Here is a 124,518-nt window from a genome sequence, read left to right as displayed (position 1 = left end):
TACTATACAACAGTGCAGTATATTACAATACATTACACAGGAGTATATACCCTACTATACTATACAAAACAAAAGTATATACAATATACCTTATTATAGCCGCCCTAGTATATGCACTAATTAATATGATCTTGTATAAATCTGTTAACTCAAATGATAAAAACACATTTTTTTAAATTATTTTATTTATATCAACTTTACTGTGATTGCAAAAATGTGGGCAAGGCTGGTAACCCCAGGCAACTAAAACTAATATAGTCTGCATGGCTAGATACCAGTGGAAAAGAAGTGGGAACTACTAATGTATGTGTGAGAGATTTGAGTGAAATAACATGTTTTCTTCCTTTTTGTTTTGTTTTTATTCTTGTTCATCCATTACAGGGACTGTGTCACAGCTCTTTGGCTCTAATGTTAACTTCCCTTCGGCTAATTGAACCGCTGCCATAATTATGACATTAATCTTTTAGGACTATCCGGTAGATGCATACATGTAAATGTCGCATCATAAACTAATAATGCACAAATAACCATACAGTGGTGAGTAAATTCTTTGACAAAGAGCCATGCGAGATTCAAAAACTTGTTTGTCTCAATAAATGGATTGATTCCCTTTAAAAACAGTGTAGCTCTGCACAGCTCACACCAGCCTGTCCTATCTGAATTCTCCAACTATTTATAGAAAAACACTGGATCACTGGATTACAATCTATATACCTGACATTCATGTGTCTAAGTGTGCATGATATTCTTCCTTCAGCATGCCTGTGTGTGCATGTGCTGGAATCTAGGCCATCCCTTGTGGCTTTGTGTCTGAGAGGCGGATCAGTCTATATGAGGGGCAGCCAGGCATATGGGCGTGTTTGTGTGAGCACATGCGCACACAGGATCTCATCCACCAACTGTGTGTATGTGTATGTGTGTGTGTGTGAGAGAGAGAGAGAGAGAGAGAGAGAGAGAGAGAGAGAGAGAGAGAGAGAGAGAGAGAGAGAGAGAGAGAGAGAGAGAGAGAGAGAGAGAGAGAGAACATACACTGTATGGTGCTTGAGTTATCTGGGGTGTTTCCACTGTGTAGACGCACTACGGCATAACAGGAAGAGGAGACACTCTCACGTAAACTGTACAAACACAGACACACACTCTCTCTCTCTGTAGCTCTCTCTTCCTCATATCTTCCTTCCTAGAACTAGGAATCTCTCCATCGCCCCCATCCCCATCTCCTAACCAACACACACACACACACACATACACACACACACACACACACACACACACACACACACACACACACACACACACACACACACACAGGCACTCACACACACACACACACACATATACACACCAGACTTTCTCTCCCACTCGCAGGGCGAGCCTAGGAAACAGCTGGAAAAGCAAATAGTCACAAGCAGGCCTAGCCCTGGCCCGCTGGCTCTCACAAATGACTGGACCTTTACTTGGATGAATGCAGTCCTCACACTGGCTTCTCAGCTGCAGTCAAAAACGCACAAGGAACAGTGCAATTGCACAAACCTACAGGAATGCTGCAGCAGTTGGCAAACGCAGTGTTTGATCCACTTTGGAGTGTGCGATTGGTAGCAGTGTCATCCTCATGCCAAAAGTCTCGCACAAGCATTTTGGGCAGCTACGTCCACACAGAGGATCACACAGTCCAGGGAGGCCGCTGCCTCTGTAACGACCAGGCCTTTCCTCTGTCCCCATTTCAAATGTGTAGTACGCTCCTCCGCTCTGCCTTGTCCTCTGACTCCCTGACAATGTCACTGTCAGCGTCCAACATTAATAAACTCGACCCATATTAACAACAAAGTCGCTGCATTCCCGATCAGACAGGGAATTTGATAGCTGAGCAAAACTGGAACATGGAGTAAGTAAGTCATGATATACTTTATGTTGTTTGCAGCTCACATAGTGCCTTTTGATCAAAACTCACATGAAGCACTTGGTGCATGTACTTTCTCTACTGTCAAGCATTTTGAGCTGCTTTTCCTCGATTGAAGGTGCTGTAGAAAATACCTTTATTATCATTATCAATATTGTCATAAGCTAATAATGATAAGTGAAGCGTTCCAGTAGAAACGTGGACATTTTGAAATTACTTTATACTAGAGCAGTGCCTGTTTGGAAAATCCTGTTCTCTTGTCCAGTGTTAATGCTCCTGAGCTTCTTCAGAATGATTCCTCGTCATAAGTGAGTCATCCTCAAACAGTTCTACAATACACTGTCACTATTTATTGTTTGTGTGCTGGACGTTGTGTGCAGAGATTTTTATAAACAGTCGATGGTGCAGAGTGAAGTTAGAAAACGTTGTGTCCATCCCACCTGGTTTATTTGCAAGATTTATAGTCAATGTTTTATATAAAAAGGAACTGAATTTGGTTTATTACTGTTCATGTGTTTGAATTATTTGATCTGCTGTCATCTTTTTATACATCACATGTCAGTTAAATCTGAGGTTTGTTAAGCAATCAACATAATCCTCATCATCCTCATCATCCTCAACATGATAGAGTTTATATTTTTTCAAAATAAAAGGGTAGTAATTCAGCCTGATCAATGACATTGCAATAACAAAACAAATATTGTACTTTTACTTTAAGGAAAAATAGCCAAACTATTGATTATTATTTATGAAAATTATTCTTTGAATGTTGTTGCCATGACGGAGATCACTGCCTAGTGCCTTTACTGTGTTGCTGTGTTTCAGTCCGATACAGTGAAATAAAAATTATAATATTATCAAAATGGTGGTCTTCTATAGTTCATACAAGGTCGTAGAAGAAGATACTTTCAACACAGTCAACAGCTGCCTAATCCCCACTGACTGCTACAGAGTGTTGGTCGTTTATTAATGTTAAATGTATCATGTGTTCAGATTGCACCAAAATCAACACTGCACTTCCCTGGGCCATTAATACAGTTGCCAAGTGTGAAACTGATAAGAGGGTGAAATAGGTTGATGAAACTGAATGCCATTAAAAATGTGCAAGTGTGGCAAAAAACGGCCTTTCTGCCAAGTCAAGAATGCAATTTAGACGACATTCAAGAGCACCTCACAAAAACTCACACTACAACCTGTCATTCCATCCTTCAGACACTGATATAGCTGCACAGTCCCACTTAATGTATTAGAGACCTGGAGCCTGTGTGCTGCAGACATCACCTGTTCAACACAAACCACCTCCATCCGCAGCCTGCTCTGCTTGATTCCTTACAGGCCATACAAAGGAAATTCTCCTCTCAAGACCAATGGTTCAATAAAACGAAAGCCTTTGCCCACCACAATCCTACTGACTCTGCAGGCCACTGTCTGGAACATAATCATAAATCTTAAGAACTCAGCCACAGAAAATACAAAAATGTCCAGGGGACTTGGCATTTTGTACAGGATGTCATCATGGTTTTATTTCATTTTTTCCTCTGCTTGTTTTGTATCTACTTCTATTTTAGTTATTCAGTGGGTCGATGTGATTGTTGTAAATTGAATGGTGGGCTTTTCTTTGCATAAAGTTTATGGTTATTATAATTCTTGTTAATGTTAGTTTTTTCTTTCTCAGAATTTTCTCCATTATGTTTTTTGGGGCAAAATTTAGAGTGCTGGTGTAATTGTTATGCATCTGCTTTTATTGTGAATGCAAAGTACATGTCTTACATTTTCAGAGGAAGTGAATCATCTTCAAATGCATCAGCTGTTCTAGAAAACAAACTAAACCTCAAAAGACAATTTTACTCCTGCTCCCTCTGAGCAAATGTAAATGCTTGCTGTCACATTATGATTGCATTCCACTTCTTTTCCCTAATTAAAATAAAAACATTTAATGAAACATTAAATCAGTTTAAATACCAAACAATGTATTGTTTTTATATCCACTTGGTCGTGGGGGCAAGTACATTTGACGGATGGTTTCCACTCATTTCAGCTCTTCAGGAAGCGTTTAATGAGATGTGTCTGGGTTGGAGAGAGGATCCACGCCCAGCTGGGACACTTTGAGCCAGACTGAACTCAGCCCACTGCACACAGCTACGCAGCCATAAATCAGCTCTATAATAACACACCACCTGTGCATAACAAGTGACAGCCAAAATAGTTTCAGACGGTATCCGTAAAAACTAAAAAGAAAAAAAAAGTCAGAAGATATACATTTTCTGATATATATATTTATATTCTTTATTCTCAGAAAAAGGACATCCTTCACTGCTGACACTACACCACTGTACTTCACAGTTTGTCTGTGGATCCCATTTCTTATTGAATATACAACCTTTCAGTGTTGGAAGGTGTATTCAGATCCTTTCCTTGAGTAAAAGCAATAACACAACAATGTGCCGAATATGCTATTGCAAGTGAAATTATTTTGTCCAAATGCCTCCTTCAGTAAAATCACAGGTATTATTAGTAAAATGCACTATCCCAACATTTTTTAAATTTCTTACACGAGTTCCCTGACAGTTTCTGTATTGGTTTTCAAAATTCCTTTACCTGCCTTTAAAGCATTTTGTGGTCTTGCATGATCTACTTGTCTGACATGTCTCCAATGAATGAGCCTTTCAATTTTGTCCCATTTCATTTAATTTTAGCACATCAATTTATTATATTCCTTATGTATCATTTATGTTGTTTATGATTTTGTAATTGATATTACTAATACCATTTCCACCATTATCATTTATCATGTCAAGTTAATTCACTGTTTACATTTTGAATGTATAATTATTAGCTTGTATGTCATACGCACTTTAAATTGCAATAAATGTGCATAACAAATTAAAATACATTTTCCGCAGAAAAATATCTCACCCATGACTGATGTATTTTTTTGTTGAGATTTATGCAGTGTACCGTTTTGGGTAGTTTTGATGTACCTTGTTTAAAGTGGTCAAATAAAAGGATCGGTCCACTGCAAGTGGTTACATGATAACACCTGCTTGGTCATGATGATTAATGGGAGGGAGAAAGAAGAGAGTAAAATTATCAGCAACACAACATTTCGAAAAAAAATTTATTTGTCTTTTTGCAAAATTCAGGATCATTTGACCTCTTTGTGTCTTGTGCAGAGACACAAAATGAAACCATATGAGAAGTTTAAGGGAAATCACTCTCTGGTGTAATTGACACATGCACTTTTAACAAGGAACCAGAAATAGATTTAACTTCTAAGTAAATGGTCACATGCAAAAAGACTTTAAAGCAGCAGCATGAAGATGCATTGTATTGTGTAAACTTACCTTCTAATAAAACTGCTTTGAATTTAATTTATGATTTTGTAATTGATTTTACTAATACCATTTCACCAATATCATTTATCATGTCAAGTTAATTCACTGTTTACATTTTGAATGTATAATTATTAGCTTGTATGTCATACGCACTTTAAATTGCAATAAATGTGCATAACAAATTAAAATACATTTTCCGCAGAAAAATATCTCACCCATGACTGATGTATTTTTTTGTTGAGATTTATGCAGTGTACCGTTTTGGGTAGTTTTGATGTACCTTGTTTAAAGTGGTCAAATAAAAGGATCGGTCCACTGCAAGTGGTTACATGATAACACCTGCTTGGTCATGATGATTAATGGGAGGGAGAAAGAAGAGAGTAAAATTATCAGCAACACAACATTTCGAAAAAAAATTTATTTGTCTTTTTGCAAAATTCAGGATCATTTGACCTCTTTGTGTCTTGTGCAGAGACACAAAATGAAACCATATGAGAAGTTTAAGGGAAATCACTCTCTGGTGTAATTGACACATGCACTTTTAACAAGGAACCAGAAATAGATTTAACTTCTAAGTAAATGGTCACATGCAAAAAGACTTTAAAGCAGCAGCATGAAGATGCATTGTATTGTGTAAACTTACCTTCTAATAAAACTGCTTTGAATTTAAAGTAAATCTGAAAACTAAGTAACTGCAGCTGTCAGATAAATGTGGTGGTTGAGTGCACTAAGCACAGTATTTCCTCTAGAGTGTAGAAGAGTTGAAGTAAAGATTATTAAGTTGCATAAAAAGGAAATGGTAAAGTTTAAATGGTAAAATTTAAAGGCACTGGACCTTTACATCGGGCTTAAATTAAATATCAACAAGTCTTGAAATTAGCATATCTGTTATTCTTCAAATTTAAATTCCAAATACATATCTCTGGCCGTCACAATCATCACAACCTATATTGATCCTGCCTCTGATCCTGAAATTAAATGTGGACACAATTGTCCACAAAATGTTTCCGTGTGGGAAGAGTTGACAGGGAGTGCAGACGAGGACAACAGAAAGGCTGGGAGAAGCTGCACGCTGGAGACAGACGAGACAATAGACTGCCATGTCATCGCTGATCAACCGTGATCAATGTCAAACTGTTGCACAACACCAGACCCCCTCTGCTTTTGTCCTCTCGTCTTGCTTCACATCGTGCTGCCCCTGTTGGTTTTCTCATTTTCTCAGTCACTCCTAGCAAACGTAATTCCTGAATTTTCAAGTGTCTCATGTCTGATCCTGCAGCAGCATATTTTGCTTGGCTTTCTGATTTTAGTAAGTCTTCAAAGAGACATGACAATGTAGGGACTCCCTCGACTTGCTGTTTTCATTCCTGCCACCCCTCCCTCTCCCTCCAGGGCCCTCCTGACCTCTGCCCTAGTGGGATTCATTGCAAGTGGCGAGGAGGAAGCCCGGGTCAAAGCTTTTAAATGAATCGCTCTGTGTTTGGATACACTGGACATCCCCTCCCACAACAAACATAGTTATTTGACATCTGCGCTGTAATTCCAGTCTAATCAACAAGCCTTCTGCACATGCGCAGATATTTAAAATCCTCCTATTTATCAGATGCATATGCTGTGAAAATGCCTGTTCCAAACAGCAGTGTAATGTAATGCTCCCCCCAGCGTTGCGTCAGAGCCCCAAAATGGACCCTCACATGACAGGCGTGCCAGCGTGAGAAGCCCCGGTCCACAGACGGCACGCTTCCTCACGAGGATCCGCAGCAAGAACAAGCTCAGCAACTGCTACTATAATATAAACTTCATATATAAAAGATGAAGATTGGCTTTTTATAACACAGAGCGAGCAGAGCTGCCCACAGCAAGGGAAGAGGCTTTTTTTCCCCTCTGAGTGCATTTCTTGGCCCTTATTTTGGATGTTTTGTGGCATTTTGATCCTTTTTTATTCACTTCCACCGAACTATGAAATCATATACTTTCAGTACATAGTTTGTCTCCACAAAGATGTCTCCTTTTATGTAGCAGACCACACGTCCCACACTTGTTCCCCCAGAGCTGCAAACTGGCAGCAGGTTTTCGAGGAGGAGCGCAGCCCGGCCATCCTCAGCTGACCATTGTTGGTAATTAAATTGTTTTGTTGACACAGAGGTTTAGGCTGGTTGGCATTTCCTTCCACACTGCAGGCTGATGTTGTAAATCCTAATTCTGAGCACAATAACAATAACAATTATATTCCAGATTATGACATATTCAAGTTCAAGTTGTGATGTTCCTAAGTTATATGGGCACAGTGCTGCTCGATAGGAAAACTTTCTGTAGTACTTTTCCATTATATTCTACAATCCCTTTTATGTGGTAGCTCTTGTTGATGTGTTTTAAGTCCGTTTAATTAACTTTAGTGAAGGGGAGCCAAGCCAAGAAAGATTTTTAATACAAGTAAAATGTCTGCATATTTGAACCATATTTTCCCAACTCAAAAAAACATATTTTGTTAAAATGTTACAGTGATGACATTATTTGGTTTCTTCAAAGGTTTTCAAAGCCTGCTTAAAAAGTCTTTGCATATAACGCACAGTGGCCCTACCTGCCTGTGTCCAGCTAGTGAGAAAGTATGTACGACAGTTTCATGGCATGCAGGTACAACTTTGTAGTTATTTTTTATATGTCTAAGACTTGATAAATTAAATTTGATTCTGTTTGAAACTTTTTTAACTTGAGTGAGTTGTGATTGTATTAGTATACCTAAATGTTTTTGTTCATTCACTTCTTCTGATACTTTCTGATATTTTTGATACTGCAGGCAGGATGCTAACAGGTCTATAGCTACTAACGACCATGTGCTCAACTCATTGGAAAACTAGTGTAATTATTGCAGTATTCACAGTGTGTCATCTAACCAGAAGGTCATTGGTTCGATCCCTGTCTTCCCCTCATGCATGCCTAAGTGTCCTAGGGCAAGATACTGATCCCCAAATTGCCCCTCATAGAAAAAATGTGCTGCCCATAGATGCACTGTATGAACGTGTTTCATCAAGACTAGAGGAGGATTATATAAACACAATACAGACCATTAAGAGCACTTTTTTCTGACAATACATTGCACAGAAAAACAGATTCTGCTCATTGTTAACAAGAGGCAAAAGCTTATTGACGAATCAGTGCACCCCCCCCCCCCCTCTCTCCCCCCGATTGTCATGCACAGCTCTGTTTGCTAGCCTGAACATTAGTCTATTCATGAGCAGGCGCATGTGACACATCACAACATCCTGAGGCACATGCTAAGCTCCAGGGGTTAAAGAGAGAACAGAGCATGTGACTGGTGGATCATACATGAGCATTAGAAAGCACGAGTGATGAGATGGGTTGTTATTGACTATGTGTGTATATTATGTGACTTATACTTATTGGTCCTTGGTTAGCCTTCATAATATTGATACAGATGGTATTCAACCGCATGAGTGACACAGCCCATGGTTCTTATCCATTAATTGAACTGAGTTTTTTTTATCAGAATTTTGTTTGTGCAAAGAATCTGATGCTTTGTAATTCTTGTGTGAAAGGGAAACTCATGACCTATTTGTGCATACATTCTCTGGAGTTCATGACTGAACATCTCATGACAGCAAAAGCTAAAGGTTTTAGTAGATTATAACAGATTATGTAGTTGATAATAATTTGTTTTTGGTAAATAACACAATAGTATATATTTGATTCTGGCATCTTTATGCTCAACCGTCCCTGCTTACACATTTTATAATAAGAGGATCTGCTGTTTTATTCTGTATCACTGGAAAATCTGACAATTCAACCAAAGTCCCTTGGTCTCTGGGAAATGCCCTTTGCACATAATTCAACCAAAGGATCTAATGTATATGTGTTACACCAAATTAATTCAACAGATTGTTTTCTATTGTCTTCATCCTCTGAGTTTTAGCTATAGACATTTGTATGAAGGAATTGATGGATGGATGGAAGGAAGGAAGTATGGTAATGTCTGTGTGTGTCTATGTCTGTGTGTGGCCGTAAATTGCCTGGACCTCCCTATAAGTTACCCCTGCAGTGCTGACGTATACTTCCCCTCTCATTTTTGTTCATACTCCAAAAAACTGTGGGCTGGCAACAGGTGCAAATCTGTCTAAGACCAACTGCTTTCTGCATTACCCTGCGTAACGTCTCCAGAGGGAGCGAGCAGCGAGGGGGAGGATTTGAAGAGGAAGGGACGACTTGAAAAAGTGTTGGTTTTCTCCAGCCAAAGCCAAATGGAAAACTATACACTAGGTATGTGTCCCCTCAAGTCAAGTGAGCATATGCAGTAGATTTGTTCACATACATACAGTAAGTATGTGTTTCTTCTTTGTGTGGTATGTGCTCAGATCTCATGTTTAGGAAAAAAACAGAGGAGGAAGAAGAAGAGGAAAAAAACACAAGCTGGCAACCTTGACCGTAATGCCTTGGAGCCAGGGTTATACATAGAAAATTACACACTGCTGTGCCAAGCCCTCCTGACTCAAGCCTGCAAAACTAGCAAACACAAACATAGACATACTCCACACAGATACGCAAGCACATGAATTGACACAGGCATAAGGTATACAGTCACACTCTCTTACCAAAGCCAAGAAAACAATCATCATGAGCAGCACTTTTATCCCATTTACACCCCGGTGAAGTTCTGCTGCTGCTATGCAACCATGCGCCCAACTGCTGTGTAACGAAAGACGACTCGAGTTTAATTTTTCAGACGCAGGGTTTTCAGAACCTGAGAGGTAAAAGTAGTAGAGGCAGGATTCTTCAGGCAAAGCAATAAGCTCCCTGACATGCTCAACCTAAATCTTTCATGTGAGAGGGGAGAAGGGAGTTGTTTGAGTGTGTGTGTGTGTGTGTGTGTTTGTGTGTGTATATGTGTGTGTGACAGGCAGGGCAGACTAAAACAAGCTTGGTCATTCTGTAAATTGCCAAGTTATTAGGTAAAAACAATCTGGAAGGAAGTAAACTACAGCGTGAGCTCTTGCATGTTAATGTTTGATGCAGACTAATTTAGCTCACATTTTAAATGTAGCACACACAATTCGACCAGGAGGAGACAGACAGAGAGAGGATAGTCCGTGCTCTTAGCTCCCCAACCTGCCTTGGGTAAATGTTTGACTAAGAGTGTCCCTGCTTGTCGTATTTGTTGCACGCTAGTGTGCAGAGGAGGCCCAAGGAGGGGGGGAAGAGACACTGTTGTGACTTAGAAATCAGTCAGTGGGATAAGCACGCACAGAAATAACCTAAACCGAACTCTTCACAGACGCCTCAGGAATTATATCACCTTGCTGTTCATACTGTGCATACACTCCTGTTTACAGGGCCATAATCACTTTTAGTATGTCTACTCGTGTGGTTTATTTTTTTATTTACATCACTCCTGTATGTATTTACTCACCACCCCACTGCACTCATATTCTGTTATGAATGTAATTGCTTACTTATGCACTTGATGTATTGCTCACCTTAACAATGTACTTAACTTTAGTCTTCACCGCAATTGTAAGTCATCTTGGTCACAAACTAATCATCTAACATACTGATGGTGGAAATACATTGTAACTTACAGCAGTGGTTCAGCAGTGGTTCTTGGTACAAATATAAAGTAAACTTTGTAGTGTTTTTGTCAGCTAATTAATCATTTGTAAAGATACAATACTTCACTGGAAAAACACAAAACTGTAGGTTTTGTCCAGAGTGGAGGCCAGGGAAGATAAAAATTAGGTCAATCTAGCAATTTTGCTAGATATGTGTCCCCTCAAGTCAAGTGAGCATATGCTCACTTGACTTGAAGGAGGGGGGGAACATACTTATAGATACCTCTCTCCCAACGGGGATTTTTTTCATCAAGGTCCATGAATTCCGTTCAAATGTAAAAAAAGAAAATAGGAATCTAATAAATGGATATTTGATTGGTTCTTTCTTGGCCCAAGTCCCATCCTTTTGCCAAGTTTTGTGGAAATCCATTTAGTAGTTTTTGCGTAATCCTGCTGAAAAACAAAGAATCCAACAAACAACTCTATGGTGGGGAAATCCATTTAATCATTCCCTTTCTTAAAACTTCTAATCTGTTATTTTACAGCAAATGTACGGTCATTTGATTTGATGTCATCTCATTGATGTGTATAATACATGAAGGGCATCGTGGTTATCCTACATATGCATAATGGGACAACATACTGTTTTAGGTTTATGTCATAGTATAAAAGTACATTATATACATAACCATGTGTCATTACACTGTAAAATTAGACAAAGGCCTACGCATTGCTTCAACTTCAAATGCAACCACTTATAAAGGATCAGAAGCCAAACAAGTTTAAATGCCCTAATATGCATAGACTTGTCAGCTAACTTCTGTTAGCACTGCTGGTGCTTTATATCGTAAATGGTGAAACAGGATCTGGGTCTAATATCTCAGATCTCTAAATATCCTGGAGTTTCCTTTGAGTGGTTGCAAGGGGTCACACACCCTGACTTAAGAAGCTGCCAACCTCAAAGAAATCTCATTGTTCTGGGTTTCAGTGGCAAGTTTTCGTCTCATGACGGACTAAGGAACAACTAACTTCTTGTAATTTGGGAGCAGAAAAATAAAAACTCTTTAATCTCAATGGAAATTTCGCACACTGCTTGGGGGCTTTTAGTGCCCAGCGTGTCCTGCATGGACCTTTTACAAATCAACAGCATAGAGTGCAAGTCTTAAAATGCTAAAATGAGAACATAAATACTGTTCTTCTGTCAGCAAACCCACTTGACCTTCCCTAACCTCGGCTGGATTACGGCCCAAGACTTTCTAAACCAATCAGACAAGACGAATCCCTGGAGAAACTGTTACACCAGCATTTCATCCAACCAGGTTGAAAGATCAGTGTAACGTTTTTGAGATGCAGTTACTTAAATTACTACAACTAAAACGTGTTTTTTATATATAAATATAGTTGAATTTTTTGTTTAATTCTGCAAATGAATTGACCTTAAATTCATGATCTCGTTATCTAACTTTGCAAGACACCAGATAAGTTTGGCAGAACTATCGACCTTTCCACATTTTGGCTTGTCATGACACATCACAAGTATAATTGGCAACCTCAGTGCGAACTTCATTCCATTTAGGTGATCTAGTTGCATACTGCTGGCATCATGGATGCTGCCTCAGTGGCACAGTTTACTTAAAGACTTAATAGAACAGATCCATCTCTAACCACAGTGGTGTCTGTATTGCCACTGCTATCTCCTCCATGTTACTGGATGGGATATGGACCAAACAAAAAAGTCAGTGTACAACTCAAATACATTTTCCTCGAAGATGGTTTTTGTCACTTTAGGTAGTTATTTTCACACTGGTCTGTGTTCAAGTGTTAATTTTTCTGATAAGTTTGGTTTCAATTAGTTATTTGATGCTATACCTCAGTACTGCAGCTCCATCTCATGCTCACTACAGCCTCAGACTCCAAAAAAACACACAAAATGGCGGCGTTCATATCTGGGATTCCTTGGATTCAGTTTGTGATAGTTGAAGGAAGTTGAGACTTGTCGTCCATCTTTATTTACAGTGTATGATATCATCTCAGTTACTCATGCATATATGTTATATTTGTTAATAAATGCACTGTAGAGTTAAGTTTTTTTGTAAAGTATACATCAATAAAATTCAAAATTATAAAATGCACATATAGAGGTTTTCTTGCTTTGTATGGCTTTCCTTATGTCTCAGTTTTATTTGTCTGAGAGTCTTGCCATTTCCTTTTCACACGCAGACACAGACACACAGAAACACACACACTCAGCCCTTGCTTACAGTATAAGCCTGTCTGTGGGAGTTCTCCCTGGTACAGTATGCAGTCTGTGGGTTTTATCAGAGGCGTCCCACCTCGGGGGAGTCTGGGAGCGAGAAAACACAGCTTCAGACAGATTTAGACCTTTCTGCTCCCCAGGAATGAATGAGCCGTGTTTGTGTTGTGTGGTGTTTGAGTAGCTGCTCTTTTTCTGGAGGGAGCCTTCCATTGGTAAGTTGGTCTCTGAGTGTGAGGATGCATAATGACGCTGTTGGATAAAAGTTTGTCAGAGAACTGACCAAATATTTTCACAGTGAAGACACTGATTTGTGTTTATTCTTCCAAATTATAATAATCCCCAAAAAATGAAATAGTCTATGACCCCTGTCAAAAAACGTATTTTACCCAATAAACAACAATGTCTCTGTATTTTCCCAGCAGAGTATCTGCTTTTAATGGAGTGAGAGAGATGGGAAAAGCCTCAGTGAAGTTTATTTAAAAAAACACAGTTGGGCCCAAGCTTCTTGGCACCAAGGGAAGTCCTGTCTTCCTTTATCCATAACCTTTGTTGTTGTTTTTTTTTTAACCTCAAATTTAATTAAATGCTAAGTTAATAGGAATGAGTGCAACGTAATGTGTCAGTTACAGACTCAATATGTTATATATACATATATGAATATACAGTGTGTATATATATATATATGCAGCATTTAAGTGGATGGATGAAGCAGCCATGTGCACAGCAGCTGTCTCTGTTACAGAACAGTATGTCTTCTTAAAATATAGTTCAGGACCCAGAGTAGGTCACAGGCCTTTCCCTGGTATGTGACTCGGATTAAATTCAGTTGGGCAAGCCAAGACTCAGACCAAATTGAAAGCAGGTAGCTCATAAAACCTCACCTTGTGTGGGTTATTTATGGTTTTTAACACATGGTTAGAATTTTATGTGTTTATATACTCTATAGTCTCTGTATAAGGCTTTTTTTTGTTATTTTATAATGATGCATATGGTTACAATTTGCATGTAAACTTTGTGAATCATGAAAGATTGTAGGCCTTTGTCTAATTTTAGAGTGTAATGACACATGGTTATGTATATACTGTACTTTTATACTATGACATAAACCTAAAACAGTATGTTGTCCCATTATGCATATGTAGGATAACCACGATGCCCTTCATGTATTATACACATAAATGAGATGACATCAAATCAAATGACTGTACATTTGCTGTAAAATAACTGATTAGAAGTTTTAAGAAAGGGAATGATTAAATGGATTTCCCCACCATAGAGTTGTTTGTTGGATTATTTGTTTTTCAGCAGGATTACGCAAAAACTACTAAATGGATTTCAACAAAACTTGGCAAAAGGATGGGACATGGGCAAAGACAGAACCAATCAAATATCCATTTATTAGTTTCCTATTTTCTTTTTTTACATTTGAACGGAATTCATGGACCTTGATGAAAAAAATCCCTGTTGGGAGAGAGGTATCTATAAGTATGTTTAAATTAGTCTGAATATAAATAAGAATCCAGATGAAGTGGATTTAAAGGTAATGTTATAGGCGCTAGGATTTTTATAGCTGCTCTACAGTATCAAATAAGGCTAGAAACTCTAACTGCCTCCAATGTGTAGCTGAGATAATGTGGATCCAGTCGGTACTCAACAGTTTGTAAGTATTTCCAGAAAACATGACGGATTTGGTGTTGAATTTAAAGGGGCTCTGGGACCTTGGCAGAGGCTCTACTGAGTACAATTTAAATCGATGTAAGAGAATCACTCTCAGTATAACCATGTTGGGACGCCTCCAACACATTTGAACAGTTTGAGCAATTCCATCAAATTTTTTCAACATATTAATTTAAAGATACAATGAATCTATAGCATGTATCTACATCACAGTTCAATATTTGTGTTGATGTCACCACAACTCATCAATCTGTTTAATCATCAAGTTCTGAATGTGATATAATGCGTCAGGATGCCAGATATTGATTGTGAGCAATATTACAGTGGACAATTGTTACTTCATGCAGCCAGTAACAATTAAAGTTCAGTGCTCTTTGGGCTTAAAATGTGGAGACATGAATCACTTTTTCAGACTGTATTTTGCACAAAATGAGCAACTTTGAAGGAATGTGGCACCCTCTTGAATTTGGTATCACGTTTCCTTCACACATTCACACTCCTGGTGAAAAATGTGTCAAACAGAAGCTAAGTACTATTATGTGATAATTACCTCTTATGGCAGCAGTGGCTGCTTTGTAGCAAAAGTACATGTTTGCTTTGGATAAAACAGAGGGCAACCTTCTAAATAAGCTAACACATGTGCTGACTTGATTTTTAATTTAAATGTTCCCCTTTACTAGTATTTGATACAAACTGTTTCTGAATCAAATGGTAGCTGAATCAAATTGTATTACATACCAGGCTTGGTTTTTGCTGCTGATGTGGCAGGGTTTAGTTTCAGGTCCTGACCACAACTCACAAAGAGAAGTGTCAGGGTGGGTTAATCATGATCCTATTAGAGCACCGCTGCAGCCTTCTATTTTGTACATCGATAACAGCACAGAAAGTACTGTTGTGTTTCCAGTGTCATGTTTGTATTAGATTATTTGATTGAAAACGACTGTGTGGTCCTTGCAGAGAATTTGCTGTGATGTACAGAGATGGAGATGATACAACAATAAACAGCAAAGAAAGCTTTCAAGTGATGGTGAAATGAGTCTCAAATTGTCAACATGAATCAAAACAGAGTAAGTCAAATGCAGAGGAAAAGTTAATTCAGCATTAATTACTCATTGATTATAATTGAATAGAATTTGTTTTGGGATATTTTCAGGGTAAATCCTTCAATAAGAAGGCAGACAGACAGATGTACTTTCTTAATCCCAAACTGGGAAATTCAGGAGGTTGATATTTAGATCAGCTTCATTATGATTACATAGTGATTGTGCTGTGATGATCAGTGTGTTGTGACCTCCACTTCTCTCTCTACCAGAGTTGAGGACGCCACCTGACTGTTCTCCTTTTCTTTACATCGCTGCTGCAGAAGTCAGACGGGGTAAGCTGCGTGAGAAGAGTACACTGAGTGACTAGATCACATGTGACAGAAATGCAGTGAGGGAAGTTTGCATGTCAACCGGCGGTGAGGGAGAGGAACGCGGGGGGAGATGGAAAGAACAAAGAACGCTGGAGATCTGGAAAGCGCTGAGGGAAAAGGGCAGTCACAGCCTGGAGGAACTGAGGACAAACTGGAAGAGCGGAGGCGGGTATATGATTCTCATATAGGCTACTGTACATTGCCAAGAAATCATCAGCATTTAAGAGATAAAAGATGAAAAGAGACTAAAGAAAACTGACCCGGAGGTTAAAAGAAAGAGTCATGAGACGGGTGTCGCCATGAGATTCAGCCGACTGGAATTAAAGCGAGAGCGAGAGAGCATCAGTATGAGATCAAGAGGGGATTATACAGTAAGATGGAAGGTGAGAAGGGGGCAGGGGTCCATGGGCTCTAATCTGAGGTTGTGCGTGCTACACAAGCGCTATCTCTGCCTTCCTGCCGTGCTCAAGTCAGGATGCAGGATTCAGTCAGAGCATTTACAGCATTACATTCACACCCACAGTCAGAGCCAGGTCCCAGTGTAGAGCCCAGAAGAAATGGCATGAGGACACACCAGTAGGCAGCACTGGGGTGATGTCAATATTAGATTAATGCCGCCAGTAGATGAATCCTACTGACTTCTCAAAAGTACCAATAAAAACGAATCAAGGCTTCATCTTCAGCTAGCAAATGCTTAAACGTGCATGCCAATATGCGAATGGTCGAGATGACAGCCCCCGCAAAGGTGAGGCCAAATCATGTTGATCGCAACTAGTGATGGGTCAGTAAATTGGTTTGGTAAGTTATTCTATGCTATAAAACGCCATGATTGACAACTGAGACTGAGTCAAGATAAGTCGAGTTGTGTGTATCAACGAATCTTTGATATCCCGGCTCCACACCAAGTACACTGCTGTACAGACTCTGGCTCTAAATGACAGAAGAACTGCAAGATGGATAGACAGCTTGAATGGTGTATAACAGGTATACAGTATTTGTGTGAAACCAGGATTGTGCCTGCTTTTCTTGTCTACCTTTCACTAACATTTGAAATCTTAAAGCAGCAACCACTGACATTGAAGCAAATCTTTCAGCTTGACATTTAATGCAACACTTATGTAAAAAAACAGATGATTCAGACGTGTTGAGAAGAGAATGTCCTGATTCACCCATTGCATTTAACAAGCTTTTAAAACCATTAATGCTTGTCACATCTTGTCATAAGTATGTAATGGCTAAAATCACTGTTCTTTTCTCCATTTCCTCTTAGCCTAATTGTCTCAAGCAATAATGTTCAGGCAGGCACTATTATCTCAATGTTCCAATGGTCTATGATTAAAAATGACTGGCATGTCTCTTTCAAGCATAAACTTCATGACTTTCTTGTGCTGATCTTCTTGCTCTAGTTCTCAAAATGTTGGCGCTGTTAGCTTTGACCTTTTAAAACTTCATTAGAAAAAAGGTAAAACCTCTTAAACATTGCATGTGTTATGTTAGTTTGTATCGATAGTAGAATTTATGCAATATTTTATTCCAATATTGTAAATAACAGTCCCCCTCCCCTTCACACACACACTCTCTCTCTCTCTCTCTCTCTCTCTCTCTCTCTCTCTCTCTCTCTCTCTCTCTCTCTCTCTCTCTCTCTCTCTCTCTCTCTATCTCTCTCTCTCTCTCTCTCTCTCTCTCTCTCTCTCTCTCTCTCTCTCACACACACACACACACACACACACACACACACACACACACACACACACACACACACACACACACACACACACACACACACACACATACATGTGTAGTTTACCGCTCAGAAACATAGTTTTTTGCAGTATCTTTTTAACCATTAATTCAAATTTATGGATGTTAAAGAGATGAAACTTTAAAAAGATCATCTGGTCTATTCTGATTTGTATCTGTGCAGTGACAGGACTTGTTTATGTTTTTGTAAATCATACACTTGTCCTGTTAACTGATTAAAAGATTTAAAGTCAACAGAATCTCAAAGTGGACCAAAGGTGAATCCAGCGTCTCACTGACCAGTGTTTTGTTTGGACTGTGCCCCGATCAGATTCTGGAAACCTTTTTCCAGCAGTGACCCTGAGCCAATAAACAAGTGTCTTAGTTGGTAATTACTCTAAAAAGAGTACAACATTACTCAATATGATCAACATCTACGTAAGAAAAAGATTAATGAGAAAACATAAATAAATAGGACTGAATTATTAAACACTAACAGGAAGGTCTATTGAAAAAGAACAGAAATGTGATCTTCATTATCAACTTTAATTTTTGCATCCTCGTGCTTCTTTGGATCTACTTATGTGTCCTGAACTGTGGCTTTACACACGATCCACCTTATCCTCCAATTAGGCAACAGTTGAGATTATCAGGAAAATAGGATTTAGGCCTAATTCAACAGACTGTGATTAGAGGGTGGAGAAGAAAACAGAGACTCATCTACCCTCTGTGTGCTTATTTACACAGCATGTTTGTTTATATGGTAAATTCACTTTGCGCTCTTAATTAGGTTTCCGGTGGAAGTTTCCCCATAACACTGGTAAATATGATTTAATATTATTATTTTCTTACAAAAGATTGATTGTTTGGTATAATTTTGTGAAATGATAAGTGACATATAACTCTTGTCAGGGAGATTGAAAACTCTCTTTCATTCATTATTAATTTCTCTCTGTGTGTGGTTGACCCACTTGCAGCAGCATGGGTCGCGCCAGTAGTGACATTCCGTAAATCAAACAGCGTAGCATCCTACCCGATTGATTTAATTCACATTGCTACAGACACCACATTGATTAATCACCAATCCTGTGTAGCTGGTGTGTGTGTACTGATCTTTAATGGGGCTAAAGGAGCAGCAGGCCAAGTGGAAGTGGTGCGCTCACATGTTGGGGATTGTGATGACAGAGTTGAGTGTGTGTGCATTAAGCTGTGTGTACAGACTAAGCTGCAGGACATGAGGTTAACGTATCCTCACAGCACCTCAGCGCTCAGCTCGGGCAGATTGAGCTGTATGGGCCACACTCACAGTACAGGCCGTGCTGGCAGAGCGGCCGAGCCACTGGGATCTGTCACTTCTCTCACTGTAGGTGACAGATGTCTGTGGTTATCTAAATGCATTTTAGATGATCATAAAAATACAAAGAAATCCTGTAAAAGAGATGTGGTGTAAATCAAAGCAGAAGTGCTAAGCTTATAGTGTAACTAACATTTATATACACAGAATTGATTGAATTAAAGATGTAATGATTAGAATAACATAGTAACTATATTCATATAACACATGTCGTGCACTTTTAGAAGACCAATAACGGAAATAGGTGATCTAATTCTAGATCTAGATCTAAATTGACAAAATCTATGATAAAATGGAAATAATAATAAAGTATACCCCAATGTACCGTCGCATCCCTATATAGATAGATAGATAGATAGATAGATAGATAGATAGATAGATAGATAGATAGATAGATAGATAGATAGATAGATAGATAGATAGATAGATAGATAGATAGATAGATAGATAGATAGATAGATAGATAGATAGATAGATAGATAGATAGATAGATAGATAGATAGATAGATAGATAGATAGATAGATAGATAAATAGATAGATAGATAGATAAACATATAGATGGATAGACAGACGGATAGACAGATAGACAGATAGATCCTCTGCTGCCCCCATGTGGCAGTTTTTATTAGTCACCCTCTGCACTAACACGTCACTATACCTGTGTCACATTTAGCCACAGTAAGAAAAGCGTGTGGAAGAAATCTAACTCCTGATCTTTCAATACTTTAAAATGCGTCGTCCATGTTGCTAATGCGAATGCTAATGTTATTGACGTTTAGCAGAGGGGAGGGGTTGACATATCTCTGAGTACTTTCATACTTACCGTTGGTTTATATTTCGTTTAGGGTTAAAATGAACACGTACGTTGACTTACGGAGCATCATCAAGAGTTATCTTCGGTAGCTTCACATTAGCTTGGAACCATTCGTGTTTAACTTCTTTTCAAAGCCACCGAGCATCAAGCGACTTCAACGTTGCACATTTAGTCTAACGTAAAGATTATACGATGGTATGCTTTAACTACAGTTCCAGTAAACAAAGACGTTGTATAGGATAGTATAAGAAATATAAAATGACCCTACCAACACCACTTGGTCCCATGGTGTAATGGTTAGCACTTTGGACTTTGAATCCAGCGATCCGAGTTCAAATCTCGGTGGGACCTCTTCCTTTTTAATCGCCACATGTGACAATTAATACCCGAGTTACTGGAAAGAGGTAAACAGATCATATTCTGCTGTCAAATTAAGTGTAAGTATGTAATGAAGAAATGGAGCTGGAGCTGTCCTGAGGTGCAGTAAACAAAGTGTCTCACTGTGCCAGGGATTAAATAAGGTCATTATGAAATACAACTCACACTGAATTCCACGGTCCAAACAATTTTATTTCCACACGTAAATAGCATTATTAGATACAGTAAGATTCTTGAATTAAAGGGTTTTTTTGGGACACTTTATTGGAATGTTTCTTGAATTCATTTGCAAACATGTCCGTGACAACTGTTTCTCTACTGGGCAGACGTGTACAGGGTTACAGGATTGGGCTTCTGTGGATATGTGTTGAGAAACAGTTTATTTTTTAAACAGACGTTTCTCTTCTCTACTAAGCTGATTTCTTTCCACATTTATGGTTTATTACCCATCATCACAATACCCTGTTGGATCCACACTGGAGCTTTCGTGTTCCTACAAGATTGTGCATTGTGGACATCATAATATATGTGCATAACATACATTTTGCCTAATAATCCAATGAAAAGTGAAATTGGTTCTGCACTGACCCGCAGAACTAGCCTTTTCAATAATAATGTTGTTTATTTATGCATTTTATTTTTAAACTTTATTTTACAAAATAAAAGAAACAGTCAAACAGTAAATTTTTTAACAGCCACAACTTAACATAAAATTATATTGAATTTGACAAAGCAGTTGGAACAGTATTACAATAAATACATGACAAATCTTTAAAAGTCTCCTTCAATGTTGACTGAAGTGGAGTTATACAGAAGGAAAAACTCACTTATTTCTAAGACAAACTTGGCACAGTCCTGTGTCTGTAAAAGCTCTATAATCCTCATCCAAACGTTTTTAAATGTATTTTTTTATGTGTAGCTCTACATTTACATCACATTAAATCTTCACATCAGATTACAATCCACTGTTTTATTACAATAAAAATAAAAGTGTGAGAAACTATTAATAAGTGAGAGGTGTATTTATGAAAAGAATATGTGCACACACAGCTCAGAATAGATTATTCAATACACCGCTGTGTTTATGAACCTCCTCTGTATACTATGTTGTTACTATGTTTAATGTCTTTCACACCACAGCTCCATTATTTCACTGTACTTCTCAACTGACACTGGAAATTAGTGTTATAACTCTAATGTCTAATATATAATCTAGTTCCAGGTAAAGTAAATAGGTTTGGAGCAGACCAGCAGTATAATTCACTACACACTATGCACATAAATATTTGATACTTCTAATTATGTCATTGATACATTAATCTAAAGTCTGACAGCTGTGTAAAGAAACCATGAAAGCCCTTTCAAAATAACATAATTCATATCTGTCAAAGCAAACATAGTGATAATGAACTTATACAGTGATAACGAGGCGATAAAACTTTTCCTCTGTTCTGTGTCCAAACTTAACATTTGACTGCCAAGAACTAGTTTTACAACTCCAAGCTGAGGTGTGACATCTCTGTTCAATGTTGGTGCCTTAAGAAAACGGGTTTTCCGGTCTGCGAGAAAACTGTCAGAAAGGGGTTGTTATGATGCCTTAGTTGTATGCCTTTTAAGCTTTGATTTACCCAACAAATTAATTTATAATACTTTTGAAATTTTTATAATTGATTTATTGGGTATGGGTCACAGCCCATTCCTACACCCTATCTGTTTTCCTATGAGTGACTGCTGCTCTTCTAAACTTTAGCTGCATCGTTCCGCTGGGTACTTTCTTCTGTCAATCCTCAATGCTGCTGTCTAATTCAATTATATGCAGCTCACTGAATCGCCTGATTTGATCTAACTTAATAATTACTGAATTGATACCTTTGCCTGTTTCTTTGCTGAAAATATGGTTGTGATCAGCAGTCAATTCTCTGAGGGCAGAGCACCTGCAAGATAAGCAGAGCAGATCATTTCCTTCATTCACTACTTACTGAAAACACAGCATCAACACAGCAGACGCTTAGTCATCCTACACATGTCTGCTTGAATCGATTCCTTCCAACCTCCTCTAAGCCATTACTCATACCATGGTACCAGCAATCCCACATATGATAAATGCTTCTTGGCTTTGAGAACAAAGCTGTATGTTTACAGGCTGTAGTAACACCCCTGCTCTGAAAGCCTTGACCCTTTTCAGGTTGAGAAGTATCTGTCCCCCTTGTTGCTTAATTATTATCTGACGCTATTGAAAGTGTGGTTTTCCAACAGATCTGAGAATTACTCTTACTCCTCTTGATCCGAATCCGTCATTCTCTAAGAGGGACTACACCAGTGAAACAGTTCTGTTTTCTGTGACAGAAGTCCCAAGGGCAGTTACATCTGTGGTTCAGTCCTCAGTTCTTAGTAGCCTTTGACAAGGCGAACCACCACATCCTGCCATTCGTATTCTCTGATAATTGCATCCAGGGAAAAATTGCATTTTTTTTTCATAGTCATGGCAAGGAAAAAATGTGGGATGCCCCAAGGCTCTGAGCTGGGCCCCCTCTCGCAGCATTATACTCCAGTTCCTTCCAGTGATTTGCTCACAAGTCTGGTAACTCTCAGACATATCTACATGGATAAAGAAACACCAGCCTCAACTTAATCTCTCTTCTCAACTTAAAGGATAATAAAGTTATCAAAATTAATCTCTGACCTCAACCAAGTTATGAGAAACCTGGTTGTCATGATTGATGACCAATTATCCTCCTCTGATCATGTCGCCTATGTTTCTTGGTCATGCCACTTTCAACTCTACAACAACATAAAATAAATCTGGGCAGGCCCTACCTGACTCTTGGTTGAGACCATGGTTATCCCTTACCTCAACTACTGACTACTACAACACACTTCTAGTGGGTCTGCCTTCACGCACAGTGAAACAACTACAGATGGTCCATGATGCAGTGGCATGTCTGTTCTTCAATCTGCCTAAAAGATAGCATGTTTCTCCACCACTCATTAACCTCCACTGCCTAGCCATGGTTGCCCAAATCAAATTCATAGCACTTCTTCTTCTGGCATTGCCATTCCTGCACGCAACCTACTCACAGTCCAGACTCTGATTATGGAAGGAGCTATTAAATGCTTTGAGAGCAGCAGGGTCCCTCTCCATCTTCAAGTGCCTCTTGAGAACTTGTCTATTCCTCCTGACAAAATTATCTCTTCTCCTTACACCTCCAGCACCTGCTCACACTTACTGTGCATCCCATGTCCTGATCTCCTTGCTCTTTGTCTTATTGAACAGATTTTGTTATCCCACACAAAAGCCTCTGCCAATAGAGTTCATGTCAGTTCAATGTATCTTATATATGTGTTAAATTGGTGTCCTGTTTCCCCCTGTTTTAGCAGACAATATTTATGTCTGTGTTGTATTATATTGTAAAACAAATGTCAAAAAGTCATATTCTGGTCTTTACTCAGTTACGTAATTACTGTGTTAGTTTATCATATTCTAAAAATGAAAAGTGTACATTTAACTCTTAATGCACTTTGCACTCTTATACGCATTCAATCTGAATCAAAATGTGAGCGACTACTGTGTTGCTTTTGCTTTTGTTAACAGTGGGCTGCAGTTGAACTTTTCCGAAACCAGCTAAGATGTGGAAGCTGGGTTTCCTTTAATAGCAGCGTGTAAAAGTATATGTGTGATAACATCAGTGGAATATGACATTCATTGGTTACAGTGGATGAGCAAAGGGTTCAAAGACTTCATAAGGCGACAGATTTCCTGTGTACAGCATACAGGTCTGCATCTGTGATATCAAGACTGCTGGTTTGGGGTTTGCACCTTTCTCCTTTCTACTATAAGACAAATAGTCACTTAATTCCATAAATCGAGCAACAAAACAAAGGCATATAGTGTGATTATACGACACCATGATATAAATCAATTATCTCCTCAGTTCCTACAAGTCCAAAACAAGTTACCATACAAATATTTGTGCTTGTGTGTGAACACCACATGCTTTGAAGTGCTCTAAAGATATAATGTACAACGTCTAAATCAGTTAACCTTTATTTTTAAAATATACCTGCAACCTCAGTCATTCTCTGTGACCGTCAGATGTCGGTGGTCTGCGGGTTGTTGAGCATGTCCACCTCCCCATTGCTGGAGGTGTTGCTGTTGTTGTTCTGCCCGTTGGCTCTCTGCTGCACCTTGGACAGGGCGAGGCTGCATTCATTTTGGTCAGAGGTCGAAGCAGAAGGCTGCTCCAAGCTGATGGTGGCGCGGCTCGTCTCCATGAAAGAGGAGTTGGTTTGGGAGTTAAAGTGGTTGTTGGTGATAGGTCTTTCTCCCCAGCCAGTTTTGCCCCAGGCAAAGTTCCGCTGATACCACTTCCTCTTCATTGCTGCCTGGGCCTGGGAGACAACAACAAGTCAGAATCAAGATCAAAATCTGAATCAGCTTTAAAGGCCAAGTATGTGTGCACATAAAGGGAATTGACTCCTGTTTACCATTGCTCTCAATATATTTAAATAGTAAACAACAGTTAGTTAATAATAGTGCACAAAATAAACAAAACACAATTAATACAAAGAGTGATGAATGGAAATGAATCCACCAGGACTCTAGTGTGTAAAAATCAACTGTTCTGTATGATTACACTGGAGATAACTAGTGCAATAAAGAAAGGGTTTAAATAAAATCATCAATACAATTTTGCTTATTCTTCTGTTAACAATTTTTTGTTATGATTCTGCTCTCTGCCTATTAACTAGTGAACACTGTTTATGTAACTGCCTTTCTGGATTTGTGTTCTGTGTTTGGTTATTTGTTTGCACTCTGAGTTCTTTGTTTCCTGTTCATTGTGAAACTCCTTTCCTTGTGTGTCTGTCTTCATTTACTTCCTGTCTTTATCCTGTTTCTTGCCCTTGTGATCGTCTGCACCTCTTATGAATGTGTTTTACCTCCCTTGTGTATATAGCCTCTGTGTTTCCCTTTGTCTCGTCAATCCAGCTCCTAAATTATCTTTGAAAAAATGCGCTATGACAGTTCTAACATACCTCATTATTGCAGAAACAGAATATAATCGCCACCAGGAGTCCCTGCAAAGAGATAGTGATAATAAAGAGGCAGATGTCAGGACGCATATCTGTAAATCATAACTATAAATTAAGAAAATCATCAGGTTTACTTGACAAACATGGATGCATGTATTCATTTCCGCTCTCGATCCTGTGAATTTGAAACAGGATTCAGCTGTACATCCAATTTACGAACAGAAGACACCAAGTGGCACTTTCTTATTCAAATTCAAGAGCAGAGAGTGGTTATATCATGCTTTAGTGGAAATGGATGAAAGGGCTCTTTAGTTTGATGTAACTTAATGAAAATGAGTTTAAAGACCCCATGCCAAATACCAGCCGAGGAGAAACTAAATTGACCAAAATCTGCAGGTTGTTGTTATTGACTGCACAGTACGATTTAATCTAATACATCCTTAGTTTGAAGGGGTCTCTATGACATCAGCACTTGGTACAAACTCTCAGTTTACTATTGACTTTACCTGGAAGTGGCTGAAGATATTTATAAAGAAATCATAGATGGCGCGGGCAATGCGGCCCCCTGGCCTCCAGGGGAAAAGGATGAACTGGACTCCCAGCAGAGGGATGAGGATGAGGGTGGCTCGAACTGCCTTCATGTAGACCCTGGACTCAGCACAGTGGGTCCCCTTCAGCTTGGTGACCAGAACTCGAACGATGTTCAGGAGAAATAAAAAGTTCACCTGGGTGAATCGATGGTGGGTGGGTGAGCAGTCGGGTGGATAGATGAATGAAAAGGACGCAGAGAGAAATATGTTAATTATACTGATGTATTTCACTTGATTAAGCTTTAAGTGAAGGAACATCTTTTCATATTATCTAAATAATTGAAAACTGGCCTGATGGTGGCACTGTAACAACGCCTTCTCTTAAAACCTCTATTCCTGTTGCTCCCTATTGTACGGGGAAAGCACAGTGTCGTCCTGGTAAGTTTTTGTTGTCATCTGCCCGTTGATAGTTTTGAATTTTACTTTTAATGTCAAAAACACAGTTTCACAAATAACTTTAGAAGGCTGTTTGGTGTATATAAAAATAATACATGTTGTGTCTTTGTTGGTTTAATCATAGGGAAATGTCATCACATCTCAGTGGCAAGTTTTCAATTCTCTTTTTTTAATTTAGTTTCTGTAGAAGCCTAAAAAAGTCAACATATTAGCAAATTACTGACAATTTCATAGTAATCTTGTGTAAAACAAGGGACTACCTTATATGTTTACACAGTAGGCGCCCCCTGGTTGGTTTATGTCACTTCTCACATTTTGCTGTTTTAATGAGATGTCAAAGTTATAGATCTTTATAGAATGTTTTGCTGATTCTAAATGGTTCACATTCATGCTTCATTACCCTGTGCCTATAGCGGGGTATTGCTTTCACCGTTTTCTGTCTGTGTGTGCAAATTAACTCAACAGCACAGCAAAGTGTCTCTTCAGATGATTAACTTTTGGACCCCCCCTGCAGGAGAGAACTGTATGCTTGTCACATAAATGAACACAGCAAAGCAGTGTCCACCGAGTTCATGCTGAATCCTATCTGGCAGCTGAAGACAGAAAAATCTTTATTGGTGTTTTTGATGGCCACTGATACAGGTACCCTAACCCTGCCTATGGTCAGTGTCTGTGTGGTAGAGAAGGAGAGCGGGGCACTGTCCTCCTGTTCTTTCTGATGCCATTTAGTTTCAACTTTTTGGTCATGTCAGTAAAAAGGGGATGGTTTACCCACTCATCCACCTACAAATCCCCTGCCGTGTATACACATACATAAATTATAATTTTATTGATTACATACAAACAGTGCAGATTGAATGGGCCCATGGATGATGTAGAGCAAATGAGTGTGTGCGCTGATCCAACACCTGAAGGAAACACAGAGAGCAGGTTCTGAAACTCCTGACACCATTAATGTGAGTATTCTCATGTACAGTGATATAAAAAGACCAAGGGGCTTAGTGAAAGCCTGAATCCGTCATCATTAGTCCTAGACTCAGCCAACACAGGGCTCACAGAAATTCCACTTGATGAGGCAAATCAATATCTCTCAATACCTTCTCGGCCTGAGAGTGACCAGAGTAAAAGAAGGACAAAGGAAAGAGGAGGAGGAAGAGAAACCCTAGTCTGTAGTTATTTTACAGGAGGTTACCTTGACAATCTGGATGTTTATTACCGACATACATACAGATAATTATCTTGATAGCAACATCTTACTTGTCGTTAAAGTAGAGTCCACGAGCCACGGCATATGTTGCTGCAGGAACGATGGGAAAACCTGAGGATAAAGAAGAGAAACACAGACGGAAATATCAAATGTTTTTGTTAACTTTGTTTAATTGACTTTCTAGCAAGCAGCTAGATGAGAAGATCAATTTCACTCATTTCTCTCTTCAGGAACAAGAAGAGAGTGGTGACAAGGATCAGCTAGACAGACTGTCTGAACAAACGCCACATCAGCGCAAAAGATCGCAGATTAACATATTGTATCTTGTTTATTTATTCTGAAGGGTAAAATCCTTGACTTGTGGTTTTACTTTGGATTTCATACAAATAAACAAGATATAATGTGTTTGGTGCAAAGATAAGCTAAGTTAATGGCTACTACCTTAAAATGGCCAATGGTAAATATGCGTGGGTGACATGACAGCTCCAAAAATAAAAGCCAAAACATCTGGATTGTCCGCTGGCTGGCTGCAATATAAGTTAAAAAACTTGTCTCCTCCATGTTAGTTGATGGGACCAATTTAAAAGGCAAAGTAAAGGTCAAATAGATTTTTCTCTTAGATGGTTTCTATATTTAAGATATTTTATGTTGATGTTTCTTATAAGTTATGGTTTTAATCAGTTATTTCAAATAAAAACTGTCATGATTGATAGCTGAGACTGACTTTAGGTCGGATGCTTGTATAAGTGGGACCTTAATATATAACCTTAAAAATCACTACTGACATCACGAGTGTAGAAAGAGTGAACACATGTTGTCCACCTTTTATTTAGGGCTGGAGTCAGGACATATTTACCCTAGCTCAGCAAACTCCAAATGACAACACCAACACTAGATGGCAGTGTATATACTGCAAACATTTTCAGTTCTAGATAGCCCAAGGTTTCCAGCAACAGCAGGGAGTTAGAAATAAAGGTGACATGTGAGAAATGTGCTGTACAAGTACAATACTGGAACAATATAAAAAGATATGGGCAACCACTGTAGCTGCTTTCATATATCCTGGTGTATTTAGAACTACAGTTATGTTCTACATAATTTTTTATATTGAAGACTCTATCCATTGAGGATAAAAAACAGTAAACCTTCCACTACTTCCATTGTGAAAGTAGTGCAAGTGCAATTTTAGGATTTTTTGTGAGAATCATCATCAGAGTGATTTCCGTGATGCAGCTGCAAAAGAAATTCATGTATTTACTTCAAATTGACCTGATCATTGTATTGTAATAATCAGTGTAAGCTGCGGCCAGCATACCTTCATGCACAATAATGTGTCTCTGAAGATATTATTTAAATATACCGGCCATCAAGGCCCTTGTGACATTTTGTCCCATCACGACCACAAGATGAAGGCAGATCACACTGAAACGCCACAAGAAGCGGGAGGTGGCATTGAACTGTCCAATCCATCCGGACTCACCCCATCCCAGCACGTAGTACCAGAAGAGCTGCTGTTCCCCGACAAACACGGCCACTATGATGAGTGTGTGGAGGTAGATGCCCTGACACAGCATCCAGAAGTAATTGGAAGTAGATGCATACTGAGTGAGCACAGCCAGGACCTTACAGCTCACCTGACGGACAGGAGAGGGAATCAAATGTATCCCGATGCAGTAGAGGCAGATTCAAATCCATTGAGACTAAAATTATACTGACCACACCCCTAAATTAAGTGCAGGACATTTTTAACATTGGCAAGTTAACTTAAATTGATTGGTAAAATGAGATGAAATATAACACAGTGTCTCACGGAGTCGCTGGTGTTTATGGTTTCGTTGTTGGTTGAGGTGACTGAGAGCCACATTATGGTGACAATGGAGTTCAAGATGAAGGAGAGGAACATGTTCTTGTGGAGCGAGATTCTCTGGCAGCTGAGACTCCTATAAGATCAAGAGAGAGACAAGGAGTCATTATTCACTTAAATTAATTTTATTTTTTTAAATGCTTACATTATTATTCTATGATTGTTTTCACATATCAAATTAAATAACACTATTATTTTAATCTGTCTAATGGAAAGTTTATTGATAACATGTAGAAATATTGATGCATGAGGAATTACATCAAATATTTCATCACAATCACTCATGCAAACCTTAGTATTGCAGTGTTGTACAGTACATGTGGCATAAAACTCACTCATCATATTATTCGGAACACTGACCATACCAGGTGACTTTGATATTTATAGGTCATCTATGATATATATGATAAAAAGGTAAATATTATTGCCATGTAAACATGTACAAATATTCGTTTAAACATCTAACACACACTGAGTAACAAACATGAAAGAAAAAGGTAAGTCAATCCAGATAGACTATAACAGTGTTCAGTCTGATAAGACAGGAGGAAACTTTCCCTTGACTCACTTGAAGTAGGAGAAGATGATCAGACATATAATCAGCGAGACAATGGACAAACAATGACCCACCATGGCCAGGTAGTAGAGACTGATGGCAAACTGCAGGGGAAAATAAAAACTCTTTTAGAATGGTTATATAATGTATAAGTTCCAGATGTTTGCACAGTGTCGGGACAGTATGAACGACGCAAAGGAAACATCTGTAAAGAGACTGTTTTGGAAAACTTGGAAAAGTGTCTCCTGAATGGTCACGTATTTAGATACACTGAAGAAAATAATCAGCCTGGGCCAAGTTTCATGGTGAATAACTGAGATTCTTTAAACATCCAGGGGCCCACACAAGTCTTTACAATGTCAATTCTTACTGATGTATTGGTGTACAGGGCCTGAAACAGGACGTGAAACAAATCCTTAAATTAATGTTTGTATAGACAAGAAGAGGATTGAAAATAACACTGGATCAAAAACCAGAGACCCACATCAAAAATGTTCATAGTAAGTTTAAACTAGAACGATCAGAACTCATCTTTGAATTCCACAGATATCAAGCGGGGTTGGGTGGAGAGATTAGAATGTGCAGAATTCTAATCTTCAATTTCAGAGTTTCTGCTGACTCTCAGAAATCCACATATGTCATTAGTCCCTACTGTTGACACTATATAAGGTTCAGTGCAAATGAAAGACTCCTGGCCACAGTATATGTCCTGAATGTATTTTACCTTGACTTTGTCTTTGGTGTGGGCCTGACACATAGTGTAGTTACTCCAGACTCGGTCGCTATCTGGATGATGGAACCACTGGCCGTCAGGATTACAGACTTTGGAAACTTTCTCTATGGAACACAAGGATCAAAATAATTAACATGATGATCCTGTCATACAAGCAATCAAAATATGACAAGAGAGGTGTTTACACTGTTTATCCCTGAGACTCCTGAATTGCTTTGTGGAGTCAAGCACTTCACCCACCCTCCATCGGCATAGTGGTGAATTGATAGTGAAACAATTTTCAGTGAACTATCCCTTTGAAGTCCTATACTTTATTTCAAATTGAACAGCGCAAAGCCAAAAGATCATTATCTGGATATTTAACATCTGGACTGTAAATGTGTTTGCTGTGTGAACGCATGCATGCATGTGTGTTGAGGCCTCACCAGCTGGGTCAAAATCATGAAAGTATGCAGGACACATCTGCATTGAGGTCCCAGGAGTTGAATCCCCCCAGCACAGCCAGCCGTCCCATGTACGGTTACAGTAAGTATCTACAGAGAACAGTGCAAACATGATGTCTAGCACGCAGAGCTTGACACTAGACACAACAGATGTACGTATGTAATATTGTGCCTGTTACACTGAAAGATATACTGTTATAGCACAAACAAGAATTTCTAATAATGAAGATTTACGGTTCTTTCTTGGCTTTTTAAATGAAACCTTTAATGAAATGCTGCTTGCTAAAAGTGAAGATATAATGATATAGCTACTCTGCATGGCATCCCTTGTTTCCAGGGGAAATGACAGGAAACTAGGAGTTACCTTTTATTTGGATTAGTTCTTTGATTCGTATTTAAATACTCATCCCTAAAGTCTCTAAAAGTAGAGTAGGAGGCAGAACATTCAGAGATCAAGCTCCTCTCCTGTGGAATCATCTCAGTTCAGGAGGCAGACACCCTCTCCACATTCAAGAGTAGGCTTCAAACCTTCATTTTTGATAAAGCTTCTAGTTAGAGCTGGTTGTGCCCTTAATAGTTATGCTGTTATAGGTCTAGATTGTCGGGGGACATATGATACGTGGAGCTACTGTTTCCTCCTCTTCCTCTTCATCACAACGTGGATCATAGATCATGGTCTCAGATGATAGTGGATTATGAGTACAAATAGATTGCTTAGATATACAATATGCCTGCCCACCTATAATACACTTATTGGCAATACCTCTATCATTACAATTGCCATTACTGCTCCTTTCATTTCTCTCTGACATTTTTTAATGTATAAAATAGTTTAAACATTGATACACCTCTCCATTGATGTTGGACATTGTTGTTTATCGTGAATGTTTTAAATAGCGTTATTTTGTTTATTGCGCTCTGCTACACACAACATCTAGTGCACTTCTGTCTGTCCTGGGAGAGGGATCTCTCATATGTGGCTCTCTGAGATTTATGTGTTTTGTTTCCCCCCTGTTTAAAGGATTTTTTGGTCAATTTTTCCCACTCTTGTATTTTGATATAAAGCCGCTCTATCAATTGAATTTGCAAACAGGTGGAAAGGTAGAAATAAAGGAATGCAAAAGAGTACTGCTGTCTAATCCTCTAAATTCAAAGTGTCCATCCATGTGAGGCTCCAAATTCTGTCTTGGGTTTTTAGTCGAGATGTCTGTAGGTGGTGCTGTTCCTCTGTTTAAGAGCAGAGGCTACAGTATCTCTGTGAGCACAAAGCTCTTCTATTTAATTAAAACAATTGAAGCAGAAAAGGCATCATATAGGTGTCCGAAGACATTTCAGTCACTGTTTAAAACAGCAAAAATAAAAACTGCTATCTTAAAGACTCTCTTCAATTAAAGATTGAAAAAAGATTGATCCAGCATACTGAAGAGACATCAAGAAACTATAGATTTAGATCTTATTATAATATAAAAGCCCAAACTTAAGTTTATTGAAATGTATTATCACTGAACACTTCAATACTAACAGCTGTGGGATGAGTCAGTGCTCTCATATGTTAGGTAGGGAACATTTAGAATTTGAATTAACTGCCTTACTCATAACTTATCTATTCAACATAAACGGTGTTACACTTACAGAAACTACGTGTCTTACCTCAGCTAGCCTGTACACAGAAGTTCAACAATAGACGGAAACCTGGTCATACCAGGTTGCACTGTGCCATGTTGGGAAATGGAGCACAAAATAACATTTCAAAGGCAGTGAAGTATGAGCGGGTAAAGAGGCACTGCTGGAGAGACAAAGGGTGAGTTTCCTTTCTTTCACACTCACTTCCTCTCTCTCTCTCTCTCTCTCTCTCTCCCTCTCTCTCTCCCCCCCCTCTCTCTCTCTCTCTCTCTCTCTCTCTCTCTCTCTCTCTGACTCACTCTCTCCATCTCTCTCTTAGTGTGTCCACATACTAAAATATGTTAATATACAGCAAAACCACTTATTCATATTTTTAAATCTGTATGCTATGAAAAATGTATCTGCATATGTGCTATTTAAAAATATGTATAGAATTGTTTGATTAATTCAGACTCCTATCTTACACATGGCACCAATATACAGCACGCACAATGCTGAATCATTTTCCATCCATGCAAACACCCATCGGAGCACCCATGGCTGTGTTGGGGTGTGGGCAGGTGCATTGTTGTTGAATTGCAGTCTTGCCGCAACACAAAGGGATTGCGCTTTTGACAAACAAAAACTTGGTGTAAAAAATCAATAGCACAGTAATATTGCTGTTGTTAAAAGACCTCTCCTCACTAAGCTTACTTATTGACAACAAAAGCATTGTCAAGATTGTATACAGTACATGTAACTATACAGAAAAAAACAACGATTTTTAGTTGCAGGTGATTATTCAGAAGTGAGAACATCATTATGGTTACTGTATTAATTTTCTACAAATAGAACCCCTGAATCATACACACTGGACCTAGAGAGATATAGATAAAGATATATTGATACCGTCATTTTGAGCTATGTGTCTGGTTCGGGGCCTTTTTTAATAGCCCTTACTGATGCAGTAAACACTTTTATTAACTCCTCTGGAAGTATTTTTTACAAGTTTTATGGACTGTTGAAACAATAACCAATCGCGTTCCGCCTACTAATTCCACAAATGTCTTTCTCTCTGTTTGTAAAACACATATCTTGCAAAATGTTCATCTCATCAGCTTCACTCTTGGCTTGTATATTGCTAATGGCAGTGGGGAGTGCAGAGTTGAATTTGGTGTGATTTGAGTTGAAAAAGTGAGCTTTTGTTTTGAAAAGTTCTGAACTTGGGTCTAAAGATTGTGTCACTTTCTTAACAGACCTTTGACCTGATCGCTGACATTTAACATAAAAACTCCAATTCATATGTATATTTATAAAGCACACATATGAACTGTAATGAAGCAAATTCAGTTAATTTAATCTTAAGAAAAACATTGACTAAAAACTTAATTGCAGATAAACCAGGTAGGATGACCACACAGTATTATAACCCTGCTCTGCTCTAGTGACTGTTTATAAAAAACGTCTGCACACAACACTTCAGCATGCAAAAAATAAGAGTAACAGTATATTGTAAAACTGTTTGAAGAGGACTCACTAATGACAAGTAATAATTCAGATTTAGACTCCGGAGCAACAATATAGACCCAAAGAACCGAACGTGACAGACAGGTTTACAACAGGTAGGCACCTGCACTATATGTGGAAAATGAAAGGTACAGGTCACAACAAAGCTTCCACCATCAACCTGTCAAACATGGTGCTGCTTCTGTTTTGAGTCGGGCATATATGGCTGGCTTCGTAATAACATTCTTGGTGTCTGGCTCATGCAGATCATTGACTAAACGTGAAAATATTTGTTAGATTCATAATTTGAATGGATGCCAGCACAAGAGTAGAGCTCCATCTGGAGTAATGTAATGAATCCAGCTACAGTATAATGAAAAAAGGATATACATGTAAATGATACCCTGGTTAATGTTATTTAAAGGGCTTCAGGACTACAACCCAGCCACAAAATAAACGCAATCTGCCATCAAAAAAATATGATGATAAGATCAATGACTAGAATCTTGTCACCTTTTTCAGTAGGTGGTGGATCATAGATGATCTTCATGTAACACTCATACTGAGCAGCCAGGATCTGGTATCGGGACGTTCCCAGAACAGTGGATATATCGCTAATATTCTCCTGCTGTATAGGCACCCCTGTTTCATCGGCTGCCATAGACCCAACATCCTCACACTGGGACACCTGGGTAGGGAAAAAATACAGATATGGGGTATTATTGATATCACCATTAAAAAATTATCTACGGAATAATTAATATTTTTCTGTTATGCTGTGGTCACAACAAACGCAAAGCAAAGTGCTGCATCGAGCTACGCATCATTTGTGTGTAGGTCACGGTCACACATATGCAAATGTAGCAGTGGCGAGTCCAAACCTTTGCTTCTAACCCAAATGAATTTTGACTGGTGATATTTGCATTTGCATATATGCCTTTGCCCTAACTTCTGGTACACACACAAGCAATGTGAGTCTTGAACGATTACCTGAAGCTACACTATTGGTCAGCTGACCAGGTTTTAGCAGGAGCAAGAAAAAATTTGAAACCGTTGCTACTTTCTATCGATTAGAGTCGCCAGTGCTGTCTTTTAAGTGAGAGGCTCACCTCTTTCTGCAGCTTTACTCTTTTCAGAGAAAGTCAAAAGGTGGTAGACAGAAGCTTTCAGGTCGAAAAGATGCAAAAAACATCTTGATCGCTAGTGGCAGACTCTGGTAAAGGTCTGCCTCCTCCATGTTAGTCAATGGGATATGGACCAAACTAAAGACTTAAGAACATTTTTTTTTTTTTAAATCCTCATCGTATGGGCCATCATATGAAATACCAGGAGTGAGTGAAAATGTGTGTGTGTCAGGACCTGATCAGTACATGAAGTTTACTTAGTGCTTGTTCAATTCTCTGTGTCAACATCATGAAAAAGTATCACATCAGTTACATTTTGGAACTGTGAACTTAGTTCTTGTTAAGTGTAAACTGGCACAACACTGTTTATCAATATGTTAATTGGCACATGACCATACACAGTCCAGCCACACACTTGCTTTTGACCAAGCCTTTCATTGACTTACATTATATTGTATTTTCTATGCTAAATGTTTGGAAAGCATCAACAGACATAGACTGGGCTACTCACCTCTGTTTCCAGCAACAGCACAATAAGGGAAAGTGTTAGAGTCCTCCACATGTCTCTGAAAGGGAAAAGGAACAAGAACACTGCATTAGGACATTTTTACGCTTGTTCGCAGGGCAATCATGTGTCATTACTGTGACTGCACTTCTAGAAGAGGAATCTGGGAACATGATGCATTAAGAGCTCTCTACTGTCATAGCATCTGGTCACCAAAGCATCCTGTGTATAGTGCAATGTACACTTGTAATTTGGATTCACTGTGCGTGTGTGACTGCATGTTTTTTGTGAGAATGCCTGTGTGTGTTTATTTACAGTATGTGTATTTTTTCTCATCTATCAGGACAGGAAGTTCATGCTTCAGCAGTCGTTCCTCTACACTGTCCAGTCAGGGTCACAGAAACAGATGTGTGTTTATTATTGTTTTTGGGTGAAAGGGCAGCAAGTTCCCTTTAGTGTTTACTCTGCAATGAGTCAAAAAAAGCTGAGAGAAATATATAATAACAGGGGGACACAGAGGTGATGGTGGCAGAGAATCTCAATAATAATGATAATAATGATAATTAAAATGATAATATTAATAATAATAAGTATAATAATAATAATAATAATAATAATAATAATAATAATAATAATAATAATAATAATAATAATAATAATGCAACAAAAAATGTCGCTTTAGTGGATAAACATGACCAGAGGAAGGAAAAGGTATTTTAATGATTGGACCTCATAGCCACCATAACGTAACAAACATAACTCAATATAACAACTTCAGGTGTGTTTTTTCATTTAGCTGTAGCTGCAAATGAAATTAAAATGTTCTGATAATTTGCATAGGTTATTACCATTAAAATACGAATTTTATTCATTTCAATCCCAAGATTGTGGTACTACTTTGTTTAGTATGTAATACGAGACATTTTTACGAACATATAAATACTTTTGTATTAATGTACGTATAATGTACGACTGAATATGTCATTGTTGTTGATGAGCTGGTGGAAGGAAAAACACGACACAGCCCAGTTTAACTGAAAGAGAACATTTTAATTAATCATGTTTCATGAGCATTTAAGCCTCATTTATTGTAAAGTTCAGTGATTTGATGTGAGGCTCACAGGGAGCAACGTACAAAGGTTGTAGAGAAATAAGCACTTTTGATTCAAAACAAGACGCAAAGGTAATTATTAAAACATTTGCAGTAAATAACTTCTCAGTGTTCAAGATTTTAATATTTATGTGGACCTAACCTACTGGAGAAGCATTAAGTTGCATAACGTTTACATGCACGGAAACACAATGTGGTGCTAATAGTGCTCGCTCCTGCTGTGTTCTATTTTTAACATTTGATGGTAAATGGTAAATATTACCATGTAGATAAAAAATTATTAGAGGAAAGTCAAAATTTGCGGGAAATAGATTGTTGCTGTGTCATTATTTTTGGAGTGAATGTGCTTTCGGGGGGAGGTTCCAGGGTTTTTCTTCCCGCTTTCTTTAACATTGAACGATGACCAGATGCAAATGGGTGTGGATCCAGGTCATGATTATCTGTACTGCTTATCCTTCAGAGGGGAGCAGGGGGAGTTGGACCCAATTCCAACTGATATTTGGTGTGGGTCACAAGTCCAAGGCTGACATATGGAGACAAAAAAATTCACGCTTGGTTGATTTAGAGTCTCCAATCAAACCCCAGTCTGCATGTCTCTGAACTGTGAGAGGAAACCTGAGTACCTAGAGGGAACCCAGGGAGAACATGCACGCTCCCCTCTGACAGACCCCAGCAGAAGCTTCTAGCGGCCCATCCAGATAAATGTATCTCATAATGCAATATGGCAATCACACCTTGGACGTATAGCTCTGAGAGCTCTTTTAGTTTTAACTCTGAAGTTTTCTCGTGGAGAGTTACAGAACAAAATTAACTCTCAGGTCTGACCATCAAATATTAACCTACAGCCAGCAGCCATTTATCATAATGGGAAAACAACTTCTGTATGAGTATAACAAAAAACAGGCTTGTATAATATAATGTTTTAAACTATCATGTCGTAACTTGTTTATTATATCTATTCAGAAATTGCATGACCTCCTGTAAGCTGAAAAATCGTTGCACCAACGCTGTTTTCGTATGAATTAAACAATCAAATGTAACATGTTAATTAGTGGTATCTTATCTTACAGTCCCAGGCAATTGTATCACCATTTCCAGGCTTTGTGCAAAACTATGCTCTGGCGGCAAATAAGTGTTTATCTCCAAAAACATGGAACTATTCTTTGGTGTATCCCTCTTTTTGTAATTTACACAATAATGTGACATCTTTCCGGGTTTCTGACGATAAACAACACAGAGACCCACAATCGCCCAAAAACAGACATTCATTTGCAATTACGATTCCATTTATGAAGAACCAAACAAAGAATGGCTTGCTATCTGTTATGTACACAGTTGCCTCTAGCAGTGCATTGTTCACAATCATGATATTGTAAATCCAAGGACACACTCACTCTTGTATTATAATACGTTGACATTACACGGTGTGGGCCATTGTCCCCAATAGGCACTGCTTACAATATATCTGTGAACTGTAGCCAAGTAGTTTGGGTTCTCTGCTCTGGTAACAATACAAACTGAAGGGCTGTTGCCTTTGTCACTTCCTTTGCCGCCATCTATTTGTCCCCGTATTTTCTTCAGGGTCATCACCTCTCTTAATCGAGAAAGGGCACTAGACATAAATGCACATGGGGATGCGTGTCTGTGATTCCATCAGTGTTTTGATTTATGACTGTTTCTGTGTCCGGACAATCTCTCTCTGTGTGGTACTTGAGGGAAAGAGGAGTTTAAAGGAAGGTCAATCGAGCACATCTCTGTCTCCTCTGTTTTCTCTCTTCCTTCACCATCAGAGGTCAACATTTATCACAGTCACTCTATCACACGTTGACAATGTGTGTCCCTTAAGCTTCCCAGCCATTCAGGCTTTTATTGAGATTGCTCACAAGTCAACAACCTTTAAGAAAGTTGTGTCTCTCTTTCTTCTGTAGCCTAGAGAATAGTGCTGATGTGGTCAAGTTTACTTTAAAGGTAAAAGGCATATTCTCATTCCAGTGGATATACAGCTTTTGCGAGCACCTTAACATTGTTCTTTAGTTTGTTGACAAGGAGCTGTTGTCTGGAAATTATTAAACACACACGTGAGCCACGCTGTAGCCCTGGGTTAGATTCAATCGCACAGACAATGTCCTGCTTAAAAGTTCACCATAAGAACTCAAATGCACCACACCCATGGAATAAGTTATTTACAACCTATAATCGCACCCTAGTTGTGTGCCTACAAAAATATGAAATCACTGTGACCATTGACCATTGAAATCGAATCAGTTCATCTTTGAATCCGAGTGACAGTTGGTCAAAATTTAAAGCATTTCGCTGAAGGCGGTTTTGAGATATCATGTTCAAAAGGCCAAAAAACATGTTTTGCCAGGCTATCAAGACCTTGAACTTTGACCCTTGACCACCTAAATGCAATCAGTTAGACCAATCAGTTAGGTGTTCTTGAGATGTTGCGTTCATTAGAAAGGGATGGGACCGTCCATCTATTCCAACGCGTGACACTACCTGAAAACATACCTGTATTATTACGTTTTAAATTTGTTTATAGTTTTTAATTTGGTGAGAGTTACAACTATGCTGTCAATAAGCAAACACATTGTGAACTAAAGAGAATGTAAGTTTGGTAACTCCTCTTATATTTTCTGTTTATTCCTTTGCAAACCACCATATTTAGTTGCTTAGAGCCTATGAAGAATCCCTCCCTTTCTCATAATAATAAGATATAAAAACATTGCAGCCAGTCATGTGCAAACGAGCATAGCTTCTGTCTCTTAGCATAAATCCTCCAATATCAGTGTATTCCTTTCATGGTGTACTCTTTCTCCAGCTTGGTGTTTAGATGGTCTGAGGAATGCGTAGTTCTCTTGTTAACAGCTGTTGAAAGAACACTGAGCATGAGTGCACCATGTGAAGGAGACTCATAACAACACGACCCAACAAGGTCATGCAGCTTTGATCATAAAAATATTAACATGTGTATCAAGCTCCAAAAATCCTCATCGGTTGTTGGCAACCACGATGCTCAAGGTAAGTGATGGCTGTAATGAATGTGTCATTTATATTCATGAATCCCATACATCACAGTTTACAAACAGCAATCACAGGGTTTGAACTGATCTATTAGTTTTGGAAGCAAACAATAATTCACTATAAATGCTGCCAAGCTGTATAAACATTCAAAACAGCCTTCTGTGACTGGGCTAAACTTCTAGTTCACAAAGGTTTGTGGGAAGGAAGCTGGACTTTCAGACACAGTTAACAAAGAATATAACAGAACATTAAATGGAAGGAGGAGGAAGAGCCTGTACGAAGCTCGACATATCCTGGATATTTCTTTGTTATATAGCTTTACTGAGGCTACATCCGTACTACCGTAAACTATAATTTGTACTAGTGTGGAAGCATTTGAAAACATATGTATGGAGCCAAAGCCTACCCCACTGCATCTCACTCTAAAGGGAATCAATTCTTCATTAGAACCACCATCATAAGGCAGGGCTGAACATGAGCTTACGTTGCTTGCCACAAAGTTGTTGTAGTACAGTTCTCAGAAAGAAGGAATATGAATATGTCTGAGTCTAAGCCCTTGGGGGCCCTTACATTTCAGTTGAGACAAACGTCTACTGAGGAAATTGAAACACACATTTTTTTATCCTAAAATTCCCACGATGTCTTAGGATCACAGGATGACTCAATGTCATTGGTAATATGGACGAGCTTCTAAATCATTAAACTTTGTTATTCATGCAAAACCAATTTATTAGGATTCCACGATAAGCTAAAAGTTAAAAATTAAAACAGAAGGCTTTCAGTAAACTCCTGTTTTCTTAGAGCATGTGTGTTACTGAGACGTGGAAGATACATATGTCTTCTAGTGGCCTGTACATAACATACACATTATACTTAATGTGACATAATCAGACTTACAGTAGAAAGACCACACCTGCTGGTAACAGGGAACAACTTAGAAAAAGCTTTCCTGGCTACTGGTTACCTCATAACAACAACAATCCTGAAGTGTTGCCTGGGGGGGGGTTCTACACTTTCAACTCCTTCCACTTTTAAGCTTCACCACTCTACTGTTATTTGATCGATTCCTGATCAACCGATGTCCTTTTTTTCTCACACCTCTAAATCAATTATGCTCTCCCACAATTCCCAGAATGCCTTTGGATCACTTCCAAGGAACCGTAACTTTCCATTTAGAATCACAGCACAATCGATTTATAAATGTGTAGGTGGGGGGAAAGTGGAACGTTCCAGTGTGGGGGAAATGTAAGACGCAGCAAAACTGCATTGCTTCCTGATTTTTGAACATAACTGTTTTGGAAAAAACGGTTTCTTGATGTATTATTCTTTGACGACAGCTCTTCACTCATTTTTTATCCCATCTTATGTTTCTGACTAAGTTTTCTGTGCAACCTTTGAACAGAATTACCTAATTTTTAACCCCACATCCTTGGATCTCACAGTGAGTCATTGCTCTCATGAGGCCATTGCTCATCAGATGGGATGATGGGAAACCCAAATATTGTTGTTTTCCTCCACAAGATTGAGGTTTTTATTGGCCTTTGCGCCCTGCAAGAAATGGCCTGTAGCTGTAAAACAGGATATTGCTGCAACCCCAGAGGCCAATACTGTTTATGAGCAGCAGAAAACTAAAAGAAGCCCTTTTAGATCAGTTCTTAACTTCTTAAGGCTCTGAAATTGATCTTAACTTCAGGGAAATGGTCATTTGTCTTAACAAATGCAGTAAATGGGAGCATACTGGCATATGTGAGAACAGAACAAAAGCATGAACCCCCCCCCCCCTTCCGAAAAAATCTTCTGCTGCTGGCGACAACTAAAAATACGTTTCTATCATAATTAATGTTCTTTAAAGTACTTAAATAAATATGACTCAAAGGAACGATCGCAGAGTGTTGTGCTGCAGATGGGAGTGTTTGCCTGAGATAAGATAAAATACCAGAAACACACAGCACCAGGGAGAGGAGGGAGCAAAAACACACAGCCAATTACTCCAGAGTTGGCCGACAAAAAAAAAACCAGTGGCTTAACCTCCCGTCTCTTTCACACAGTTCACATATGATAAAGAAGAACTGTGTGCGGCAACAAGTCTGTAGACACACAAACTAGGGCTAGAGCTCATAATATAACAATTAATCATCAACTCATCTGCTGATATTCATTCAAAGGGGGGGACTTCACGTTGCTTTTTCAAAACCCAGAGTTTATTATCAAAGAAAATCTATCACCACCATAAAGTCACATGTGGGAAGCTATAGCCAGATCATTTAGGCATTTCTGCTCAAAAATATTGGATCAGGAATTGATGATTAATAAATAATTAAAATTGTTGCAGATACATTTTCTGAATATCCACTTAACAATGTAATTGAACTCTACAAGCTACAATGTAAATGATCAGTGTTGAATTAAGCTGTGTTCAGAAACATTACTTAAACCGAAGTACCAATGCAAATTAATTTTCGGACTAGAGATTTTGATTATCGGCCATAATAATGTAATCATCCAAGCTATGAGACTGTGAAACGGTGTAACGTGTTTCTGTAGAAGCCAGAGTAAACTTTTTTTATTGGCATTGTGAAGGAGAAGTACACAACCCACAAACCTCAGGTCTAATAGCGACGTCTCTGATTGCCGAAGCTCACTGTTACCATGGAAATGTTTACCACAACTGTGAATACAAGCGGATGGTCCATTACTTTTACCACAGAGCGACGATGATTTATCTTCCTAACATGCTGCAATTTTTTAGACGTGAGGAAAAGAGTGAGTGCACTGGAAGTGGTTGGAAAGTACAACAACATTAACTGGTAGTAATGTTGGTGCATTCACACAAATCACAGTAAGAAAGAGAATAAGAAATTAACAAATATGAACATGTGAAAATATTGTATAAATAATAATATGCATGTGTGTGTGTGTGTGTGTGTGTGTGTGTGTGTGTGTGTGTGTGTGTGTGTGTGTGTGTGTGTGTGTGTGTGTGTGTGTGTGTGTGTGTGAGGGAAGGCAGAGGAAGGATGGTGGCTGAGGAGGACGGTATTATCTTCCTCTGTCGTCCTGCAACCACTTCCTCCCCTCACCCCCCTCTCCACATTAAAAGAGGCCACCAGGTTAAAAATAAGCCATTGTTGCACACACACAAAGGGACGTGGAGGGGACTCTCATAGTGGGGGGACACGGCTCACATCCTCGTGGCCTTATAACATAAAGTCACTGGGAGGTGAGGACGTTCATGTTTACAGATTGTTGACGTGATGAAAATGGGAAAAGTCTCTGATTTGAGAAGCTGTAACCATTTTTAGCCACATTGATGGTGCTGCTGGCTGTGTGACCTGAAGTGACACGAATTACAACTTTCACTGACACTGAAATCTACTCAAAACAGTTGAGTAAATCAAAGCATATGAAACCACAAACATCTTTGCATTTATATTGGAATTACAAAAATATTTCTTAATAATTCCCAATGATTCTACAATGCAAATATACAGATGCCATCATCGTTCATCTGTAGTGCGAAGTTTTAAAACATCCATATCAACATATCATACAGTCCAGCGTTCAACATAATAACACAAATAAACTGTATGGTGGATACAAAGGAATGCCAAATATTGCCTCTCTTAAAATGTTGAGGAAAAAGTAGAACCTACTTTCTTTCCAATTTGGCTTCATGGCAGCATTATCCTGAAGATTTGATCCCTTTGATTTTTTCTGAACTGACACAGTGCTTAAGAAAACCCTCAACATACATTACTCTCAACATAAGAGAATCGAAGATATCACTTTATAGTTTCGCTACTCTCTTTGGTTCTTTGTGTATCACTTGGTTAGTCTCAGCTTGTAACTTCCTCAGATATATTCATTCATGAGCCCAAAGACATTTCGAACATATCAGAGAAACCTGGTTTTCTTTTTGCTCTTGGTCATTTTTTTTTTTTTTTAACAATATATTTATTGAGTTTTAAATAAAAACATACAAACGTTTATGAACACCCCCAACCCACAATCAAACACTCAGGGTAAAGAAAAAGAGGCAGAAATTAAATAACTTAAATAAGATTAAATAAAATAATTAAAAAAAAAAATACATATATAAAAATATAAGAATAAATGGAAGTAAATAAAGACATAATTATACAAATATAAATAAATTAAATTAAATTCCAATCAATCAAATCAAAAGCCTGGATAAAATAACGTTCTCTTATTCATAATATTAGTTAGTTACAATTAATATTCATCCTATTAGGTGCTGCTATTTTATTCTGTTTCACTATTCATTTCTGCTCTGGTTCATTTAAAAAAAAACAGGAATCCATTACAATCAGCAGAAGAACCAAAACCACAGAACTCGGGCTCAGACACACACAGAGAGTGGCGCATACCACCGCCAAGGCCCAATAGACAGACAACTATCCCAGTTATGTGAGGATGGCTACTGTGTTAAAGGTTTCAGTAAGCTTATATCGAGATAGGGTGTATGATGTATCGTTTGAAGGCTAAAGTGTTGGTTCGTCATTTTAACGCAGATGACAGTCTGATCTTCTGATATCCTCCCTCTTCAATAACATGTAGCCAAAAACACACTGAATTGTGAAAATCCGAAGTGCATACTCTCTGGCAGGGGTTTTCTCAAAAGCGTTTAAGTATTTTAAAGGAAAAGTTCAAATAAATCAAATCAAGCAATGAACAGGGGGCCTGACTGCGGGATAGTCTGCTGACAAGCTCTTGTTGTAACCGTGGTTAACCACAGCTAATTAGCACATCCAGCAGACAGAATGACATCTGTGTTCATTTTGAGTCATGTTGATGAATTTAAGTTGAATATAAATGGCTTCTCTAGATGTTTGACTTCCTTCACTAGTGAGGCCTTCCACTCAAATTAGCTGCCTTGCTGCTGGAAACTAGACTGATGAGAGGCCACACACAACACTGGGTTATGCAATGAACACAAAGAAGTTCAGTTCCAGGTCAAACAGGGTAACCAGCAGACAGGGGGTGACTGGAGAAGAATAGCTGCACCAAGCCTTCACTGGACAAATGTTTTGGATGCTTGACAGAGATGCTTGTAACATGAGTTGATCTGCAGAGAATAAAATGTTTATTGCGCACCCCTCAACTTGTTCTGGGTCTGTGTTTCCTGCTATGACTAAGCGCACTTCTTCTGACCCCACTCTTAAAGTTTTGTGGAAAGTGGCCTCATAACACCGTTTGATCCTGTAAAACAACTGAGCTGTCCGTGTGAATGATCATGGACTTGGTTATTTTCCCATAGCTGGACCCAAGAATAGCTCCACCAGCTTCAAACTGAACCATGTGGTGTCTTTTTATTTTCACATTTTGAATTTTTTATGTCCCCAGGGTCGTAAACGCTGCGCAGACAGTCAGACTAGAGAATAGAGCCCGAGTCCACGGACGGGATGGTCCAGCTAAGACATGTAGAAGAAAATCATTTTACTTTATCTCTTTCTCTTGATATTTTCCTAATGCACCTAGATCAAACTATTTTGCATTAATTCACAGATACCTGTGTAAAATTCATAATGTATTGTTGTACTTGTGAATTCAATTGACCAGAACCCTCCTCATGCAGACAGAGATTTCATGAGCTGTTGAACGGATTGACCAAACAGGTCACTGGAAGATTGGACCACACTTTATTGTAAATTAGCCTCTTCAGGACTTTGTGAGGCTACATCTATATTAATGTTTGAGAACGCATCAACTGGGTTACGGATACGCCTGGACTCCACAGTACTTCAGTTTTAGAGTCGCTAAAACAGAGGAGTTTATAGACACGGCAGGAATGGAAATGTTTGTAAACGATGATGTAGACACTCTCAACCACTTGATTATTGGATATTTTTGACGAAGCCTTGGCTGATTCGTCAAGCTCCCATCACATGACCCTCTTCATAAAAACAACCTGCATTTGCCTCAGCTACCAGTGTAGAACAAAACATGGCTAATCAATTACAAACGTTGCTGACCCTGTGGTTTTCGCTAACAGCTGTTGGGCAGTTAAATTCAGCGTTTTACAATAATACAGCTCTTGACATTTTATTTGAGCAACCTATGTCCACCAGCACATACAGTCAGATGAACGTGAGTGGTGACATGATATGCATGTGTGACCAGAGATTGTAGAGACGTGGAAGTATGAATTTAGCCAGAGATGGCAGAAGGTGTTCAAGATTGGAGCACATTATATTGTATTGTAAATGAGCCTGCTCAAGACTTCCTGAGTAATATTCCCCTATTCAGACGCCTCGATTAGCCCCGCCCACGATCTATTGTTTTTCAAATTGCCTTCATGTAATGGTATAAAAGCTTAACCCTGAAGGTTGACAATCAGACAGACATGTACCGCCTTGTTCTGATGTCCGTCTCCACTGTGCAGGGATGAAACTCGTCTGTACCAGCCATGGAATTTGAACCCGGATGATTTTTATTCTTCTACATATATAACCCCCCCCCAATCGTCACCAGTACAGCAATAACCATGTCCGCCTCAGACGTCTCCCACCACCTATCAGCTGACGTGGGTCTCTGCCAGCACACGCAGTTCTCAGATGCGGTCAGGCTGACACCACGTCCACCAACACAAAGCATCTGCGCTGATTCTTTGTTCCTCTCGTTTCATTGGTCACTGAGGTCTTTCCTTAGTTTCCCCCCGAGAGTAAACAAACTATGTCATGCTCCCTTCTCTGTCCCACTCTCCTTGAAATGTCAACCAAAGAAGGTCCACATATTCTTATACTTTTATAGCATAAGATAAACATAATGAAGGAGTTGGAAGTGTTCAGGAATACCAGTTACTAAGTGAGGAGAGTTGTGGCTTTATGTCTCATGCCTATGGTCCCATTATTTCTTCAGCAAAACTCTTGTGAAAATCTTTGTCACTCTTACTTCAACCCCTGCGGCTATTATTTACAATAATATTATTTACATTATGCAACTCTGACATGACACTTATCTACAAGAGAAACTAAAATAAGAACAAGCTTCTTTTTTTTCTGGTACTTGAAGGTTGGGTGTCTTGTTTGTGATATGAAAAGGGGGCAGGGTGGGGGGGGGACTGAAGGGTGAGTTGGGGGTTGGGACCAAACTCGCAGCCCAAACACCTATTAATACACTGATAGCTGTCTGGCAAGAGCAGGCTGTTCCAGTCAAAGACACACTGCGACACCGGGGTGGGTGTGGGGGGGGGGTGGAGAGGTGAACGTTTCCCACGGGCAGACGCACGGTCAGACCATCGAGACGGGAATCAGTCAAGCAAAGAGCGGCTGGTCTGCGATCGATGTCTTGGGTGTGAGGATTACAACTTGGCAACACCATATAGCACAGAGGGGCCAGAGGCTATTCCTGAAGACACTCTGCTCAGATGGTGCTAATCATAGACAGACACATGGAAATAGACTTTTTGCATGTGAAATAAAAAGCTGCCAGGCAAATTTAAGGTGATGCTATCGGATGGTGTGTCTAGCTCAGGAGGTCGAGCATTGACCAGAGGGTTGGTGGTTCACCCCCCCCCCACCCATTCCACTTGCCAAGTTGTCCTTCGGCAAGACAATGAAAGTGCCCCAAATTGTATGTGATGTTTAAAGTGGTGTACGTGTGACTGGTCATCACGATCAGAGAAGTATCAATACAGACCATTTACCATATTTGACAAACACCAGTGAGTGCCACTCTACTAAACATAACAATTCATGAAAGCATTAAATAGGTCTCTTTTTCTTTTTGAATCAGGGAAAGGGAATTATTACCCCACAGAGAGCCACTCCTGTGAGTCTCTAGAGTTTACTGGTGATTGCTAAAGTGCATGTGAAAGCGAATGAAAATGATCTGGGTGAAATGCAAATGCACAAAGAAAACAAGAAAGCAGTAGTCCGTGCATGCAGCCTGCTGGGACCAGGTTGGAGGTAGACGTGAGGATTTGAGTGTCTGCACCTCCACGCTGCTCTACACACATTGTCCTCTCCATTCACGCTTAGAAAGCGGACTCAACGACAAATGGAGAAGTTTATGTTTCCATTGAGTGTGGACGAGCTTGTGAGATGAAATCTTTTAGCTTCTTTGGTATTGTTTTGAGTGGATTCAACGCAAAAACCCTCAGTTGTTAATATACACGAGTCATTTCTTGGCAGGGACAGAACAGGTACACCTCAGTTTAAAAAACAAAACGACTATCTAGCTGATTATAGCTCGTGGGAGTCTCGGCGAAAGACAGGAAACCCTTTGACCTGAAAGTAAATAACCACATCACAGCAATGTCCATCTTTACTGTCCCCAACTCATTGTATGAGCTACCTTATGTTGACCAAGGACTCATCAGCCATCTACTGTGTGTCATATCTTCAGATATGATCGCAGCAGGCCTCCATTTTATTCTACTCTATTCTACTTATGTTTCTATTTCTAATCACACGCTATTTAAACATTTGCAACTGAAGAAGCAGGCAAGCATCCAGCTGAGGGTGTGACCTTCCTTCAACCTGCATTCGTCCAAAGTGATATACTTTATCCCATGCAGGAAAAAACACAGTGGTGTGCATGTGGAATACTCCAGAACTGTTTGCCTCCTCTGCAGCTTCATGATAAACTCAGTCCTATAGCATCATAGTCTATCTATGGAGAATAACTTAGAAAATAATCGATTTGCATTGTACTTACGTGTATCACAATCTTCCCACAGTAAATATATTTTTGAATTGTGTATTTCATTGCACTAGCTACAGTTGCCTTTCTTTTTGAAGAAGGCTAAACAGCATTGCATCCTGAGTTTTATGTGTGATCATAAATGTAACACAACCTTATTCAACAACACCATTATAATAAGTAATATGCCTGGAAGCCAGGCTTTGTAAAAAAGCAGAGACTTGTGTTGTCTTACCTTCTCAGTGAGTGAGCTGTCAAACTGACTTTTCCTCCAAATATCCCCATGCTTGCATTTCCCGAGCAGAGAAGTGTCTCATGCTGCCCCTCTGTCAACACTGACAAAGCTCCAGCACTCAACAGCAACTGCAGTCAAGCCAGGCACAATACCAAATATATGGTTTCCTGTCACCACTTCCAAAATAAAGCTCTGATGTCATTCTTACCATTTAGTTTTTTTAATAAAGAAGGGAAGACATTTCTCCTCTATTTTTATAAGATTATTTCGAGTAGAGTTGCAATTTTTTTTCTTATTTTGGTCATGTATTGTTACCATACCCTCCTGTTCTGTCAGTCCTCAGCACACTATTTGGAGTTTTAGCATTAGAGTGACCAACAGATTATCATTTCTATCTAAGTCGATTGTCTGAATCAGTTTCAAAGTGAGTATATTTTTAAAGAGCTTTACTGCATCACTAAATATTGTAAAACACCAAAGGCGTAGAAACACTATTATCTTCCATATTAAAACTCATTGTTTGAACAATTTTTTATGAAAATTACTTTTTGCCTATTATTGTTCTCTTCAAAATACATGACAATCTTACCATGAAACATATAACAATACTGTGTAAAATAATGGGAATTATAGTATATTATTATTCGTGTATATTATTTTAAAACATAGTTTTTTTATATTCATGTCATGTAGTATTTTGAATTTATACCTAATTACACATGGGTATATATATGTAAAGCACATAGCATTTTATTAATTTCATATACCATATATAACAGTCTATAAATGCATAAATATATAATTTTTTGTTTCAATGTATTCTATTTTTACACTTTCACGTTCTATCTTGTCTAACTCATTCTGACATGCTGCTATAACAAAGACTTATTTGAGGTCATTTTATGAGTTGAGGACATTTTCTGCTACGAGATCACAGTCATTGATTTACATTGTGGTCTGTGGCGGCGACCTGGTACAACAGCGCCATCTGCGGTTTGAAGTTGTTTGCACCAAGGGAATCATCTACAAATACAGTAAAGAAAGTCTTTAAAACAGAAGGAATATAATATAATCACCATATAGTCATTAATAGATTTTTTATTTGTATAAAGAATTATAACCAACATAACCATGTCAGGAATTGATATATGATGTGATAAAATAAAACTGGATAACACAATAAAAACCAAAAAGAAGAGAGATAACATAAAAGAAAATATTAAATCCAAACAATATTGAATAAAAATGGTTAAAAATATAGGGACAAGATGCTAGGGACACACCCCCTTGACTGATCAGCCGGAGGTGGGTCTGCCTTAGCAGAAGGTGTTTGTGATTAAAAGGCTGAAACACCCAATGACCAATGAAGTACAAAACTTAATGATCCGTCCCAAATCCAATTTTTAATGACTGAAAACAAAAAAAAATCACAATATGTTGTAAAAGAAATACTGCTGTGTACACACACGCACACTCACTCACACACACACGCACACACACACACACACACACACACACACACACACACACACACACACACACACACACAAACACATACACACACACATACAGAAACTACCAACAATCTGCACAAATAATATATAATAAGAGGAAATAAATAAAGGTTGAGTAGTGTCATATGTGGAGAGAGAGAGAGAGAGAGAGAGAGAGAGAGAGAGAGAGAGAGAGAGAGAGAGAGAGAGAGAGAGAGAGAGAGAGAGAGAGAGAGAGAGAGAGAGAGAGAGAGAGAGAGAGAGAGAGAGAACTCAATAAAAAAACTAACATATAAATAAACTAAGTAAATAAGCTGATTCTATTTGCCCGGCACATTATTCATCAATGCAAATATTTAAAAGGCAACACGAACAGATAGAACAATGAACTGGAGACATTCACAAAAGAACACAATACGTGACATGACAGAAGTGTTGAGCTGTCATGTTGATGCCCGCCTGTCAGGATGGTACAATAAAGTTGGGGAAAAAAAACAAGAGCAACTTTCCTGCCAGCATGCGCGCGCCCCACCTTGTTTCGGTCACGTGACGTGGGTTCGCGAAGATGGTGGAAGTTTCTTGTTCCGTGAAGTGAAACCCGGACTGAAACCCGGACTGAAACCACAACAAGCCTCGCACCTTCAGCGGCGCCGGCTCGGTTGTACAGCCTCTCCCGGGACCAGGGTGAGTGGGTCGGGCCGGTGGAGCGGCCCCTCAGCGGGGCTGTGTGTGTCTGTCCGTCAGCCGCTGGACTTTGGGATTCCCAGCCAGCCATGATGATGACATTAGTTAGCATGCTAGCGGTTAGCCGGGGCTGGGATGGCAGCAGCAGAGTGTCAGGAACAACATTCAACACGTACTCAGCAAGTCGCTGCGACAACAACACCTGTGTAAACACACACAGTGTTTCATAGCAGCGTAGCTAACACGCTAATACAGATACACTGTGCATTACTGCGGCTATACCCAGTTAGCGTTAGCTCGTTATCCACAGCTAGTTGGATTAAATTATGTAATCTTCACTAACGTCAGTTATATTGTTATACAAGCCCAAGCCTGCGCAGGGGGTAACGGCTACAAGGAAGTGGTCTCTGTCGATGATTAGTGGACGTGCTGCTTAGCACAGTTAAAGGGACTCATGTGAACAAACATCAAACTAATCTAATATCTGGTTGCTTGTTGTTGCTTTCTTGCTTTGCTCAAACCAAAACATATGGAAACTATTAGGAGCCATCCCTCAAGACAGTGTCTCCTATTCAAGGTAATCCTTTAATCTACATTTGAATTCGATGTATTGATTCTTCAGGTGAACCGAGGAAACCAGTTATATTTTCTAATATATCAGATGAACAGTGTAATGTCCATCAAACCAGCTGTCTAGCAGTGACCCCTGAATGCACCGGTTGAGGTTTGACTCTTTGGATAGTTGTAGTTTTGTTGGATAAACTGAAACGTATAGAGGGAAATATTCCTGGTATGTCTTGGTTTGGTTTATTAGTCACTGGCAGCTTGTCTTCATCAGCCACTGCCGTCCTCTGTAGTTTGAACTGATCAGACAGGCCCTGCTGCTCTTATCTGTTTTCTTTGGTGTGTCTCCTTTGATGAGGATATGTCACCTATCCAATCCCCCCCCCCTGGCTTTAGTGACATACAAAATCATGTTTAATTTTCACTAGATATTTTCCGATACTATTTTTCCTCTCCTGATCCGGTTTCTGATACCTGGACTTTGATATCGGTTGATACGAGTACAATTCGTTCCCTGTGCATTTAAAAGCAATGACAGCTTAGTCCACCTTTTCCACCGGTCAAGAAACCCAGTAACATCTGGCTTTTGGCTGCAATGGGAATGGATACAATCAGCAATCACCCCCGGGTCATATGACTGCAGTAGACACAGGTTTGTGTTGGCTCCAGCTAAGATCGTCACGGATGGAAACCAAAACCAAATTGAGGTGAACTTGCTAATAGGTGATAGTTTCTTAGTTTTCAGTGCATTTGTAACATTAAACATGATGCCTTACAATACTGTAACAGTATAACTACATTCTCATTCCTAAATTCCACTCAGTAATATATTTTATTTGAGTTTATAGTTTTATTTTAGCTGTATGTTGTATTATATATAGTTTTATTTTAATTTATTTTGACATTATGTTATATTAACTTTTTTAATTTTTGCTTGTGTGGTTAAAATATTTTTGAGCATGGCTAGAAGGGAGACTGAATGGAGTCAATCTCCTCCTTTTTTTGCGGTTTCATCCACATTTAAATCACCTGTGTTTACCTGCTAATTTTGGTGCAAATGCCTTGGAACTTCTTTGGAAAGCACTTCTTCACTGCTCTAGAAACAGTACTTGAACCTAACTTGGTCCAGGAGTGTTGAAAAAGGGATTTCTGGTAAAAGAAAATTGTAGCTTTATCCTGGTGAAACTATAATCTTAAGACCTGGTATCAGATTAGTAAATAGATTGGCTAACTCGCAATGAGCGACCAAGCATTTCCGGATGTATCAAAGGCATTTCCGATGCTGGATGTCTGCATCAAATTTTTACTGGAAACATAGTTTGTGATCTTTATAAATTACCAATCTAATCCGTGACATTATAAAACAACACAAACATTAATCATTTCAGTTTTTAAAGTTCAGTTTTTAGATATCAGTCGGACAGTTTGTTGAAGCCTGTGCTCAGTTTTCTAATGGTGAACATGTAATATCAAATAAAAGACTCTTGAGTAAAAAATTACCCGATTGTCCTTTTACAATCATACTGAGTTGGTCAGTATGAAGTTGTTTTGGAAATGTGCACCCCTGTTTTGTACCCTAAATAATGTATGTCTATGGATTAACATGGTCAAGGAGTTTATGTAATACCAAATTTTGGTATATTGTTTGAAGTCGGCTGTTCAGGTGCTCTTAATTCATACATATACAACACGCTCTATAGCCAAAGAAAGAGACATATTTGACCTCAAATTTAATTTTCCCACAAACACACCAAGAAGTTATTGGCTCGTGGATGATGTTATTTAGCTGGTTAGAAAAATCCAAGACAAGGAGGTCATTTCAGAGTTTAATATTCTGTGAGTACTCTCATCTACAAAACGTGGTCAGCCCGCTCATGAGGCTGCAACCTCATGAGCGGGTTAGGGTTAGGGCTAACCCTATTCAGCGACGCATCAGACCTGATTCTCGGAGAGATCACAGCAACAGATTTCCCTTTTGATTGACACATTGTAGGCGGTGCAGCTTAGGCTGTCACTGGATTTTCATTCTGGAGTTCATAACTGTCGACGCACCGTCAAGGAGACAACCGTCCTTTACTTGTTTAAGATGGAAATGTATCTCCTAAACCTAGTAGCTTGTCTTTTGAAATCATGTTTCCATTGCTGCTTCAGTGAAGTTGAAGAACAGTTTCCAGTGATTAAAAGCAGAAAGTTTAAATATTATGACAGCCTTCAAGGCTTCTCTGTAGAGCTGCCTGTTGACAGTTATGTTTCTAAAACTGTACCAGGACCCATCAATCACAGAAGAGGCAAACACACAGTAAACAGTTCTCCACAAGTTTCATCCTCAGTCTTTAACTTTGTCAAGCTTGTTTGATGGTCTTTGTTAGATGTTTTGTTTTTGCTGTTAATGCTGTTAAGTATGAATGGTAAATTCCAGCATTTCATTCTATTAAAATAAACACTCCATGTGATCATCACTTTATTTCATTATATTCATTTGGCAGCTGCTTTTGTATTTGCAACAATTCAGGTACTTAAACTCTTTTCCACCTTTTATCATGTTCTAGCCTCACACTATAAAGCAACATTTTGTATTATCAATCTACATTCAATATCCCATAATGGCAAGGGATTTTTTTAGCAAATTTATTAACAAGTAAAAACTGAAATAACGCATTGATTTGACAAAAGTATTCAGTTTTGCTTGAGTCATCTTGGGTGTGAAGTGATCACTTTGATTTGGTGATTTCTGGCATTCTTCCCCACAAATCCACCCAAGCTCCGTCAGGTTTGATGGGAATGATCAGTGGACAGTCATTTTCAGGTCTCTCCAGGGATGTTTGATTGGGTTCGGGTCAGGTCGTCTGGCTTGGCCACAAAAAGAGTTGTCTCGACAGCGTTGTCTTGGCTGTGTGCCTTGGGTCATTGTCTAGTTTGGAAGGTGAAACTTTGTCCCAGTCTGAGGTCCTGGAACTCTGGATCAGTTTTTCATTAAGGATATCTTTGTACTTTGCTCTGTTCAGCGTTCCTCCAAGCCTGACCAATAGCAATGCGCCTGCCCAGTCTACCTGACCCACTATGAGAGGCAACCCACATGAAAAAGGGTTGGTTCAAGCCCTATCTATGAACCAAACCTGACCCGACTCATTACCCCATCGCAGGGTCGTCGTAACTGTGCTATTCCTTAATCTGCAATAACATTTCTAACAATTCTTTGTATACATCTACTAATGTTTTCTCACAATACACTGCGCTGCTGAGTTAAGTAAAACAAGTCAGTTGTTCAAATTCCACAGAGTTTGAAGTAGGTCATTAATGAAACGAGTGGAGCATATTGGTCTTAAGTTTTGAGGAAAAACCACATCCTGAAAAATTATTGCTGACTATAGTATTGCTCATCATATTCCTTAAACTGACCAGACCACATAAAGAATGACTTCCTTTAATTGGGAAATTGGAAAGAGTGGAAGGGTTGTTGATGCTTCTAACAAGAGGCAGACACAAAAATATAAAACAAATATCTTCGTGATGAAAAAGAGGTGTCGCACACGTAGAAGACAACGACGAAGAGAGCTTGTGGTGACAATAGGCGACGCCGTTAATGTCGATGACTCTAAACAAAATCATTTAAGTAGTTACTTCCTGCACCACCCCTCACCTGAGTCATGCGGAGAATTTATTGCTGCTGTGAATGCATCTGAGCAGAGGATATCCTGCTGTGTTGTGCATGTGTGAAAGGCAAACGTGAATTGTGAAGGGCCTGAGCCAAACTCCAAGTCTCATCGTAGAAGTTCTGAATACTTACATCGGTTAATTATCATGATTAATATTAAGTTGTAAACCTCATCATAAGGTATCGAGTGACGATTGATGAAGGAAAAAGTTATTTATCTTTATTTGAGCTCAATAAGAGTGGTTGTCATAATAATAATAAAAATGCATTTTATGTATATAGCACTCTAACAATGCTCAAGACACTCAAATAGGATTACAAAAACAGAAGGTAGATAAAAGAAAATAGCTAAAATATAGAATGCACATAATCAAACATTGAAGTACAAGATGTATACAACAATACAATGACGATACTTCATGAATGCACTGTAGCTGGCATCAGAAATTGTAATATACGTAATACTACAGTTGGCTGAGGGATACCTAGAGTAATATGGAGGCTCAGCAGAATGTGTTTAACCCTTGGCAACAGATAATTTACTGCCTGTCATGTCGTTTTTTCTACTGTGAATACAGCCAGGAAACTGAATGCTTAATTTAATGCTTCAAACAGAATAAAAGGGAATTGTAGCAACGTACAATACAGTCCTTGTTATTGAGATATGGTTCTACGATGCATGTTTTTTATGTGTTGATAGTTAAAAGTATAATTTTGTTCAAGGCTTTCATATTATGGGCTAAATATACCTGGTCTAAATGATCTCATCTGTCTGCTGCGATTTGTCACAACCCTAATGATGTGTCGTCTGTTCTGCAGGCCTTCATCCCAGCCCTATGTCATGGCCAGTGGCGTCACCAAGTCGGGCACTTCCAATGGTTACCCTATGAAGGCACAGCTGCAAATCATTGGTAAGTGCTCCGTTTTGATCAAAGTGCACCAAGTAAGGTTCAAGTAAAAATAGGTGGACTGCTTTTATATATTCGCATTTTTTTCCCACATAAGTACATTTTGAAATGCTGCACACAGACAATCTCAAATGCAAATGATGAAATGAAAAATGTATAAAGGTAAAAATTCAATTTAGCTGCTTAGTTTTCCGGATCCTAATTCTGTGTGTGTTGGCTTCACTGTCACAATGTCACAACACAGTGGGACAATTAAACAGGACATGATTATCATCTGCCTTGTTGTCATTGCCTTATGTGTTAAATCATGTAGTGATGTCCAACAATTATTGAATAATCTCAGTGATAGCAATTAAATGTAGGTCCTGCATTGATATGTTTATTATAAAGATATATAATACTCAAAACTGTTACATTTTGGGATTGAAAATGCACTAATTCTCTAGGCAAATAAATATCACCTAGTTTGTATCTTTTGAAATGCTTATAGCACTGTTCCAATTCAAAAATGTATGTTACACACAGGATTTTGTGTTTATGTCCATGTATTGTCATTCCATGTTTCTGTATTTTTATTCTTTCCACCAACATGTGTTTTTTTCTCTCTCTGGCACAATTCACCACTAACTGTCCGCTACGTTGTCTCGTCTTGCTGTTTCAGTGCTATCAGCAAAACTCAAAGAGAACAAGAAAAACTGGTTTGGCCCCAGTCCTTACGTGGAAGTGACAGTCGAAGGCCAGTCCAAAAAAACTGAGAAATGCAACAACACCCACAGCCCCAAATGGAAGCAGCCGCTCACTGTGTGAGTCAAAGTCTTTCCAATAATACCAGAACCATTAAATGTTTGATCACATGTATGATCATCAGAACGTAACTATTCTGTTGCTACACAGGAAACAAATAATTCCGGTGTAACCTGTGTGGGATAATAATTAAAATGCAAAACACATAGAACACAGGCTGAAAGTTAATATTTGAATCTTCACAGAAAACATCAAGGTCGATTTGAGCTTTTGAGAGACACCTTTCCTTTTATGTTTTTATTTTTAGTTTATTAATTTTTTAATCTTACCTAATTTATGGTTGTCTGTTTTTTTTGTTGATCCTTTGATATGTCTGCAGAGAAAAAGTACCCCACATATTTCAATGCATGTATCTGTGCATTTGATAAATTAAAAATCCTAATTGGCTGTCCCTTAAAAGTGAGAAGATGCATTAGTTGAGCAGATCCTGAATGCACTCACATTTTGTGAGTTAATTTAATGTCATTATTTAACTGCCTCTACATAGCATCAGGGTATGCTTTAGACTTGATAAACTGTGTCTCAAATTAAATTCACCGAACCACAAAGCTAACTCTGATAGAAGTAAAGACAGGTGATGGTAAACAAGGGCAGCATAGGGTGGACTATGAGAGGCAGGGCAGCGTGACTGGTTTCTGTTGGCCGCTGCGATTCCTGAAGCTCCGGTGTCTGTCAGTAGCCTGGCAGGAGAGACAGCGGGGGGGGGGGGGGTAGGATTTCATATCTGAGCTGTGGCCAAGATGCCAACTTTTACTCTCTCTGACTGCCTGGATGTCTTTCAAGGAAATCATTAGGACACTAATAATCAAAGTTAAGCACTTGTTGCTATGAAAGCATATGAAACTATTGTCCTCCGGTTTATGTTACAAAGTGAACAAGACAGAAAAGATTTTTGTCATAAGAGATTGATTAACAACATCTTTGAAATAACTGCCAATTACTGCTCGTCTCTGTAGCTCTTCACACACAAACTGACAATCACATTTATTTAGTTATTTATCAGTAGTGAAGGATCATGAATCTGGATCAGATAATCTGATAATGATTTAGCAGCTGCGGGCCACAGTGTGGAAACCCTGAACGTAACATAAATATGTATATCATATTATAGTACCGGTTCTTGATACCATCCCTATTTTTAACTGTCTATATTGACGTTGGCCCCCAAAAATCCAAATATCTCTATATTCAAAAAGGGTTTGTGTAAGATATGAACTGTATCAAGATGTATTACTGCAGCAGGCCTGAATTACCAGTGTTTAGTTTTGGGAAGTGTGTCTCTGAGTGAAGGATAATGGTGCACAGAGTAAAGTAAATATATGCTATCCCCAGGGAGTGGTCATATGCTGCATTTTAATGTAGAATGCCCTTAGCGGTGAGGGAGTGTGTCCTGTTCATTGACATGAATCCTATTTCAACACAAATACTGTACACTTGGTGCACTCACACCTTTTGACTCCCTACAGTCCAACATATTCACACATCTGATGTCCACTTAATTTTAGCCTGTGCAGGACCTTCTGCAGTGTACAGTGACCTTCTTAATATAGAGTTCTCCTACAGTTTCTCTTGTACCCAGAGGGCAGAGTTATTATATGTCAAGTGTTTACTATGGAGTGTAATCAGACCTGAGCCCATGTGTCCACAAAGGTCTTTTCCTGGAGGCTCTGAGGGAACGAGATAAACAACCGTCATAGTGATGGTTACAGACACTGGCTGAATACCTTCTGATTCTTATTGTTCATGTTTTCCTCTCACCAAAAGAAAAAGATGTATGAGCTGCCTTTACAGACACTGTGGCTTTCACCTCTCTACCAGCTTATTATGTTTTTCACTACACCGTCTAAACATCAATGATGTGAATTATCTGCATTTATAGTTGAGGACAGGGATGTGTCTCAAGATATCCAGTGTGTGGCTTTACTTATTCTTGTTGCTGTCCACAATTCCAATTCATGACACAATATCATTTAGACCAATTCTTCATGAATTGACGCTGTTAGAGCTTTAATTTGTGATGAATAAAATGGGAAAGAGAGTGTGTTTTGAAATCGGATGCTCAGCAGACAAAAGGACGTCATCACTCTGTTTTTCATTTACAAGTACAAACGCACTGCATGAATTAACTGAACTTTTTGTTTACACCAGGATTGTGACTCCATTCAGCAAACTGTCGTTTCGCGTGTGGAGCCACCAGACCCTAAAGTCAGACGTGTTGCTGGGCTTTGCCACGCTGGAGATCAGTGAAACGCTCAAAGCTAATGACATGAAAAGTGAGTGTATGAGACCCAGACACACACTAACTACACCTGTTGTCTTTTCTCGCCTGTGTGTATGTGTGTGTGCTTGCACGGACACCTTTGTGAGGACCATTATTAGCCTTTATTCGCCTAGAACTTTTTACACACCAACTTTCATCTGTCATTAATGTTTTCTGAACCAGTTCAATTTCCTGTGTTTTTCACATGTGTTAAAGACGTTGCAGGGAGTTGTTTGAGCACATTTGTGTTGTTCATTTTTTTTGTACAAAATGTCACAAACACACAATGTGACATTAAAACAGGATGTGATTTGCTTTTCTAGTATTGTTGGGCTACTTCCTCAGTTTTCTTATTGAGGATTTTTTGTCGGTTCAGCAGTTCTGACCTTTACTCCCCCAAATGCCTGTTCTCCTTTTTATTTATTTCAAACTATTCTTGAAGCTGCCAGAATATAGCATTACTTCCTGCACCTCAGACTTTTTAAAAAACATTTTTTTGTTGTCATTCAGGTGCTGTGCTACAGAAGTGAAACCAAAAAAAGGAATTAAAAAAGTTATTTTAAAAGTTTGAGACAGTTTTGGCCGTTGTAAGAACATCACTACACTACAGAAATTATTTCAGCTACAGTTTATCAAACTTTTATAATAGTAATAATGCCAATTAAGCAAGTCTTTACATTTCTGAAGGGAGCATGTTTGCATACATTTCCCATTATGATGCATACACCTCTTAATTATACAAGACTTCACCCATTTGTAATAGTGAAAAAAAAATTATAATAAATGGTGTTGTTGTAGCTGGCCACCAGGATTATATCAATGTGTGGGAAACACTGAGGTAAAATATTTCAGTTGTTACTGTTTTCCTCTGACCATTTTGCCTTTTGTCTCGCTGTAGTCTCTGAGGTGGTGCAGACCTTACAGCTGTGTACAGACAGAGAACAGACGGATCCTGTGGGAGATCTGTCTGTCTGCCTCGACGGCATGACCGTTGACCCCGAGATGTTCGCCCTGTCCGAGGCTGACCAGCACAGTGAGTCACAGAAGAGCCACAGCTGTATAAAAGCCTATTGTATATTTTTAAGGTTTATTTGTCATAACATCTGTAAAGGATATAGTGAACGGAGGCCCTTGTCACATTAGAAAAAACCTGGAAGCCAGTAAACAAGCAGATTTATTGATGGTTTCAACTAAGATTATGCAATTTTAGATCCTTAAAAGGAAACTGATGTCCGGTTATCAATACATGACTTTCAAAGTCGGCAGATTATTCTGCTGTGCACACTGTACGACTACCTGATGTGCGTTCGGGAGTCTTGCAGTCTTTGTGATCTCACACTGTACAACTGAGTGGGGGTCCCACACTTCACGGTCCTTCACACAGCAGAGAGTCAGAGGGATCCTCCTGCACTTCTGTGTCATCCTGCTACAGAATGACTCTTAGATCTGGAGGAGACATGAAACGCCTCAGTTTACATCAGAGTTGTAAAGAGAAGAGTGCATCTCAGAGTTCAGAGAGTAAACTAGCCGAGCCTGACCAAAAACTGACAGGTATTATATTGTTTCTGTCCAAACCAGACATGAGCCCGATGCAGTCAATGTAGCTGCACTGAGTCTGTTACCCTACATGATTTTTGCTTGATTTCCCCCATTACTGCTAGTGTAGTGTAAAAAACCATGGGACACCTCACCACTATATGCACCTTCCCCCCGTGCTGCCCTCATCCTGGCTGGAGTTATCTCTGAGTGCATCTAGATTTCCAGCAGATTGGAAATCTTATCAGAGTGTGCGACCTGTCAGGGACTCAGCATGAGCTTTACTAATCATGTGGTTGAATAGTGTTTGACGCTTGAGTGGCAAGTGGGAGCTTTTGTCTGAGACAAACTTTCCATCAGGCTGAAAATCGTATAGTGTGAACTCGGCTTAAGCAAAACTTTATTGACATCTGTATTGACATCAACAGGGTTTAGTATTGTAACATTAGATTTTCTTTTGCTTGACTGGTTGTGTTATATGTGAATAGGAACTCCGTTTTTTAGCTTCATTCATCTTGTGTATTTGTATTTCAGGTACATCAAATGGGGAATCACAACCTAACGGGGATCCTGTCCAAAGGTACAGTACCTTTCCTCATATTCACTCCAATTTTACTTCAGTCACATTTCTAGCTTTTTTTTTTCCTGTTTTGTGTATCTACATCCACTCTCACTCTTCACAGGCCGAGTCGAGACAGCTCTCCAGCTCTGGATGGCGTAGAGCACCGTTCCTCTCCCAGTTCTCGGAGGTCAGTGAGTGCCTCCGGGTCTCCCCTGGTGTCATCAGGGGGCTCAAAGCCTCTACGACCACCCAGGCCCTCTAGACCTCCTCCTCCGACTCCCCGCAGACCCACCTCTTCACCAGGTCAGACATTTACTGAAGGAAGGTGCTGATCTGTTTAGACACTTTTCTGCTAAGAACCAGAGGGTAACTAGATCAAGAGCTTTGTGTCACAATTTAATTAATGTCAAAAATGTACCCCAAAGGCTAAATTGGGCCAAACCATGACTCTCTCTAAAAGACATTGTTTGAACGATATTGTAATATGAGCCTTAATCACGTACGGCAATATTGTTGAGAAACGGAAATAGTGAGGCTGAAATGTGTTGTGTTATGTCTGGGAAGTTAAAACATTGGTTTTGGGTTAAGGGTCAAATTTAATGTTATTACTTTGCCAGCTTGAGCTGCAAAACTAGTCAGCCTTGACAAAGGGAATTAGTATTCTTGTAATGTGTCTGACACATGTTTCATACCAACACAACAACAACCTGTGATCATCTGGTCCTGGTCTGAGGATCTACACTCAACTTTTCACTGATTCTGATTCTTTCCTCAGCGTCTTCCAGCAACGGCTCAGCACCACCTGATGGTAGTGATGCTCAGTCAGGTTCAGACACACCAGTACGAACACCTGCATCAGGACCCTCATTGACCCCAGAATCCAGTCCATCGGCAGGCTCAGACAGGAACTCCACGCCCGCCTCCAGTGCAGGAGCGACAGCACCCAGACCGCCAACCACCAACCCAGTGGTCACACCCAGGGTCCCTGCTGTCAACACCGGCCCACTGCCCCTGGGGTTCGCTCTCATTTTGTTATCTTTGCTGTAGAGCTTATGGTACAGTACAGTGGATGGAGTAGTGTCATGCTGAGCAATATTGATTATTATTATAATGTTCAGCAGATGATTACATATGTGGTGGGAATTTGTATTTAATTCCCTGGTGAGGAAATAAACCATCAGACTGAGTGATCAATCCAATGATACCAAAGTACTTAATTAATGGTGGAGAAACAATTTACAGAGAATAGATTTGAACACAAACAGAGTTAAATGTAACTATTTGGCCAAATAGGGATATGCCCCCCCCCTCTCCTGAGTGTATAGACACTGCGCAGAAAAACAAATAGTCACAGGGACGTTTAGGTCCAAAGTAGAGAACACCTCTTGGTATCAGACAGATGCAAATATTAAGTAGAATTATACAATGATGTTTCAGCTCAATCCAACTGAACTTTGAGCATAGTCATGTCAGGACAAGATGATCTGTACATTTCCATAATAGGACAGTTAGATTCAGTAAATTTCCATGACAATATACTTGTGTTTTCTCTCTGCTAGCAGATTAGTATTCATATGATCGTTTTAGTATCATGTTACCTGTATGTAGAAAACCACACAGATTTATCTGCACATTCATTACATCAATGAGTTTGTCACTCGGAGCATTTCACATTTTTCCTGGGGTTGTAACTAAACACCTCAAATTCCCTTTTTGAGTTATTCCAGTGTCGTCATTGTCATCAACACTGCGACCTTCACTGGCTTTTTGCTGCTTTTGCAGCAGGATGAGTCATCGCTTCAAAGCTCCTTCAAATCTCTACTTATGTCATGCACCACTACCTTATGTCCTGAAGTTTACTGTCTATGTTTCATTTAGGTGGGAACAGAGGGTGGATCCGAATGGGAGGATGTATTTTGTCGATCATGTGGAAAAGAGAACGACGTGGGAACGCCCTGAACCATTGGCTTCTGGGTAAAAAGTCCTCCTTTGATCTGTCTCCTCTCAGATGCAGATAGTAGCTTAATAGGACTGTAAAATAGTAGTTAAGTCAAATATGACGGCCTTTCCATCTTTAAAGATATGATTACTGGTACAGTACATGCAGTTTACATTTTCTCAAACAAATCCTGTAGCGAGTGATTTGTGTGAGCTCCACCTGAACATGAGCATCTTCAGGCCTCGGCTGCCAGGAACTGCAGCAAATAAACAAAAGGAACCATTGTAGATTTCTCCACCAGGAATTTTCATATTCATTAATTTTGTCTGTAGCTGGGAGCGCCGTGTCGACCAGATGGGGCGAGTCTACTTTGTCGACCACATCACACGAACCACCACGTGGCAGCGCCCCACAATGGAGACGGTGCGGAACTACGAGCAGTGGCAGCACCAGCGCAGCCAGCTGCAGGGGGCCATGCAGCAGTTCAACCAGAGGTTCATCTTCGGGGTGAGACATCCTCTTTGTAAAGTCATACTGTGTTGAAGTGTTTTACCTCTGTATTAATGTTAGGATAGGTCAAGGTTATAGTCCAGTTAAAGTATGAAGTAAACTGTTATTGTTTGTGATATAACTGTTAATGTTGAACTCTACAGATTCTCCAACAGCCATAATTTACTCATGTGAACTATTCTGCTTTTCTGCTGTGTAGCAACAAGACCAGGTCACAGCCACTCAGAACAAGGAGTTTGATCCTCTTGGGCCTCTGCCGCATGGATGGGGTAAGATCATTAAGTCCTGCCGTCCACACTACTCCAGACTTTGAGCAGCTAAAACACAGAAGTTTGAAAACGCTGCTGGCCACCGTTTTAGTCTGGACGTGCAGAAAAAGAGAGGTTTGGAAACCATGACACATGGACCGCTTCCTGAAGATCAAAAACAGCATTAGCCTCGGCTCCCATTGTAGAACGCAACATGGATAATCATTTACAAGCAATGCTGACCCTTTTTTCTTTGCTTATGGCTATTTTGTCACTAATTTATGCATTTCACAATGATACAACTGTTTATGTGCGTAGGAGACAAGTCATCCAGCTGCATTTTCAGCACTACATGGTACTCGCATGACTCCAGTGGACAGGGATCAAACAGTTCCAAAGCTAAAATGCTTGTGTGAACGAAAATGCATTAGTTCGGATATAGCCTTGGTTATAGCTGAATTCCTTTTTGGTTAGGCAAACCACTTGGGCAGTTGAGAAAAGGTTTTAAAACTTTTCATGACTGTGCTGATGAGAAATGACACATCAGCTATCAACTGGAGGGTTGCATCTAATGTTTCTTCCTGTGCACCAATAACAAAAACATTTCTTATTTTATTGCCATTCCTTGATTTGACCAAGGACCATTGGAGACGAAGTGTGTTTATCTTATCTGAGCTTATTATTACCCAAGTTCATTATACACTCCTGGGACCTTTTTCTTCTTAGACTGGACCTTGATATACTCCAGGGAGTGTTTGGTATCAGCAGCCGCAAGTTTGTCTCTATCTTACAGCCCTGTTAATGTACAGTGAATGTCTGCCACAGGACTCATTTGCATTGTTCAATATGAATTTGTTAAACACCAGCATTAGTGCTTATCTTATTATGGCGACACATTTACTTTGTATTCCACAGGAGCCAACTATTAAATTAACCTTAAAGTTTACAGTAATGTGCTCACTATGAGTTTCCACCTCTCTGCATTAGACTTAAAAATCCACCAATTGTTGCTGTGTTTTTCAGAGAAGAGAACAGACTCCACTGGCAGAGTTTATTTTGTACATCACCCCACACGCTCAACACAGTGGGAGGACCCACTTACACAGGGGTGAGTTTGTGTGTGTGTGCATGTCCCTTTGCTGTCACATCAGATAACATACTAAAATTTTGTATGATGTTCTTTTTTTTTTAAACTTTTTCTGAAATAATCCATCACTGAATATTGATCAGATTTCCTTATTGCAGGTTGCTCAATGAGAAGCCCCTTCCAGAGGGATGGGAGATGAGGTTCACAGTCGATGGAATTCCCTACTTCGTAGACCACAACAGGAGAAGCACCACCTACATCGACCCTCGCACTGGAAAGTCCTCACTGTACGTTCTCCACAATATTGTTTTCCTCTTACTCAAAATCTGAAGAAAAAAAAAGCTCTATGATTTCTCAATTAAAGAGGAATCAAGTCATCGGTAGGCTGTGCTTACTGTGGTTAGAAAGCAAACAGTGTTCAAGAAATCAGCATGTGTCTAACACAGCTTCACACCAGAAGAAGTTTTAAGATTAATCGATCTGGATCGATATATCGATTCAATAAGCGACATATGTATATATGTTAAAGTAAGAACATGATAAACATCAATTCATACTTCCATATTTCACATCAATGAGCCATTATTTGAGATGTGTGTTGCAGTGAACTTTTGCGCCTTCTTACGAATTTGTCACAACGAGCCAGAAGACTGCGGAATTACACCTGTACTCACTGTTAGAAAGCTAGTGCATATACTCAACAACCAATGAAAAGGCAGTGTATACAAATATAATAGACTGTAATAATAATACTGACTTGTAAGTTCTTTGCTTTAGAGCAAAGCCTTTAGGCGTTAAACCTTTGTATTGGTAGAATAATAATTTTACTCGTAGCACCAGTGTTTCTATAACATGAACAAGTTTCCTGTTTTTAAATGACATTATGAGAAATGCGAGAGAGAATACCAGCCAGTCTGTCAAGAAAGAAAGAATTAGCTGAGCTAATAAAGCTAATATTAAGATGTAATAATATATAGCTTTCTGTTTCTTAGTGTATTCTGAATTAGATTGTTTCATTGTTTAATATATATCTCTTTCCTCTGTCATACCAAGTCCTTGTCTTTGAAATTCCTCTCTATTTTTAGAACCTGAGACACATTACCCTGATATGACGAATGGGTCACCTAGTCTCTTGTGCTTCCTCACACCTCAGCTGACTTATGATATAACCTGGGAGCGTATCATAGCTTGAGAGTCATTACTTAGGTTTGGTCACAGCAGTGGAAAAACCAGTTGGGTGACTGGGGATGAGAATGTGACAGTAACATCCTGGAAACAAATATCAGCTTCAGATAAGAATATAAAGACAAAAACCTGTATAAGTACCTGTTTATATGTTTTAAAACACATTAAGAGTCTGTGTGTTTCTTTTCCTTCACAGTGAAAATGGACCTCAGATCACATACGTGCGTGACTTCAAGGCCAAAGTGCAGTACTTCAGATTCTGGTGCCAGGTAGGGCTCGCTGTTTGTCAGTGCGCAGATTGACAGGGTTCTCTGAGTGATTTTTCAGTTACACCATTCAAAGTTGCCTCCTCAATGAGAGGGGTTAGTGAGTCATACTGCTGTTGTTTCAAAGTGGCTATGTTCAAGGCACAAATACACAAGCCCCCCCACATCTGTACAAACTTGCAGGAAGGTGCCACATTTGCTGGACTCTGTAAATTTAGCTGAAGCGCACTCTTAGTCCAGTCTGGTGTGGCCCTCCTGTTCTTTATACGTGTGTTAACCAACCTTAAACACACAGACCTGCAGCACTTCATACATCCTTGCATTGGCCACAATATAACAAAGTATTATCAAGAGATTTCACAGAACACTCAGACAACCCTGTCTTGGATTCACATCACTGAAAAGAGAGTAAAGAGAGAGTTTTAAGGTCTTTGCACACCAAGTCCATATTGTTCATCTGAAATTATCACACGTTTAAAAATAATGAAAAAAACCACATTATGTTTTGGTGTCCAAAGATGATTATTCTAAATAAATTTACTCGTCATAATAAACACTGACCCTTGCAATCTCTTTTCTGCAGCAACTGTCAATGCCTCAACACGTCAAGATAAACGTAACCAGAAAAACCCTCTTCGAGGACTCCTTCCAGCAGGTGAGGTCAGACACTCAGTTCAAGCCAGATGTGCTTTAACTGAGCCTGTCGCTTTGTTTGCTGCTCAGAAAATATGCCTCAGTAGCTCAAGGTGTATTAAATGGTGTGGTGATGGATCTGAGAGTAATTCCTTGTAGCAGCTTTGAGAAAAAAAACTAATATCCTCGACAAAGGCACTGTTGTGTGATACAGTGAGTAAGCCCCATGTCTATCATCACATTGTCTCTGCTTTAGATAATGAGTTTCAACGCTCAGGATCTACGAAGGAGACTATGGATCATCTTCCCTGGTGAAGAGGGCCTTGATTATGGAGGCGTTGCCAGGTAAGTTGGAAAATGACTGAGTATGATATGTGTGCAATGTGTTGTTGTGTTTCATGGATTTTCTTATTTGAAGCTACTCAAATTTGAATGCTCCTGATTCTTTAATTTGTCAGCTAGTTAGTGACATCAGCTCTGTCCCAATTCAGGGGCCGCTTCCTTCAGAGGCTGAACTGAAAAGAGTCTTCTGGTCTAGAGAGACTTTCCGTGATCAGCATCACCAGCTTGTCCTTACTGCTGTTGCCTAGCAGCAGAGCTTCAGTTGGACATAACAAGAAAGTTTGAATGCCCCATGGTTTTTTAAAATGTGTACCGTTAGCTGTTTGGTTGAGATGAAGCATGTGACTCACAAGCATCGGAGGTCTCATCTCTTGCCGGCTCCATAAGCTTTTCTAAAAAGAGTTTCTCACCGAAACACAAATATCTTTGGATAGCTTGGGCCAGGAAGGATCCACCCGTTGGAGCCTTTGTCTGTTGGGATGTAAGGACACATTTGTTGGCTGCATTTGAAGGAGCCTAGTAAACTCCGTCTAGTTGCGCAGGTGTGACGCCATTGCTCTTCAAATGCAGCCTCTGAAGGATACGGCCTGTGGTCTTTTCTCATTTGTGTTGTCTCTTCTTGTGCAGGGAGTGGTTCTTCCTGTTGTCCCACGAGGTCTTGAACCCCATGTACTGCCTGTTTGAATACGCCGGTAAAGACAACTACTCTCTCCAGATCAACCCCGCCTCCTACATCAACCCTGACCACCTCAAGTATTTCAAGTTCATCGGACGCTTCATCGCCATGGTTTGTCATTTTACCATTTGCTAGTTATAGATTTTTGTATTGTAAAGAGACAAATTCCGTAATAGAAACATGTGAAAGAAATGTCATCAGACATTTAACAGATTTTGTTCCTCTATCAGGCTCTTTTCCATGGCAAGTTCATCGACACTGGTTTCTCGCTGCCATTTTACAAGCGCATCCTAAACAAGCCATTGGCCCTGAAGGACCTGGAGTCAGTAGACCCTGAGTTTTACAACTCCCTCATTTGGATCAAGTGAGTACACAGATCACTGTGTGGTCAGAAAAGGTTGCATTATACATGTGTTTAAAACCTTCATGAAACAGAGCTATCAAAGCTATTTGATCCTGCATTTATGTGTCCTGGAAAAACACATAGCTATAGAGGGAACTGTTGCAGATACTGATTGGCGTTAACAGTAACTCACAGCGCTAAATCTGAATCACACCACCCTCAGTAACTGGTACCTCAACAGATATGTATTAGGCAGCTAACAAAAGATAGATGAACTATTAACACAGAGACACAGGATTAAAAATGGGGAAATGTATTTGTCCTTTCATGGGGGCTTTAAGTTATGAGTTGAAGGTTGAAGTGAAGCAAGATTTTTGCAAGTTCTTAAAAAGTCTTAAAAAACCTAAATCACCTGAGATTTAGTCCTAAAAGGTCATAGATATGTTAAAATATTAGGTACTAAGTCTTAATTATTTTACCGTTCATTTAACGCGACTTTCGAAACACTTAAAAATGTGGGAATATTTTGGCAGCACTTAAAGTTTGTAATGTCTTTGGGTGTAGTTCTCTCTCAGCGATACAGATATTATCACGCTGTTATAAAACTACAAACAAAACCATCTTGGAACTGATAACTGATACACACATCCTGGTTAGAATGGATGTCAGTACACTCGGCTTGGCTGTGAGAAAGAACATGGATACCTACGGTCTCTGCCTGGAGTTTAAGAGATAATATTGCATTTTGAGGATAATTTTCTACTCGGCGACTTCATCTTTTCTTCAGTTTTGATGAAGATGAGTTGCGTAACTGTCTGTGCTGCTTTGTAGGGACAATGACATTGAGGAGTGCGGGCTGGAGATGTTCTTCTCTGTTGACAAGGAGATCCTGGGAGAAATCACCACCCATGACCTGAAAGAAGGAGGTGGAGACATGCAGGTCACAGAGGAGAACAAGGAGGAGTACATCAGGTGGGTTTTTGTTTGCTCTGAATTTGAATTTAATGCATTATAAATCCCGGTGTAGATTCTATGTTAGATTGGTTTCTAAGGTCACATGAGCCCTCGTGAGAAAAAAGCATGAGATTATCCAGAGAATTCATTGTGGGTGACTGGGCGCACTGATGACATTTCTAATTCCCCGACAGATCAAAAAATAATGATAATACACATACCTCTGGATGAAAGAACGAGATTCAAGAGTTTTTGGTGATAAGGGTGGATACTGGTGTCAATGTGCTGTAAACAAAAACATCTGATCTCTGCAGTGGAATTTATATGTTACGTCCTGCCTCCAAAATGCTGTGCCCCCCCTCACCGGAACACTCTGGAGATTCCTGTGTTGTTGTGAATGTGTCTACTGCATTGTTCATATGTGAAAGACAAACTGGATAGAGTCCGGACCCAGTTTTGTTTACATTCTGTGGAGTTCATATCTGAAGACAGCTTTACTCAACATACTGTCCTCTGATGTCATGGAGACTGTGTGTGTTTGTGTCCATCCCACACAGGCTGGTAGCAGAGTGGAGGCTGTCCAGAGGAGTGGAGGAGCAGACACAGGCCTTTTTTGAAGGCTTCAATGAGGTCCTCCCTCAGCAGTACCTGCAGTACTTTGATGCTAAAGAGTTGGAGGTATGAAACTGAGATGAGTCATTCACATGATTCATGATCTGCTATGAGATGCACCAAAGAGACCTGAATTATATACCTGGATTGCACACACTGGACAGTAACAGCTTCATAAGGTGAATAAAATGATGCACATGAAATATGTAAATAACTTGCATCCTGTCCCAGGTGATGCTGTGTGGCATGCAGGAGATCGACCTCGCAGACTGGCAACGAAACACCATCTACAGACATTACGCTCGCAGTAGCAAACAGATCGTCTGGTTCTGGCAGGTCAGTGAGCTGCAGCAGTAGTGACATGTGAAAAGTGAAATGTTCAAACGTTTTTCTACTGAATCATAGGAGTAGGGTTGGATATTTGAGTAAATTGCAGAATTATTTGAGGAGGATTCACTTCAGAATAATTCTGAAGTAGCTCCACAGGTTTAACACAGACCAAGAGAACAGCACATTCCAAACAGGCAGGGTTAGAAGGAGCACTGCACTAGTTGTACCCTATAATCTGCAATGAGGTGTTAGTGCTAAGTTGTGACTTTGTACCAAACAACTTGATGGTTGATGCAGCACCTTCAACTAGAGAAGATCATGTTTATACTTTGTGGTGCTTTGCAGTTTTTGGACTCTGCTTGAAGCTGGCTTCTGTGTATATGTGTGTTCGATATACCTTTTTTATGAATCAGGTTTTTGATAAAATAATTCCCCACTTGTGGTTCTTTAGATGTGACTGATTTAATCAATTGTATAATCTGTGACCAGGTGATATGAAAGTGTTTCTAAACGTTTTCCCTGCAGTTTATCAAGGAGATGGACAATGAGAAGAGAATGAGGCTGCTGCAGTTCGTCACCGGTACCTGTCGCCTGCCTGTAGGAGGCTACGCTGACCTTATGGGTAATTACAGCTGAATAAATGATATCTAGAAATTATGTTTCTTTTCCATAAATGTATGAAATCATCCCCAGTCATAGGCAGGTTGGAGATTATTTTTGATACTTACCTTGTTTTACAGCACTTCTTTAGTTTGTCCAAGTTTTGTTGATGATCATGTTGTGTTCAATCCACCACGACCTCTCACTGTCCCACTGACCTGTGCTTCATTTTGCAGGAAGCAATGGTCCTCAGAAGTTCTGTATTGAGAAGGTGGGAAAAGAAAACTGGCTTCCCAGAAGTCACACGTGGTGAGTTCAAGCAAACGACCGTAAAATCACAAGAATGTTAAATCATCTTCAACACTGAAGGTGACATTGTTTCTGAATCGACTACACTGGGGTCTAACCAGTCATCTTGGAAGCAGGTTATTGATATTTTCTTATTGGCTTGTCAGTACACGTGTAGAATAATGGTCTTATCAGCTGGGGTAGTCTGTGTTACCGGTTTTGCACAGTGGTCTGGCACACACAGATTATATGACTTGTCCATCGGCCACACCTTCTCTTTCATTTTTGTTTATCAGTGTTAGCACGTATGTCACCAGTTGTCAATAGTTACTGTGACGCTGCAGCTGTACAGCGAGTGTCTGCTCCAGGCTGTCACATCACAGAGTAGCAGTCTTATCACACTGACGAGGATGATGAGGATTTGATGTTAAAAGTAGTTTTTATATCAGACATGCCAGTGCAGATCTGGCATGTCTGGGTAATTAAACAATGCAAACTACTTCAAGTGCAGCAGAAGAGTGAAGCCTGTCACATTGAAATCTACCAATACAGATCTCACTCAGTAAACACTGTACAGACACTGAGCCAACACACATATCCTCCTCCTCCTCCTCCTCCTCCTCCTCCTCCTCCTCCTCCTCCTCCTCCTCCTCCTCCTCCTCCTCCTCCTCCTCCTCCTCCTCCTAATTTGTAACAACGGTGTTGTCACAGGTTTATTACCCAGTGGGAAAAATTCCACACCATGGCATCCCTGTTTCTCAAGTCCTTTTCATAGAGGAATCTAGAAAAAACACCAGAGCAAAGGGAATCTGATGTTGATCAAATTGTATTATCTTATTTTCTCAGCTTTAACAGACTGGACCTGCCGCCCTACAAGAGCTACGAGCAACTAAAGGAGAAGCTGATGTTCGCCATCGAGGAGACCGAGGGCTTCGGACAGGAGTGAGAGAACCTGGGGGGGGTTTTAGGAGTGGGTGCAGGAGTCTGAAGGAATAAACGCCACCAGTGTTCAAATCAGGGAGTCTCTTCCGAGTCGGGGAAGGTTTGTTGTATGTGTTTATGCTCAGGCATGCATGCACCTGTACACTACTTGTGCAGGTGCATCAGCAAGACTGCATGCAGGACCACAGCAGGGTTTGGGAAGTGGCTGTCGACCGTTCACACCACGTTCATAGCAGATGTGAAAGTGTTCTATGTCTTCTAAACCAAAACACGGAAGCTGCTCCCGTCTCTCTGAATGTGTGGCAGTTTATGCATGGGATCCTGAAAACCCGACCTCTGCGACACCTGTCCGATGGGACCGCAGTAGTTTCCCCTTCCACACACGTGATCATGTAACGGCATGCAGTCAAGTTCTCAGAACTCATAAGCAGCAACCTGATTTTTCTTCTTTTAAAGTAGCTTGGCTTAAAGACGAATTTTAAGCTCAATTGTGAGGGTGCACTTCTTTTAAAACTGGATTACGTTTCACCAAAAAGTTAATTCTGTTGCTCTGCGATTGTTTGGATTTTTCCTTCATGAATGACATTTCTCTTCGACCCCTTTAATCTCTCACAGTTTTATTTGTATGTCTCATGATTGAAGTGGGTCATGATTTTATCAGAAGAGTGCTCCAAATTAACACTTAGATAACAACGTTCATGCTTCAGAAATTATGAGTAAGAACAGAAACAGATTTGTGTTCCTGCTTCTACAGTGTTGTATCAGTGAATGACTTGATTGTGAAAAGTGTTGTAACCTCCATTATTTCGAGTGGTGGAAGACTTGAGAAGAACTTAAACTGACCCTAGTTTTATAGGGCCAGAGGCTGGACCGGACGAGACGTCCTAGATTAGAGCGCTCTGGGAGAATCTTCTTGATTATTCATCTTGATATCAGCTGCAGATATTTGACACCATCCTTCTGTTGTGTCCTTGTGAACCAACCAGGATGAAGAAAGTATTTTTAGACACATTGTGAGTTCAAGATCAGAACATTAAAGCTTTCATAACACCAAATTCAGGTCAAACCAAATCAAATTAATATTTTGATTCATGCTTTACGAGCAGAAACTTCATGTGGCTCTTCACACACGTGTAGCATTTGAAGGTTAGTGATGGAGATGTCTGCTTATTTTAACTGTTTGTCTCATATCAAACCACAAAATTAACTGGAGCAATAAATGGTATTTTAAAACCATTGTCTTCCAATCTGAGTATATTCACATCTAACAGACAGAATTCCTCTTAAGTCAAACATTTATATCTGACACGTGTGAACTGATTAGATTATGTGGTTATGCTTTTATTTAGATTTTAATAGTTAATAGTTTAGGGTTGTCAGTTCTGTTCTTGCGAACACGATATTTCAGGAACTCCCTGAGGTAAATTCTTTAAATTTGACAAACATTCGCCTTGATTCACAAATTGGCTGATTAGGATGTTGTTATCGAAGAGTACAGGCCAAGGTCACTGTGACCTTAAAAACACATTTTTGGTCTTGTGAATGCAGCGTTTCAGAAACACCTCGAGGGAATGTCTTCAAATTTGGAACAAATGTTCACTTGGATTCAAAGATGAACTGATTCTATTTGGGAGGTCAAATTCAAGGTCACAGTGACCTTGCAAAACTTATTTTTGTCCTCTAGCCTGATATCGCGAATCCGCCTTTAAATAATTTCTTCAAATTTTGACGAGTGATCACTGGGACTCAAAGATGATTGGACTTGACTTCTGTGGTCTCGGTCATTGGGACCCTCATGAGTGAGGAAGAACAATGTCTGTACAATAAAACTGGAGTGGTTGGTGGAGGGATACAACCACAGTGGGATGTGACGATTTTTGATAAAGATTGTTTATTTCTCAACACCCAACACTGTGTGTACAGAACAGTGTTTATGATATAATAACTGTGAATACTGGTTCCTTTTGGCTAAAGTTGAACAGCGTCTCTCGACAGTACCAGTGGTGTGCTTGCTCATTTTGGAGTTCCCTCTTGAATAATTTATTTGACCAAGAACACAGGCTTGATTACTCTCAGCCTTTAAGACGCTTTATATCCACCCTCAGGCATCACATGTCTTGTTTTAGCAGCTTGATGCGAGATGGTGATGATGAACCACTTAAGGTTTATGGACAAAAATAATTGTTCTAATGAAGAAACTGCACTAGTAAGGAGAAGCCGATGATGTGACCTGATTCTCTGGCTTTTCGTGACTTTATGGAGGATAATGAAGTCGGAGACAAAGATGTGATATGACGAATGTATCCTGATGAAAAGATGATTGGTAATCTCATTAACATTTTGTCTTGCCTCCCCTAACAAAGAGTGTGGTTTTAAACTTGTTCTGGGTCGATGACATAATAACATCCAGAGTATATAGTAGTTGAGTGAATATGTAAATATGATCATTCACTTTTTTATTTATCTGTTCTGCAGAATGCTCCATGCACAACTCAACCACTGTCTCTCTCCTGTATATTGAAAACAAGTTGTAAATGGTGTCAATAACAACAATTTCTTTTGTAAAAGAAAGGTTTTAATAAGAGGTTTACGGTTACTCTATATTTTCTTTTTCCCTGTTTAATTGCTGATGTACATGAAAGATGTGTAATATAGAAATTGTCACCTTAATAAATTAAATCAAAATAAAAAATGTTGTTTGTTGCTTGGATGAATAAAATAATTTATCGAGATATGAAGATTTCAGGGTTCCTACGGTCATGAAAAACCTGAAAAGTCATGGAATTGTTAAATTTTCATTTCCAGTCCTGGAAAAGTGTTTGAAAAAAATTAAATCCCAAAAATTTTGGAGAAGTCATGGAAATATGTTATATTCATTTTTGCATGTCTTTCATTTATGCTGAGTTTTAAATAATACATATGCTTTTAAAAGAAATACGGTTAAAATATAAGCAGGCATACATACTAATTGAAAAAGTTCGGTGGGGAAGCAGGCAGGATAATGCACTACGCCAGGGAAGTGTAGATTTAACCATGCTTGGCTACAAATGGAAAAGTACATGTCATGGGTTACAACAGACAAAGACCTCGATCAAACTATTGTCTCATTCATTTGTGTAATTTAAGGTATACTGTATACTTTTAAATTCTTATTTTTAGCTTAAATACTAAATTTTGTCACTTTTTCATGTATACACTGAGATTTCACAAAATGTTTGGTCATGGAAATTTGGTTTAAAGTTATTGAAAAGTCATGGAAATCCATTGGTCAAAATGAGTACGAACCCTGAGATTTGTATTGGTATTATGTAATTGTACAATAATGGGTTGGGGAAGTGAACAATCACAAATAACTAAGGCTGACAGCAACCTATTATTATGAATCCCTATTATATCATAGTGTGTGTATTAACACATAGTGGAGAATATGTAAGGGGACATGCAGGGGGAATGATAAATGTGACACGTGTTTGCTGTGCCACATTTTCTTTTGTTTGAGGTTGATCAGGTTCAGTGTGCAGTGCGTGCATGAGGCCGGTCCCACAGGAGATAGTGGAGGGAAGAACCCCTCCCCAGCACAGGAGTCATGTACTTTCAATCTATGATCAAAAACTGATTGGCAGCTGTCACTATAAGGATAAAAGAGCAGAGGTGCCTCGGCCTCTTGTTTTCACCTTCCCAGTATTGAGCAGAGTGGATCACTGGACGGACTGGAGGCAGCTGGTCCACGTAACTGGACCTGGATTTTTCTGACAGACAAGGGTAATAATCCTCTTTTCTTTTAGGAATAGCTTCATCTACCACAAAGCTCCTCCTCCTCAGCGTGGATTCAGCTGAGGTAAAGATGTAACATTCAGCGATTGTCTAAATTCACACAGGATTATAAGTTGTCTTGATATATTCTATAGCCATTTAAATGCTCAACATGTTCACTTAAATGATCATAAATACAGTTGGTGTTGCCTCATATTAGAAATACTGCACTGGGGTTGTATGCCTCCACCAACCAGTGCAGCTTCCCTCTACTTATATTCCGTCCCAGCTTCACGTAAGGTCACTGTGCCCTTTGTCCACCAAAATCAAGAATGGGACATTCGGACCGAGAGTGCAAAATACATAATGCCTCCAGCCACTTGCCGTCATCAGCACAGAGGCATTAATAGATTTTTATAAATGAATTATAACTATTAGAATTGTAATCTGATCCAGAATAATATGTCATAAACTACTAATAATGATGAATATTGAATATAGCCCTTGTTCAGGGGTTTGGAGCGATTGATCATTCACAAGAGTCAGAGTGGAACTTTAACTAAAATAAATATAAGTCACAAATATTCTTTCAGACACTAATGAACTTGAATAATTTAATTTTTGCTTCATAAAAGTAGAGAACGTCCACTTTGGTGCAAAAGAACATAGACATGGTCCACTGGTTGTCTTGGCAATACAGATATACAAGGTAACATATTCCATACGTTAACATAAAATAAGTAAAATTTGTGCATACAATTTAAATATAGCGTTTTAATTTAAAACAAATCTTTTCCCAGACTCAGATTTTATATTAAATAACGTAGAACTCTGTTTGTTAAATGGTCTGTGTCCAGGAAACTTTTGAAGACGATTCTTCAAACTACAAACATGGCTGCTGCAAACCGTTCTGTCCATTGCTCTGAATCTGCTGCAGTGCATCGCTGCCATGTTCCATTCCGTCCTCTTCCTCCTCCTCTTCTCTCTCTGTCTGTGCTTCGATGGTGGTGAGAGACATGGCAGCCTGACAGCCCTCGTCACTCCTCTCCTCATCATCATCATCCTCCTCTTCCTCCTCCTCCTCATCGTGTCTTTCCAGCTGCTCGTCGCTGTCCTTTAGGCTTTCATCTTCTTCGTCGTCATCGTCATCATAGTCGTCGTCGTCCTCATCGCCTGGCCCCTCCTCATCTGTTAGGAACCCACTACACCTCCCATCATCCTCCTCGTCCTTCTCCTCTTCCATCGACACTCCGCCTTCCTCTGCCTCTCCGGCCCCTCCTTCGCTTCCTGTCCCATTCCCCGCCGCCGGACATTTGTGATCCCTGTAATAGCTGTGCCTGGTGAATCCCTTGTTGCAGGTGGAGCATCTGAAGCGGTAGTTGTCTGTGTGGGACTGCTGGTGCTCCAGCATGTGAGCCCGGCGGCTGAACGCCTTCTGGCAGAAGAGACACTTGTAGGGTTTGATACCTGGAGAAAAGGAGTTTAACCGAATAAAGAGGGTTACCTACACTGTAAAAGATAACAGTTTTTCTTACTTGCGTTACATTAGTGTGTTTTTTTTGGTGTTTTTTACTTATTTCACACTATCAGGTTGATTCAACTCATGTAATGTAGGTTGTGTATGCGTTTTGCTACTCCTGGTTTTTAGCTTAGCTCTCTCTGCGAATAACCAAATATTTCCTGTTGACACTGGATTGCTCAGTGGTCATGTGATGTGCATTTGTAGGCTCGTTAGTATGGACACATATATACGGAGCCAAAAACGCTAGTGTAGACAGATAATTTTGGAATGTAGTAGTACTGGAAGTAGTAGTAGTAGTAGTATGGATGTATCCTCTGTTTAAGTGTAAATAATTAGCAGCTTTATTCACTCACCAGAGTGTGACAGAATATGAGCTTTGAGTTTGTCTGGTCTGTTGAATTCTTTGGTGCAGCCAACATGTGTTCTGGTGAGAGAATACAAACGTTAGTACGACATTTAATGGAAAAGCCTGTTATTAAACTGAATCGGACGGTAAGGACTAAATAAAACTAAAACAAAACTGAGACACAGCAGAACATGTGAGGAGGAAAAGGCAGAACAGACAGATGTAAGAAGAGTTACAAAAGGCTGAGAGAGGATTGAGTTAAACAAGAGCGAGTGTTTCCGTTACTTCACCTGAAGGGACACTTGTATTTCTTGAAAGGTTCGTGGATGAGCATGTGTCGCTTCACTTTGTCCTTCCTGTTGAACGTGGCCTCACAGAGGGAGCACTTGTACGGCTTCTCACCTGGGAAATGGAGGAGATCTGCTGTGATGAATGATTTATACAGACGCACTATAGATTATTTGATGTGCAAATGATGACAAACTGTGAAATTCATCAACTTACTATTATAATAACTATGAGTATGTACATTTTTCATGTATTTTCTCTTTGACTCTACTACATTTTTTTTTACAAAGCATTACTTTACATGGTCAGACTTTGTTTTTGTAATTCAAAAGTGATCAATCATGAGAGGGGAACTGGTCCCCTGATCCAATCAGAGTGAGAGGGTAACACTATCTACTGTAAAATGGATTCGGAAGAGGCCGAGAATCCGGGATAATGATGTAGTGGAGCTTTGCAATGGCCGGTAAGCTACACTCAGGAAGTACTTCAATACTTTAAGTTCATTTAAAAAACGTACTTCCTTTTACTCAAGTTAAGTGTCCATTTATTCATTTAAGGTAAAATGTTTGCGTACTTCCTCCACCGCTGATTTCAACACTTAGTCCTTGTTACTGAGCAGAACGGGCCTGAGCAGCCAATGAGGCCACAGTGTTTACACACACTAACTCTAGTGTTACCTGCAAACACTTATCAACACACAATCTACTGCAATGTAACAATAAATGTAGTAACACATCTGCCCCTGTCTGAGCACAGTATCTAAGAAAATGCACAACTGTGCTCCTACAAAATAAAGTGGCGTTTATTCCCGACCTGAGTGAATACGAGTGTGGAGTTTGAGGTAGTGCTCCGTCTTGAAGGCCTTTTTACAGATCTGACACTTGAACCTCCCGCCAGCGCCATGAGTGGGGAGGTGGCGTCGGAAGTATCTCTCACACGGAAACACCTGACGGCCACAGAGAGAGCAGATCAGATCAGACTCTGGGATTTGTTTAGTTTGTGTTTGTTCACATCAGTGTGAGTTGTACCTTCTGACAGTGTGGGCAGGGGAAGCTGTGTGAGGCGGTCATTAGATGTTGTTCCAGTGCCTCCTGGGTAGAATATCTGCTTTGACACTTCACACACCTGAGGTGGAAGACAAAAACAAAGAGAAGCGTGGTGGGTTTAGTTGAGATTAATAATGATATATTGTAGCAACCGACCACGTTCACACACAAACAGAACAGACATTTTTTGATAAAAGGTTAAGACAGCTGGGCACGGTAGCTTTGAGTAAATGTTACTTCCCCAGGAGTAAAACGTGTGAATTCCCTGTGTTCTGCTTTAACTGATATGGAATCAATAGTTATGGATGAGTGGTTGAGCTGACCTGTAGATGGTGGGTTCTTTGTGTGTGTTCTGCTGGGGGCAGAAGCAGTGGGAGTACTGGTGGACCCCCAGTTCAAACAGCGAGGGGAACACTTTGGTGCAGAGGTGGCAGCGGTAGGTCAGCTGCTCCTGGTGCGATCTGATGTGCTCCAAGAAATGATCCAGCTTCTGGAAAGTCTGCGAGCAGGACTTTAACACGCACCTGTAAACCTGCAGGGAAGCAAACACAGAGAACAATTCACTGAACAAGTTCTCCTGGATGTTTTCCATCGTTTACTCCCACCAGTAACCAAAGCTTTACTGCCCACCAGTTCAGAATGTCGGCCACTGCTTTCTTTACGACTGAAAGGAGACCTGCCGATACATGAAACGACTGAACTGGACATTTTTTTCTGACAATAACATGAATGAATTTAAGTGTATGAACATGTGGATGTTGGGACAGAGATCATCTGAAGTCAGCAGCTTCCTGTAGTTAACAGGCTGCAGTTAAGCACGCCCAGTGGAAGTGGTCACGTGATCTGCGTTTTCAGGCGTGTTAGTATGGACAGGGTTTAAAGGCTGGAAACACCAAAATTATCTAAGTGTATTTAATAAGGGGCTTTCTGCAGAAAGGATCAACACAGAGAAACCACAAGGATCTCAGAGTGAAGATGCAGGACAGTCAAATACAATTATCTTATATAGGAGGACTACGGCTATCTCTCTCAGCCAATCCAGACTGGTTCTGTAGGCGCAGGGAGAGAGCTATCTAAACACAGACAACTTATTTACATGTGTTTCCTTTGGAGATAAGCACACATACATTCAGTTCTTTGGGGAGTCTAAAGGGTCTAACAGTTTTCAGGTCATACACAGTTCAGACCCTTAAAGCAGTCCAAGTCATAAAGTATTTAGACAGGTTGTGTATCTATGTAGAAAGGTCATAAAAGCCTTGAGACAGAGCTACAAAAACTTAATTTCCAACTACAACATAGGTGTCACACATAGTTAGTTAATTTTTCCATTACACCACTCGCCACAAACATCCCACATGCACTCACCTGCTCCCCCTTGTGCAGGGTCAGGTGGGACTTGAGCTGGAAGTAGGTCTTGAACTTGCTGCCGCAGAACTGGCACTGGTAGGAGCTGTCAATCACCACGATCTGTTTGGTCTGAGCCGGGCACTGCTGGATCTGGTCACACTGGGAATGCATCTGAGCCTGAGTGTGCCCGTTCCGCGCCGCCCCCCCCAGGCAGCCTTCCGGATCGGCCTCAGGACCACTCTCCTCCAGATCCGCTGGAGCTTCTGAGATCAATCATCGTATTTACATTGAGAGCTGGAGCCACAGATCTGACACAATCAGCTATAGCTGCTTCAGGAACTGTGTGTTTCAGGTTCCTCCTCACTCATCATCATCTAATCTGAACTGTGTGATCGGGCTGAGAAGCTCCACAGCTTTTAGTGACGACCTCATCAATATAATGTTACACAGCGTAGGATTAAGCTGACGTTACCTGTTTGTTCCGCCTCTTCCTCTGCTTGTGTCTGACACGGCGTCGGTTGCTGAGGCCCCTCCTCCTCCTGCTCCCCTCGCGGCTGCTCCCCGCCCCTCTCCACCTCACTGGACAACACCGGCACCACCTTCACCGTGACGGGTAACCTGGACACCGTGCTGGCCACGCCATGAGGCCACACCTGCAGGGTGAGGACAGCTTCTGTTACAGAGGAATCTCTTCATGGCTACTAATCAAAGTGTTTTCTAGACCAGATACTGCTGCATATTCCACTAAGTCAACAGCTGGGTCAGTGACTGTTCGTTACATTTGAAATGAGTGTATAACTCCCACACTTTACTGCAGGTATTCTTTCGGATGTGCAGAATTAGTGTGTGAGGTAAAAGAAACTGTCAGGGCTGTGCGAACCTTGTGTGTCTGCATGTGTTTCTTCACGTTCGACTTTTGGGCGAAGGCTCGGCCGCAGACGATGCACTGGAAGGGTTTCTCTCCGGTGTGGCTGTAAAGGAAAATGATAATAAGTCACTAAGTCGTCACTAGAACAGGGACGTCTGTTCTTAGATGGGTACAGTGCACCCCCTGTTGGCCAGTAACTCACCTTCTGATGTGCTGCTGAAGATCAAAGTTTTTCGAGAAGACTTTGTCACAGAAGTTACACTTCAACTTCGGACCCTTTCCCTTTAGCTGATCTGCTGTGGTGGGACATTCATTGAGTGAATAGGTATCATGTGATCCTTTTCAAAACCATTGTCTTGATATGCAGTACCAATAATTAATAACTTTCAGTTTAAAACTGATCAGTATTTGTTCATCTTGCTTAGGTTTGACAGAAGTCAGAACAGAACAGACAAAAAAATTCATTATTCTTTTGATGGAAGCTGTGACACTAGCAGCAGTAGATTTTATTGAGATGTGTTAAAGCTCTAATTTCATTTTTTTTTAATAATATATGAGTATTTTGGGCAGATTGAAGAAAATAAGATTACGGAGATTTCCAGAATAAAGTCTTAACATTATGAGAATATAGTTGTGATTTTTTTCTTTTTTTTCCTGTGATGCTTTTGTCTTTTGTCAGAACCTGTGAACAGCTTTGGTGCAAAAAAAATGTATTCCCTCACACACCTGTTTCTCTGTCGGGGCTCTTCTTGCTGCACCTGGGACGTTTGGGGATGATGACCTTTTCAAAGCCGCCCAGCTCCGTCAGGTTGCTGGTGATGCTGCACGTCTTGGTTTTGGTGCACTGTTTCCCGGGGCTGTAGACGGGAGGGGTGGTGAACGACTGACTCTCTACACACTGACTGGGCACCTGGGGGATGGACACACACACACAAACACACTTGGTAGTATATTGTTTTGAAACACATTTTTAGTTTTAAATTAAATTCCTGCAGAACATTCCACTTTCATTTTTCTTGTGCATAACAAGTAGTGTTCAGGGATGCACAGCAAACCGGTGACTTCACTCACATGCACAGGATGGAAAGGCTGCAGACCCAGGGTGTGGATCTCTGCACCACCAACTCCGGCCATGTGAGGCAGTGTGCTGTACACCTGGACCACTGAGTTGCTGTGGCTCGCCGCAACTTGAGACGAGAGCGGCTGCTGGGCGGGCTGGCCGGCCGGTGTTTGACCGGGGGGGAGCGGGTGGGAGGACTGAGGCTGTTGTTGCTGCTGCTGGTGATGATGATGATGGTGGTGGTGATGGTGCTGAAGGTAAGATACTCCAGCTGCGTGCATGCTCAGGTTACTCTGTGTAATAGACAGATTTGAAAAGAACTCAGCAATAGTGAATTATTTCAGATTTATTCTATATTCCGACTCAAAACAAACATTTTCAGTTAAATAGAGAGTAGGGCTGCACACTTCATGTTAAAGTCATATTGTGACTATATGACATATTGTGATATATGACACGAAAATTCACAGATTACTTAACTTTTGTTCAAGTATATTTCTGAAAAATTGTTCTCTTGAACTTAAACATACAAACTTATAAACTTAAAAAATGACTAAATAATAATCTCTTAAAAAATAAAGGCATTTACGTAAAAATAGGAGTGAACATTGAGTTTAGAGCAGATCAATGTTTGCACAATGAGCTGTGAGGAGCGAGTGTGGTTTGTTGTGAGTGGACGAGTGACTGCTGCTTTATAGGGTTAAAACTGTGTGTAATGTCGCCCCCTGCTGTTTACCTGTATAGGCGACTGCATGGCGGCCATGGGCTGGTCGATGGAGGTGAAGGCTGAGATGGCTGACATGAGAACGTCATCACTGACCAACACGTTGCCTTGGACCAGGGTGTGTGTTAGAGGGGAGGGAGGGACTGTGATGTAGGTGGAAATCTGGTGTGTGAAAGAACAATAATACACAACATTGAATACAAGTTTAATGTCTTGACACTTAAATGATACAATCCAGTATATCTACATTATTTATTTTTGGAGCACAGGATCTTTAAGCAGCTGCAGCTACAGCTTTTACAGTTTTGAGCTCTTTAACAATTCTTGTTTTGATATTTTCTGTCACTATCGACATTGTTTCATTATTTGTTTCCTCTACCAGTTATTAACTTGTTGCCTTCACTAACTGAGTCATGTAATGAAGCATGTCTACCCTCACCTGTCTGTTGGGAGGGGTCTGTGGTCCGGAGCTGATTGAGGGGACGGACGTGTAGGCGTTGGTGGAGGCCAAGGACACTGTGGACAGGGAGGGGGCGCTAGACTGGCACTGCTCCCTCTTGTGTGTCATGAAGGCTGTCAGAGAGTTGAACTGTTTCTTACACTTCCCGCACAAGAACACATCCTCGTCGTCTGCAGGAAGGACAAACGCCGAGAGATTGAGGCCAGCACAACAGGAAACGATGGAGAGATGGAGCGACACATCTACACTGCAATACCACGCAGTCATAACAGCCAGTATTTACATATAGAATGTCAGTTTTGATAATATGACAGTATCCACCTATGGTCATGAGCTCTGGGGAGTGACCAAGAGAACAAGGCTGCAAATACAAGTGAGAAATTGAGTTTTCTCTGTCGGGTGTCTGGGCTCAGCCTTAGAGATAGGGGGAGGAGTTCAGACATCCAGAAAGAGCTTGTGGTAAAACCGCTGCTCCTCCATGTCGAAAGGGGACAGATGAGGGGGGTTTGGGCAGCTAGTCAAGAGGCCTCTAGGGGGCCTTCCTTTGGAAGTTTACCAACTGTGAAGAGACCCTGGGATAGACCTAGAACTCCCTGGAGGGTCTACATATCGCATCTGGCATAGAAACGTGTCAGGATGTTTAATTTGAGGAACAAAAGAGGAGTTTTATGGTATAATAAGCTGCTGGTGTGACACTTATTGAGACATTGTGACTCTAAAATGAAATCTAGGAGAAATTTGATAAAACTATTATTCGAACATCTATTGTATTCGTTGCACGTACCCATAGACTGGATGGTGGGCGTCCCTGAGACGTTTTGGTTGTTTGGGTCGGGAACTCCGCCTTGGCCGTCCAGCAGTGACTGGACCGCCAACACAGTCTGGTTGTCCATCCCTGAAGAGGACAAGCAAGAAGAAGATGATTGGGGTGGAACAGAGAAACAAACAGGTCTGACAGTATAAGTGTAGTTAAGTCTCTTAAGGGGCGGCTGTGGATCAGGAGACAGAGCTGTGAGTGACATAGATGCCCTGTGAATGAATGTGTTTCAGAATTGCTGTATAGCAAACATTGTAATGTAAAGCACAATAATTGTAAATATAAATACAGACCATGTACCATGTAAGGGCCTGAGTCAATGAACTGTGAGGGGAGATCAGTGTCTGACCCTGAAGATGATAAAGACCTCTATCTTGTTGAAGGACAAGAAAATGAATCTGTGTGATTTAATTGAAGATTATAAGTTTTGTTCAAAGGTCATGCAGTCACTGGGACTCAATAGTTGTATTGTTACACATGAGAGGTCATCTGTGTCTTCTGAACAGGGCTTAGTAGTTAAACCACTAAACACAAAGAGTGATCTTGCATTTGAAACCAAGACTCTGACATTATGGATTCACCTAGCGATTGAAATAGCATCTGCAGTCTCATCCAAATGAGGTTCAAAACTGATTTAATGCAAAATGGCCTTTGCCTAGTTTTTTCAGATTTTTCCTTTTATGTATGAGAAAGTGCTTTGTCTGTTTCTTTTATTTGATACGTGCTCTCTGAAAGGTGCCATTTCAAATCAACTTGATTTATCAGTGAAAGAATAAGGAGGATGACTCAGGGGATTTGAAACATTGGGTCGCTGTAGATCCACACACTATATGTGTATTGTACATATATAGTGTGTGTTACCTGATGCAGAGAAACATGGAGTGTGAGCAGCAGGAGGAAGCTCGCATCATGTCACTGCCTGACTGCGACACACAATCATCGCAGTCTGTCCATTAGCTCTACCCCATTACCAAGAACCAATCTGATGGTTTGTTTACAGCACAGACACCCTGCCTTCATGGGATGTTTTGATTGTTGTCACTCATATTAACGCATTACGCGGTTTGTGGTGAGTCTCCTGTGCATCAACATTGACCCGGTGTATTGTCGTTGATTCAAATAAACATTCAGGTTTGATTCTCGCTGCGGTGACGCGGTTAATAAGAAAACAGTCCCACCTTCAAGCACTTCAAATATTGCCTGCGCCATCTTGCCGCTCTCCTGCTGCGCGATAGGCGCTCGATTAGCAGAGGCTGCCGGTTCACGTGCATCGCCCGTAGAACGTAAATATATCAAGCCGAGAGGAAACAACGATGAACACGAATAAAGCCACGAAGAAGACACTTCATCGGTCGACAGTCACAATACACAGCTGAGGGTGTGGAAATATGAACCAGCTGAACAAACACTGTTTGTCTGACGCCTCGACATAGAATAACTGAAGTTACCATCATAAATTAAAAAGAACCAATTTAAAACTCTGAAAAGAACACAGTAAGATGTGAGGTAGTGTCAAGCTGTGTATTTATAATTTAACATAATATAATATAATAAATCACTTGTTCATTGATGAAGTAAGTTATCAGAATGAAAATGATAGTAGTAATTCCAATTTAACCCTGGAGCTTGAACGCATCCTTGAATCGACAGCTCTGCGCTCGGTGGCGAAAAATGACAGGCGTTTGCACCAATCACAGAGCTTCTCTGCAGCCCGGCGGAAGCTGCTGCTTTCTGCCCAATGGTAGCCCTCCAGCAGGCACACGTGACCATTTCGCGGTAAAAAAGATTTCGCGCGAAAACTGTCCGAGCCTTGTTTAGATGTAGATCAGCTGGGACAATAACAACAATAACAGCCGAATACGGGCTCGGGTCGGCGCTTGTCGGACGCGGACCACACCCGGCGTGAACCACCGAAGCCCCGGCGGCTGCTCCCCGGGAGGATGCGTGTGTTTCCCGCCGCTTTATCTCCTGTTTGCTCCAGTTTGGTCGGACTGCTTCCTGCGTGCCCCAGACAAAACGAGGGGGTAGAGGAGCTGCGGCTAATAACTCAGCTAACATGCTAACCTGCCACACCACCCCTGAGGACACCGAGCCGTGGGCTGTCCGCTGAGCCGAGTGAGGCTTTCACAAGTGTGCTCTCAACCGGACCTGGGAGACATGGCGACGGCTTGTGTACAGTAGCTACTCTACGTCGATAGCTCACTTGTGGAAAGCTGCGACAAAGTTTGACCAGCCTGTCAATTAAGCCCCGTGTTTCGGCGTCGGCGCCCGGGAGCCAGCCGGGAGGCGGCTGCGGGCTGTGGGGGAACTTGTGCCGGTGTGTTGCTGGACAGGAGCTAGCTCGTTAGCCGGGCTGTGGTGGCTGTGAGGAGGGCACAGGGGGGCCGAGGCCTCGCGGCTCTACTGCACTGACAGATGACAACAAAAGATTAGCACGCTAGCTGCTAACCTCCAGCGTTTATTACCCCCCCAGGGCCAAAGAGCATCTCTTTACCCGGGTTATCACTCGAGGCGCAGGCTTGGTGTACATTTAGCAGCTGCATTTTATTTGCCTAGTTTCCTGTTTGGCAGCCCATCCTGTCTTTGCTGTTTCACCACATATCTGATTTGGAACGTTTCCTGTACGAGGGGTAACTTTGTGGAAGTTAGGTGACGGGTTATAATGTGTTTATGGGATGTTTTGTATGAACGGTAGCTTGGGCCCACAGAGAGGAAGACCCCTTGCTTAGAGATGTTGGAGCTTCCTGTGACCGCCTGCATGAAAACCTCCAGCAGCTTCCACCATCGACGTGGATCCTCTGTCTAACCACAGCATCGTAGTTTGAGTCCCAGCACAAGGGGGGGGGGGGCACTCAGTGACGTCACTGCCATGTCAGAGACCCTGATCACGGGCCACACGTCCGAGGACCTGCTGGCCGACTTCGAGACCCTGCTGAACTCTGGCAGCATCGAACTGGGCGAGGACCACCAGATAGTGATCATCACCACTCCCGGCACCGAGGGGCTCCACCCGGCCACCGCCCCCACCAGCACGGGGGAGATCCTGCTGTTCGCCACGCCCCAGGGCCCAGCTGATGTTGGGGTCCAGGACAAGAGGCGGCCGGCTCTGGGGAGACCTCCGGTGAGGAGATGAGGGGGGAAGTGAGAGAGTGAGAGGGGAAGTGGTGAAATGAGCTTCATGTATATATATAGAAACATAGCAGAATGCTTGGAAATGTTAACACAGAGCAGACCTATAGGCACCTGTTGCTTATGGACATTTAGTTTTGCTTTTGGTTCATCATTACACTAACATGTAGTTTATAGTTATGCACAAGGTGTTTTTGAAGTCTGTGCATTTGGATCTGTTTAGGTAAAGAGGAAGTTGGACCTGGATAGTGACCATCAGTATGTCAGCACCACTCGAGTGTGCATTGGCAAAGCACCACCCTCAACACCTGCTCCTCCCAGAGGTACACCCCCTACCCCACACACATACACACAACCCGAGAGAAAATAAGCTGACCCTTGACAGGTGTTCTGTTCTCTTTGTGTTTCTGCACCTGGCACCAATTGGATGTTTCCCCAATTACAGGCACATGCAGCTTAAAAACATCAAGTAACTTTCTTGATTCTTGTTGTTTCTGGGTTTGTACCCTCAGGGTTGATGCACTTATTGTAAGTCGCTTTGGATGAAAGCGTCAGCTAAATGAAATGTAATGTAATTAGTCAACCCACCACAAATGAATATCATTTGAAAGTTTCTTGGACTCGACCCAACTAGTCCCAAGAGCCTCGGGCCATGTACCCTCACTGTAACACACTCACAAAGCTCAGCAGCTCTGTGAGTGAGTGCTCCATCCATCCTCCATCCAGCCCTCCCTGCCAATTGACTTCTTTCAATTGTTGTTGTCCAAACATAAGGTCAGAAATGGGAATGTTAGTTTTTTCGGGTAACACTGTACTTCATGCACCAAAGGGCAACAATGAGCTGGATATTAAAAGTGTGTGGTGCTGCGGCTAGAGATTAATTTCAGTCTCAATTAATCTGTAGAATTAATCTTCATTTAATGGTCTATGGAGCTGAAGAATACAGCTGAAATTTAAAAATATCATTCAAAAACAATCATTTTATTATTAAAGGAATTGCCGATTCATTTTCTTCTGAATGACTAATTGCTGCTGCTTTAAAAACTGTGCGGTATCACAAAAATTAACTGACAAACAAAGACCTTTGGTCAGTTCACCAATGGTGCAATGTAGTTTCTGGAATATATTAATAAGTCAGATTAGCACAGATCATATAGCATATGTAGTAGTCCTCTGTGAAAAGGCTTGTCATGCTTCACTGAGACAGACCCAGGTCTAGTTATTCAAAAAAGTATCTGGAACAAAATAATCCTGATTTGGAAATCCCACAATTTTCCAGTTCCTCGAACCACAACGGAGAAGTCGCGGTATGACACTTCTTTGAATTTGACCACCAAGCGGTTTCTGAGCCTGTTGTCCGAGTCCGCTGACGGCGTGGTGGATCTGAACTGGGCCTCTCAGGTCCTGGACGTCCAGAAGAGACGCATCTACGACATAACCAACGTCCTGGAGGGAATCCAGCTCATCTCCAAGAAATCCAAGAACAACATCCAATGGCTGTGAGTGTAAAACAAGCCTGTTATTTTAAATAATGCTACGGTGAGGCAGTTGAAGAAGAGATAATTATGTTCACACCAAAGAGCTGTATTCCTACGATGAAATACTGCTGCTGGTGTATGTGTTTAGATTGTTCTGTGCCCTCTTCACCTGCAGTGGCAACCGAATCGACCCAACGTTGGTTTCCCGCCATAAGGAGTTAGAGCAGGAGGTGTGTGACCTCACTGAGGCCGAGGAGCAGCTGGACCAGCTTATTTCCAAATGCAACCTGCAGCTGCGGCTGCTCACAGAAGAACCACAGAACAAGAAATATCCTTTTGATCTCTGTGACTCGTGATGGGATGAATGGAACATGATTTCAGCAGCACCAGTGAAACCTGATCGAATGTCACGTGGTCATAAACCTTTTTGACCCAAAGGTCTCTGGTCCAATCCACGGCAGGCCAGACAAATCTGTCACTGAAAGAAAGAGGTGGACATTGTACTTGAGTGAGGGGCTCAAAGTTTATCGTAGTTTCTCAGTGACGAGTAGAGGAGGCCGGCCGGCCATTGTTGTGTCTGTTCTTGTTTTCATATATTTAGCCTTGGACCACATCTTAGTTTTCTCATTCCCTTACAGCTGTGTTGTCCTTAACTGTTGTGTTCATCACGTTGGGCTATGTGCGCTGCCAGGACCTGAGGAAGTCATTTGATTCCCCAGACCATCTGGTGATGGTGATCAGAGCTCCACCTGAGACCCAGATGCAAGTTTCAGAACCCAGCGAGGTACGGGTCTAATAAAAGTTTAACCCATCGAGACCTATGGCCAGAATCTAGCCAGGGCTTTCAGTGTGAACATCTTAGACGCTGAATGAAAACACACCCAAAAACCTAAGTGTTGTCTGAAAACATCACCTAAAACCTGAGGGTTTTATGAAGGGCAGACAAAATTGCCAATGTTTACAAAAATGTAACTTCCCAGCCTTTGAAGCAGATAGTGATTAGATATTAAAACAACATTTGATACTGTGAACATTTGGCTTTAATTGAAAGTCCTTACAATCTCCCTAAACTTTGTAAATTGTGTTTTAAAAAAAAAACCAGCACATTCAGCGAGATCCCCCTTTCCTTCAAACATGTCTTTAGTCAGTGGATCTGCAGGAACATCATCTGGGTCTCAATCTCCTTCATTGTTCATTTCCAGTGTTCAGCTGCACTCTGCTCCCCTTGATAAGTTAACCAAATTATCTCTTTCACGCTACTTTGAACACTTTTGTTAAACTTTCGCTAACAAACAACATTTCCCATAATGCATTTCAGCGTGCCCACTGTATTTCAGTGAATCCCGATGCATTTTATGAGTCACATGTCTTTAAAATGATGATACCATATAAAATCCAAACAAACCTCATCCGGCTACAAACAGAGAAGATCTCAAACATCACTCTGTCGGAAAGGTTTATACACTCGTATAGAGCATCAGGTCTAAATGGTTTAAATCACTCATTTTTATTTAAATATATTTGTTTCGAGGTTATGAGGTTTTGACTTTGTGGTGTGTGTTTGTCAACGTCCCTCAGGGTTACCAGGTGTCACTGAAGAGCACGCACGGTCCTATCGACGTCTTCCTCTGTCCAGACGACAGCTCGGGCGTGTGTAGTCCCATGACAGGAAGTAGTCCCACAAAACCCAACGCTGACCCCTCCTTGGTCCCGCCTCACACACAACCCACGGACCAATCCCTATCCACCAACTCTCTGGAGGTGGGTTTATCATCCCCAGCGTCGACGTCTTCCACAGTGACAGCCGTCTCCCAGCAGGACCCCTCATCACTGGTGTTAGGTGGAGACACAGGTGAGTATTTACATTTTTCCGTGACATGCACAAGGAAGCGGGAGATTCTCTGCTCCAACATGTCCACAGCAGTAACCAATTATCTGTGGGATTCAGGTGAGGGCCGGTGCAGAGGCCTGATGCATGGAAGCATGTGAAAACAAAAATAGGACAAGAATAGAATCCTGTGGTACCTCACACGTCAGTAGAGCTGGTGATGAATTATGATTACCAATAGAAACACAACATTCTCTATCTGACATTAACGATTTAAGGTCAAATCGTAATATACCAACACAATGATTAAATCTATTGAGAAGATGTGTTGATCGACGTGTCACTAGCGGCACTGAGGATGAGCAGCAGTAAATCATCTCTGTCCTTAATGACAGCTGTTTCAAAACTGTCGCTTGTGAACACAGACTAGAACGAGCTTAGAAGAATATCAGAATGTTGAATCACAGATGGTGTTGGCTAAATCTTAACGTAACAGGCTAAAATGCAATGAAAGTGTGGCAATACGGTATTACTTATATTCCTAAGAAGGCTTTTGTTTTGCTCTTGTGGTGAAGCCATGAAGGTGACACACCTGACTTGGGGTAACATCTCTGCTCTCCCTGGTATGACATGTCAAAATGTCTGCTGTGAAAAAGGCCTTAATGAAAATAATCTCATGTGCGATGTGTACTTTTTCAAGTACAAAACCAGAAGACGACAGAGCTTTAAAGAAAGTGAAAAGAAAATACCTGGCTCCGTCAATTGATCCCGATCACTCTAAAATGTAAAGGGTTCTTCCTCGGGACATGCACCACTACTCTACAGATTCCCATGACATTTTGTGGAAGGGGAGGTCACGCCCGACGTGCAGTTTTTGCACAGTCCTGCTAACTAACAATATCAGTTGAAAACATTACCTCTTTGGCCCAAGTAATGAAGACCATGAACTTAATAAATCGGGTATTTACTGAAATAACTAATTGATTGGTTTGGACTGAAGGACAAGTTGATAAAACATTAAAAGATCATTGGCAAATTTATTATCTTAAAGGTTTTTGGTTTGATGAAATATTAGATTTAGCACTGCACACGACCAGTCCCAGCTGTGGAGTCATTGGTATAGTTGTCTCTTTGTAAGACATAATATAAATAGATGTATATGTACATGTATGCATATTTCTCACATCTTACTTTGTGTGACAGAATCGCTGCTGGGTGGGGATCCGTTCTCCAGCCTCGGAGACATGCCCGACTTTGACCTCTCACCCCTCTCTTCCTCATACTTCCTGAACGGAGAAGGCCTCCCTCTCCCATTGGACGGTTTCATCAACCTGTCCCCCCCTCACAGTCATGATTACCATTTTGGACTGGAGGACCACGAAGGCATCAGTGAACTGTTTGACTGTGACTTCGGGGACCTGTCCCATGTTTTGGGGGACAGTTAGATGAAAAAGGAGGAGAAACGTGGCGAAATAATTCTAAATTCAGGACATTATCCTCTGTCCCCTGCGGCTTCTAAAGGAAGGATGGACACCAACATTTTTTGGATAAATATTTGTATAAAAAAAAAAAAGTTGAATGTTTTAAGTTTTAATTGTGGAGGGACCGAAAATAATCTGCACAGCAATTGCCTGTGATCCCTAAAATTACACAATCTTGAAGTCCCCCAAATTATGCAGCACATTATTAGCAGTTCTCTTTGGCCATTTAAACATTTTAGACCAAGATTTCAGCTTTAGAATAGCTATTTAAATTATTTATATGAATGTTATTTTGATACTTTGTACCAAGTGAGGTTTTTGTTGTTATTGATAGTGTTTTATCCAAGTGGATTGTGCAGGTGTTTATGTGTGATTGAGTATGGATTCAATCTGCTGGTTTCCTTAACACGAATTAACTGCAACTCATTTGGCTGGTTTCTTACACGGCTGCGCCTGGTGTGTTTTCAGTAGGAAAAGTTTGCATCCCACTGCTTAAGTCTGTTTTAAATATACAAACAAAATATTTTGTGTCTGAAACACTGCAATCCTGAAAAACTGGATCCTCTAACGTCTCTGTAACTGACAATTAAATCCCAGGCCCCAAATTTCCACAGTCTGTCTGTAATAAATGACTGATGGTCTTGTTCCACCCTGCCCTCCGTGGATTTGAACTCATTTACAGTGGGATAAACAATCACTTAGAGCTAAGATGCTTTGGAGAACTGGACCTGCCCCTCTTTCTTAATGTAAATGCTTACATTACATTTTCAACAGTGCTAATATTACTTCATAAGAAACCTTTCACGTTGCTTCAATCTAAAGCCATTTTAGAAAATCAAAACAATAATGTTTGACAAATAATTAGGTCCTGTAGGATAAATAAGAAATGAATATTCATGTGTAGGAAACCAGGTGATGATAGACTGCTGCAGTTGGTAGCGGGTAAAAACTAATACTGAATATATTGTTCTCTATTAGTTAGCTAGGCGTTTAGCCATAGTCTCAGGTGTTCAGAGCAAAGTCTTAAATCAAATGTTTGTGATGCAACATGAGAGTGAAGATTTTAGATGTTTCATGGGTGATGCGTAGGTTGACAATAGATTTTCACAGGTTTAGAGAATGTATGACGTGGGTGATCAGTTCAGGAAGTTAATATTCATGCCTTAAGTCAGTATCCCATATACCAAGTAAAGGGATGCACATCTTGTCTTGGCCCCAAAACAATCAATTCCTCCTTGTTTTCCTGCTGCAATGGAATAAGGTGTCATCTCCACATGCCACAACACACCCAGGTTGTGTTTCTGTTAATACCACATTTAAATTTTAACGGCAATAACCGATGTTTTCACTTCAGTGTCAGATGGAAAACTGTCCTGCTACATGTTGTGTGTTATTGTTAGAAATGTCTGCATCAAACGTTTTTTTGTTCTAAGTTATGTAAGCTAACATGTTTTTTGTGTTCCTTATGTATAGGGTTTTAATGTGTGCTGGTTTGTGCATGGGAAAAACTAATTGATTTGTTTAATTTCATATTTATTTAAAAAAAAAAATTAATAGAAAGAAATGGTACAAAAACTTTCCATAAATGTTCTGGCAGGAAGGGACTGAACCCCCACACTGAAACTTGTTAAATCCAAACAAGTTGTGCTCTTGTAAATGTGTCTATAGTGGTGAGAAGAAGTATTTTGTTTGTAATGTAGCTTCTCTTTAGTCGCACATTTATTTTTCCTGCTCGTGGGGAAAGAAAATGACCTTACCTTATGTTCATTTGCAACCTTTGATTTGGATCATGAAGCCAAAAAAATCTATATCCTCTTCATTTACGGCCTTCTCAGTCAGACCAGTTCAAATCATAAATATTGCAGGTTCGCGATACATAGCTATTCTAAGGTTGTACAGGGATTTTCATGTAGCCTGTGTGTGCCTCAGACTGTCGTGTGAATGTTTGAAAAACTTGTAACCAGTCAACCTTTTTTTTATTTCTTTCGATTTAATCTTCAGATCTGTGAAGAGGGGAAACGTAGAGGTGCTATATGTAAGTTGTTGCCATCACTTCATGGCTAACATTAGTATTAGTAGCTGTTTTGTTACCAAGCTGCTGATATCGCTGCAAGTTCATCATCAAACTTCCCCCCTTTCCACTGTGATGGTAAACACCAGTCCAGAATCTTGTTTTGCTTTTGTTTCCTTTCTTTTATCAAAGTTATCATGCTAACAGGCTAGCTCCAGCCAGGTCAGCCGACAGTCTGGAGGCAAATAACACTTATAGCACCTTTTAAAATCCAGCAAATAATTTCAAAATGATCTGCAAGATTTCCAGCTGACAGGGTTGGCACAGGCCACTGAAATGTTCCTAGAATTTATCTTTTTTTCTATCTGGCCTCCATTAGCGGCTGAGCTGTTGGTGTGCAGTTTAGGTCGTCCTGTGTGGAAGTCGTGCCATGTTCTGGTTCTCTGCAGGACGAATGCAGTGCCTTGTTAGGGTAAAATATCAGTTATTCATTAAATGTTGAATCAGGGTTTATTTTCTGTGCGATCTTTGCAAAAAAATGCAGTGTTTCTGTGTTATATTTTATCTGTGTGTTTGCGTTTGGGGAAATAAAATCAAGTCAGCATTGCACCTGGGTTGAAATCAAATCACGTTCAGTCCAAATGACCAAAAAGCCAGTTGGATTTTAGGAAATGATGTGACAGAGTTTTAAGGAATTCATCATGAAATACAACATTAGATCCAGACTGTATAACATTTTCAACACCTATAAAGGGTGTTCATTTTATAAGGTGTATGTCCATTTGTTGGACACAGAAATGTCAAAATGAAAGTGAATTGACTCCAACCCTGATATAGTCTAAGTGCTTTTAAGGGAAACTGCGGCTTATCCAGCAATTTACAAATCAACCACATTTTTTGTTAAATGTTTATTATTTGTTGATACATTCTGGGTTTAGAAAAAATACAGGTTTGTACTTGTCAATTATTAATAGCCTCCAATATGCCCTTTTATATCACCCTTTCTTTGACAATAAAAAGTTAACTATTTTGATTCAACTATTTGCTTGTCTTTCTGTGTTACAAAAAAGAAACACCTGATGATTATGATTATGATTATCAAAGCTAGGAATAACTGGACAAAATGCATTTAGAGATTTTTGCTTGTTTTCCAGCAGTGTTTGAACTGAAAACCAGTTGAGAAATCCAACCTGTCGTTAATCAAATAATACATGATCAGTTTTTATTTAGCACTTAGTCTTGATGAATATTCAAAGCATTTTGCCATTCACCCGTTCACATTCATTCATCACACACTGCCTATCATAGAGCATGTTTGGGTCATTATTTCCAATTGGGTCTAATTACTGGTCAATTAATTAAGTGTCGAGGGTAAGAGCTATTATATCATAACGCATCAGGATTGTCTTATACGCTCAATTAAATGTTAGGGTTTTACTGGAATTGTTTGGGTCTCACTATTTCAATACAGATATAAAATATGTTTTATTTGTTAAAAACGACATGGCCAACATTGCAATTTTATAATGACAAAATGTGTGGTAAAGTTGGTTTAAGGAGCTTTTTGTAAGGGTAACTTTCCATTAAAGACAAACCGTGTTGCACATTTATGGTTTAATAATTGTTGCAACCATTGTTCCACGTCATTGACTTGCAGCTGTGGGTCACAGAAGAAAAATGTCATTTTCTGGATCAAAGCCAACAAGAAGACAGCCTGGTGTCTATGCATGGGTGATTCCTAGCAGTCACTGTCTGTCAACTCAGTTTTCCAGGGAATTGTGGTCATAGGGCGTGTGAATGAATACAAAGGAAGGAACTGTAACGATTTCTTATTTCAATTTCAATGTCAATCCTTAACAGGTGAGCAATCCTTAACTTTCTTTCTAGAGAGAGGCGTGTATCGCTTGACAAGACGTTTCTCTTGATGTTTTACCTTTGATTCATCACTTCCAGATCTCATATATAGACCATTATTAATATTATTATCATCATCATTATTGACTCATTATATCCACAGGGGAAGTGACAGGGAGTGAAAATTACATATTCAGGGCTGTAAGTAATTTTCCAGTAGTATTATCTGCATCACATACAAGTAAATAAAGTAAATGGTTTGTGTTTAAATATAACTTTTCTAGTCTTAATAATCACTCAAAGCACTTCACAGTACAGTTTTGCCGTTCACCCCTTCACCCACATTCATATGTGCATCACTCATACTGTTGATGTAACCATCCGGGGCAATTTGGCGTTCGGTATCTTTACAGAGATTTGTAAAATATAATATCATGGCCAGTGACCATCGTTTGCCAAACAGCCACAAAACTGAATGTAAAAGTGAATTATAACATGAAAATAAAACTACAATGACCTTTGGGGAGCTCCCACAGGCCTCAGGCTCATTAATCAATAAATTCTGATCTGTGTTGAAACTGTTCTGTGCTGTCTTTATAGGATTTGATGAATTGTTAAATAAGCTTTGAATTATTACGTATTATTGAATTATGTCATATTTAAAATGTAATGTAATAAATACTGTGTCAAAACAATTTATTGCACGGCACCTATGGACACCTTACAATATATCGTAAATTAACACCAGAAAACGTAAATTCAAAGAATAGTTCAACAGAAAGAAACCTGCTGCTGCTCAACAAGCTCGGCTCGATTGGTTTAGCGATTGTTTGAAAAGAAATGGTGAATACTCTGCCGCTGTTGTAATGCAGAGAGCAGGGTATGTAAAGATTGACTAAGATGGTTATCAGTGTGGAGGTGGAACATGCTTCTCATTCCTTCAGTCACTCGCAACTCACTTCTGTCACACCATGGACTGCATTCAGCAGACAGCACACAACATCAGTGGTGAGTACACGCTGTAACTCAGGCTCATTTTTAACTGCTTCTGCTCCAGACAAAGACGCGGCAAGCTTTATAAAAAAGAGTGGCATTAATGTAATTTATCATAATTTTACACAAACGTTCAATTTGACTCGGTTATTTAATTTCTGGTTTGGCAAGAAGCCTAGAGAGAAATCAAACATGACAACCTCTCTATCACAATCTCTATAGCTCTTTTATGTCTTAGTTGAAATGTCTGTATACATTTTTTAAGTTCAGTTAACAAATGCACAAACAGGCTTATAAGGTGTGAAGGTAGAAAAGCATAGTTGGAATGCAACTTAATGTTCTTGCTAAATTTTGTGACATGTGGTTTCTCAATAACACTTATATACTACAGTATTTTTCTGGCTATAAATGTCGTATTGTTTTTGACATTGTTGTACCTTTACCTTTATTTCCCAAACTGCCCTCTCTCCTTGTTTCCTTCTACAGTCTTTCCAGGAACGCTAATTCCACAATACCTGATCTGTTGTTTTTTTCAGGCACTGACAATGGCCATTGCCGTCTGAGGTTAGTCGACTTTGAGGTTCATGAAAACCACATTTCCCATGAGACTCAGGGTCTGAGCAAAAAACACCTGGTGGTGCGGCGAGGGAAACCGTTCAAGCTGACTCTGCGGTTCCGTGGCCGGTCATGGAATCCTCACAGCGAGGGCCTGGTCCTGGAGGTGTGGCTAGGTAACACAGACAGGAAAACCTCAGCTCATGGTTAAAACAAGACTGGGAGAGAAAAAACACAACATAGACTTACTCTCACAATAACTTATGTTCATTCATGAAAATAACCACCCTTGCTTAGTGCACTGAGGACTGGTGTTTCTCCAGCCTCTGGGTTTAAAGATGGAGGATGCATGTCCACTTCCTCCCACTATCCACAAATGAAGCCAAAATATTCTGCGTACAAATGCTGCCATGTTGCACATTTGGAGCCCAGTCCATTTTACATGTTCACACGGATACACAGTAGAGTTTTTGAAAATCTGCACTTTGGTAGGTGTTTGCAAAAGTCATTTGTGTATGTGGACGAGAGGCTGGAACACAGAGGAAACAATTATAATCAACAGTTATAGAAACAGAATGACACGTCCTGAGAAAAGAGTTTTTCAGTTTGTACAGATGGAACATTTAACCATCAGCTACTCACAGAGACAATAATTGAGATTAAAATTAAACAAACAAACATGGGTGAAAAGTTGAAATAATATAATAACATGAGGAATATATGTGGAGAAAACTGTTCTGGATCTTGTCATGGGAATAAAACAGCTGATACCTGTGCTTCTCCTCCTGTAACATTTCAAAATTGTCCCTCTACAGTCCATTACACAGCTAAATCAATCCTGAGACCATTGAGTTTAGAAATTGTGTTTTATTGTTATGTTGTTAAGTGAATATGTGTATATCATTCAAATGCTGCATCGTCCTGCTTTAAGTAACTTCTCCTTCACCGTGCAGGGAGTCTGTCAGAGAGAATCCCAGTCCAGTTCTCTGACAAGTGGCCCACCACGCAGCACTGGTCAGCCAAGATCCACCCGGGCAGCGTGCACTCCGAGTCAGTCACCATCCACATCTGCTCCCCTGTTCAATCCTCCGTGGCCCTGTATAACCTCCGTTTGCACATCGAGACCAGGCAGAACATTAGGAGCTTCGCAATGGGATCATTTGTCCTGCTTTGCAACCCCTGGCTGAAAGGTGGGTCCATGAAGAAAAACTCCATCTTGTACCTGTTTTACGCTCCTGTCTCTTTTTGGTTTGTTTGTTTCAATTTTGCCACAGATCTGGATGAGGGGGGCAGATCCAGGAATGTTTTTATCACTTTCTCTAAACAATGTGGGATAAGGTGCTTTCACCATTTTCCAAGGGAATATTTGATATACTGACATATCTTTGAGATGGTGCAGCTTGATTGAATTTAAGTTGACTGTTATGCCTTTGCTACTGAGTGCCGTTCTAATAGTCGAAAGCAATTTTTTGCCTTGCTAATGCGATATCTCAGCATAAACAATATTTCTTCAGGTAATTTTGAATCAGTTGTCAATTGGAGTCAAAGATTTGAATTCAAAGGTCATGGTGACCTTGTAGGAATCTGGGAAAAAAAGGAAACTGCACTTGTTGACGTGACGTTACAAAAGCAGTTTGGTATTTCTAGTTGTTATTGTTTCTTTCCAGTCATCCCACAAAACTTCTATTGCTTTTCAGATGATCCAGTGTACATGCCACACGAGGCCCAACTACAAGAGTATGTCAAGAGCGATTATGGTTTGGTGTTCATGGGCACCAATCAAAATGTTTGTCAGCGACCGTGGTCGTTTGGTCAGGTATGTAACAATCGGCAACATGCAGCCATCATGAATGGCTCTTGTGTGTAATCACAGCAAGATCAAATGCAGCAGGCTTCAGTTCGTGTTTCATCGTGTGCAGTATGAGCCTGGCGTCCAAGAGGCATGTCTGACGCTGCTGGAGGTCAGCCCTCAGCACCTCAGCGACGAAAGCAAGGACAACATACTGCGAGCAGACCCAGTGTACCTCAGCAGGGTGGTCTGTGCCATGGTGAGAGACAGCACTCACTAAAACATGGGTGATAAAAGTACACAACTCTCCCTCTAATGCCAAATCTGTGACTTATGTTATCAAGAACATACCTTCAGTGGAGAGAGGAGTAACATGTGTCCTCGTTTTCCAGGTGAACTGTAATGATGACCTGGGTATTCTGCACGGGAAGTGGCAGGGCGGCTACCAGGGGGGGGTTAATCCCACAGAGTGGAGCGGCAGTGCTGACATCCTGCGTCGCTGGGTCGCATCCAACTTTAGCCCCGTGCGCTACGGACAGTGTTGGGTCTTTGCATCTGTCCTCTGCACAGGTACCAACAACTGAATTATTTCAATTATAGGCTGATCTTTAAAATTCTCTTTACCTAATTTAATGACACTGAAAGAACTGGCATCTGTATTTGTGTTGTTTGGGTTGGTAAATTCCAAATCTGATCTGGGGCTGTAAGAAATAAACAAGTTTTCTAGCTATAATTACAACTTGTGACTCACTATGAATATTCCTTTATTTAATTTATACTTTCAGATATTGGTAATTACAATCACTCAAATAATATGTAAAATTAATGTGGCATCAGGCAATGGAAATTTGAAAACCTCAAAGTACATTTACAACAGAACGCCTTTGTTAGGAGTTTGTGTTCCAGGTAGAGAAAGGCTAATGAGAAGAAGATATCACGTTGCATTACGAGAATTACGGCGACAAGTGACAAGCTTATTAATTAAGCAATATTTGTCTTTTTATGTTTGCTACCTTTTGCTATTGTGTTAGTTGGTGATAGAAAAAGAAAAAAATATGTAAAAGGACTCACTTTTACATATACTTAAAGTATAAAAGTATAATTATTACCACTCCCTCATGCCACACAACATTATTACTGCAGAGTCCTGGCCTCTAAAATAAATATGAACACATTTAACGTAATGCTTTGAAAAATTGTAGAGGTATTGTTGATATATGTGGTGGAATAAAAGTGAAAGGTACCTGGAATAAATCTACTCAGTCTTTCACAGAAGGGGCAAATTGTTCACTTTACAATAGATAAAAAAATTGTTAGTTAATATAATGAATTAACTAAATATAGTAACCACTTGCATGACTGGATACTATTAGAAGTAGAAATGATTTACTCAATACATCTTACCTACTTTATACTTCTACTAAGATGGGTTTTAATACTTCACGACTTTGGTTTTACAAGTGATGACTGATTTATGTTTATTTTTGTTCCAGTAATGAGAGTGCTGGGGATTCCCTCCAGGGTGGTGACGGTCTTTAACGCAGGTCATGACACTAATGCCAGCAGGACAATTGAAGAGTTTTACTCGACCACGGGGGAGAAGCTCCACCTATCTAAGGACAGTCTCTGGTTGGTGTCACTAACTCTAAAGATGATATTCTGTATTTGAATTGCTTAGTCATCAGTGTGATCTCACAATTAACACTCACAGTAAAAGCAGCATTTACTGTTGTGCCCTTAACTTAATGAACATATGAATCAGGAGAAGATAAGCTAACTTAGTGTCTGTGATCATCTATTTTATTTATCTCACCCTTCATATTGATTTTCTGTGTGTGTGTGTGTGTGTGTGTGTGTGTGTGTGTGTGTGTGTGTGTGTGTGTGTGTGTGTGTGTGTTTGTGTTTGTGTGTGTGTGTGTGTGTGTGTGTGTGTGTGTGTGTGTGTGTGTCTGTGTTAATCCCTGTATGTCCTGCAGGAACTTCCATGTGTGGGTTGAGTGCTGGATGAGAAGACCAGATCTCAGTGCAGGGTTTGATGGCTGGCAGGTAGTGGACCCCACACCCCAAGAGAAAAGTGCTGGTGGGTCCCTGCTCCACATTGTCCTCAATACATTGTTTGTATTTAGTGGGATAAGAATAAAAGTTTCTGTAGGGAGGCCATTGACCTCTGAGTGTTAATAAGCAGATATGTGACAATAAACTGTTATTTTACGGTAAATACTGCTATTTTTCTCCATCTGCTGCTATTTGACTGAAATTGACCTTGACGTTTGATCTTGTCTCTGCAGGTATATTCTGCTGTGGCCCATGCCCTGTAGCTGCTGTCCAGCAGCGCTGCCTCAGTGCCCCATACGACACCTCCTTCATCTTTGCCTCTGTTGACGCTGACGTCATACGGTTTATTGTACGCAATGGAGTGGTGGTGGGGAGGATGGTGGACTCTGAGTTGGTGGGGCAGGTGATCTGCACCAAGAGAATTGGTTCAGACACCCCAGAGAATCTGACACCTGCTTATAAGAGGAAGAAAAGTAAGAGAGGTTCCTGTGGCTGTGAGGCTTTCTAGAGAGGGATTTATTGAGATACAATAAACAGATACAGTACAATTTTGTGTTTTGAGAAGAGTCTGCATGATGCAAATGCAAAATGTGGAGACAGCTGAAGTAAGATAGGCTCTGTCTTGGTTTTCCATACGTTCAATAAAGATTATCCTCATATTTTCTTTCCCTTTTCAGGGGCGCAACTTGGATTTGGAAGAATGACAACACAAGGTCAGTGGCTCTGTTGCCAAAGCATCTTCACCCTCATCTCCCCATGCAAGAATCAATACGTGCAAACAAATACCTCAGCATGACTTTGTTTTGCAAATGCATTGTTTAGTTTAAGGTTCAAAGATTGAGAAATGGAGCAGAACGGAAAAGACAAAAACAAAAGTTAATGTTGTGATGATTTGAGTTTGAAACTATATGATGGCCTCTGTCATTCTATTGGCACAAAGTCTAATTTGAAGAGTGGGCTCAGAGCATGTAGTCCAGCTATTTCCCTTGGGGAACAACAATCTCACAAATAACAAAATCTCCCTTTTACAGCAGTGTCTCTCTGCTTAATGCGTTCTGCTGCGATGACGAATGGACTGGGAGAAGAAGCAGGTAAGCTTTGATTCATCTCAGTGTCAAAAAATCTAACACTCTTCTGGCTTCTAGGCAACTGTAACTCAGGCTGTATGTGTGTGTGGTGTACAATAGAGAAAGTGCTGCACTGTATGAATGTGTGTGTGACCGGGTGAAACTGCTGTAAAGGGCTTTGAGTGGTCATCAAGACTAGAAAAGCTTTATAAAAACACAAAATCTTTTTTTGACATTGTCCCAATTGTTTATGTTTTTCAAAGTTTTAACAATGTCAGGGTCAGAGGTTCGTTATCCATTGAACTGCTCTGCTAAAAAAGTACATACTAATCAGTTGTAATAAACTTTACAGTTGTAAAAGAGTATTATTATTTGTAATATTAGTTTGAGCGTGTAAGTAACTGTGGATTCGTTTGTAGATATGTGCCGTATTTTTCAATGGTCTCTACCAGGAAGTTAGAGGTCAATTATTACATGATTCACACATGCTTCATGATCAAGTATTTGACTTTGACCTGAACTACATTTTATCATGTTGTGTTAACTTGTTGGTCATTATTTTATTACTGTTTGACATGAAACTTTTACAGAACCCACCAGCAGTTTTGCATCATATCATTGTGCCTGATTTGTGTTCTGTCACTGACAAGTAAGCATTAATCGCTTTGATTCACAGTTGAGCATTTAGAGTTTCTCTTAATTTTCAATAAGAAAGTGTTTAAACTATTCTTCCATGTGTGTCATCCTGCTTTAAATATCTGCAGTTGATGCTCTTCATAGTTTCCACATCACATCATTTAAATTTGGGGGCCATTCTACGGCAAATATTTGTCAAAGGTGGTTGCATGGCGTCATTAAAAGTTTTTAACATTTCGGTGAATGAGGTAGATGACCCAATTTGTTGGAAGAGGTTTCCACACTCATTTAGCAGCACTGTGTTTCATCAAACTCCAAAACCGGTTTGTTCTGGGGCTGATAGTGTCACCAATAGTAACAGCATCTTTTGAAATATTACAAAGGCATTCTTCTCTTCATCGGTTTACTTGTTTAACACAATGTACATGTCTCCCAGCTTCATCTCCAGGACTAACGTCATCTGGTTTGGAGGTGTCCCTAAACATCAAAGGGAAGCCATCATTTGGTGACAGCATTGGCATGAGCGTAAAGGTCACTAATAACTCCAGCGAGCCCAGGATCCTGATGGAACATGTGGACGCTCAGATTAAAGAGTACAACAGCAGCCCACAGGGGAGCTTCTGGAAAATCCACAAAGAGGTGCACATATTCCCTTATGAAGGTAAAGAGTCCTGTAGAAAATACTGGGGTGTACCCCCTGGCAATGTTGTTGGATAACCTTACTTTTTCATTTGAACACTTTTTATTTTATTTACTTGCTTAATCAAACCTCTAGAGAACCATAACTCCTTTACATTCTCTGCAGCTTTGACTCTGCAGCACACCATCCCTGCGTCTGAGTACGAGTCGGTGCTGGCGGCTGACGAATTTGTGAATATTGCAGTGGTGATTAAGGACGTGCGGACTAAAGAAAGAGTCCTGGATTCACAGGAATTCAACATAAGCTCACCGCAGATAAGCATTGAGGTAAACAGCAGCCAGTCTGCCCCACTCTTCAGTTCACTTAAGTATAAGGAAGAAATTATGTTCACTTTGATTTATTTTATAGTTGTCACTGTCCAACACATTTCAACACCAGCTCCAGTGTTACCTTTGAGCTAAAATCAAAAACCTGTGAGCAGAAAATACAAATTCTGATGCCTTTGCTGAAACCTGAGATTTGATACACGGCACATAAAAAGTAATGATCATATTTTTCACTCTGATCAACACCTGAACAACTACACCATTTTTTATATATAGTGATGCATTTATTCATCATTATACATTCTATCCATAAATCCATTATCTATACTGTTTATCCTTTTGAGGGTCGTCTTAGAGCTGAAGCCAAACAGTGGGCAGGCCACAAGGCCAACATACAGAGATAAACACTTACATTCACATCTATGGTCAATTTCGAGTCTCCAATTAACCTGATCTGTCTGCATTTGTTTGGACTGTGAGACGAAGCCGGATTACCCAGAGAAAACCCACAAAGACACAGGGAGAACATGGTCACTCTACAAAGAAAGACCTGGCCCATATTAATAAAAAGCTAAATAGAAGTGGACCAAATTAACCTTAATGCAAAGTGACTCATATCAATAGTCTTCATGTTCAACAGCCCCCTCTGGGGATAATGGAGTGATCACAAGTCTCTGTCTATTTTATTTTTGATAATCTGATCCTGTAACCTGATGCTCTGCAGATCGAAGGAGGGGACAGCATCCAGATAAACAAGGAGCACACGGTCCAGGTGTCCTTCACCAACGAGTTTACAAAAACTCTGACTGGAGCTGTGCTGACAGTGGAGGGATCTGGCTTGTTGAAAGGAAAACACGAGACCAGGTATGTGTGTTTTGAATGTTGTATTTAAAATAAACAATAAATCTTCATTCTGTGGAGCTGTGTCGTAAAAACAACAGCACCCTTGTCCTGTGGCTACATTCTAGGGATGTCACACATATTTAACCATTATGTTTGATAGGGTCAAAAAAACGCGATGTTCGTTGGGAGGAATGTGGTCTGGGGTGTTTTTGTAACAGCTGAAACGTGATGTTGCATCCAAGTGTGTGTGTATGTGTGTAGTTCTGTGGAGAGAACAATGAAGAACAATGCACCATCACTATCAGGGGTTAAATGTACCTTTATATTTATTTATCTCATTGTCAAAGCAAGCAGCGCAATAGTTGTGATTTACACCAGTACAGAGCCTGTTCTAAACCTGCCTGTTTGGAATGGTGGTGATGCTGGTTGCAGTTTTCTTTCTGATACTGTAAAAGTTACGTGCAGTGATTGAGGCACAGAAAGTAAAGACCGACTGCTGGACTCAGTCTGCAGAACCACGAAGCTGTGACACCACCACTTAACAAAGACCTGTTCACCTGTTCATTGAAGCTCGACCAGTACACAGAACTCAGAACTGGAGAATCCGTGGTAGACTCTTAGACTGATGAGTCCCTGATTAAGTAGTTTTATTGATATTGAATGTACTGCATGTCCAAATCATACCAAATGTGACACTGCATTTCTTAGGGCCCTTTGCAATGCACATGCCAAGTGTGAAGGGGAAAAGATTATATATATCGGTTGTTTTTGGTTACCACCTCAACCTCCTCTCGCTCTTCCTCTACTTTTCCTCACCCTCCAGCTCTTTTATGGCTTCAACAAACTTTGTTAATAAAAGGGTGAACTTTTGAGTCCAACTCTTCCTGGCCTGGTCCCATTCCTGTATTGTTCCAGTCCCCTGCAGCCATGGTGGCTTTTTATTGGCCCAGACGATAAAGCCAAAGTTTCAACCCAGAGAGGTATAATAAACGAGAACAGCTTCAGTGGAGATATTAAGAGGTGATAAATCATCAAGCTAAATAGTGGAACAATAAAACTGCTCTGGCATTTGTTCCATGAAAAAGGGCAAGAAGTCAATTCTGGTAGTCGGTAGCTGGCAAACGACTGGCTGTATAATTGGTAGGATTAATCAACCCTCACATCACTCATGTACTTACATTATAATTGATTTGTGCTGTGGGACCACAAACCTCTCATCACCTCTTTTATTCGCTGTCAAATTTGACTTTCTTTTTGCAAAATATCGGGTCTTTAGATTGTTTAAGTGTGTGTGTGTGTGTGTGTGTGTGTGTGTGTGTGTGTCTTTCTTTGTTTGAGTTAAAATTTGACAACATTTGGTTTCTCTCCTCACTCTCTGCCAGGCTGGCTCAGCTAAAGCAAGGCGAGAAGATGGAGAACACTGTCTCCATCATGGCCTCTTCACCGGGCACCAAAGTGCTGATGGCCACGTTCTCGCACAGCAACAGAGTTGTGTCAAGGAGCTTCCACAAAGTCTCCATTATTGAAGCATAGGGAACGGTGCATCCTCCTAAGCTTCAGCAACTTCCTGAACCCTAGCTGTACTAGCTAAAATGAGCTAGAAGCATGAAACTCAGCCTGATTTGAACATTTGAACACACCATGTTCATATTTGGTTCTAGGTGACACTACAGTCACCTAGAACACAAAGCGTGTGTGTTTGTCATAACACAAATCAGTCTGTAAATCACATGTTGATTGTCTGGTGCAAATTGTCCCATAAATGAATTATTTAGTCCATTGTTACAAAACTTGGTAGATATTTATGTTGAACTTACTAAACTATCTTAACATTTTCCACTGGGGAGCCATTGGGGAGTATTTACCAGTTTAAAATGGAGCCCTGTGTCCGTGTGGCCTCACTTACTTAAGTGTTTATATTTGTGGAACTGCTTCTCTGTCACAGTGCATGCAGTTTGCATTGAAATGCATCGTAACTTACAGAAGCTGTCCATTCACTGGTATTAAATATAGATTATTCTGAACAAACATAATTGATGCATAATTTATCAAGATATTTAAGTTTTGTCAATGAGCATATAATCTATGTGTACTTTGTATAGTGCATGATTATTTTATAAACATATTTTATTGACAGATTCTACTTATAAAACATCTTTTGTGCTAAATATGTTATATATTAATACTTTAACTTTTCCTGCCATGAAAAGTCAAAATCTCTGCTGTGAAAACACACTTTCCTAGGGTAAATACCACTCTATCCCCTGATGAAGACTGTGGGATAAGTTTGAAAGATCTAGAACAAGAGGACTTTGCATATACAGCTATTTTCTGAAACTAGTATTTGCTAAGGAAGGTTTCACACTCATGTTATCTGGTTGGTTGTAGCCACACCTGATCATAGGGTCAAATTCTTTCTATCTAGGCTGAAAAGCGTGACAGTGTATTTCCTCACACTGATTATTCATTCATAATGAATACACATTTTGAATACTAAAATAAGCCTTATATAAGAATGAAAAAAGGCAAGTATCTGTAATGTTTCAGAAACGCATACACATATTTTGTGTATATATGTATTTCTTTTTTCAAGTGACATATGACTAAAATGTTATCACAACGGCCATTGTTTGCTTGTCATTTACGTCTTGTAAGTTAAGATTCTCAGCTTCCATTGACCCATATATGTTACATCTGACTTCCTGCTTGTCTGGTTACAGACATAACACCCTATGGTCAACACCCTAAAACTTACCATGCAAGTAAAAGTCACATAACTACGGTGGCCCTGAAGGGCAATGAGAAAATACTATGGCAAAACACAAAATCCAACAACAAATCTTCTAATCTACCCTTGTGTTTTGTGATTTATTGTTGTTGATAATAATAATTCAAATAATAACAATATTAATAATAATAAACTTGATTTGTATAGAAACGTTTATGAGAAATGCAGCTTAAAGTGCTTTACATACCGTATATAGATACTAATAACTGTGATGTTTTTTTTTGTCGTTGTGAATTTCACTTTAACACAGTGTTTTGTGTTGCTAGTTGTGCTTCTATAGCTTTAAAAATAGATACTCAAATACTTTTATATAAGCATTGAACTGAAGAATAACGTTAAATCGTGTGAGAAGGGATCAAAAGAAATGTGATAAATCAGCAGCTCCAGCAGAGAAGACGCGGCGTGTCTGAACACACTGAAATAGTGAGTAATTTAATTTAAGAGGCCAAATTGTGAAATGCCTACATTTTTCCAAGTGGACCAATGTAGTAATCAACAGACATAATGACTCACATTACTGTCGATTCTTATTTATCTGTCGATTAAGGAAAGCTTGATGCGTTCATTAACTTTCTCTGATTTTAAATTTTTAAGCACAATTCATGTGAACTTTGTTTGCTGTTATTCAATTAAGTTAATTATTTGCATTTTAGTTGAAGCTGCTTGTCAACTCCTGGCAGAAAATGACAGGCACTTGTGATTTCAGGGGAAGAAGAAGCTGAAAAACCGGCACCTCTGCGCCACAGTTCTAGTTCAGTCAGACAACTCACGTTCAAACATTTATTGCAGCATTACAACAGATTTAGTGTTTGGCGTCTAGGCTCCAACTTAATCACTCCCCCATATGATTACATGGGAATTATGGGAGTGATGAGCAAATACTTGTAACCCCCCCGTTGGAGCCTACAGGTGGATGCTGGGGTGGTGGAGGGACTGAAGCAACAGGTGGCAATACTGCAGCAGCAGTGCGAGCAAGAGGGGTTGATGGGAAATGTCTCTCTGGTTAAATAGACCACCTGATAAGGTGGGTGTGTACTATAGATGGTTATGGAGAGTGAGGTATGTCACATGATGTTTGTCACATGATTGGCGCAGCGTAGCTCGAGTTGCCTGCCAGAACTAGCTCGCCGGCGTCGCCACATATGTCGAGGTAAATAAAGTGATAACACAAATTGCTCAAAATATTTCTTCTTCCAGGATAAAATGTGGGTATTGCTGGAATATTTAGGGCCCGAGCACTGAGAGGCACAGACAGACAGTGAGGCCCTATTGAAATCGTAAGGATTATTATTATTATGCAGGCAAATTAACTGGCTTTTTGAGGGCTTTAACATGCTCAAATTCTTACCAAAATTTTCAATGGGAGTCGCAAAATGGCTCAACGGTGCCCCCCCGAGACCTCCGGACGTGTTCACATTGACTGATCTTCACAAAAATCAATACACAGGGGTATCATGACCAGACAAACAAAAAAAGTCTTTAGGTGCAATTGGACAAACGCAACAGGAAGCCTGCTATTTTGCATTTAGTGGCCATTTTGCCATATTCCACATTTTTACTTAGAGGTACTAGTACCAGGGCTTACATCAGATATTATCAAAGATCGATTTTTCGTCACGTGCTGTGACCGTGGCATTGCGCCAAAGTTTGATTACACGCCATTAAAACACAATGTTCTGTAACGCTGACATACATGGACCATGAATCCTTTGATGCTGAGCCATAAACACCTAACCCTAACCCTAACCCTAACAACTCCACTCCTGCAGTGACAGTGGTCAAAGATCAAAGGAATCTTAATGTCTTGCAAAGGTGACGTCTCTCACTCTCAGAATTGGGACATTTCCTCAAACCGTGTAAACGGCGAAGGTTCATCCTTCGCCGAAGGAGACGATGTTGTCATAACTCCGCTGTGCATTGTCCTATCACCACCAAACTTCTGTTTCATGATCAGAGTCCAAGCCTGAACAGCTTTATGTGTCAATATTTCCTCAGTCATCATTTATTTTTCTCAGGCAAAACGCACGCAACGCTTCAAAATGCATGAGCTTGGGCCCGCCCAGTGCTGCGTTGCAGAAATTATAGAAATTGCATTTTATTGTTGGTACTTTCCAGGGTTGAGCAATTCTGGTTACAGTTATGACTCAAACTGTTGGAATCATCGAAAACAGTTTACAGTAAGATCTTCGTCTTTAATTTTACAATATAATTCATTCGTGGAACAGAAGTGTCTTCAAATTAGGTTTCGATTATATCCTGTATTTGTGTCTGTTGTTTAAACCAGGCTACTTATTTATCAGCATTTATTGTCGTTATTTTGTGCAAAATTTTAAAACTTCATTAAAATTTTGAAATAATGTGTTTCTTTTGAAAAAATCTTTATTTACATTGATTTTTTAATTTATATTATTATTTGTTCCTATACAGATGGAAGGTAGCAGCTACAGGAGCTGTTGCAGTCGCCTGGCTCTGGGCTGCATCCACTTCGTACTGGATGTGGTGAAGTTGCTGCTAACAGTAGTAATAGCAGCAAAGATATTGCAATATATTTGGAAGAAATAAAATTCTGACTTAAAGGGACACTGTTCATGTATGTCTCTGCACTCATAAAGCTGTGGAATTTCTTTGAGAAAAGGACACAACAGTTTTGTTGTAAAATTCAAGCTCTAATTTGATCCCAAGTTTTCTCTCTACCTTGGGAGATTTGAAAAAGGTGAAATGAAAACAGTAGAGAGCCAACAGCAACTTCCCATAATGCAACTCACTAGCATATTTTGTGAGACCCACATTTCCTTTTACATAGCTGCTCTTTCAAATTAATATTTAGACCTACCAGAATGAAAATACTCAAGTGAAGTTAACCGAACAATTTTCTCTGATGCTATCAAACTTCTCCCGCGTCTTTTTTTTCACAGACATGACTTTAACTTACAAAAATGGTGGGAAGCCTCTTTACAGTTTATAGGATGGATTGTGGTTTATTGCTAAACCACAAAAACACCACCAGGTGGCAGCATGGGAGCATCCAATACATGCATATCTGATGTTTTTCTACCTGCATTTCGAGAAAATGTTTTTTTTTCCATCTTTTTATTTTAATTTGATTTCAGTCAATGAAAAATATACACAATGTTAACAAAATACAAACATGTTAAGTATTAAAATTGCAGTGATAGAAAAGGATTATTGCACAGTTAAACCAGATGAAAAAGGTGAGATACTGAAGGTGCACATGGTCGACTAGGAGCAGTGCTCAGGCCAATTCTTTACAACTTGTCTGGAGTCAGAGATACAAGGCTGCAAATGTGATGTTGGGAGTTTGAACTCTTAACCCCCCACTGGTGATGGCAAGAATCATTTTAAAGTCAATATTAGAAACTTCCATTGAACTTAACACTGTGACATTTTGAAAGTGGAATAGAAGCAAGCTTAACATAACTCATTAAAATTTTTGTTTTTGCACTAAAGACAAGTTTGCTGATCGTCTGCATTTCAAAAACTGTTTGTTTTATATAAACTGTTCATAAATGATGTTGGTCATTCAGAGTAGTAGGAACTAGCTATGCCTGTTCTAAACCTGCCTGTTTGTAATGTTCTGTTCTCATTGGGATTAGTGAGTTCTACAATATACTGTCATTTTTTAAAATGAACATATTGTTTGTGTGCAGGATGTTGTGTGCAGAGATTTTTATAAACAGTCTGGTGCAGATTGATGTTAGAAAATGATGTGTTCATCCTACCTGGTTTATCTGCAATGAAGAGTTTTATTGTCAATGTTTTCCATTAGCTAGTAATGCTACTGTAATGTTTGCGTCAGTCTGATATGTTGAAATAAAAATAATCAGAGTACTACCGACCTCTGCTGTAGTTTATCCGAGGATGTAGAGGAAGACACGTTCAGTCCTGTCCACAGACTGTGAGTCCCCTGCCCTGTCTCCACTGACTGCTACAGGGGTCTCATGTTCAAATGTTATTATTGGACATATTGTGTCTAAAAGGCACCAAATTTGACACTGCATTTCCCTTGGACCATAAATATTACACATGGCAAGTGTGAGGCTGATAAGAAGAGCGGTTCAAAAGATATGGGTTCCTCATACAGACAGGCAGACATTTGTGGAATTAGAGTGAATGACTGAAAGAGAAGCTGGTTCAGATTGAGAGAGACGCTGTCCCCTGTTCAGAGCCAAGCCCATCAGACAGTCTGTAAACCAAACTGACAGACCTCAGACAAGGGCACATTACTGCACATCTCACACTTCTCCCTGTCAATATATCCACCTCATACATAAAGGATATCTCGGGTCAGAGTGAGGATATTCAGTTTCAGGCTGTTCGGAGAGGTTCAGAGATGCATCACGACAGACACGTCCTGTAAATACTGTGTGTGTGTGTGTATAGGTGCTGCTCACAGGTTTTTACCTAAACGTTTCCAGGCTGACGCTCAGCACAGCTTGTGATCCTATACCTTGGTGTCAGGGAGACTGAGGCGGAGGCGTTGGCAGACGGAGACGATAATCAGACTCCACGCTCGCTGATTTTCAGACAAATTAAACGTCAGGGGAAAGCAGAGAGCGGGACCGCTGGGCCGCTTTGAAAAGCTGAGGCCATCATAAATTATTAATGGCTCCACGTCACCGCCTCCCTTTCGTCATCCCTCGCTCTTTAAAGCCATCCCCTGCTTCATCCATCCCTCTCTCCTGGTTCCTTAGCATTGATTGCATTTCTTTCTTTCATCCATCCATCCATCTTCCCTGGTTACATGGTGTTGATTGAATTTCTTTCTTTAATTTTTACACCCTCTATTAATTCTCTCCTTCCTTTTGACTCCACTGATTTCCCTCCCTCCCTTCCATCTGCTCTTCATTATCTGTTCCTCTTATCCATCTTGATCATCTGTCTTTCCCCCTGTTTCGTCATTGTTTCTCCTTCACCTCTTACAGCCCCTTCCCTCCTTCATCCCTTCATGTCCTAACTCATCTATAGCACACTCCTGGGCTGTGAAGTTACTAGACTTCTTTCTTTGACTAGTTTTAATAGACCCACATGTTATTTTAATCACAGCAAGAAGGACTTTTTACATCTTTTATTTGAAATAAGAAATGTATCAGAGTTATTTCGGCCCACAAGACATCTATAGCGGACTATTTTCAATGTTGTAGACCAGTTTGAGGTCTACAGGCACTGAGGGGTTCTGCAGACATGGAAGCAATGCTGTTGTGATGTATAAATAGCTGAACAAAGCTTTGACTCCACATTGTAGAGTTTATGTAAAGATGGACGATGTCTCTCACTTTCCTCCCACAGTACAAAATTTAGCCAAAGTTCCCCAGGATACAGGTGCTGCCACTTGGAGCCAGATTCTGCACAGTAGTCATGATGGAGTGGAGCCTCAGTAACAAAGTCCTGCGGATGCACACTTTCAACCAATCACGACCAATAATGACATTTCACCTTGTTTTTATAGAAGTAAATAACTTCTTAGTACCAAATTTACCTAAAATGACAGAAACCATCTTTAATTTAATTTTAGTTTGGTCCATGTTGGAGGTGGGCTTTATGACCTGCACTGCAACCAGCCAATTGGGGGGCAATCCAGATGATTTGGTTTCACTTTTTTTAGGGGCTGCAATGTCATCCATCTTCATGTACAGTCTATGGTCCAAATATAGAAGGACAGTAATGTTGACACAAAAGCTGAGTGAGCTTGTGGGTCTGGAGGTAGAGAAGGTCGACCAGTAACTGGAAGGTTAGTAGTTGATCCCCAGTACCTGGTGTCTGCATTCTAAAGTGACCTTGTGCAAGATACTGATGTCCGAGCCAACAGTGTATGAATAGTGTGAGATAGTGTTGTGTATAAAAGCACTGTATACATATGTGTGTGAATGGCTGGATGCGACTTGTACTGTAAAGCACTGTGAGTTGTCAATAAGACTGGAAGAACTTCATATAAATAGAGTGATTTACTTCCTTGATCTGCAGAAAGATCCTTTAAAACAAATTTGATCCTATTCAACAGAAATGCAAAATGTATGTGTGTTTGTTGCGTGTGTGGCTTCCCACCTGCTTTCTTTTCAGGCTGCTTCCACTCGGACACCTTGATCTTACAATCATCTCAACCATCTCCCCAGTACAAAGCCAAAGCTGATTCATGTCCTCATCCGTCTGCAAGTTTGTTTTCTGTTCTTCACTAATCCTTTGCTCCGTTTAGGCCTCAGAATAATTACGTCTGTTTCCCTTCAGACTTGTTACATTCAGCAACGTCCTCGGTGACAAACAGCCCATTTGGATCTCAGTGCCCAGTCCGTCCTGCCCAGTCTCTTGTCCCACAGGCTGCTCAGACCCACCACTCTGATGTCCTGCCTGCCCGGCTCCACCATTCCTTTCCTTCAGCCAAATCAGAGTCTGACAAGCTGCCAGCTAAGCCACCAAACCCATCTGCATGCCGCTTAGAATTAAGCATTTTCACCTTGTTCCCCCTGCCCCCCTGCCTGTGATTGATTGTTGTAAACAGGAAAACATTACATGAAATATGAGCTACTGAATAAAAAAATCATTTTGGATTAATCTTGAAATACTAAAATAGGATACAAATTGATTTGGTCAAATATTCACCTGTTTAATCTTACCTCACCCTGTATGAGTACATTTTCTGAGATGTGATGCCAAAGCTCATGATTTATGTGCTCACAATGTGAGGTTCGATCATCTGACATAACCTGATAACTTAGCTGTGTCAGCTCCTCCAGACAAACTCCAGAGAGGTGTTGTAATCAAAGTTTGTCTGCTAACAATGCTAACAAGGGAGAAACATGCTCCCCGATCATATGTGTCATTCTGTGCCGAAGGGTAAAAAATAAGAGGCATCGGCAAAGAGACTTGGCTTGGCAGACGTGAGCTTTTTGGTTCGGCTGTAACTACATTACATTACTATACATCGTTTTCTTTAACACTCTGTAAGAACCCCTGAGTTTGGGAATGCAACTCGTAACTTAGCTTCAACTGTGCGAGAGCCTGATGATGGGTCAAAATGTATGACCTGTCACAACTTCTGTCTGACGGGAGGTCGGGAGCATCAAATCACATCCCTGCACACTGCACGACACAACTGAAATTATTTTTAAAAAACGAGTCAAATAGGAGCTCAAATCGCACAACGTTTTCAGGCCAAGGCTACAATGTGAACAAAAGCTTTTGGAAAGATTAAACAGCAACAATGCATCAAGTCACATCAATTGTAAAGTTAATATGTTTTTTTTTGATGCACTCAATGCTGCTTATCTCACCTTAATTGTCTTGCGGCCTAAGAAGCATAAGTTTGCAAACTTCCTGCTGCAAGTCAACAGAGTGATGGATCGGCATTTGATGGATTTTCATGAACAGATGGAACAGCTGCAACGCCCTGAAGCTGCCGTCCATCCTCAAACCCCTGTGAACTGACTGAGACAGGATTTCTAATGGGCCTGTTCTCCAGAGTCAGAGCTGGAGCTTTAACACATTATGGTTAAAATTAAAATAAAAAAAAACACTTGAAACTTCATTCCTCATTGTGGAGGATAACGTACGCGATAATTAATTCAAAATTCTCTTAGCTATCAAGGAGATAATTCTTCACAGTAGTGTAATGGTCTATACCTGCTGCTAACACTCGCATTCTTCTGCTTTACACACACGCACATACACTGGCATGCACCTCAACAAGTGACCCCAACGAGCTGCAATGAAGGCGGCGCTGATAATTATGATAATGAATCCAGCTTCTGTCTGCTGTCTATTTTCACTGGGTAATGGGTTTGTCCCGAAGGTCACTGGCGTAATAGCTCATTTGCAACATTGGCTAATGCTGTTCTGTGATTCAGCCCCCAATAGCCAGAGGTGCAGTGGTCAGCGAGGCTATTTGTTTGCTGTAGCGGCTAAACAGCCGCCTGACTGGCCTGTCTTTCACCATCGATCAGTGTGGATTTCATTAACACTGACGGACAATAAAACTGTGTAGCTGTGTGTGACTGTGAGTGCCTGCATGTGTTGTAAAGTAGACTGGCATGAATGTTTGCATACCTGCAGTAATTTACATGTGTAGAGACTTCTGTTTTTGTTCTGTACAGAGGGTTACATTCAAGCAGAAACGTGTGTACACAAAAATTACAAAAGACAAAGAATTTCAGAATACGTACTCTATATTTCACAAGAACTTAAAAAATGTCATAAAAAACTATTTAACAAATCCCAGTGTTTAAATGTTTCTCAAAACAAGTAATTTCAAAAAAAAACATTTCACTAATGAGACTAATCACATTCAGAATAGACAATGAGTTGTAATAATACAGAAATGCTGCAGCCTTTCAGAAAGACATTTTAAACATTAAATAAGATAATTTAGGAAAATAACCTGTGTAAACTTTTCTTCAAATTTAATATTTTGGGAAAAAGCTACTCAGAAAACACAGCATTAAAGAAACTACGACATTTTGGATAAGACAGGAAACACAAAGCATTTCTAAAATAATCTTATGTTTTGCATGTCTAGGGCCACAGTAATTTTGCCTGTTTCTGTCTCCTCTGTGCCTGAAAAATAATGTGTGTGTGATCCAATATGAACAATATTCACAAACTCAGCGCTGCCTCATTAGCTCAGTGCAGATGGATGTCCCCAGTCAGCGCATTTTCCCGTAGACAAACTCTACAGGGTATCCTAATTTAAATGGATTGGCCCCAGCAGGTTTTTGCATGGGCACTTGGCAGCCCACAGAAAACACATTTTCTTTCTAATATAGGCCTTATTTTTCAGTCCGGGACCCATATGACAAATTCATCCTCATTGAAGAAGCAGGTCTCATGAAAACATCGCTAATTTTGCCATAGAAGTATAGGTCATTAAAAGTTCCTTCATAGTTTATGTACACTTTATAGAAGGCAGAGATTTCAATGAAAGCTTGTAAAAAGTAATACAATGTAATTTGTGGTTTTAGTTTTGGCTGGAAAATAACCACGACACCTCCTTTTGCTGGAAGCATGCATTGAAAATAAAATGACTTAGTTAGTAGGTGTTTGAAGAGTACAGTCTATTGGATCAAATTTCCCTGTTTATTTACGGTAAACTACAGTTGCCCGCAAGATTCTGTCATGCTAACATTCTGATCTAACATTGCTAGAGGCTAAATGATCAAACGGATTTATGTTTCACAATTTTAATCTAAAGGCAGAAAAAAATGGTTTGAACTACAGGTTTTGTTGAATAATTTCAGTGTATGTTTACTCAAGTTACGTTTGTTGGTTCATCATCCTCCAGCAAAAAGACTGCAGCGCTAGCAGGTTAGCCACACAGGACAGCATCTACCTCAGCTCCTTAGCCAGAGTAGTCCAGTTGAGCTTTGAGGGCATGGTTCAGACACTAGTCTTCATTCAACCCACCTCAAGATGGCGACGATTTGAGCTTCAAAACAACTTTCAGAAACCTATAGGAGAGACTACCACTATCTTCATCAAGTTTTTGACTTCAATCTTTAGGTTTTGATTGGAGTCAATTCTGTCTCAAACATACTAAATACCAGAACAAATACAATGCAGTTCATAAAATAAAATAAACAAACATAATTTCTCTTGCTAAACAGGTGCTCATTTTGCATACTTGTCTAAGTATATATATGTGGCAATAGGCAATGCTACCTGGGTCTCCCAAACACAGTTAGAGACGAACCTCTCGCTTTTCAGCAGCTTTTATTTTCCTCTTAAAATACAGGCGAAAACATAAATTCTAATAACTAAACTCAAAGTGGCCTGGCCCCTCAGTCTCTTTCTCAGTCTGTCTTAGTGTCCCACGAGTTCCTCCTCTCTGCTGCTGCCTCTTAAACCTGAGGAATTATCAGCCAACAGCCCTCAACTGCGCTGGTTACTCCCCTGGTACAGGTGCAGCTTCTCTCTGAGCCACACTATTGTATTGTGTATGTAATGAAAAGTGATGATGTCATTGGTCTGCGTCATAATGGCAGTTCTATCGATTGGGGAATTTTGACCGGGTCATCTCACAAAAATTAGTAAAGCTTTATTTCAGACTCAAAGGTCCATATCAGCATTAAAATAAAATAAATAAATAACTAAATGCAGCACAAAATATAGACTACAACTATCCAAATACAATAAAATAAAGATTAAAACACAAGATTAGCCCCTTGTATCTCTCAGTGTGGCTCGGTTAAGGCCCTATTATCATGTATTTTTAGTCAGTTAGAACTACCATCACTCCCAGAGCTGCTGGCTAGCAGCACCAATGTAACAGCACAAGGTCGCTTTTCCTAAAACAATTTTTTTTGGGGGTAGTACGCAAAATACGAGGCTTATTTAGTTATTTTAAAAAGGAGCTCAGGGGCTGTGATATTTTTTCCGCAAAGGCAAACACAGGCATGAACTGCCCAACTCACCCTGTGATTGGCTTACTATGATATTTGTATCCAAACTTACCATTCACCAATAGTCATACCTGAACTACCCAACAAAGGCCACAAGGACTAACAAGTCATAGGCAGTCAGAGGGTCATGCATACACTATGCTGATTGACAAATAAGTGGGCATATTGTACACCTTATTATACCCTGCACTACAACACTGGCAATATGCTAATTATTTATATTAATGCTTCGTTTGTAGCTAATATCTGTCCAAAAATTCACTAGATGCTCTAATTAAAAAAAAAAAAATTGTCAATCGGGATGTAGTGCCCCAGTGTGAAAACAAATATAACATCCTATTGCCCATAAAAGTCAGATATAATGGATTGCAGCCAGCCATTTTGCACCTATAGTTTTCAGTTTAATGAGTCAGTCAGCCATTTTGGCTTCTGGAGACATGACTTAATCAGTCAATTAGAGTGGCGGTTGATTAATATGACTGAACTGGGAGCAACCTCAGCCAGGAGAGAAATGGGCCGGTGAATAAATAATCAGCCCCAGAGTGTTGGAGCGCCGCTGCGTGAGTTATAATCATCAAAGATTAAAGGGGAAATAAACTCAAATTTTAAATATGGTCCTGGCTCTCAGCCTCTGAGGACGATGATACATGGGCAATTTTTATGGATGAGTGGATAAGGAGAAAAGTTGCAAGACGGTTATTTGCCAATTGAACAATAATGATACCCCCGGGGCTATGAGGAACAAAGTAATGAATGAAACGGGACTGGCTGTAATTCTCAACACTCGTCGTCTTCACTCTCAAAAGGCTGAGAAGTTCTTATATGAAATAAAACGGAACAGTGTGTTTTAACGATCAATATTTTATTAGATAGAGTAATTCTCATTTCCTTTTCAGCTCCCTTTTTGCTCATGTTTGAACGAGCATATATCTTCATTGAGCTGCTGCAGTAGAAGGTGCTATAGGGCTATCAAAGCCGATCGATTGCCAAGGCACCAGTGCTGGAAACTCCATACATAAAATTTAATGCCGCAACTTTCATACCCTTCAAACAACAAGTTATTGCATATGGTGCTGAAACCACATCCTTTGCTCCCCTGTGTGAACTTGAGTCATTTAAAGGAGCAGTGCTAAAAGAATGAGTTATTTCTACTGTTCCAGTTCTATTCGCATCAGTATTAATGTTATCTACCTACTGATCTGCAATCTGTCTGTCTGTATGTGAAAAACATATCTCAGGACCCGACTTCTCACTTTGTATGTGTATTGTTACTGGCCAAGGGAAGAGCGGTGTTCCAATTTGGACAATATGTTCAACAGTAATAAAAAAATGAATAAACAGTTGACCAGCGCTCTGTAGCATTTAGTGGGGGTTGGGACCGACTGAGGTGAACACGTTTTCTTCTATATCCTCAGATATGCTACAGCTGTGATCTGCAAATGAGTCAAACAGCAGGTCAATTGTTAAGATCAAGCTGAATTACAGAGCTTTTATTTTGAATAGTTTTACACTTGCTTAACAGACCTGTGAAATAGCTCACATGCAATGTATAGTAATCACAAGAGTAAAGTCAATCATTCAAACTTTAATATATATATGAATCACACACAGTAATAGAGCAAATCTTGTTTAATTTCATGAAACACATTGACTACAATCGTCTTTGCAGATAAACCAGGTAAGATGAACACAAAGTTGTTCTAACTTCACAGCAGCTCTGGAGCATTAACACAGGCCAAGAAAACAGTCCAGAAAAAAAAACATGCAGGTTAATACAGGGCACTGTAGCATACACAGCATACAATAATCTTTTAAATATATTGTATATCAAATCATACTTTTAATACAGATTATTGGAAGAAATTAGTTACAGTGGGCAGAAAATCCCCTGTGTATAGAGTAGATCGGCAATTTAGGAGAGCAAATGTTTGCAGATGATAGAATAATTGAGGTAGCTGCAGAAATTCCCTATCAGGCATCAGACTGTTAACATGGCACTTGGTCAGTGTAGCTGGTTTCAGACATGACCTCTGGGTAAAATCCGAAGAATTGTCTACGGAGTTTACCCACTGTCTGTCTTTCATACATGCAGGGTGCAGCAGACAGAGACAGGAAGTGACATATTAACTCCGCTGCGTAAATAACGTGATCATGTTTACATCACACCGTCACCACGATCGGCTCTTAGAACCACTAAGTCTTTTGACCTCTTCGCTGGTGTCTTCCACATGTGTCACTTTCCTCCTGATCCAGAGCCATTGGCTGCATTGTTCTGCAGTTTGTTTATTTTATGGTCTGGCACAAGGCTTGTCCATGGATCCCAAGATCTTTAATCAACCTGATGGTGGATGTTGCAAGGAAACCCCTTCAGCCAACCTCCACAGGGTAAACTATTGCTTTCCAGCCACGTTGCTCTGCCCCAAATGCCATGGCTCATTCATAAACCTTATTCTTCCAGGGTTCTGTCAATTCTAACAAGATGACCAGAGTTTCAGGTCAGGTGTTAGGGTGGTAGGGACGATATGTGATGGGACGGTAGGCCGCTGGCTCACGTCCATCAACATCTCCCAGTCTCAGGCTTGCTTCAACCTACGTGGTCAAATGAAATACTTCTCCCCTTCATGGAAGAATTGGTCAAAATTCAAAAGAAAAATAAGACACAAACCGAAATGGAATCAGTCGTCAGAGAAAACAGCGAGCTCTGATGAGCATGGCCACCACATTCCCAGAGGAGAGAGTCATGTATGCCAGACCATAATAAGCAGTGGATAATTCCACCAGGAAGGAAAATAAGGGTAAAAAGTGTTTTCATCGCAGAGTCTTGGACCAACTCCAACCTCATCAGAGGGGTAAATTTATTTCAGAGTCAGAAATGCATCGGCTTTAATTTCACGCTGCTCGCATTTCGATAGCAGCAAGAGGGTGGAAAAAGAGAGGGAGCGAGAGACAAAGAGGAAGCGAGAGAAAATATGAAGTTTAATTTTCTGCCAAAAGTCACTATACCAGAGAGAATGAAAGTTGATACACTCACAAACAAAGGAGGGAGAGAGGGAAAATAAGATAAGGTGACAGGGGGAATGGTTTATATCGAGGTTATGTAAATTCAGCGAAGGTAATTGGAATTTAGGTTGAGAAATAATTTAATTCATTCAGTGTTTGATTGTCTTTATAGCTTTGTGCAACTGATCATTAAGAATGCCGCAGTGCTTTTAAAATGCTTTCATTTTGTGGCTGGGAGCAGCGTCAAAGAAAGCTTTTGAACACAGGGAAATGGAAGCAAATTAAAATGAAACAAATGTTGTTGTGGAGGCTCCGGTTGAAAATTCAATGTTTACATTCAAGTTTTTTAAAATATGTTTGAAATGTAATGTTTGCACTGCCTCTTTGAATTTCATGCGATTGATGAGAGCCAAAGAGGCAATATTCCCATCACAGTCATGGATGAAAACTTCCACTAATTTTTTTTTTTCTTTCACAGATTTTATGGAAATTCTGTTCAAACTTGCACTACAGTTGGATGAAAGCTGGACCTGTGTGTGTCTGCGCCCAGTATCTGACCAATGATAGCATGTATGTGTTGTGTTGGTGCAGCAGGCTGTTTGTTGTACTTCAGTGAACTGAAAGTTGACTGGTTTTCATTGGGTGTTGTTGCTGCTGCTGCAGCTCGTTCATCATGTGGGCTGATACATAATGTCATCATTTACCACTTCGTTCACAAACATGGAGGTATAGACCTTGTCGATGCATTAGGATGAATGAGGGAGAAGATGCCCTATACTCTGTGCCCTGTGTGTGTGTGTGTGTGTGTGTGTGTGTGTGTGTGTGTGTGTGTGTGTGTGTGTGTGTGTGTGTGTGTGTGTGTGTGTGTGTGTGTGCTCTTGTACAGCTATCTTTGTGAGGACCAGTTTGAGCGTACAACCAACAGAGTGAGGACATTTTGGGAAAGTGAGGACCTTTGGGCGAGTCCTCACTTTGTGACCCCTTTAATGGACTGTTTGGGGGTTAAGACTTGGTTTTAGGGTTAGGATTAGAATTAGGTTAAGGCTAGGTTATACGTACGGGTTAGGGTTAGGTATTTAGTTTTGATGGTTAGGGTAAGGGGCTAGGGAATGTATTATGTCAATGAGTGTCTTAACTGTGATAGCTGTAAAAACATGAGTGTGTTTGTGTGTATGTGTATGAAATTGTTTCATGTACAATGGAATAAAAGTAAACAAAGCTGTTGGGTGTCACTCTTTGCAGATGCTCTCTTAATCCTGTTTTTTACTGGATTTGCCTTTTCTGCATATTTGTGGTTATGGTGGTTATTTTCACTGCCAACAGAGAAAGGACCATGTGTAAATAGTGATCACCTGATTGTTAAGAGCTGATTCAATTAATCAATCAACATCCATCTTCCTCTGCAAAAATAGTCCCTAGTTTTGTCTTTTGAAGACAATGCCACAGAAAAAGCAATCTGTAATTATCTCCTGATACTTTCTATCCATCTATTATCACGACTTATAGTTAATCTATCTAACTTAATCTATAGTTGGCCATTGGAAAACTGTTCCTCAAACAGGCTTTACACTCACCAGCTGCATTCAGCCTGGCGTCTTCACAAACTAGAACCCCCCCCCCCCCCCAAAAAAATCTTCACTACTCCTCTCACCAGCTCTGTCACAATACTGCCTTCTCTACTGTACCTGCCAGGAGCTGCTTCTATTTATGGAGCTGATAAGCTTCTGCAGGAGCCCCTTGATACAACATGCATGACAATGCATACACAAAGGCACTGGCTTGATGGGATTAGTGTTGTGCAGAAACAGAAGTGGACAAACTCACAAAAAGCATTTAAAACAGTAAATGGATCAAAGCTAATTTATGCTTGCATATAGATTTTTTTTACTTCAGACAAACTCATGCCAAGTTATAAATGAAGTTATTTTATTGGTTTGCATTTAACAAACAAAAAAAATGTATATATATATAACACCAAGAGTGACCAACACTACACAGGGTGTGACTGTGAATATTAATTCTGCAAACCAGGATGCAATGTCCCTATTCCTTATATTAATAAGAAGAAAATTATAGAGAAACAAATGAAAATGAAAACTGGGGTGTTTTCATCACAACATAAAAATAAATGTTTGTTTTGTTATTTCAAACAGAAACAGTTGGGCTTAAATATTTCTCTATTGATTAAATTTAGTTTTTGTGAGACCTCCTCTGTATAAAAGGTGTTGTTGCATCATGTAACTACATTTAATCTTTTAATAGGATTTTGGATCCTGTTCAGTTAACACATCTGACCTCATATAAAACTTAAAGAAATGTATGTAAACTGACTCTGCAAGTCAATAATTCAGGTCTTGTCATGTCTATGGAAATATTGGTACCAAAGATACTGTTGTGATGTAAAATTCTAGATCCTCTATATTCTTCATAGGTTTCCTTCTATTATCCACATAGCTGAATTAATGATGTGACCAAGCAGAGAAGGGATCAGGAATGTTAAACTTTTTATTTATAGAATGTTTTTTACAAGACACTTGAATAAGCTGATCAACGGAGATGCCTCCAGAGGCAGAGGGCGGATCACCTAAGTGAGGTACAGCCAGATGCTGGGCACCTCTTCATCAATGTCAATAGCTGATCTATGATCCATGTCCTCCAAGCTGCCATGGTTAGCGTCTCCATCCTCCTGTGGCTTGGTTTAGCTGCGTCTCCTCCTCAGTGTTCTGGGTGGATCAAACATCAACAGTGTCCTCAGATAGCTTCTCCACCTACTCCTCTGTGACTGAGGTCTTCACATGAGGAGTGAGAGTGAGGTCAGTCTGGCTGCTGATTGGCTGTGTCTCCTCAGTGTTCTGGGTGGATGAAACATCATCTTCCACCTGTGGCTGCTCTTCAGAGGAGGCAGCACTTGCAACTGGCTCAGTTTGAGCAGGTTTGCGCTTCTTCATCTTTTTGACCTTGATCTTGA

At 40.1% G+C, this 124,518-nt stretch overlaps 5 protein-coding genes and 1 non-coding gene across 7 annotated transcripts; 4 read left to right on the top strand and 2 right to left on the bottom strand.

The window, feature by feature from the left end:
• The first annotated feature begins 20,329 nt into the window (after nucleotides 1-20,329).
• On the top strand, nucleotides 20,330-20,401 carry trnaq-uug (transfer RNA glutamine (anticodon UUG)). Its single transcript has one exon. It is a non-coding gene; the product is annotated as a tRNA-Gln (tRNA).
• A 198-nt stretch (nucleotides 20,402-20,599) lies between these two features.
• Nucleotides 20,600-49,124, bottom strand: calcrl2 (calcitonin receptor-like 2). Its single transcript, XM_061074384.1, has 13 exons — nucleotides 49,020-49,124; nucleotides 35,992-36,046; nucleotides 34,870-35,044; nucleotides 31,231-31,338; nucleotides 30,797-30,909; nucleotides 30,085-30,176; nucleotides 29,463-29,592; nucleotides 29,133-29,286; nucleotides 27,703-27,763; nucleotides 27,287-27,353; nucleotides 25,966-26,184; nucleotides 25,463-25,504; nucleotides 20,600-24,817 (listed from the first exon to the last, which is right to left on the bottom strand). The coding sequence occupies exons 1-13, from the start codon at nucleotides 49,067-49,069 to the stop codon at nucleotides 24,518-24,520; spliced, it is 1,566 nt and encodes a 521-aa protein (XP_060930367.1). The 5' UTR covers nucleotides 49,070-49,124; the 3' UTR covers nucleotides 20,600-24,517.
• A 1,939-nt stretch (nucleotides 49,125-51,063) lies between these two features.
• Nucleotides 51,064-73,676, top strand: itchb (itchy E3 ubiquitin protein ligase b). Of its 2 annotated transcripts, XM_061074219.1 has the most exons (25): nucleotides 51,064-51,196; nucleotides 51,740-51,773; nucleotides 56,235-56,326; nucleotides 56,985-57,126; nucleotides 59,276-59,400; nucleotides 60,286-60,420; nucleotides 61,458-61,503; nucleotides 61,607-61,788; nucleotides 62,261-62,501; nucleotides 63,364-63,459; nucleotides 63,757-63,931; nucleotides 64,134-64,203; nucleotides 65,206-65,290; nucleotides 65,428-65,556; nucleotides 66,651-66,723; nucleotides 67,304-67,375; nucleotides 67,610-67,698; nucleotides 68,323-68,482; nucleotides 68,602-68,735; nucleotides 69,546-69,686; nucleotides 70,226-70,346; nucleotides 70,512-70,616; nucleotides 71,136-71,232; nucleotides 71,447-71,519; nucleotides 72,345-73,676. In XM_061074219.1, exons 3-25 carry the CDS (start codon nucleotides 56,257-56,259, stop codon nucleotides 72,442-72,444), a joined length of 2,661 nt encoding a protein of 886 aa, XP_060930202.1. In that variant the 5' UTR covers nucleotides 51,064-51,196; nucleotides 51,740-51,773; nucleotides 56,235-56,256; the 3' UTR covers nucleotides 72,445-73,676. The 2 variants fall into 2 exon arrangements, with proteins under 2 accessions (XP_060930202.1, XP_060930200.1); XM_061074217.1 differs by lacking the exon at nucleotides 51,740-51,773.
• A 3,117-nt stretch (nucleotides 73,677-76,793) lies between these two features.
• On the bottom strand, nucleotides 76,794-85,885 carry znf341 (zinc finger protein 341). Its single transcript, XM_061075152.1, has 16 exons — nucleotides 85,850-85,885; nucleotides 84,639-84,749; nucleotides 83,834-84,024; nucleotides 83,407-83,556; nucleotides 82,682-82,963; nucleotides 82,337-82,520; nucleotides 81,813-81,906; nucleotides 81,623-81,713; nucleotides 81,215-81,395; nucleotides 80,761-81,005; nucleotides 79,719-79,927; nucleotides 79,378-79,474; nucleotides 79,163-79,295; nucleotides 78,352-78,463; nucleotides 78,069-78,139; nucleotides 76,794-77,660 (listed from the first exon to the last, which is right to left on the bottom strand). The coding sequence occupies exons 1-16, from the start codon at nucleotides 85,878-85,880 to the stop codon at nucleotides 77,077-77,079; spliced, it is 2,766 nt and encodes a 921-aa protein (XP_060931135.1). The 5' UTR covers nucleotides 85,881-85,885; the 3' UTR covers nucleotides 76,794-77,076.
• A 1,655-nt stretch (nucleotides 85,886-87,540) lies between these two features.
• On the top strand, nucleotides 87,541-92,699 carry e2f1 (E2F transcription factor 1). Its single transcript, XM_061075443.1, has 7 exons — nucleotides 87,541-87,792; nucleotides 88,024-88,123; nucleotides 89,080-89,299; nucleotides 89,454-89,606; nucleotides 89,948-90,062; nucleotides 90,857-91,130; nucleotides 92,310-92,699. Exons 1-7 carry the CDS (start codon nucleotides 87,541-87,543, stop codon nucleotides 92,549-92,551), a joined length of 1,356 nt encoding a protein of 451 aa, XP_060931426.1. The 3' UTR covers nucleotides 92,552-92,699.
• A 4,724-nt stretch (nucleotides 92,700-97,423) lies between these two features.
• Nucleotides 97,424-106,889, top strand: LOC133005074 (protein-glutamine gamma-glutamyltransferase 5-like). Its single transcript, XM_061074661.1, has 13 exons — nucleotides 97,424-97,460; nucleotides 97,982-98,176; nucleotides 98,954-99,190; nucleotides 99,698-99,816; nucleotides 99,920-100,048; nucleotides 100,182-100,359; nucleotides 101,283-101,418; nucleotides 101,766-101,869; nucleotides 102,078-102,338; nucleotides 103,984-104,208; nucleotides 104,353-104,513; nucleotides 105,238-105,377; nucleotides 106,739-106,889. The coding sequence occupies exons 1-13, from the start codon at nucleotides 97,424-97,426 to the stop codon at nucleotides 106,887-106,889; spliced, it is 2,073 nt and encodes a 690-aa protein (XP_060930644.1).
• The last annotated feature ends 17,629 nt before the right edge of the window (nucleotides 106,890-124,518 follow it).

Source organism: Limanda limanda, chromosome 7 (genome assembly GCF_963576545.1).
Source record: "Limanda limanda chromosome 7, fLimLim1.1, whole genome shotgun sequence".
Classification (NCBI taxonomy): Eukaryota; Metazoa; Chordata; class Actinopteri; order Pleuronectiformes; family Pleuronectidae; genus Limanda; species Limanda limanda.
This window is presented reverse-complemented; position numbering and strand designations above follow the sequence as displayed.

Coding starts and splice junctions, on each gene's coding strand:
- calcrl2 (XM_061074384.1), bottom strand. CDS start 49,069: ATGGGGATATTTGGAGGAAAAGTCAGTTTGACAGCTCACTCACTGAGA. Junction 30,910..31,230: donor TCATGATTTTGACCCAGCTG/GTGAGGCCTCAA, acceptor TGTGTTCCATAG/AGAAAGTTTCCAAAGTCTGT. Junction 27,354..27,702: donor GGACTCTACTTTAACGACAA/GTAAGATGTTGC, acceptor TGTTTCCTTCAG/GTGTTGGATCAGCGCACACA.
- znf341 (XM_061075152.1), bottom strand. CDS start 85,880: ATGGCGCAGGCAATATTTGAAGTGCTTGAAG. Junction 82,521..82,681: donor AGCCTTTCCATCCTGTGCAT/GTGAGTGAAGTC, acceptor TCCATCCCCCAG/GTGCCCAGTCAGTGTGTAGA. Junction 81,396..81,622: donor AACACATGCAGACACACAAG/GTTCGCACAGCC, acceptor CTCACCCTGCAG/GTGTGGCCTCATGGCGTGGC.
- e2f1 (XM_061075443.1), top strand. CDS start 87,541: ATGTCAGAGACCCTGATCACGGGCCACACGTCCGAGGACCTGCTGGCC. Junction 89,300..89,453: donor AAGAACAACATCCAATGGCT/GTGAGTGTAAAA, acceptor CTTCACCTGCAG/TGGCAACCGAATCGACCCAA. Junction 89,607..89,947: donor GAAGAACCACAGAACAAGAA/ATATCCTTTTGA, acceptor TGTGTTCATCAC/GTTGGGCTATGTGCGCTGCC.
- LOC133005074 (XM_061074661.1), top strand. CDS start 97,424: ATGGACTGCATTCAGCAGACAGCACACAACATCAGTG. Junction 104,209..104,352: donor GCACATATTCCCTTATGAAG/GTAAAGAGTCCT, acceptor CATTCTCTGCAG/CTTTGACTCTGCAGCACACC. Junction 105,378..106,738: donor AAAGGAAAACACGAGACCAG/GTATGTGTGTTT, acceptor ACTCTCTGCCAG/GCTGGCTCAGCTAAAGCAAG.
- itchb (XM_061074217.1), top strand. CDS start 56,257: ATGGCCAGTGGCGTCACCAAGTCGGGCACTTCCAATGGTTACCCTATG. Junction 57,127..59,275: donor TGGAAGCAGCCGCTCACTGT/GTGAGTCAAAGT, acceptor TGTTTACACCAG/GATTGTGACTCCATTCAGCA. Junction 63,932..64,133: donor ACCAGAGGTTCATCTTCGGG/GTGAGACATCCT, acceptor TCTGCTGTGTAG/CAACAAGACCAGGTCACAGC.